Raw genomic sequence first — 144,179 nt, forward strand, 5'->3', positions numbered from 1 at the left:
GGCTGCAGCTGCACACAGCAATGCTGCTAGTATACTATTTTAATATATGGAATTCATATATTATAGTTAATAAATATAGGATGAAAATTAGACAGGGGCTAATCAGGAATAGTCAGTGTAGATTTGTAAAGAAATGGTTGTGTCTGTTTCACTGAAATTGTGAGGAAATCACAGTGTACAGATAAAGGGATAGTGAAAGATGTATATATGGATTATCAGAAGGAATTTGATAAAGTGCCATGTTAGGAAACTTGTACAAAAAATAAGGCTATGGTATTAAAGGGAATGCAGCGTTATTGATAGAGGGATGGCTAGGGGACAGAAAGCAAAGAGCAGTGGTAAAGATTTTTTGAGGGAGATTTGTGGATAAAGGTGTGTCCAGGGATCTATTGCTGGGTCCTCTTTAGTTTTCCACGTCCCTATATGATTTGGACATAAGCACAAGAGGAACGATCTCCATGTTTGCTGATGATACCAAAGTAGGCGACACAGCACACTACAAAGAAGAATGCAGGAGAAAACAAAGGCTAGGAAATTCCTTGGTGCCTGTCCCATTCCATCACAGTAACTTCGCCAGAATTGCAGCGGAAACTCCACTTACCTACGTAAATGGGGTTTCAACACCACTCCTGGCAAAGTTGCGGCGGCGGAGCGGAAGTAGCTCCAAGGAATTTCCCGGCCATAGACAGGTTAGGTGGGTAGGTGACAGGTGCCGTTCAATGCAGAGAAACGTGCAATACATTGTAGGTTAAAAAAAACCTATTAACAGAGAGAGCTGAGACTGCAGATACATAAATCTTTATCAGTAGCAGTGTATGCAGAAAAGGCCATAAAATGGCAAATGGAAGTCTGAGGAACAGTGAATATAAATTTAGATGGGAGTTAAGATGCAGATCAACCACGATCTAATTGAATGGTGGAACAGGCTCGAGGGGCTGAATGGCCTACTCGTGTTCCTATGTTCCTACGACCAGTTAGTATATTGCATGCAGTTCTGGTCACCCCATTATAGGAAGGATATTTAGAGCCATGGAAAAGATACAGCAAAAATTCACTAGAATGATACCAGGAATGAGAGATTATACATATAAAGGCTAAAGAACTTGGGTCTTTTTTCACTGAAATAAAGAAGGTTAAATGTGGAAACTAATAACGGGTTTCAAAATTATAAATTATAAAAGCTTGTTTCCATTGGTTAGTGAACTGGTAACAAGAGGACACAGACACAGTGTTGTCACTGGACAAACAAAGGAGGAAGTTAGAAGGGACATTCATAGAGCAGGTTATTTTTTTTTTATTATTCATTGATGGGATGTGGGTGTCGCTGGCTGGCTAGGCCTGCATTTAGTGCCCATCCCTAATTGCCCTTGAGAAGGGTGATTGCTCTATCACATATGACGGTTGAGGCAGATATTATAACGCCTGAGGAAGAGAGTGTTTGAAGACCAGGACCTCAAACCCGGCACTAAGCTCATGGTCTACAGAGCAGTAGTGATACCCACCCTCCTGTATGCTTCAGAGACATGGACCATGTACAGCAGGCACCTCAAAGCACTGGAGGGGTACCACAAATGTTGCCTCCGCAAGATCCTGCAAATCCATTGGCAGGATATGCGCACCAACGTCAGTGTTCTTGCTCAGGCCAACATCCCCAGCATCGAAGCTCTGACCGTGCTCGATCAGCTCCGATGGACGGGTCACATTGTCCGCATGCCCGATACGAGACTCCCAAAACAAGCGCTCTACTCGGAGCTCCGACATGGCAAGAGAGCCCCAGGTGGGCAGAGGAAACGCTTCAAGGACACCCTCAAAGCCTCCTTGAAAAAGTGCAACATCCCCACCGACACCTGGGAATCCCTGGACGAAGACCGCACAAAGTGGAGGAGAAGCATCCAGGAAGGCACCGAGCACCTCGAGTCTCTTCGCCGGGAGTAATTGGAACTCAAGCGCAAACAGTGGAAGGAGCGCACATCAACCCAAGCACCCCACCCACCCGCCCCTTCAACCCGCCCCACCTGTGACAGAGACTGTAGGTCCTGCACTGGACTCATCAGTCACCTGAGAACTCATTTTTAGTGTGCAAGCAAGTCATCCTCGGTTCCGAGGGACCGCCTAAGAAGAGGAGAACATCTTTCATTATACTTGCTACACTTCAAAGTATTTAATTGGCTGTAAAGCACTTTGGGATGTCCTGAAGGTCGTGAAAGGCGCTATATAAATGCAAGTTCTTTCTCTTTTCCTTTCTTTATCATTTAAAATGGAACTGAGTCGGTATTTGAAAAGGAAGAACATAAAAGGGCAGGGAAATGGGATTAGAGTAAAAAGCTCTATTTGAAGAGCAAACTATCCCTCTATCAATACCACTACATTCTCTTTAATACCATGTACCTTAATTTATGTGCATGTTTCCTATGTGCCACCTTATCAAATACCTTTTTAAAATCCATATATACATCTCTCAGGTACGATGAACTGAATGGTCTCCTTCTGTGATTCTAGAATCAGAGTGTAAAGTCATTTAGTTTATAGCATCAGTATTGCTAATAAATCATAATATACAGTATTAATATATTAGTTAATAGCTTGAGGAGAAAAGTGCAATGTCACTCACAGCCTACTGCCATGTACAGCAACAAAAGAATTAGTATTATATATTATATTAAGATTAATTTCTCTATATAGGAGCAGTGTGTAAAGGCCCTCACAGCTGCAGCCCAGAGAGTCGTGACTGTGATACATTATTATAATAGTCTACAATTAATTCTATAGGGAGCAGCCTGCAAAACACCTCATAGGCTGTAGTCCCATACAGTATCACTCTTAAAAAAACACAGTTCCATGAATTAAAAGGGATTGGCAAGCCATTTCACCCCTATTACTTCTCCTAAGAAAATGTAGTATTTTGTTCATGGGACGTGGGTGATTGGCAAGGCCGCATTTATTGCCCGTCCCTAATTGTTCTGAGAAGGTGGTGATGAGCCTTTTCCTTGACCCACTGCTGTCCTTGCAGTGATGGTGTTCCCATGATGGTGTTAGGCAGGGAATTCCAGCAACGAGGGGAACATGGAGAGGATGGTGTTCCCACGACATTGCTGCTCGTCCTTTACAGTAGTGGAGGTCGTGGGGGAGGACAGTGCTGTCGAAGAAACCTTGTGCAGCAGTGCATCCTACAGGTGGTGCATATGTGAAAGACACAGACTTCAATCGCATTTAACTATATGGAACTTGGATAACTTTCAAGAAAGAAAACATTTATATGGCACCTTTTATGTCCTCAGAACGTTCCAAAGCGCTTCACAGTGATTTAATTTAAAGTATAAACAGAAAATGCTGGAAATACTCAGCAGGTCAGGCCAGAACTGTGATGAAAGTACATCGACCTGAAACGTTAAATTGCCCACGCAAGATAACTGACCACTTAATCTGTTTTTGGTGGTGTTGGTTGAGGGGTGAATGTTGGCCAGGACCCTGGGAGAACTCCCGTACTCTTCTTCGAAATTGCCATGGGATCTTCTACATTCACCTGGTCAGGCAGACGGGGCCCTGGCTTAATATCACAGCTGAAATACAGCACCTCTAGCAGTACAGTACATAAAATTCTAACAGGACTAGACAGACTAGATGCAGGAAGGATGTTCCCGATGGCGGGGGAGTCCAGAACCAGGGGTCACAGTCTAAGGGTAAGGGGTAAGCCATTTCGGACTGATGAGGAATTTCTTCACCCAGAGAGTGGTGAACCTGTGGAATTCTCTACCACACAAGGCAGTTGAGGCCAATTCATTAAATATATTCAAGAAGGAGTTAGATATATTTCTTAAGGCTAAAGGGATCAAGGGGTATGGGGAGAAAGCAGGGACAGGGTACTGAGTTTGGATGATCAGCCATGATCTCATTGAATGGTGGGGCAGGCTCGAGGGGCCGAATGGCCTACTCCTGCTCCTATCTTCTATGTTTCGATGTTTACAGGACTCTCACAATTCTGCACTTAGGTATCGTCCTTGGCTTAAGTGCTCACCTCCTGGAGTTCACAGAATCATACAGCACAGAAGGAGGCCATTCAACCCATCGTGGGCTCTTTGAAAGAGCTGTCCAATTAGTCCCACTCCCCTGCTCTTTCCCCATAAAAAAAAAATCCATTTCAATTATATATTCAAATTGAGCTTGGACACTCAACCTTCTGAGTGAGAAGTGAGAGTACTACCGACAGAGGCAAGCTGACATTAAGAGCGGAATATGAGGCTCATGTTACACTGCAGAAATGTAATCTCTGGCCCGGCCTGGGTTTCCACGTGTCTCCCTGCACAAGGGATCACCGTCGCTTGTTTATGATGCACTGGTGCCGAGGCGGAGCCTTGGAAGCTGCTGCTTCCTGCTGACACCAGCGCGCAATGCAAAGACAGGTCGGGTTCAGGATGTCAGCAGCCAGTGTACAGAGACTTTCGGGTGCAATTTAATAATGGATTTCAACTCGGGAAGAAACCGCTGATAATCACTGGGGGGTTTTTTTTGGAGGAGGGGGAGAGGGTGAAAAGATGCTTCTTTTCCTGCGCCCCCCTTGTCCTCTGCAAGCAATCTGCCAACCAGCCAAGAGCTTTAACCTGCGGTCCCGGGCAGCGGGCAAAGGCTGCTCGCCTTGGCTCCTCTCTCAATGCCCCGGCGCTGTGCAAGCCTTCAGCAAGCGGCTGGTGTCGGTCGGCTCCACCCCTCCCGGCCCAGAAGATCGAGACGACGGCGAAAGAGATGCATCCGATCCGCGACCGGGACCGGGACGGGAGGTTGGAGCTGGGCAGAGTTGGCCCGGGTGGTCCCCGTCTTCCTCCTGGCCGTGGCGGCGCGGTCTGCTGCCCAGGAGACGCTCCCTGTCTCCGCTGGAACGGGTTAGCAGCCTGATCCCCGGCGAGATGTTGTCCCAGGAGGTGATGGACCTGCAGGAGCAGCAGATGAACCGGGAACTGGGTGGAAACAATGTTCCGAGAAGTTACAAGCCGGCATCAGTGTCAACTGTACCCTCAGGATCGCAGGCAACTCCTGGCGGCGGCTGGCACCTACCCCAGGAGGAGGAAGAGGAGGAGGTCCATGGCCAGGAGGACACAGCTTCCCAACTTAACTCCACAGCCAAAGAAGTGCCCTTTAAAACAGGGGACGTGGTCCTGGTGGAGTTTCGCAGGCGACGCCACTTGGAATTACAAAAGATGTTCAATTTGGTGACAGGTGGGAAATTGCACAGTAAATGGGGGATGGTCGCCCACCAGGAGATCCTGGGGAATCTCCCGGGCCAGGTGTTCAGGACTTCCACTGGATTTGAGTTCGTATTAAGGAGACCGTCCTTGGAGGAGTTTGTGCTGCTGATGAAGCGAGGACCAGCCATTTCTTATCCAAAAGTATGGAGTGTTTTTTTTAATCTTGGTCATTCATCAGTAAGGATTTAATTATAAAAGATAAAAAAAGACACTTTAACGTAAATCCCCAATTTAAACTTTTCAAATTTTGATAACGAACAGAACTAGCTAGCCCCCAAAAAATGAACATTCCTGCTCTCTAAGAAAGTGTCAGGAATACTTCCGGTGAAGGATATCTGATCTGCTTTCAGACCTCTGCCCATGACCCACCAGTAGAATATGTGTGAGAGAGAGACTAGTAGAATATGTGTGTGAGATAAAGACCCACAAGGTTTCTCTCTTTAGGCACTTCTGTATTTCCATAGGGTGTTCCCAGGGAAACAGTGCTAAAATGGAGACTCATGACTTCCTTGTGCTGTTCTCCACATGTTTACCCTCCACATGTGAGTATAGGAATAGGAGGATAGAACAGATGAATGCGTGGCTAAAGGGATGGTGCAGGAGGGTGGGCTTTAGTTTCCTGGATCACTGGGTCTGCTTCTGGGAAAGGTGGGACTTGTACAAGTCGGACGGTTTACACCTGAACCAGAGGGGAACAAATATCCTTGCGGGGAGGTTTGCTAGCACTGCTGGGGGGGGTTTAAACTAATTCGGCAGGGGGATGGGATACAGAGTGGAGCTATAGTAGGGGGTGATGTACAGCCAAATAAGGAGGAAAAAACAAGTCAGCAGGGAAGGCAGAGCAAAGATGTGAAGGCAAAAGGGAATATGGCAGGGCTGGAAGGCATTTATTTTAATGCAAGGAGTCTTGCAAATAAGGTGGATGAACTGAAGTTGTTGTTGAACACATGGGAGTACGATATTGTTGCTATCACGGAGACATGGTTGAGGGAGGGTCAGGACTGGCAGCTAAATATTCCGGGGTATAGAATCTTCAGGCGAGACAGAGGGGGGTGTAAAAGGGGAGGGGGTGTTGCAATATTAATTAAGGAGTCTATTACTGCTGTAAGGAGGGATGATATATTAGCGGGTTCCTCTAATGAGGCCATATGGGTAGAACTTAAAAACAAAAAGGGGTCAAGCACCTTGCTGGGAGTGTACTATAGGCCCCCAAACAGTCAGGGGGAGATAGAGGAACAGATATGCAGGCAGATATCAGAAAAGTGTGAAAATAATAGGGTAGTAATAGTGGGGGATTTCAACTTCCCCAATATAAATTGGGATAGTCAGAGTGTGAAAGGCTTGGAGGGAGCAGAATTCTTAAAGTGCATCCAGGAAAGCTTTTTGAGCCAACATGTAGAAAGTCCTACAAGAGAGGGGGCGGTACTGGACCTAATTCTAGGGAATGTAGCCGGGCAGGTGGTGGAAGTGTCTGTAGGAGAGCATTTTGGCGATAGTGACCACAATTCGGTGAGATTTAAGGTGGTCATGGAAAAAGACAAAGACGGCCCGGAAATCAGGGTTCTAAATTGGGGGAAGGCCGATTTTAATAAGATAAGACAGGATCTGGCAAAAGTGGACTGGGAGCAGCTACTTATAGGAAAATCCACATCAAAACAGTGGGAGGCTTTCAGAAGGGAAATAGAGAGAGTACAACACCAACATGTTCCTGTAAAGGTCAAGGGTGGGACCAACAAGCAAAGGGAACCTTGGATGACAAAGGATATACAAAAATGCATTAGGAAAAAAAGGGGGGCTTTTGGCAGTTACAAAAGACAAAAGACGGTGGAAGCCCTAGAGGAGTATAAGAGGTGCAGGGGCATACTTAAAAAGGAAATTAGGAGGGTGAGGAGGGGCCATGAAATAACACTGGCGAGCAAAATAAAGGAAAATCCTAAGATGTTTTATAAGTATATTAAGGGCAAGAGGATAACCAGGGAAAGGGTAGGGCCCATTAGGGACCAAAGTGGCAAGCTGTGTGTAGAGCCAGATGAAGTAGGTGGGGTTTTAAAGGAATTTTTTGCCTCAGTGTTCACTATGGAGAAAGACGATGTAGATATAGAAGTCGGGCAAGGGGACTGTGACATACTTGAACATATTAGCATCGAGAGGGAGGAGGTACTAGCGGTTTTAGCAGGCCAAAAAGTGGATAAATCCCCAGGCCCGGACGAGATGTATCCCAGGCTGTTGTGTGAGGCAAAGGAGGAGATTGCAGGGGCTCTGACACAAATTTTCAGAACCTCTCTGGCCACAGGGGATGTACCAGAGGACTGGAGAACAGCTAATGTAGTACCATTATTCAAGAAGGGTAGCAGGGATAAACCAGGGAATTACAGGCCAGTGAGCCTAACATCTGTGGTAGGGAAATTATTGGAAAAAATTCTGAGGGACAAAATTAGTCTCCACTTGGAGAGGCAAGGATTAATCGGGGATAGTCAGCATGGCTTTGTCAAGGGTAAATCATGTCTGACCAATCTGATTGAATTTTTCGAGGGGGTGACTAGGTGTGTGGATGAGGGAAATGCTGTGGATGTGGTTTACATGGACTTCAGTAAAGCTTTTGACAAGGTCCCGCATAGGAGACTGGTCAAGAAGGTAAGAGCCCATGGGATCCAGGGGGCCTTGGCGCGTTGGATCCTAAACTGGCTGAGTGGCAGGAGGCAGAGGGTGATGGTCGAAGGTTGCTTTTGTGACTGGAAGCTTGTGTCCAGTGGGGTACCTCAGGGATCGGTGCTGGGTCCCTTGCTGTTTGTGATCTACATTAATGATTTGGATGAGAATGTAAAGGGTATGATCAGTAAGTTCGCGGATGACACGAAAATTGGTGGGGTGGTAAATTGCGAGGAGGAAAGCCTCAGGCTACAGGACAATATTAACGGGTTGGTCAGATGGGCGGAAAAGTGGCAAATGGAATTTAACCCGGAAAAGTGCGAGGTGATGCATTTTGGACGGACAAATAAGGCAAGGGAATACACAATGAGTGGTAGGACCCTAGGAAGTACAGAGGGTCAGAGGGACCTTGGTGTACATGTACATAGATCCCTGAAGGCAGCGGAACAGGTAGATAAGGTGGTTAAAAAGGCTTATGGGATACTTGCCTTCATTAGCAGAGGCATAGAATATAAGAGCAGGGAGGTTATGATGGAGCTGTACAAAACGCTGGTGAGGCCACAGCTGGAGTACTGTGTGCAGTTCTGGTCGCCTCACTATAGGAAGGATGTGATTGCTTTGGAGAGGGTGCAGAGAAGATTCACCAGGATGTTACCTGGGATGGAGTGCCTCAGCTATGAAGAGAGACTGGACAGGCTGGGGTTGTTTTCCTTGGAGCAAAGAAGGCTGAGGGGGGACCTGATTGAGGTGTACAAAATGATGAGGGGCATAGATAGGGTAGATAAAGAGGAACTTTTCCCCTTAGTAGGGGGGTCAATAACAAGGGGGCACAGATTCAGGGTAAGGGGCAGGAGATTTAGGAGGGATTTGAGGAGGAACTTTTTCACCCAGAGGGTGGTTGGAAGCTGGAACTCACTGCCTGAAAGGGTGGTAGAGGCAGGAACCCTCACAACATTCAAGAAGCATTTGGATGAGCACTTGAAATGCCATTGCATACAAGGCTATGGACCAAATGCTGGAAAATGGGATTAGACTGGACAGGGAGGGATGGGCGGCGCAGACACGATGGGCCGAAGGGCCTCTTTCTGTGCTGTAAAACTCTATGACTCTATGACACATGGGTCATGACATTGGGTCCTTTACATTGCAGAGCGCTGCCATTATCATAGTACATAGCCTCTGCTATCCTTAACGTCCTTTTAATGTAAAAGAGCTCTTAAATAAGCCAATTGAAGGGTTCAGGTTATGCCCTAAACAGCAGTAGAGCTTCACTAATATTTTTCATTTAAACCTTTGGTGTGATGATTTTGTTTTCCATTTCAATCTCCTTCATTTCACAAGTTGAAAAGATAAATACAGATGAGAAGAACCGTATGGCCCATCCAGAAAGATCTGCACATTCCCCCCATCACAGTGTCTTTTAAATAATTCCAAGGCTTCGTTCTCCACTGCCCAACTCAGAAGTCTATCTCCACTCCTCTTCGAAAGGCAGTGCCTGATGAAAATACTGGAAATATACAGCAAGTCAAGCAACGTTTGTGAAGAGAAAAGACAGGTTAATGATTCTGGCTGAGCTCCGAGCTCTCAAAGGGTCTACATCCAAAACATTAACCAGCCACCTCACTTTTTAGATGCCAATGGATCTGTTGTGTATTTCCAGTGTTTTTTGTTTTTATATTTAGTTCGTTTTGTACTGTCGGTTGTGAATGTCCATCAGTTTTCCTCTTTTTATTGCTTAATCTCTGTGTTCTCTTTTCTAATTAGTTATTTTCTGTTTTTGTTATTCTCCAATCATATTGCATAAAATCTTTAACCTGCCAATTATTTTCTCCATAATCACATTACAGCAAAACAAATTCTCCAACTTACAACCACCATGGCAGTTCCCCACCCAGCCCATTATTTGCCCGTAAAATAATATTTCTCACATAATAAACACGTAAAGAAATTCAGCAATTCACAATTTTTAAAAATGGCAAATTCACCCATAATGGTGACTCATCCTTTCATCTAATTGCTCCAGTCATTTTCTCCTTTTCCACGTGATGTCCAATGCACCCTGTCCTCAACAAACCTGATGCTGTATACACCACCTCGCCACTAGCAGGTAGCATTGCAGCTGGCCTTTACTGTACCTCCTGACGCAACCCTCCTGCGGCCCAATGTGAAGTATGCATACACATCGGCAGAAAACGAAGCTGTGATATATTAGCAGTGGCCTCGTAATATCTCGTGCTTCACCACTCTCTTCCAGCCCTTCAGAGCATGAGGAACTGCATTGAGATCAGTAGTATTACCTAAAAGAAAGAAATAATTTCATTTATATAGCGCCTTTCATGACCTCAGGACATCCATAAGTGCTTTACAGCCAATGTAGTCACTATTGTAATGTAGGAAAACGCAGCAGCCAGTTTTGTGCACAGCAAGGTCCCAGAAACCACAATGTGATGATCAGATAATCTGTTTTTTAGTGATGTAGGTTGAGGGATAATTATTGGTCAAGATACTGGTTGAGGGATAATTATTGGCCAGGACAGGGGAGAACTCCCCTGCTCTTCTTGTAAAATAGTCCCATGGGATCTTTTACGTCCACTTGAGTGGGCAGACAGGCCCTCAGTTTAACATCTCATCCGAAACACGACAGTGCGGCACTTCCTCAAGAGAGAGATGTTAGTGAATACAGCTTGTCCTGGTCGGGCGAGAGGGAATCTCGGGCTTTATATCCTAACTGATCGTTCAGAGAAAGGGAGCATCCCATCTGCCAGAAACCCAGCAGCAACTCAGGTTTACGAGTCAGAACAAACTCAATGAATGGGTGGATCAGTAACAGTTCTCTCAGCAAAGAGCAGCAAGGTACAGAGAAAGGGCAGAAATTACCCTCAGCCGTGAGATTGTTATCACAGGCTCTGGAAAAGTAAGAAAAAGAAATTTGAGGACAAAATCATATAGACAAGAAAAAAATACTGAAATCAAGTGAGCAGTTCCGAAGAACAATATTTACAGGAATAAATAAGCAACTTTGTTGTGAATCATGAATTCCAGCTCACATCTATTTTTAAGGTATTAATTGCATTATGCCAGTAAAATAAAGGAAATATAGAGAAAGCCACATGGAAAAAGAATAATGTAAAAGAGAGATTTGAAGAGAACAAGTAGACGGAATTTTTTAGTTAACATAATTTTAAAGAAAAGGTTGAAAACTTCAGGATTTCTCAGTCATTCTCTATCTTTTTTTCCCTTCTGCTTCTTCCAGGATATTAGCACCATGTTGATGATGATGATGGATGTTAGTAGTGGGGACTGTGTTTTAGAGTCCGGTTCAGGGTCTGGAGCAATGACACTGTTTCTGTCCCGAACAGGTAATGTGTTATAGGGTCCCTGATAGAAGCTGAGTAACTTTGAATACATTTTACATATCTGTGCTGCCAAAAACTATATATTAGGATGTACAAATAAATATACATTGCATTGTTGGCACTGGGCTTATTTAGTGCATTAATAGAGTGAAAATTACACTTAAGCCAAGATTATGCTTTTTAATTTGTAATTCAAATACTCCCTTCAGACGCAACCTAAGTTTGGAAGGATAACTTTTGTAATTGTGCAGCTAACTGCTTCTGCAGTTCAAATGAAATGAAGAAATCCTCGCATTTATATAATGCTTTAGTATGTCATTGAAATGTCTCAAAGCACTTCACGCACTGAATTGCTTTGCAAATGCACTGACTGCTATTATATGGGTAAAAGTAGATATAAAATGAAATTTCACATGCCCATTGAATGCTTCACAGAATTCTTAATGATAACGCTACAACTTTTATTAAAGCACTACAAACTATTTCTCCATTAACTTGCAGTATTTATAGAATCACAGAATGAGACAGCACAGAAGGAGGCCATTTGACCCATCATGCATGTGCCGGCTCTTTGGTAGAGCTATCCAATTAATCCCACTCTCCTAATTATGTTGAAAGACAGTTTAGTATATTGGTCAGATAGATGTCAGAGAAAGTTAATGCAGAGATACATTTTGGAAGGAAGGATAAGGAGAGGACATTTACACTAAATGGTAAAACTCTTTGAGGAGCAAGAGCTTTAAACAGAGAGCTTGCATTTATATAGCACCTTTCACAACCTTTGGACGTCCTAAAATGCTTTACAGCCAATGAAGTACTTTTGAAATGTAGTCACTGTTGTAATGTAGGAAACACAGCACCCAATTTGCGCACAGCAAGGTCCCACAAATAACAATGAGATAATGAGCAGATAATATATATTTTTTAGTGATGTTGATTGAAAGATAAATATTTGCCAGGGCACCATGAGACTTCTCCTGGTCTTTAAATAGTGCGATGGGATCTTTTACATGCACCTAAGAGGGAAGTTGGTGCCTCAGTTTAACTTCTCATCTGAAAGATGGCTCCTCCGACAGTGCAGCACACCGTCGGTACTGCACTGGAGTGCCAGCCTAGATCATGTATTCAAGTCTCTGAAGTGGGACTTAAACCCGTAACCTTCTGCTTGGTATGGGAAACAGAAAAATGACACACTGATGCAGTAGAGATGATCATTTGATATTAGGGCTGAGGCACAGCAGAGGGAACTTTTCTGTCTGTTCTATACCCGACCTGCGAATTTGATACTGACATTGGGTGTCCAAAATTACAAGTTTTCCATTCTCAAGCACAAACATCCCTCATCTTGAAGTTAAACAAATATATAATCAGAAAATAAAGATACTCCAGTGTTAAACTGGATAAATAACTTCCGATCCATTTCCAACGTTGATAATTCAAATTCACAAAAGAATTTTTTAAAAAGTCAACGACTGAACATGACGACAGAAAATTATTTAAATTAATTACATTTCTACCTCCAAACTGACCGCTTCTGTTTACCTGCATATCAACAGTCGTCGTGCATCAAACTGATTCATTGTATGTCGAAGCACTTTCAGTTCTCTGTGAGATGCAACACTTTCTTTTACAGGAACTCGGCTATTAGTTCTTTATTTTTTACAGCTCCCCGTTGCTTATTGTTCTTTGGGAAACACAGAAATTCAAAAGAAAATGGGGTAGAAATTCATCTTGGGCGGCGGCGCAAAAGTGGGCGGTATCGGATCGACTGCCCGTTATACCCAGCGCCTGATATTCAGTCCGTTGAACTGCAATGAAACTGAATATCCGGCGCTGTGTCCAACGGGCGGCTGATCTGACACTGCCGTTTTACGCCACCACCTGAGATGAATTTGTACCCCAATCTATTTAAAAAATGAAAATAAATAAATATTTTTGATTGTGTTTATAGAATTCCAGGAAAAGAGAGAACTTTTAAAATTGCACTTTTCTCTCTGCTACTGTTTCCTGATGGCTTCGTGAGAAGATGCTGCAGCTGATGTGGCAATGAGACCTAATAGCCAGGTCTAGATATCTCTGTGCTGAGTTAGCTGGGGCAGCAAGTAGGATAAGGCAATTTGCCTCAGCACCCTTAGGTGAGACTGGGGGAAAAATCAGCCAGGGTTCCCATTTTTAGCCGTCTTCCGGTGACCCTGCAAAACATTGCACAATGGTTAAGGACAGGATTGGGATCAACTGGCCTCTACGGTCAAATCTCCTGCCGACACTGTTTGGGCTCACACGTGAAGGATGGCCAATCGGGTGCTACCGGAGGGTTGCCAAGCTCCATCAAACCACATCCCAGTGTGAGCACCTTCACCGGAGGGAGGCGGATAGTTGTGAAGAAAAATATGTGATTAAGAGTGTGTGTGTGGGTGTATGTGTGTTTTCACATATAATTCAATTTGCTTCCTTTCCCCCCACAGTGGGATCTTCTGGGCAAGTGTATAGTTTTGAGGTAAGAGAGGATCACCACCACAATGCTAAAAGAAATTACCAGCGCTGGCGGAAAGCCTGGGAAATGGCCCGTGAAAAAGAGTGGCCAAATAACGTTGACTTCATTAATAAAGATATTGTATCTGCCGCTGACGATATCCAAGGAAAGATGTTTGATGCTGTAAGTAACCTGTTGCTTTTACCAATACTCCACCCATTATGTTGTGGATCCGAATGCATCCCTTTGTCCTGCCTTCATTCCAAATGTTTTGGATTTGCAAACGTCCAGAACCTAAGTTTTCCAATATTCCCAGCACATTGCTTTATAGAATCAGAATAGTACAGCACAGAAGGAGGCCATTAGGCCCATCGGGTCTGTGCCGGCTCTTTCGAAGAGCAATCCAGTTAGTCCCACTCCCCTGGCTCTTTCTCCATAACCCTGCAATTTTTTCTCCTTCAAGTATTTAGCTCCTTTAGCTCAGTTGTTGCATTTGTTTGGTGCTTCAACACTTCGCTCCACCTTTGGCAGCCGTGCCTTCAGCTTATTCGGCCCTAAGCACTGGGATTCCCTCCGTAAACCTCTCCGCCTCGCTACCTCTCTCTCCTTTAAGACGCTCCTTAAAACTACCTCTTTGTCCACATTTTTGGTTACCTGTCCTAATATCTCATGATGTGGTTCGGTGTCAAATCTGGTTTGATAACGCTCCTGTGAAGTGCCTTGGGACGTTTTACTACGTTAAAGGCGCTATATAAATGCAAGATGTTGCATCTCCCACAGATGAGCTGAATTACGATGCACAGCAGTGTACAACAGAGCAGTATCAGCAGAGGCCTGTGAGCAGCGTGCTGAGGAATGTTGTCACGGATTTAAAAGAGAGGAAGAAAACATTTTAAAATGGAATCAAACATGCAAACATAACGACAAGCAAAATAATTCCAGTCAAACTGACTTCATTCATCAGTAAATCCATAAGAGCAGCCCAGAATGGATTTCGGTGCTGTCTCATTTTGGACGATATACACAATGAGATTTTAGGACCTGGTCAATTTAGATGATCAAATCTGAAAACTTTAGGTTCCTAATCCTCTCTGGTTCAAAAAGCTAAACCAATTGAGAAAATGCAAAGTTCAGGTTAGAAATTGGCTTCTGACTATTTGAACTGAACCTCAGAACTTTCACTGGTACTTCTGGCTCTTTATCTAGGGTAACCTTTTGGCCTGCAGCATCATGAGTCACTGCTTCAGTTTTCAGCATAAAATGAACAAGCTCGAGTGGAGCATAAACGCCGGCATGGACTGGTTGGGCCGAATGGCCTGTTTCTGTGACGTATATCCTATGTAAAGCTGCAGACTCCACATTAATAGTCCTGTAAATATGACCACTAAAAAAAATTGTTAACAATGTGAAAGTAGAGGCGATGTGTGCAGTTTTGGTCTCCTTACCTAAGAAAGGATATACTTGCCATAGAGGGAGTGCAGCGAAGGTTCACCAGACTGATTCCTGGGATGGCAGGACTGTCGTATGAGGAGAGATTGGGTCGACTAGGCCTGTATTCACTAGAGTTTCGAAGAATGAGAGGGGATCTCATTGAAACATATAAAATTCTGACAGGGCTAGACAGACTGGATGCAGGGAGGATGTTTCCCCTGTCTGGGGAGTCTAGAACGAGGGCTCACAGTCTCAGGATATGGGGTAGGACATTTAGGACTGAGATAAGGAGAAATTTCTTCACTCAGATGGTGGTGAACCTGTGGAATTCTCTACCACAGAAGGCTGTGGAGGCCAAGTCACTGAATATATTTAAGAAGGAGATAGATAGATTTCTAGACGCAAAAGGTATGGGGAGAGAGCGGGAATATGGTATTGAGATAGAGGATCAGCTATGATCGTACTGAATGGCGGAGCAGGCTTGAAGGGCCGAGTGGCCTACTCTTATTTTTCTATGTTTCGATGTTTTCTGTGTTATAGCTAAGTATTGATTATACTGCAACAATCATGTTAACGCATCACATCATAAACTTGAAAGCAATAACAGTAGAGTTAACTATTATTAATACTAAAGTCATATACAGATCACCTCTATTTCTGCCTTTTAACGGTAATACAACAACAACATACTACTTAAAACAATTCAATACTTAAAAACATCATGGCCTAGAAATTCAGTATAGCCACTTTTGGGGCGGTAAAGTCGGGCGGCCGCTAAAGTTTGCGCCCGGCGCAAAGTCGAGCCCCCTTCGCCGATATTCAGTCGCATCGCCCTAAGAGGTTGCTGCTGCGCTAAAACAGGCGATGCACGACTATCATTAGGCGCTAAGCCGGCGGGCCGGGGCGAAACCCCGGAAGTCGGGCGCAGGGCAGGTGCGACGAGCTGCTGATTGACGGCAGACACTCTGCCGCCGCTCAGCTCTTAAAGGGGGAGGGTGCATTTGTGTTTCTGAAAGGCCGCTTCTCCTCCTTCTCCTCCTCCTCACCAGAGGATCCGTCTCCCACAAAGAAGGAGTGTTGCAACACGGCTGCCGTTTCTACTGCAGAAGGAGTGCCCTTTAATTTGCGCCCCCCGCGCCCCGCATCGGCTGAGCACCGTTCCACTCAACAGTCGCTAGGGGCGCCAGGCGCACAATGGGGCGGCGCGACTCAAGTTCCGGATTGGGGCGCACAAAGGGCGTTGCACGAGGAAATGACGTCATGATCTGCGCGCGCAAAGACTTTGCGCCGGCGCTAAATCTCTACTGAAGTTGGGGCGAGGCGCAGATCACGCAGCGCCCGGGCGCTAGCCGCCTAGCGCTCGACATCTACTCCTCCTAAGGCGCTAACGGCTGGCGCAACCAACTGAATTTCTAGCCCTATATTTCCACTGTAACAGTAAAATAGCATATTGCAATCTTAAAAAAAGATTAAAACTTGACTATATACTTTAAAGGATCACACTTATTTTAAGGTACACCCAATGGCTTAGTTGGTAAGTGCTCTACCGAGTATGGTTCAATATTCGATTCACAGCCTGTGTTGAGTTAACTGATCTCAGCAGGGGCAGCAGTAAGGGTACGCTTATTGACTTTCCTTGGTAGGGAAGAGAAAAACATCAGCCACTCCTGATTGCTGTCCAGTGACTTACTGGAAAGTGCGCCTGTGTAGACATCAAGGGGTAGATTTTCCCGAACCTGTCGGGAAGAAGGCGGGACTTCCCCTTTCGGGTTTTTGACCCGCCTACTTCGACGTCCGGCCAATCCGCGCGATTTTCCCTTGATTGACCTTGTTGAGCCCGCCCAGCGGGCTCAGCAGGCCAATTAAGGGCCACCCGGCAACAGGTGACATCACAGACTGAAATTTCATCTGTCAAGAGTTCTTGACGGATGAAATAGCAGTGTTTCACAGCTGTTTGAAGCTGTGAAACACTGACAGTCTGAGTTCTACCATGAGTCATTCTGCACAGACTCAGTTAGAACTCTTACCGGCACTCAAAGCTGAAGGCTGTCACTTTTCACAGATCGCAGCCATTCAGCTTTAAGTTCCGGCTGAGTGATGGGCTCCCGACGGCTACTGGAAGAAAGGCTGTGAAGGTAAGTACAGGTAAGTAAAAGTTCTTTACACACTTTAGACACACCAAACACACTTACCTTTGCACTCATACACCCATCACTCACCTGAGCGCCAACATCACGACCCCTCCAACTCCTTCAACCCAACGGCCCGCCTGCTCTACCTGGCGTGGTTTGGAGCCGTCGGGAAACCCACACGAAACCCCTCAAAATAGGGATTAGGCTAAAAACTGCCTGTTAACTGGCAGTTAATTGGCACTAATCCCTTCCCGCCTGGTTTCGGCGGGTCCCAGTGCGGGGCGGGTACCCGCCGCCCCTGAAACTTACGTGGGGCGGGGTTTTGCGCGGGATGGTGTCGGGACCCCCAAATTCGGGATTTCCCCCCCACGCCTGAAACCCCACCTGACGGCTCCACGAAAATCTAGCCCCAAGTGAGGACGGCATCAGGCTTGGTTACAGTGTCCTCAATGGCCTGTTGACATTTATGGTTTAGGTCACTTGAGTGAGGTACTGGAGTATGACTGAAGCCCATGGAACTTTACCCCAGCATGAGTCTGTGCTGTCAGGGGAGGAGGAAGAATTGGAGGGGAGATTTTTTTTTAAATTGCATATACTATTTCTCTCTGCAGTTTATACTAGAATGAGTGGTGAGGATTTTAAATTACACTTCAGGAACTTTAGTGCATTCCTTATCTTTTTTCGCCTTTTTAATCCAAATGTATTAAACTTCTGAAATAAACACACTAGTTGAATTAGGTGTAACTGGGTTTTTAACAGCGTACTGAGTCATAATTACTGCTGAACAACTGTTCTGGCCCTGAAAAACTAATTTTATATTTGTGGAATGTCAAATTTTCCAATAATGATAGAAAATTCCATGGTTTTTAGTATAATTTTTTTTTTTTAAGTTTATTTATGATATTTCAGCTTTTACCTTACTCCCATGCATATGTCCCAATCTTTATTTCGCGTTCTGTAAAATGATTAACAAATGAAGGAGCCTCAGTGCATTTTACTTCCTCGTTTGCTATCTGTGAGAATTTTTCAATGTGATTGGCTTCTTAGCCAGCTTGATGACTGTTGCTGAACGTTGGAGATCCCCATGACTTCTCCTAGGCATCAGATTCAAATTAACGTTGGGAGAGGTGAAATCCACGCCACAAAGATTGCTAGATCTTTGTGGGCAGCTTTCTTCGAGGGCAGCGGCGAGCGCCATCACTTCGCCGCTGACCGCAAAATCCTTTAAAGTACCTTTGAAACCAAAGAAGTTTACAACATGGAAGGAAGCCATTCGGCTTATCAGGTCTGTTCCGGCTCTTTGCAAGAGCAACTCAAAACTAATCCCAGTGCCCCATTCTCTCCCCATAGCCTTGTATTTTCCTCTGCTTCAAATGTTTATCCAATTTTTTCCTTTAAAAGAAGCAATCGTCTCTGCCTCACCCACTCCCTGTGGCAAAACATGCCATGTTCCAACAACCCATAAAGGAACTGCATACAGGAATTTCTCCTAATATCTCTCCTCTTTAATGACAATTTTAAATTTATGACCCTCCTCGTCATTGACTCCTCAATCAGAGGAAATAGTCTTCCCCTATTTATGCTATCAAAATCCTTCATAATTTTTAAAACCTCCTATTAAATCTCCTCAACCTTTTCTCATCCAGTGCAACTGGTCCTAGTATCTCAAGTCTTTCTTTACTACTATAATTTCCTACCACTGGCATTAATCTGGTCATGGAAGAAGACGCAAAAAACTTCCCGGAAATAGTGGACAACCAAGGGTCTAGCGAGAATGAGGAACTGAAAGATATTAGTATTAGTACAAATGTAGTACTGGAGAAATTAATGGGACTGAAAGCTGATAAATCCCCTGGACCTGATGGCCTACATCCTAGGGGTTTGAAAGAGTTGGCTATAGAGATAGTGGATGCATTGGTTGTAATTTTCCAAAATTCCATAGATTCTAGAACGGTTCCCGCAGATTGGAAGATAGCAAATGTAACCCCACTATTTAAGAAAGGAGGGAGAGAGAAAACGGGGAACTACAGACCAGTTAGCCTGACATCAGTAGTAGGGAAAATGCTAGAATCTATTATTAAGGGCACTTAGAAAATAATAACAGGATTGGGCAGAGTCAACACGGATTTATGAAAGGGAAATCGTATTTGACAAATCTGTTCGAGTTTTTTGAGGTTGTAACTAGCAGAATAGATAAGGGGGAATCAGTGGATGTGGTGTATTTGGATTTTCAGAAGGCATTCTGAGTGTAATGTAGCCAAATTTGCTGATGATACAAAGATAGGTGGGAAAGCAAATTGTGTGGAGGGCGCAAAGAATCTCCAAAGGGACATAGGCTAAGTGAGTGGGCAAAAATCTGGCAGATGGAGTTTAATATGGGAAAATGTGAGGTTATCCACTTTGGTAGGAAAAATAAAAAGCAAATTATTATTTAAATGGGGAGAAATTACAAAATGCTGAGGTACAGAGGAATCTGGGGGTCCTTGTACATGAATTGCAAAAAGTTAGCATGCAGGTACAGCAAGTAATTAGGAAGGCAAATGGAATGTTGGTCTTTATTGCCAAGGGAATGGAGTAAAGAAGCAGGAAAGTCCTGTTACAACTGTACAGGGTGTTGGTGAGACCACACCTGGAGTACTGCGTACGGTTTTGGTCTCCTTATTTAAGGAAGGATATACGTGCATTGGAGGCAGTTCAGAGAAGGTTCACGAGGTTGATTCCGGAGATGAAGGAGTTGTCTTATGAAGAAAGGTTGGGCAGGTTGGGCCTATACTCACTGGAGTTTAGAAGAATGAGAGGGGATCTTATTGAAACATGTAAGATTCTGAAGGGGCTTGACAGGGTAGATGCAGAGAGGATATTTCCCTCGTGGGGGAATCTAGAACTAGAGGGCATAATTTCAGAATAAGGGAGCACCCTTTTAAATCGGAAATGAAGAGGAATTTCTTCTCTCAGAGGGTCGTGAATCTTTGGAATTCTCTTCCCCAGAGAGCTGTGGAGGCTGGGTCATTGAATATATTTAAGGTGGAGATAGACAGATTTTTGAACGGTAAGGGAGTCCAGGGTTATGGGGAGTGGGCAGGGAAGTGGCCAAGATCAGATCAGCCATGATCTTATTGAATGGTGGAGTAGGCTCGAGGAGCCAAATGACCTACTCCTGCTCCAACGTCTTATGTTCTTATTCGATAAGGTGCCACACAAGAGGTTATTTGACATGGGATTGGGGGCAATATACTAACATGGATTAAGAATTGGTTAACGGACAGAAAACAGAGAGTAGGAATAAACGGGTCATTTTCGGGTTGGCAGGCTGTAACTAGTGGGATACCGCAAGGATCAGTGCTTGGGCCTCAGCTATTCACAATCTACATCAATGATTTGGATGAGGGGACCAAATGTAATATATTCAAGTTTGCTGATGATACAAAGCTGGGTGGGAATGTAAGTTGTGAAGAGGATGCAAGGAGGTATCAAGAGGATATAGACAGGCTGAGTGAGTGGGCAATATCATGGCAAATGGAATATAATGTGGAGAAATGTGAAGTTATCCACTTTGGTAGGAAAAATAGAAAAGCAGAGTACTTTTTAAATGGTGAGAGATTGGGAAATGTTGGTGTTCAGAGGGACCTGGGTGTCCTTGTACACGAATCACTGAAAGTTAACATACAGGTACAACAAGCAATTAGGAAAGCAAATGGTATGTTGGCCTTTATTACAAGAGGATTTGAGTATAAGAGTAAAGACATCTTACTGCAATTATATAGGGCCCTGGTGAGACCACACCTGGAGTATTGTGTACAGTTTTTGTCTCCTTACCTAAGGAAGGATGTACTTGCCATAGAGGGAGTGCAACGAAGGTTCACCAGACTGGTCCCTGGGATGGGGAGGATTGTCCTATGAGGACAGATTGAGTAGACTAGGCCTATATTCAGAAGAATGAGAGGTGATCTCATTGAAACATACAAAATTCTTACAGGGCTTGACAGGGTAGATGTTTCCCCTGGCTGGGGAGTCTAGAACCAGGGGTCACAGTCTCAGAATAAGGGGTCGGCCATTTAGGACTGAGATAAGGAGAAATTTCTTCACTCAGAGGGTGGCGAATCTTTGGAATTCTCTATCCCAGAGGGCTGTGGAGGCTCAGTCGTTGAGTATATTCAAGACAGAGATCGATAGATTTTTGAATATTAAGGGAATCAAGGGATATGGGGATAGTGCAGGAAAGTGGAGATGAGGTAGAAGATCAGCCATGATCTTATTGAATGGTGGAGCAGGCTCAAAGGGCCAAATGGCCTACTCCTGCTCCTATTTCTTATGTTCTTATCTACACTACAAGCTCTGTGGCTTTAATGTCCTCTCTATAATCACAGAATCACAGAATCTACAGTGCAGATAGAGGCCATTTCGGCCCATCGAGCCTGCACCGACACATATCCCACCCTATCCCCGTAACCCCTACACCAACACATATCCCACCTTATCCCCGTAACCCCACGTATTTAATCCCCCTAACACTAAGGGCCAATTTATCATAGCCAATCACCCTAACCCGCACATCTTTGGACTGTGGGAGGAAACCGGAGCACCCGGAGGAAACCCACGCAAACACGGGGAGAATGTGCAAACTCCACACAGACAGTCACCCGAGGCCGGATTCGAACCCGGGTCCCTGGCGCTGTGAGGCAATAGTGCTAACCACTATGCCACCGTGCTATGGGGGACATAGCTTCACACTTGTCCACATTAAATTGAATCTTCCCATTTCACTAACCAGTCTATATCTTCAGGTGAACTGAATTTGAAATGCATTTAATATTAATTTTCCCATCTTCTTCCATCCTTTGTAGATCGCTTTGGATATGCTAAGCCCACAACTTGTTTTGCCTGTCATCTACACACACCTCAAGCAAGGTCGAGTCTGTGCGGTATATCTAGCAAAGTAAGTGTAAAGTAGGTTTAATCTATTATTGCAGTTATCCTTATGGTAAAAAAAAACTTGCATTTCTATAGCGCCTTTCATAACCTCAAGATGTCCCAAAGTGCTTTACAGTCAATGCAGCACTTTTGAAGTGTAGTCACCGTTGTAATCACAGAATCACAGAAACCCCACAGTGCAGACAGAGGCCATTTCGGCCCATCGAGCCTGCACCGACACATATCCCACCCGATCCCCGTAACCCCTACACCAACACATATCCCACCCTATCCCCGTAACCCCACGTATTTAATCCCCCTAACACTAAGGGTCAATTTATCATAGCCAATCAACCTAACCTGCACATCTTTGGACTGTGGGAGGAAACCAGAGCACCCGGAGTAAACCCACGCAAACACGGGGAGAATGTGCAAACTCCACACAGACAGTCGCCCGAGGCCAGATTCGAACCCGGGTCCCTGGCGCTGTGAGGCAACAGTGCTAACCACTATGCCACCGTGCTGCCCTAATGTAGGAAATGCAGCAGCCGGCTTGCGCACAGCAAGTTCCCACAAACAGCAATGTGATAATGACCAGATAATCTGTTTTAGCAATGTTGGTTGAGTGATAAATATTGGACAGGACATCAGGGAGAACTGCCCTGCTCTTTGAAATAGTGCCATGGGATCTTTTAAGTCCATCTGAGAGGGCAGATGACTCTCGTTTTAATGTTTCATCCGAAAGGCAGCACCTCCGACAGTGCAGCACTCCCTCAGTACTGCACAGGAGTGTCAGCCTAGATTATGTGCTCAAGACTCTGGGGTGGAACTCAAACCCATAACCTTCTGACTCGGATGCAAGGATGATACCACTGAACCACGGCTGATACCGTTTTTAAGTACCACTTCCCTAGTTCCCAGATTACACATTTAATACATTTCCACATGTACTGTTAATACTGCGGCACAAGAAATCTTGGAAATATTTGTTCTCAACATTTTACGGCTGCAATCACTACATAGCTGGTTCGAGGAAAAGACGGATACAGCTCCATGACCATGAAAGCCCTCTGCAGCTACTTTGTAGAAGACAACTACAGGGTTAGATTTCATTTCCACCATCCCTATTAAATTATCTTTCTGCTAATATTCACAGCACTAAAACGTGTTCTGTCATGGATTACTATCTTTTCCTGAACCCAAGTCATTTTTAGTCGTTCTTGTCAATTTTTGATTTTTTCAACAAAGGTGCTTATTTCACTGTGTTAAAGCTATCGAGCACGGTAAATCAATCTGCTGCCATCAGTCATGGAACAACACATCTATATTGGAATGGAGTTAGTGGAGGACAAGTCAAATCCTCATTAATTATGTTAATTTAAACATTCTACGGACCTCGAACCAGTGCCATTCCCTTTTGGGAATCGGGTAATGGTAACATTTCCTACATTACAACAGTGGCTACACTTCAAAAGTGCATAATTTGCTGTAAAGCGCTTTGGGATGTCCTGAAGTTGTGAAAGGTGCTATATTAATGCAAGTCTTTGTTCTCTTTTACAGCACTGATTTCAAGCAAGCACAGATTCTAACAAGTGGCTGCTGGTAGTGCAGTTCTGTGAAATGGCAGGCTGTAAGCATCTACCTATTGCAGTGCGGTACTCATAATATGACCCCAACAGCCATTTGTATCCCATCGCCCTTTCCCTATGGCCCTCTGAAGCTCCATGTGCTCGGTCACGGCAGGCCTGGCTGCGGGATATTGACCCACGCTGGGATTTGCCCTTTCTTACTCTGCAGCAAAACAAGGCAAGTGAATGTTCTCAGCAGCCAGCTAGCAGAGTCAATGGAAGGGGCCTATTGAAACACCACTATTTCATTAGTACTGCCATTTTTTTCATCCTATGGAGAAACTTTTGCTTTCCACTTCGAAGCTGTCCCTGTTTTGAAATTGGGAGCCGTGTGGGGAATCACAGGTGCGGACCCATGTCCCGTCACTCCACGGTGAGGCGTGCAGCATCGTTCCTGGGAGTGGCCCTCAAGCAAGATGTTTGTTGCAATTGTAGCCCTGGGCAAAACATAAGGAACGCTGATATATTGACTGATAATATTTACACAGATAGGCGGGATAGAGTCATGCAATTAGCTAAGAAAGACAGCATTGACTTTTAAGTCATTAAAACCTGTTCTCTGGAACTCCCTGCCTAAACCGTTCTACGTCTTTGCTTCTTCCTTCACCTTCTCAAAACCCATTTTTTGACCGAGCTTTTGGCCACTCCTCCCAACTCTCACATCATGACTCGGTGTCTGTCCTTTATTCCTTTTATCCATTTCTTTTTCTTAATCCTTCCCCCACCGCGCACCTCCCCCACCACCCGCACCCCCGCCACCCATGCAATACATCTTTGGACATTTCCTACATTAAAGGTGCTATATAAATGCAAGTTGTTGTCGTATTAGTGTGACAAATTTTAATAATATCCCAGAGTACTGGATTCTTCTGCTAATCTGTTACTCGTAGTATTACCCAGGTCATCGATCTGTTGGAAGGGATACGCAGCTCCCGGTTATCCCTCTCTTGTGAGAAGATCCTTGAGGTCATTCACAGGAACTGGGTCGTTGCACCAGCTCTACGGAAGGACGGCAGCACGGCGCTCAGAGAGGAACCGCAAAGGAACGTGAACGAGGAGTTTCAGGACGAGGAAGGAAGAGCTGTAGATGAGCAGGAAGATGATGGTAGAGTATTTACCCTGTTTCAAGCTTTTTAAAATTTACATCTTAACTGATTGTTTCATTCTTCACCGTAAGCACTAAAATAGGAGATTTGAGTTGCTGCCCAATCCGTGAAAATTAACAAGACTTCTCCCCCCCCCCCCACTCATCACCCCTGAGCTGGGTACAGTGTTGAATTCAGTAACATCACTACCAATGTCCCCTGTAAAACTGCGCGGCCTGTTTCTTTTAATGCGTAGTCCTGTTAAATTTCTGCACATACGCGGTATTTACGATGTAAAAGCCGGTGAGCGGCCTGCGTGGGACCTTTCAGATTACTGCGCAGCCACGTGCGCACCTTAGCAAGAACATTGGTCACTACTGTGCACAAGTTACAAGCAGATTATTGGTGGACTGGTTGGTGCACTATCCCAAGCACCATTTTATTCATAAAAAGTAAATTTTAATGTATAAAGCGACCCTCAGAACAATTGGAATGTCACTTTTAAAAAGAAAAGAATATCAGGAAGACAATATCTGATGCAACATAAAGCTACACAGACGAGAAAATCCCGGGTTCAAGTCCCGGTCAATGCTAAGTCAGCTGATCTAAGCTGGGGCAACAGTTGGAGCGCTATCACTGGGCTCAGTATCCTCAGCCTAAGGAGAGGAAATAAAATCAGTCAGTGTTCTTACTTGCTATCGTGTAAATTCTGTTGTAAAGTGCATGCATGTAGGTGGCGGATGAGGTTAAGATTGGGCTCGATTGTGTTGTCCTCCACTGACAAATAGCCCCCCACACTCATTATCTACACTGACACTTGAAGAATGACTGGCTGAGTATTTCCAGCATTTTCTGTTTTTATTTCTTGAAGAATGACTATTGGGTGAAATACCAGAGTGCTGCCACTGACTGTGGAAATGTTACCCCAGCAAGAGGGAATTGGATATATACTTGAAAAGGAAAAAAAAATTCAGAGCCGTGGGGGAAGAGCAGGGGAGTGGGACTAATTGGATAGCTCTTTCAAAGACCCGGCACAGGGACGATGTGCTGTATGATTCTAAGAGTTTGCACTTTCAGGGAAGGAGGGAAGAAAATGGAGTGAAACATTTAAAAAAGGGGAACGGTTCTTTTGTACATTTAATAGTTCAGAAAAACAGTCTTTGAAGCCAACAGATAACCGTACCTTGCTAAATGTTTGAAAAATGTTTTGCATTAAATGCAGGTGAAGAGGAAGATACCAAACCTTTTTGCACAGTACCTTATATTGCCAGACCTCATCACGAGCAAGTTTCTCACACAGGTGAGTCCAGCTCTTTTTCTTTGTTGAACTTGTATTTCTTTTGTTCTTAAAAACTCTCACCTTGATGCCGCCTGTTTGATATAGGTGAGTATAACTGAGCCACTCTTTATTGCGATGTTAGAGACTCGGAAGATACTGCAATACCTCTTGTCAGAAGCCTTTGACACGAATTTTACACACTCAGTTCTGAAAGCCTTAGGATAGCTTTATTAATATCACAGTACTCTTTAAAATGAATCCATATAAATTTATACCCCAGTTGTCAGCTTGCTGCCCGTGTCCTAACTTGCACCAATTCCCGTTCACCCATTACCCCTGTGCTCGCTGACCTACTTTGGCACCTGGTTAAGCAATGCCTCGAATTTAAAATTCTCATCCTTGTTTCCAAACCCTTGCAGGCTTCGCCCCTCCCTATCTCTGTAATCTCCTCCAGCCCTACAATCCTCCGAGATATCTGCGCTACGCCAATTGTGGCCTCTTGAGCATCCCCGATTTTAATCGCTCCACCATTGGCAGACATTTTAATGATCTATTGGACCTCCACTGTTTTCAGTCTCTTATGTGGGACTTTATCAAATGCCTTCTGGAAATCCATATAAATAACATCCATAAACATTCCCCTATCCACTACTTTAGTCACCTCCTCAAAAAATTCAATCAGGTTTGTCGAGCATGACCTACCTTTCACAAATCCATGTTGGCTCTCTCTGATCAACTGAAAATTTTCGAGGTGTTGAGTCACTCTATCCTTAATATAGACTCTAGCAATTTCCCCACAACAGATGTTCGGCTAACTGGTCTATAAGTCCCGGGTTTCCCTCTCTCGCCATTCTTAAATAGCAGAGTGACATGTGCAATTTTCCAATCTAAAGGAACAGTTCCTGAATCGAGAGAACTTTGCAGATGCCTCAACTATAATCTGCCAATGTGCTCACCTACTTCCTTTAAAACCCTGGGATGGAAACCATCTGGTCCTGGGGATTTGTCACTCTTTAGTGCCATTATTTTCATCATTACTGTTATTTTACTTACGTTAATTTTAGTGAGTCCCTGTCCCTGATTCAATATTAGTTTCCTTGGGATTTCTGGCATGCTGTCCTCTTCCTCTACTGTAAATACTGACACAAAGTAATTATTCAACATGTCCTCCATTTCCTTATTATCATTGACAATATCTGCGTTCAGTTTTTAAGAGGCTAACATTGCTCCTGACTACCCTCTTTTTCCAATACAATTGTAAAAATTCTTTGTGTTGATTTTGATATCCAGTGCAAATTTCTTTTCATACTCCCTTTTTGTAGCTCTGTTTATGCACGTAAATGGGATTTCTGCCAAAATTGCGGCGGTGGATGGGGAAAAACTCGAGGAAATTCCTGACCTTGGATTTTATTAAAGGTTTGCCTAAAGGGTTTTAGCTTCCCAAGATAGCCCCTGCTGAGTGGTGGATTGGTGATTACAGTGCAAGATAGGAAGTTGTTTTGGAGAGACCCAAATGGTGAACAATTCATTAGCCATGTCTGGTTAATCGCACCCTGCTGCTGGATTTCTGGGGGCTGTGAGGGAGGCTTTTAAAAATCAGAACACCGGCATCAAGGGAGACCACCAGCAAAAGGCTACAAAGGGACTGTCCTGAATGATAGGCCAGAGTACAGATATTGTGCTTTTATGTTAGATGACCCACGCGAGTTCAAGATTTTCGTAACAGTACGCAGGTAGAAATTGTTCTAATTGTATCAAGAGGTTCTTATCGATCTCATTGTTCTGTGTTCTTTTTCCCACCAACAGCTTTCCTTGTGAAATTGAGAAAATTTAGACCTGCCCCTCTATACTCCACAACGCACAACCGTGAAACCGACAGCTAGGACCTGTGTTGTGAAGATTGAGTGTGTTGTCTGGACTGTAAAGCTCTATTCTGTATACGAAACCACTCTATGATAAATAAAATGAAATCATATTTTGTATTTTCTCGTTTACACTTTTACATTTATTTTAAATATTTACAGTGAGGCAGGATAAAAGATAACAAACACAAAAGCAATATACAAAGAATCATTTGAACATAAAAGGCGAGCAAAATAGTTTCATGTCCATAAAGAACTACGTTTGTCAGTAGACAGGTGGTGAAGGACTTTGAAATAGCAACTATCCAACAAAAGACAGAGATAGAAAAATGCTAGTCAAGATCAGAAGTGTATGAGACCTAAATCTACATGTTTCAATCTAATGGTCACTATGCACCACCAGAATATTCTGACCACTTATCTACAGTGGTAATGACTGTACAGTCATGAAAACTCCTCTAAACAACCTATTTAATTTTCTGTAGGGATACTGTCCAGGGTTGAGTCTTCATTTATACCAGCAACACTTTATTAATACCTTTACTTTTCTTAATGTTCACACTGGAAGATCAATATCAGTGGCGTAAATCACTGCAGGCTCATTGAGAAATGGTCTTCAGTTAATTACTGACCATATGTATATGTCTGATATAATTACATGTACAAGGTAGTGAGTTTTCTAGTAACTAATGTCAAAAATGTGCTAGTAATACAAATCATAAATTCAGTATGTTTTCCAGTTCCACGCCAGCTGGCACATTGAAATGGCAACCAAGAATTTTTTTTTTAAAGTCACTACCTTGAACATGTGTGTGCGTTCTAAATAGCATTGCTTGGTGAATTAAAGGCAATAATTCGAACTGGATTCAGACAACAAATATAAAGTGTCTGACCTTCACTTTCATGGTTTATATTGTCATCTGAATCCCTCAGTTGCTGCCTTGTAATTAACAGGGAAGTGTCCGTTATCCTCTGTTTTACATTTCTACCATACTTGCAGTAGAAGGAACTTGATTATTTTACCAAATGTAGGATTTTGTTCTCTCTTGCTTGCAGTACATTTCTGGTTGCATGAATCCAGTTATTTGCAAGGTATCCTCACTCCTCATTTCCAGTAAACCAGTCCATGGATCTGTCCTTTACAGCAAGGTTGAATTTTCTTCCCCCGTTTTGTACGGTTTGATAGTCTAAAAGAAAACAGAATGATAGAAGGGAGAAAAAGTTGAAAATGTAACTGGTCAAATATCATATAAAAGCAAAGAATGAGGTGTGAACCTGACTTCACACACAAACTTAGGTATTGTTATGGGCAAGGTGACTCGGAAACAAATAGAGATGATCACCAAAATAGTACTGTGCAATACAATTGTGTAAAAGATATAGGCCTAGAAATTCAGTTAAGGCCCGCCAGCAGGCTAACGCCCAAAAGTTAGCGTTGCGCGCGGAGCCAGGTGCGCCCGTCAGATATTCGGCTTTTGCGCCCCAAGTCGGAACCGGGCGCTATTCCAGGGTGTGCCCGCCCCCGCTTGGGGCGCTGAAACTGAATTTCTACGCTGTAGGCCTTGCTGCGCCACCCGCTGCGGAGCGGCAGGCTGCGGTACTGCAGGCCTCCTCCTCTTAAGGGGGAGGTGCCTGCAACAGCGAGATCGCCGCTGGATTGTGCCGGCAAATGAGCCCGGCACCAAGCAGAAGTGCCGGGCTCGCGGAAAGCAGCCGGCAATGCCACGGGGGGGGGGGCGGTTGGAGGAGGCCGGGGAAGGAGGTGCGGGCAGGCGGCCACCGAAAAAGCGGCCGGCCACACCTCCACCTTAAAGCGCCCCAGTAGCGCAGCAGTACGGCCCCGTTTTTCAATCGCTGTTTGCGGCCGCTGCAGAAGAGGCGGCCGCAACTAAATACGGGGTTTGGGCCGGAAGCGGGGCGGAACCGGGGCACTGCGTACACCGATGACGTCATCGGTGTCGGCGCAGCGCTACCGGCTACCGCCGCCATTACCGCAGCGCTGAATATCAGCGCACCCTCTTACACTTGCGCAGAAGCCCTCTTTGGGCGGTAACTGGGCGCAAAGCCCACTGAATTTCTGGCCCATATACCTTTACTGTGCTGGTAGGTAGTTTGAAACCCACATAATTACCTAACAGAATTCACTTTATTGATAAGAATAATGGACAGAAACAAGTTCATATAAATTTTTATGACGTGGCGGATGGGGCCTAACATTGACTTAGCCAATCATTAAGCAAGACCAGCAATTGACCTGATAAAACTAGGCCATCTCCAGGTGAGAAACACATGATTGACGACCATTAATGCCATCAAATGATCATGCCTTTTGTCATCCAGCCATCTTTATTGTCCACTCATGCACAATTTTTATAGCACAAATTTAAACAACATATTTGTACTCTAGCGTAGTCGTTATGTTAGTAATCTAGAGGCTTGGACTAATAATCCAGAGAACATGAGTACAAATCCCACCATGTCAGTTTGAGAATTTGAATTCATTGTTAAAAATCTGGAAGTAAAAACCAGATTTTTACTTCCAGTAATATACGGCCATGAAGCCGCTGGATTGTCGTAAAAAAAAACAACTGGTTCACTAATGGCGTTTAGGGAAGGAGTCTGCTGTACTTACCTGGTCTGGCCTGTGTGTGACACCAGTCCCAACGTGGTTCACTCTTGACTGCCCTCTAAAGTGGCCGAGTAAGCCACTCAGTTGTATCAATAATTCGGCTGACTGCACTGATTTAGCACAGGATGGGATCCCTTTTCCAGCCATAGCTTCCTTCTCCTTTAGTTAATTTGACCACAACTTCCTCATTGTGCAAGTCATTCCCTAATAAAACCTCTCAATGACACAGATATAGAAACTCCGACTTCTTTTACGCCTGAGCACTTAGGATATTCAATCCATACTCTGGCCAGAGGTAGATATACTGTCCCCCAAAAACATGAATGCAGCGAATCCCCCACTGTAAACTAAATGTACTGGTGTCAAATTACACCCTGTAGCTGACGCTCCTTTTCTTTAGCCTTGAACCTGCACCAATGCTTTTCTTTCCTCCTTGTGTTTTCAGATTTCTTCTTTCTCCTTGTGTTTGAGCTGCTTCTCTGCAGCCTCCAGTTTCAGCACCTTTGATATAAATGTTCATTTCCTTCTCGGGCAATCAGGGTAATTCTAGCTCTTTGCTACAGTCCTTATGAGCTTTTGTAGACATTTTCAATACTGGTGTTTGCTTCTACTTGTTAATCTAAACTACCAAAGAAGTTTATTCAATTAGAATCACAAACAAAAGTAAGCAGTAACAGCAAGTATTGAAGTCAATCCAAATACCACAGCAGCTATGAACCAAATCATGAAAGGTCAAAGAGACAAACTTGTCAGTTAAGTTCCTTCAATTAGCTTTCTTCACAGATCTTTCTAAAAAAGGTGAGCAAATGCTTCTCAAGAGGCAGTAGCTGCCCAGTCCGACTGATTACAGTCCTTCTCGCAAGTATGTATGGGTTCTAGCTACAGATTTGCATGTAGCCTCCGTGCCCATTGCACCTACATCAAAAATGTAAGTATTAGTATGTGAAAAGTAGTGAATTCAGTAACCTTTTTGAAATGCAGTCTCTCCCGTGAGAAGTCAATCTGCTGAAAAAAGACAGTAAATTCCATAACACATACATAAAAGTATGTCGATGGCCACCTGTGGTGTTTGGCAAGTGCTGTCTGAATTAGGGCTACCCTGATTACATTATAATGTCATTTTCATAGCTTGGCGATACATGTATAATTGTTTCTAGCACATTGATGAGCTCGCTGATGGTTTACTCAGATGCATACATTTGTTGATAATCAACTGTATTGTCTTTTGGGCTTTCTAATGCACTTTGTGCAGAGCCAAAAGGATAGAAGCCATACTCCCAGCATTCAGTTGAAGAAGCCCTTCTGAGGTGGTACCGATTTTTACACTTAAATATGCAGCAAAGAGAGGAAATCCGTAAACTATAGACAGAAATGTTCCATTTGCGTCACAGCTGCATTGAATACAAAAGCAAGGAGGTGATGATGAATCTGTACAGGACATTGGTTAGTCTAGGTGGAGCATTGTGTGCAGATTTGGGATATTGGAGCCAGGGGAAACTCTATTTGTTGAATTGCTAGTACATTACCAGGGATATAATTATGGTGAGAGTCTTCCAAAATTTTGGACTGTATTCACCAGAGCAAAGGTCAAAGGAGGATCTAATAGAAGTGTTCAAAGTTTTAGAAGAGTTTGAGAGGGTAAATAATAAAAGATTATTTCCACTAGTTAATGAATTGGTGACAAGGAGGCATGGACTTAGATTAGTACTAGAAGCATATGGGGGAAAGTAGAATAGTTTTTTCATTCCAAGGACTACTGGAGTGCATTACATCAAGCTGTTTTCAAAATTGAATCAATCATTGCATTTAAGAGAGAACTAGAGAAGTACTTGGAGGGAATATATTAAAGTATACAGTAGGGAAATAAGATTAGAATAGGCAGCTCTGCCTCAGCCCATCTGTGGCTGAAACCCTCATCCATGCCTTTGCTGCCTCTAGATTCGACTATTCCAATGCACTCCTGGCTGGCTTCCCACCTTGCACCCTCTGTAAACCTGAGCTCCTCCAAACCTCTGCTGCCCGTACCCTAACTCACACCGAACCTCGTTCACCCATCAACCCAGTGCTTGCTGGCTCAGTCAGGCAACGCCTCGATTTTAAAATTCTCATCCTTGCTTTCAAACCCCTCCATGGCCTCGCCCCTCCCTATCTCTGAAACCTGCTCCAGCCCTTCAACCCTCTGAGATCTCTGCGCTCCTCCAATTCTGGCCTCATGCGCATCCCAGATTTTCATTGCTCCACCATTGGCAGCCGTGCCTTCAGCTGACTAGGCCCTAAGCTCTGAAATTCCCTCCCTAAACCCCTCTGCCTCTCCTCCTTTAAGATGCTCCTCAAAACCTGCCTCTTTGATCAAGCTTTAGGTCACCTGTGCTAATATCTCCTTTTGTGGCTCGGTGTCAAATTTTGTTTGATAACGCTTCTCTAAAGTGCTTTGGGACTTTTTACTACATTAAAGGTGCTAGATAAATGCAAGTTGTTGTTGGAGGAGGCTACTTACCAGCTGAGGAATAGCAGGAATTAGGCTCCATGTCATCTGAGTGCTGCTCAGGATTATCCCGATACAAGTCTTTCTTAGTTATTATCAGACTTTCACAAGAGGAGGAAGAAGATATATGCATGCTGAGGAAACCTTCTTTCTGGCCACAGAGCGAACAATGAGCTGGTGTATCACATGGACCTCGAGGTATTTTGACTTCATTTCGTGTATATCTTCTGATGGCACCGCTGTGATGCAGTGGCCTTCCTCTTTGCCAGATATAATGAGATGGAGCAATTGCCATAACCTATCAAAACAAAATTGTTTTACATACAGCTTTACAGACATGATTGTGGTCCAGAAATCAGTGAGCTGCACCATATTTAAAATTTCTCCCCCAACTGTGTGTTCTTGTGCAATACACATATTACAGATTTGTTCCTGATTGTGGTACCTAGTGAGGTAAAGCAGTGAATAAGGCATATAAAAACAGAAAATGTTGGAAATACTCAGCAGGTCAGGCAGTATCTATGGGGAGAGAAACCGAGTTTACGTTTCATGTTGATGACCTTTCGTTATCCGCCTGAAACGTTAACTCTGGCTGGAATTTTCTGTACCTGGGTGGGTCGGGTGCGAGCAGTCGCCATGGCGGGTCGTGAACCCGTTCCTCATATCATTCCACTCCTGTGATCGATTTTCCCTTAATGGCGCCTATTAAGGCAGCCCTGCGCGTTACCCAGCCCTATTAAATGGTGCGGATCTGATGATGTCATCGGTGACACGTTTCCAGCTGGGATAGTGAAAGGAGCCATGGCCACATTGCATTTGAAAGTTCATCTAGGATTGTGCAGGCTCTGTACTGCAGCATTGGAGTGCACTAAACACTTGGAAACATGACTGCACAGAGGCAGAGGGCTGCACCCAGGTTCTCAGATGACTCCCTCCATATGCTTGCGGAGGGAGTGAGAGGAAGTCCTATTCCCTTCGGATAGGTGGAAGAGACCTCCCCAGCAGACCAAAGGAGCCCGGTTGGAGATTGCAGAGTAGGTCAACAGCAGAAATGTTGTCAGGGTGCAGTGCTGGAAACGCTTCAGTTATCTCATTAGATCAGAAAAGGTGAGTGCAAATCCACACTCAACTTCATCCTGCTGTGCCTCTCATCACATCCCCATCACTCTGCCTTCCCAACCCTGCTCCTGCACATCATTACTCACACCCACATACCTTGCACGTCCACCCATCCCTCTCTATCTACATTATCACATTCCCATCTGACTAACCACCCCTCACACTCACCCTCATCCTAATGCAATCATACCAACTAAAAACACACAAGGAGGCCATTAGACATTGGCACCCCACTTCATCATAGGCACCCTCTAAAGATGTTACACATCCATTCCTTACACTCATTCCATCACTCTCACTCAAACTTCTCTTCTATCCCTCCTTGCAGGAGAAGAGAGCCCACAATAAGAGGGAGAACCGGAGGTGGCCCTCCATCTATGGCCACCTCAACTGCAGCAGAGGTGGTCGCCCTGGAAGTCTCAGGAGTTGCAGAGCAGCTAGAGGTGGGAGACAGAGAGAGGGGGACATCTCAGCAACATGGTAATAGAATTACATCTCATACAACCACATGGCATACAGCAGTCACTCATATGGAGACTGATGTCATCAGCCAGTGAATATTCATCATGTGCATAATGGTATCGTTACCCATTCTTGATATGACATTTCTAAATCATCTCTTTACTCTCCACAGGTTCATGAAGAGGCCCCCCACTGTCTAGGAGGAAGAGGAAGATGAATCCTCAGAGGAGCCTCCAGCCTCTGAGGGTGCACCATCAGCAGGCATAAGCACATCCAGCACCAGCGCAGATACATACACCTCGGTGGGTCCCACGCGAGATAGAGTAGTGTTGTCACCTGGTGTGTCACAAGTCACAAGTGGGCAAGAGGAGGAGATGGTGGAGACAGGGACAGCAGTGGAGACTCCTCACCGGAGGGTGCAGGGTCACTCCCAGCTCTGCTCAGCTGCATGCAGATGCTGAGCCTCAGGGGCCATCCAGAAAGAGGGTGATCCTGGAGGTGCAGCAAGAAGGGCAGGGGGGCTCTGACAGGTTTTGCAACCGCGATGCCTGCAAATGTGCAGAGAATGGAGGAGTCAATCTCCAACATGAGCACCATTGTGTCGCAGGCGATTGCGACTGTATGCTCTTCCATGGAAAAGATGGCCTCCTGCATGGAGCAGCTAATTCGCCACTCACAGGAGCACATGGTATCTATGGAGAATAGATGGCTATCTATGGAGAATAGATGGCAGACGCTCGCAGCCCTCCTCTCTAGGAGGGATGTAAACGTAGACTTCAGTCCTCATGGCCCCGCTGCTGTGCAGCAAGGTGCTCTCCACCTCCTTGCTAGCAGGGAAGTGCAGGTGGCCCATGAGAGGGATGACGGTGAGAGGGGACATGGAAGTGGGGGCTCCTTTCAAAGCGCTCACACTTCTCCTCCATTGCCTCCCCCTCAGTCACAGCCCCACATTCCTCCTGGGATCACGATGGCCAAGTCTGCCCCTGCACAGTTGCAGGAGGAGCAGACTTTGGCGGGGTCATCACAGACTCCAAGACCCAGAGGACGTCCACCAAAAGTGTCTATGCAGTTGCAGCAGGGAAGTGAGCAGGCTGCCTCTACATCTGCTGAAGCCACAGGGGTAGCACCTCGTAGAAGCACGCGTAAGTAAAAGAGGAAAGACAAGGGTGTTGTAATAACTGTTTGTGTGAAATTTCCGTTAATCTGATGTCACAGATAAAAATGATTATTTTCACCACTTTCCGGTCATGGCCAATTCTGTCTGCAACTTTGGAAGTGGCTTAGTGAGTTGGAGTGAATGGTGAGACATAACGTTACCTCCAGCAATGGTCGTCAGTGTGACAGGAATGGCCTGGTCATTGCAGGGATGCTTTATGGTGTTGATGTGGGGTGTTGGGAGCCGGGTGCAGCATATGGCAGCCATATGGGTGTAATGCCTTAAGTTAAGTAAATCTGGCTATGATGAGGCCATCCCTGGCCTCCCGGGCAGCAATGTGCTCGGGTGCTGGTGGGATCTGGACCGCAGGTTCCTCCTGCTCCTCCTCGTCTTCCAGTTGCTGCTCCTCCTCTGAAGAGGCTGTGCGCTCAGCCTTGCTCCTCATGCAGTGCTAATCCTCACTGCTGTGCTATGTTGTGCAGGGCGCAGCAGACCACGACGATTCTGGAGACACTGGCTGGTATGTACGGAAGGGCTCCTCCAGATCTGTCAAGGCATCTGAAGCGCATGTTCAGCACGCCTACTGTCTGCTCTAAGACACATCCAGTGGAAATGTGGCTTTCATTATATCTCCTCGGCCTCAGTACCTGGCCTCCTCAAGGGTGTCATGAGCCACGTCTTCAGTGGATAGCCCTTGTCTCCAAGCAGCCAGCCGGAAAGTCCATTTGGAGGAGCAAAGAGCTGAGGGACTGTGGACTGGCACAGGACGAAAGAGTCAAGGCAGCTGCCAGGGAATTTGGTGCACACATGCATAATGATCTTCCTATGGTTGCAGATGAGCTGAACACTGAGAGAGTGGAAGCCCTTGCAGTTGACAAGGACTCCTGGGTGATGATGGGGTGCCCTGATGGCCACATGTGTGCAGTTGATGATGCCCTGCACCCGTGGGAAGCCAGCCAGAGCGGCAAAGCTGAGCGCCTGCTCAGTAACATTGGCTTCATCAGTGGCAAAGTTGATATAGGGGCATAGGTGACCTGTGTGATGCATCTGTGGGAGGCCGACTGCGAGATCCCGCAAATGTCTGCTGCAGATCCCTGGAAGGAGCCTGAGGTGAAGAAGTTGAAGGTGCTGGTGACTTTGACAGCCACTGGCAAGGCGTGTCCACCTGCTCCTCTTGATCTGGCTGCAGGTCTTGCTCCAGCAATCTGTAAATGTCTATGGCGACCTGGTACGACAGCCTGAGCCTCCTTTGGCACTGCTGCTCAGTCATGCTGAGGAAGCTCATCCTCTGCCTGTATACCCTGTGTTGGGGTTATCGTCTCTGGCGCAGTGCAGCCCTGTGCTGATGCCCTCTGTCCTGTGCAGCATCAGGTGTTTGAGGAGAAGGTTGGTGGTGTTGTTGTTGGTGCTGCTGGTGTTGGGGCTCATCGTGGTCCGATTCTGAGGACCAAGGAGAGACAGTATAAACGGCACCCATGCTTATGTAATAGATGACAGGTCAAGTAGAGATGACAGAAGCAATCTGTCAATGGTGTGATAGGTTCTACCAATGAGGTGACAGTGGATCCTGACTTTGCTGAAAACAGTTGCAACCTCTGCAAAGTTAAATCTGTGCTGACAATACACTCAGCAACAGCATCTGCCTTATGAAAGTGATCAGGTGTCAGGTGGGAGTACTGATTGAGCTTTCCATGCAGTGCACTAATGAGCTGGATCAATGGCCACTGCACTTCCACCTCAGGTTCACAGACATGGTTCCCAAGCTGCATGATTCCCGTGGTCATCCAGTGAAATTGGAAAGGTAGGGTTAAAAAGGCGCTTAAGCGTCTGACAAGTACCTAATAATCATCTTAATTAGCTCAGCCACCTCTGCCATTTGGGTCGCTGCTGCGCTGGCAAACGCGCCTGAGGGAAAGGCGTGTGGAGGCAGGATAACAGCGGGTTCCCGACCTGCTCTAAGTTATTTCAACTTTCACTCCCAATCCGCCTCCAATCCCGCCCGCATGGACGCCAGAATATTCCGGCCTCTGTCTCTCATCCCACAGGTGCTGCCTGATCTGCTAAGTATTTCCAGCATTTTCTGTTTTTACTTCAGATTTCCAGCATTGGTAGTATTTTGCTTTTGTATTAGTGAATAAGGCTGTTGGTAATGGCAGATTACTCACTGTCACTGCAACCTTCCCATTCTCCTGATGAAATCACTACATATAAACAGTGTAATCCTTAAATCACCTAGGGACACTGTCCTTTTAAGAATTTCTTGTACACCTGGAGACACACTCTTACTCATCTGTACATATTGCCTTATTGCTGAAGTGTCATCGGCTGGAGGAGCTCGAACTCCGGGTTTCAGAGCTTGAACAGTAGCTGGCGTCACTGCGGTGCATCCGTGAGGCTGAGAGCTACGCGGATAGGACATTTCAGGAGGTGGTCACCCCGCAGCGTAAGAGTGTGCAGGCAGAGAGGGAATGAGTGACTGTCAGACAGACAAGGAGGACCGGGCAGGTAGTGCAGGAGTCTCCTGAGTGCATCTCGCTCTCCAACCAGTACTAGTGAGGGCAGTGGTTCCTCTGGGGAGTACAGCCAGAGCCAAGTCCATGGCACCATGGGTGGCTCAGCTATACAGAGGGGGAGGAGGAAGATCAGGAAGGCAATAGTGGTAGGGGATTCAATAGCGGCCGCAGACATGATTCCAGGATGGTATGTTGCCTCCCTGGTGCCAGGGTTAAGGATGTCACTGAGCGGCTGCAGAACATTCTGAGGGGGGAGGGTGAACAGACAGAGGTCGTGGTCCATATCAGTACCAACGACATAGGTAGAAAAAGGGATGAGGTCCTGCAGGCAGATTTTAGGGAGCTAGGAAAGAGATTAAAAAGCAGGACCTCAAAGGTAGTAATCTCTGGATGTGCCACGAGCTAGTGAGTACAGAAATAGGAGGATAGAGCAGATAAATGCGTGGCTGGAGAGATGGTGCAGGAGGGAGGGCTTCAGATTCCTGGGACATTGGGACCAGTTCTGGGGGAGGTGGGACATGTACAGGCCGGACAGGTTGCACCTCAACAGAGCCGGGACCAATGTCCTTGCGGGGGAGTTTGCTAGTGCTGTTGGGGAGGGATTAAACTAATTTGACAGGGGGATGGGCACCAGGATGTAGCATTAGAAAGGAGAAACAAAGTGCACAAAGGATGGGGGGAGACACATAACACTAGAGTAAGAAATAGTGAGGTATTAGCTGGAGTCAGACTAAGAGACAATACAAGAAGGTCTAAGACAAGTTTACAGTGCATGTGTGTGAATGCACGAAGCGTGGTAAATAAGGTTAGTGAGCTGCAGACTCAAATAGCCACATGGGAATATGACGTTGTGGTGATAACGGCGACCTGGCTCAAAAAAGGGCAGGATGGGGTTTTAAATATTCCTGGAAATAAGGTGTTCAGGAAAGATAGGGAAGGAAAGAAAGGAGGTAGGGTGGCAGTATTGGTTAAGGAGAATGTTACAGTGCCGGAGAGAGAAGATGTCCTGGAGGGGTCAAAGACAGAATCTATTTGGTTAGAGTTGAGAAATAATAGAGGTGCCATTACACTACTAGGTGTATTCTATAGGCCACCAACTAGTGGGAAAGCTATAATGGAGCAAATTTGCAGGGAAATTACAGAGAGGTGCAAGAACTATAGAGTAGTAATAATGGGGGACTTCAATTATCCTAATATAGACTGGGATAGTAATAGTGTAAAGGGTAGAGAGGGGGAAGAATTTCTGAATTGCGTTCAGGAGAACTTTCTTGATCAGTACGTTTCCGGCCCAACGAGGAAGGAGGCATTACTGGATCTGGTTCTGGGGAATGAGGCAGGTCAAGTGGAACAAGTGTCAGTAGGAGAACATTTAGAGAACAGTGATCATAGTATCATAAGGTTTAGGTTAGCTATGGAAAAGGACTGGGAGCAATCTAGAGTAAAAATAATTAATTGGAGGAGGGCAAATTTCAGTGGGTTGAGAACGGATCTGGCCTGGGTAAATTGGAATCAAAGATTGGCAGGCAATCTGGATGACGAAAGAGATACAGAGTAAGAGGAAGCAGAAAAAGAACACGTTGAGAATACAAGTGAGAATCAGGCTGAATATAGAAAGTTCAGAGGGGAAGTGAAAAAGAAAATAAGAGGGGCAAAGAGAGAGTATGAGAATAGGAGAATAGATTGACAGCTAACATAAAAGGGAATTCAAAAGTCTTCTATAGGCATATAAATAATAAATGGGTATTAAGAGGAGGGGTGCGGCCAATTAGGGACCAAAAAGGAGACCTACGCATGGAGGCAAAGGGCATGGCTGAGGTACTAAATGAATACTTTGCATCTGTCTTCACCAAGGAAGAAGATGCTGCCAAAGTCATAGTGAAAGAGAAGATAGTGGAGATACTGGATGAGATAAAAATTGATAAAGAGGAGGTACTAGAAAGGCTGTCTGTACTTACAAGTTGATAAGTCACCAGGACCGGATAGGATGCATCCTAGAATGCTGAGGGAGGTTAAGGAGGAAATCACGGAGGTACTGGCCATAATTTTCGAATCCTCCTTAGATATGTGGGTGGTGCCAGAGGACATGAGAATTGCAAATGTTAGACCCTTGTTCAAGAAAGGGTGTAAGGATAAACCCAGCAACTACAGGCCAGTCAGTTTAACCTCGGTAGTGGGGAAGCTTTTAGAAACAATAATCAGGGACAAAATTAACAGTCACTTGGACAAGTGTGGATTAATTAAGGAAAGTCAGCACGGATATGTTAAAGGCAAATAGGCCTAGAAATTCAGTATAGCCACGTTTGGGGCGCTACAGCCGGGCGGCCGCTAAAGTTTGCGCCTGGCGCAACTTCGCGCCACCTTCGCTGATATTCAGTGGCATCGCCCCAAGAGGTTGCTGCTGCGCTAAAACAGGCGATGCACGACTATCATTAGGCACTAAGCCGGCGGCCCGGGGCAAAACCCCCGAGGGCGGGCGCAGCGCAGGTGCGGCGAGTTGCTGATTGAAGGCAGACACTCTGGCGCCGGTGAGCTCTTAAAGGGGGAGGGTGGATTTGTTTTTTTGAAAGGCCGAGACTGGTGTATTTGTGTTTTTTGAAAGGCCGAGACTGCTCGATTTGTGTTTTTGGGGGGGGCTTCTCTCCATTAGTTTGTTATGTGGGAAGGGCAGAGAGGTATCAAAGTTATAAATGTTCTTAAATCGCACTGTCCATGCTTTCTTTTGGAAGCCCTGGTTGCCCTGCTCGGCTGAGGGCTTGTGGAGCGGCTACATTCATCTTGTGCCATTGGCACAAGCCATTCCCTGAGAGGGGGCCTAGAACCGACGTTCAATAAGCCGCCGACGGGCGGCCCTTGCACTTTCTGCCTCCCTCCTGTGCTGGTCCTCCTCCTCCTCCTCCTCCTCCTCTGGTGGTCCTCCAATGTCTGGTGGCAGTGGCTGAGTCCTGCGGATAGCCAGGTTGTGCAGCATGCAGCACACGACCATGAAATGGGAGACTCGCTTAGGCGAGTACTGTAGGGCTCCTCTGGAACGATCCAGGCAGCGGAACCGTTGCCTCAGGACGCCGATTGTTTGCTCAATGAGGTTCCTGGTTGCTTGATGGCTGTCATTGTATCCCTCTTCAGCAGGGGTGCTGGGCGCACGGAGCGGGGTCATCAGCCAGGTGCACAAAAGATAGCCTTTGTCCCCGAGAAGCCATCCTCGTGGGTGAGGCTGGGCCTGGAACATGTCTGCCACAGAAGTCTGGCGCAGGATGAAGGCATCGTGGCTGCTGCCTGGAAAGCGGGCATTGACAGCTAGGATGATCTGCTTGTGGTCACACACCAACTGCACGTTGAGCAAATGGTAGCCCTTCCGGTTGCGGTAATCCTCGGCATGCTCTAGAGGTGCCTGCAAAGCCACATGCGTGCAGTCAATGGCGCCCTGCACCATGGGGAAGCCCGCTAATGTGGCAAAGCCCATTGCACGCTGTTGCTGCTTGACAAGGGCCATGGAGAAGGAGATGAACTGACATCTCCTTCTGAAAAGGGCATTGGTCACCTGGCGGATGCAGCAATGTACGGCAAACTGGGAGATGTTGGAAATGTCCCCAGCAGCGGATTGGAAGGAGCCGGTGGCATAGAAGTTGAGAGACACCGTCACCTTCACTGCCACCGACAGAGACGTCCTGCTCCTCAGCTGTGGCTGCAGATCTCCACGAAGCAGGTGGCAGATCTCAGTGACCACCGCCCTTTGGAATCGCAGCCTCCGAACACACTGCTCGTCAGACATGTTCAGATATGAGAACTGCTGGCGGTATACCCTGGGTGGGTAAGGCCTCCTTAGCCGACGCCTGTTGCCCCTTCTCCCTCTGGCCATGACTGCCACTCTCTCACGGCGTCTCTGAGCCCTTTGAATGCAATGGAGAAGGCCAACGTTTGCACCCATTGCAGCCCCCATTATATGTTTCCAATCAATGCTATGGCTCTGAAGTTAAAGACAAGTGCAAAGCTGTGGCCTGAAGCCACAAGTACCTGTGCGAGTGTTGAGCCAAACCAGAAAGCTCTCTACCTTTGTCTCTCTGCAAAGATCCGTCTCTCACAAAGAAGGAGTGTTGCAAAATGGCTGCCATTTCTGCTGCAGGAGGAGTGCCCTTTAATTAGCGCCCCCCGCACCCCGCAGCGACTGGGAACCATTCCCCTCTACCAGTCGCTAGGGGCGCCAGGCGCGCAATAGGCCGGCGCCACTGAATTTCCGGTTTGGGGCGCACAAAGGGCGTTGCACGATGAAATGACGTCAGGATCTGCGCGCGCAGCTGAGCGCGCGCAAAGGCTTTGCGCCGCCGCTAAATCTTTACTGAAGTTGGGGAGAGGCGCAGATCGCGCAGTGCCCGGCCGCTAGCCGCCTAGCGCCCCACATCTCCTCCTCCTAAGGCGCTAGCGGCTGGCGCAAACAACTGAATTTCTAGGCCATAGTGTTTAACTAACTTGATTGAGTTTTTGATGAGGTAACGGAGAGGGTTGATGAGGGCAATGCGGTTGACGTGGTGTATATGGATTTCTAAAAGGTGTTTGATAAAGTGCCACATAATAGGCTTGCCAGTAAAGTTGAAGCCCATGGAATAAAAAGGATAGTGGCAGCATGGATACGAAATTGGCTAAGTGACAGGAAACAGAGAGTAGTGGTGAATGGTTATTTTTCGAACTGGAGGAAGGTATAGTGACAGACAGACAGGCTGGTGAAATGGGTGGACACGTGGACGATGAAATTTAACGCAGAAAAGTGCGAAGTGATACATTTGGGTAGGAAGAATGAGCACAGGCAATATAAACCAAAGGGTACAATCCTAAAGGGGGTGCATGAACAGAGAGACCTGGGGATATATGTGCACAAATCGTTGAAGGTGGCAGGGCAGGTTGAGAAAGCGGTTAAAAAAGCATATGGGATACTGAGCTTCATAAAAAGACGTACAGAGTACAAATTCAAGGAAGTTATGATGAACCTTTATAAAACACTGGTTCGGCCTCAGCTGGAGTATTGTGTCCAATTCTGGGCACCGCAATTTAGGAAAGATGTCAGGGGCCTTGGAGAGTGTGCAGAAAAGATTTACGAGAATGATTTCAGGGATGAGGGACTTCAGTTATGTGGTTAGACTGGAGAAGCTGGGGTTGTTCTCCTTAGAGCAGAGAAGGTTGAGAGGAGATTTGATAGAGGTGTTCAAAATCATGAGGGATATGGACAGAGTAGAAAGAGAGAAACTGTTCCCATTGGTGGAAGGGTCAAAAGCCAGAGGACACAGATTTAAGGTGATTGGCAAAAGAACCAAAGGCGACATGAGGAAAAACTTTTTTACGCAGCGAGTTGTTAGGATCTGGAATGCACTGCCTGAGAGGGTGGTGGAGGCAGAGTCAATCATGGCTTTCAAAAGGGAATTGGAGAAGTACCTGAAGGGAAAAAATTTGCAGGTCTACGGGGAAAGGGCGGGGGAGTGGAACTAGCTGAAGAGCTCTTGCAGAGAGCCGGCACGGGCTCGACGGGCCGAATGGCCTCCTTCTGTGCTGCAACCATTCTATGATTCTAGGTAGATCCCGAGTTCCTTTAACTAGCGACAGCAGGAACAAGACCCACAAGTGCACTTTTTGCGCAATACAACCAAAAGTGAACTTTTAAATCCTAGTAATTCCTTCTACATCAGGTTGGCATGAAATATAGGAGAAAAGCTTAGAGGCAGCTTTGTGTAAAATTTCCTTCACCTTGTTCTCCTTTCCTTTCAAGTGTCAGCTTAGCTCAATTGGTAGCACCCTCATCTCTGAGCCAAAAGGTTGTGAATTCAAGGCCCAATCCAGTAATTGAGCACAAAATCCACGGACGGTGCAATACATAAGTTACTATACTTTGGATGAGAAGCTTAACAGAGACAGTTCAGGTGGATTTTTAAAAAATGCCATGACATTGTTTGAAGAATAAAAGGGCAATTCTTCCAATCCTGGCCAATATTCTACCTTTAACCAAAGGCAGATTGACTCGTCATTCATCTCATTGCCGTTTGTGGGATCTTGATGTGTAGGATGGCTGCCATATTCAACTAAATAACAGCAGTGACTCCAATGCAGAAAAGTAATGAATTGGCATGTCCAGAGAGGTGTGACAAGGTGTACATAAATACAAGTTATTTTTCTTCCTGCCATAAAAAGTTTCTTCAAAACACATCTCTTTGACTGCCTTTGCTGTACCACACCCTAACCCTCTCCATTTTCATTTTCTTCCTCTTGTCTGCCGTCCAGTATATTTTTCTCTTTAAGGTAAAGCTGATTGAGATGTTTATCTGCAAGAGACCTGGTATAGAAATGCTATTTGTATTTGGAGATACTACCTAAATGAGATTAAGTAAGATTACACCTACATTGAGTGATCTATTATACTTTTCAAATCATCAATATGAACTTACAAGCAACATCAAAGTAACATATAAAGATTGGAAGTGGGGCTCTCATTACTTGAACGCACAAGCTATCCTCGACCAGGGTCGCAGGCAAGTGTACATAATGTTCTATTTAAACTAAGACACCTGACTCCAGTAACTGCCATAAGAAAAACATCCTGATTTTCTCATTTTGCTACAGAAAAACAAACCTCTTCTTTCTTAAAAGGTAGCTCAACAAAATATTTCCCCTTCTCCAATTAAATAATGGGTTTAAGTGTGGTATCAACAACAACTTGCATTTATATTAAACCAAGTTGTGTGGTATTCTTCATTTTAATTGCTTTTGCAATGGCATTGCATGTTGGATGTTCAACGTGCTTTTCCATGAAGTGTCAGGAAGTCTCCATAGTGTCAGGAAGTTTGCGTCCATAGCTCTTGACAACAAATTCCTATTCTCAGCCATACTTTTGTGGGACAGTAAGAGGCACTGAGGAGAGGTTTATCACAGGGAGGCATCTCTTGGCAACCAAGTGAATTCCAGCACTGTTTGAGGTCTTCAAGCAGGTCACCACCCCATGTAAAACTCTAGTTAGACCACATCTGGAGTACTGTGTTCAGTTCTGGCCACCGCACCTCAGGAAGGATATACTGGCCTTGGAGGGTGTGCAGCGTAGATTCACCAGAATGATACCTGGGGTAAAAGGGTTAAATTATGAGAACAAGCTGCATAGACTAGGCTTGCATTCCCTAGAGTATAGAAGATTCAAGGGGTGATCTATTTGGGGTGTTTAAGATGAGTAAAGGATTTGATAGAGTAAATAGAGAGAAACTATTTCCTTCAGTGGGGGAGTCCAGAACAAGGGATCATAACCTTAAAATTAGAGCTAGGCCGTTTAGGGGTGATGTCAGGAAGCACTTCTTCACACCAAGGTTAGTAGAAATCTGGAAAACTCTCCCCCAAAAAGCTGTTGAGGCTAGGTCAATTGAAAAATTCAAAACTGAGATTGGTAGATTTTTGTTAGGTAAGGGTGTTAAGGAATACGGACCCAAGGAGGTTAATTGGAGTTGAGATACAGATCAGCCATGATCTAATGCAATGGCTCAACACCAGGTTATAGTCCAACAGCTTTATTTGAAATCACAAGCTTTCGGAGCGGCGAAGGAGCAGCGCTCCGAAAGCTTGTGATTTCAAATAAATCTGTTGGACTATAACCTGGTGGTGTGTGATTTCTTACATTTGTCCACCCCAGTCCAACACCGGCATCTCCACACTAATGCAATGGCGGAACAGGCTCGAGAGGCTGAATGTCCTACTCCCGTTCTTACCTTTTCAGCTGAGATATAGGGCAGTTCATGGGGAAGCAAACAGCAGAAAGAATACTAACCCAGGTCAGATTATATGTGTGTCTATGCAAAAGGCCAATGTTTATACTGAAGCGATAGACTATTATATTAATATGTGATCATTCTTACCTCCTCACAACAGCGTTTGCTGACAGCTGCCCTATAACTGATTTTTGCCCAAAGCTGATCTCTCTGCTTTAAGAAATTTGGAAATAATTTCTTCCATTTCTTTCCAAGAGCCCATGGAAAGATTTCATACTTGTATTCCTCTTCATCCTCTTCCATGGTATTAGCTAAATATCTAACAAACAGGGGCAGAAACATTTTCAACTTTCAGTACATGCGCATTTCATCGCTTCTTCCCCCCTTCTTTCAGTTAAGCGTTTGCCTCATATCACACCCTTTCTCCAGCTCTGGAACCGCAGGATGAGACAGGCAGTGCTGTAAACTCCTCCATAGCCAAAATTAATTCCACGACATGAATGGCTGACAGAAGAGTGTTTATACATGGACCTCAGTGAGTCCTGCCAGCTTCCCCAGCACCCCCACCTCTCAAAGTGGAGCGCCCTGCTGGAGCATGGGGTTCCACCTTCAGAACCTTGGGAAAACGGACAAGTCACCCAAATGAGGACAGGCAAACATGACTGGGATCTCCATCTCACCAGCGTTTGATGTAATTCCAGACCTTTTACAGCTACCATGGTCACCAATGGGCCTTCTTTTATAACTTGATCCTCATTGCTGCCGAGACTTATTTTAACACCTCTATTTAGTAAAAATATATGAAGAAATGTACGATGCAATAGCAGTGTTGTTGCATATAAAATATAAAACAGAACTGAACTAATCCCGATTGTCAGATTTACTTGATGATTTTCCTCGATCAAGGTTATGTTTTGGTTAGAAAGATCCACTAGTATTCCCAGCAGAGACACTGGGTAATAAATTCTATGTTCATAACATAGTAAAAACTTACTTGAAACTCTTCTTTAAAAAAAAGTTCAACCTCATAGTGAAAATGTTACTGTTTTTATTTTGTAGCCTTCATTGTACTTTGAGCTCAATTATACTAGGTACAGGGAGAAATCTACAAAGTACTGTTGGAGGCTTTTCATTTCTCCAACTTCACTGCTGAATTCTTCTATACTCATCCTGCTTTCCTTTTCATTTTGGAGCCATTTAACTCACCCTTGGTCTTTCTAATGCTGTTTCACATGCTATGATGACCTTTGCATAACGTAACCCCCATTACAGGGAAGGTGACAATATGTTTAATTCCTCATCAACGTTGGAGAGAATAGTGCTTTGATGATAATTAGGGCATTACTCGATCTAATTTTTCACTTTCTGTATGCAATGCGTCACTTCACTTTGGGATCTTTCCATGGGCAGCATGGCTGAGAATTCTGGAAACTTGGGATATGTAAGAACATGAGCACAGACGTGTGTTCTACCACTACACTGTACACGATATTGGGTCTGCAGCTTGCTGAGCTATAGTGGTTGGTGTCTTAAAAAAATATTCAATGCATGCCGGGGGGCCCGGGCAACTAAACCCAGGTCTGCATATTGGGAGTAAAAATCAACCCATAGTATTCCTGAGAGTCAATGAGGAATGTGGCGGGGGAGTGAGGAGTATCATAATAAATATAAATTGGATAAGAAAGCAACCCCTTGTATATAAATGATTTATGCTGTCAAAATTATTGCCCATAAAGTCATGCTTTACATTGTTTTGATGTTTTTAATCAAACAAATTTGTATTTACCTTCAAAGCACTAAATGCTTTCCCTCTTTGTACTGGTAGCACTTTTCCATTACTGGATAGGGAGAGGGAGGGTCAGGACTTACAAACAGCAAGTTCTAGCTTGCTCTGTGAAGGCCCAGTTTTGCTGTCAATCAGAACATTTCTGAGAGTTGTGGACACAAACGCACACTGGAAGCTGTAATCTGCTGCATTGGTGAGACTCTCCAGCTGGCAGTAACAACTCTGGAAAGCCCCAAGAACTCAAGTTTCAAGCTTCTCAGAGAGGCACAGGCCTCTGACAGAAAACATTGTTAGACACCGTTTAAATGCATAAGATGCTGTTGTACAAGTAAACTTAATTTTCTTGTAAATGTTGTAACTTTTATGTCTTAATTAAATTACAAACATTATTTTCAGTATTATTTCTCACTGTAGGGGCAAACCAAGATGACAGCTGAAAGTTTTAAAACAAAATTGATTTGATTGGTTTTCCTTTTTTTATTGATAGCTTTTGCTGACTGCTTATATATGTGCTTATATATATAAATAGCTTTTCATTGGAAGATTATATCTGTTTTTGATTAATAGATTCCTTATTTGTTTAGTTGTGACTAGTATGAATATGAAATTTAAGCCAATCAGAAACAAGTGTGACCCAGAAAGTTTTTATTATTTACAGATGTGATGCTTGAAGTGCCAATGGGTAAAATGCATGCTAGAAGCAAGACTATCGCGCAGAATTTTTTTTATGCTAGCAATTTTGTGATACTATATACTTTCAATTCTTCCATCACCACCTTTATCCTTTCAGCTGCCTTTATTGTATACCTGGTGTATAAAAAAAATAAAAATGGATGAACATTTCTTTCCATCTAACTTTCTCCTTTATCCCTCCACACCAGAAGGGGGCAACCTATGCTATGGTATGGTTTTTATAGACAATAACAGGCTGCCGGTATCTCCCTGTTTGTGCCCCTCTGATGTGGGTGACCTTGTTTGGAGCAGAAGCTGGCAGAAGGCCAGGACCCAACATATCCAGGTGCCAACCCAATTCAGATTTCCAGCAGGAGTGCCCCAGAAGGGCTGCGGATTTTTGGCCTCGACATATATACCAAGGATTTGGACTTGGCTATAGGGATACAATATAAGGATTCGCAACCTATGCAAAAATAAGGAGCATGGTTAACTGTGAAAAGGACTGTCTGCAATTTAAGGAGGGCACAGATAGGTTAGTGGAATGGGCAGACAGATATCAGATGAAAACGAACATGCAGAAATGAGAAGTGATATATTTTGGGAGGAAGAATAAAGGGAGGACACTTACACTTAGTGGCATAACTTTAAAAAGGAGTAGAGGAACAGGGAGACAACAACAACAGTGACAACACCTCCTTTCACTGGGAATACATGCCACTGATGCTCCATGAGGCCAAGGGTAAAGAAACTCCCAGCCTGGGAGTTCCCTCCACCGACCACAGGATCACTGATACAGGTGACATTGTTTGGGGTGGGTAGAGATTCTGCCCTAGACAAGACCCTGAGGAAACTGGTGGAGAAGGCTTTGACCTGGCTTATCTGGATCCAGGCCTAGTTCCTGTCCTGTCTGCTGCACTCATGGAAGGAGGACGCTGGAAGGGCCCTAGTGCATTGAAATTTTTTTTTAGATAAAGTAATGAAAAAAAAGACCAAGAGCTCAAATTTGCCAGGCCCAAGGAGGCGGGAATGGAGGCACGTGGGGTGTTAAAATTGCAAAAAATGGCGGGCGGGCCCGACCCCACTTCCATCCCGCCTCCAAGCAATTTTCCCAAATCCGTGGTTTCTGATCCCGTCTCCATCCCGCCTCCAAGAGGCGGGATAGGCTCTTAAGGCCCTTAACAACCACTGAATTGCCCCTATAATTCCATTTTGAGAGGCCTTTCTGATTTTAAGACTTTTCCTATGTGATGCACATCTCCACTGAAACACGACGGTGAAACCTGGCGGTAGCACAATTGGATTGCTGACTATCAGCTGCAGCTCCACCATTAAATAGGAAATTTGATCAGTCATCATTTGCAGGTGGCAGAACTTTGTTGTCTCAGGTCTGGGGGAACTTTTAGCAGGCATAACCATAGCTGTGGAAGTTTGGAGCCTGACACCCATCTCCAGTGTGACCTCCTGGGAAACCCTTCTCGCTACCTTGACTGAGCGCTTCCTCAACTGAGGCATATACCAGAAGAATGGGAACCATTTATTTCCTTTCCTCCTGGACATCAGATTCGGACGAAGACCAGACGTGGCAGCAGCAGAACCCTGAACAACAGCAGCACCAACTGCAGGAGCAACAGCAGCAGCTCCAAGCTGCTGCTCACCCACCTGAAGCTGCACAGGCCAGAGGGCGCCAGCGCATGGAAGCCCGTCAGCGCAGGAGATACCCCCCAAACAGGGTCTACAGACAGAGGATCAGCTACCTCAACATGACTGAGCAGCTGTGCCAAAGAGTTTCGCGAGAGGTAGTGGGTGACATCTGCGCAATGGTGCAGCATGACCTGGAGCCCAGAGGAGCAGGTGGATAACCCTTACCAGTGGCTGTCAAAGTCACCACCGCACTCAACTTTTTTGCCTCAGGCTCATTCCAGGGATCAACATCAGACATCAGCGGCGTCTCCCAGGCGGCCGCACACACTTGCATCACGCAGGTAACCGATGCCCTCTTTGCCATCGCGCACAATCACATCCATTTCTCCAAGGATCAAGCAAATGTCACGCCGCGTGCGGTTGGATTTGCTAATCTGTCAGGCTTTCCAAGGGTGCAGGGCATCGTTGACTGCACACGTGGCCCTTAAGGCACCCCATTGCAATCCAGGTATTTTTGTCAACCCTCAACGTGCAGCTGGTGTGTGACCACAAGAAGGAAATTTTGCATGTTTGTGCCAAGTACCCTGGCAGTTGCCATGACTCCTTCATACTGCGCCAGTCTAGTGTGCCTCCGCTCTTCAGTCCGCCAGACCAACTTTTTGGATGGCTACTTGGAGACAAGGGCTATCCCCTGAAGACGTGGCTAATGACGCCATTGAGGAGCCCATCCAACGAAGCTGAGGAGAGCTACAACTGCAGCCACATTTCCACCAGATCCATAATCGAGCAAACCATCGGCTTGCTGAAAATGCGCTTCAGATGCCTGGATAGATCAGGTGGAGCCCTGCAGTACTCAGCAGCCAGGGTCTCCAGAATTGTCGTGGTTTGCTGTGCACTTCACAACATGGCACAGCGTCGTGGCTTGCAGATTCCTGATGACCAAGTGGCTCCTCACATATCCTCCTCAGATGAGGAGGAGGAGGAGGAGGAGAGCGAAAACAAACATTTGCAGAGGCCCATCAACCAGCGGCAGCAGTACGCGAGAACATTGCTGTCCGGGATGCAAGGAACGGACTCATCTTGGCCAGATTTGCTTAGCCAAGCCAATCAAGCACTTTTGCCTCGCAGCTTCTTACCAGAGCATCAACAATGACCAAGAAACAGTGGATTCATAGCACTCTGACCACCATACTGACAATTGCAAGTAATCCTAAGCCCTCAATGTGGAAGTCCCATTAGCGAAATGACACATGCCAGAACTGCTACAGTTGCCATCAGAATTTTTATTTACAATAACCAACTGATGGCTTTTCAACATTAAACATCACATTTCACCCAAGTGACTACCCTTGTGACTATTTGTGCAGTATCTTTCTCTTACGCGTGCTGCTACGTGGTGGTTCCCCCTTGGCATCAGCGGATGTGGAGGCCCCTTGCTCACTTTCTTGCTGCTCGTGTCTCGACACCTTTGGTGGGCGTCCTCTGTGGTTGCGAACCTCTGAAGGCTCGGCAACAGTCTGCTGCTCCTGCGGCTGTGCAGGGGTTGAGACGCCGATCTCAGTTGGGTGGGGACTCTGGTGGGGCTCTGACCGAGGACTTGGCAGTGGCATGGTCGTGTGAGCGCTTGGAGAGGAGCCCCCACTTCCTTGTTCTCTGCCACCAACATCCCTCTCATGGGTCAGGTCCACCTCAGCGTTTGCAAGTGGCTTGAGAGCACCTTGCTGCACATCAGGGGGGCCATGGGGACCCGTATCTGCACTGGCAGTCCTACTCAGAAGGACTTCCATGAAGGTCTGGTTTCTCTGTTCAATAGCTGACCATCGCTCCTCCAGAGATGTCAGTCTATTCTGAGCACTCACCATGTTTTCTACACTCTGGCGACTTAGCTCCTCCATGGCCGTAGCCATCCTCTCCTCTACTGTAGCCATCTGTTCCACGGAGGTTGCCATCCTTTCCGTAGTGCTGCGTTCATGCGTCAACGCCTCCACAAAGGCTCTGCTCATGTTCGCTATGGACTCCTCCATTCGCTCCACACTCGCAGCTACCCTAGAGACAAAACCTGCCAGAGACTCCTGCACCTGTTCCTGGAGTTCCAGCACCACTGTTCTTCTGGATGGACCCAGAGGCAGAGGGTCAACATGCAGATGAGCCGAGCTGGGAGAGTCCTGCACCCTCCGACTAGGACTCTCCACTGCTGTCCCTATCTCCACAATCTGCTGATGCTCACTTGTGAGCTGTGATACACCAGGTGACAACACTACTCTATCTCGCGATGGCCCCACCGAGGTGTGAGTGTCTGTGCTGGTGCTGGGTTGGCTGAATTCTGCTGACGCTGCACCCTCAGAGGTTGCAGCTTCCTCTGAGGAGTCTGGAGGCTCAGGCTGTTCCTCCTGGATAGTGGGGACGGGTGCTTGCGATGGTCCTGTGGGGGAGTAAAGGAAAGAGTCAGAGATGTGAAGCCAAAGTTACATGCACATTGCATATTGCAGATGATCATAAGTCCATCTGTTAGAGCTTCAGAATCATTATCAGCGACTCATGCAATGTCAATGAGAGAGATGAAAAACTATTCTGTCACCAGCTTGCTCTGATGCACCCGTCTGTCCATCCCCCACTTGCACATCGTCCTCGATTCCCACGATCTGCAGGACTGCATCCTCCTAACGGGTGAGGTGGGCTACTGAGTCCTCACTCTTTCCCTCATTGTGAGCTCTCTTTTCCTGCAATGAGTGAGACAAGTGGAGTTTGAGTGAGAATGAAGGAATGAGTGTAGAGAATCCATAGCATAGATGCTTAGAAGGAGACAAAGATGGAGTGAGGTGGCAAGACCAAGGGCCCTCCCTGTATTTTGTTAGTTGTTTTCATAGCATCACAGTGATAGGGAGTGTGAGGGCTGCATAGTCGAATAGTTAGGTGAATGTGAACAAACAGAGTGAGGGAATGGGTAAGGGTGCAGGGATGTCAGTGTCAAGTGGGATGTGGAGGAAGAGGTTGCTAAAGCTGAGTGCTGGTGAGGAGAGGCAATGGGGATCAGATTGAGGGTGATGAGAAAGTCATACTCACTTTTCCAGTGCGCAGAAGGTCATGAAACCTCTTCCTGCATTGAATCCAGGTTCTGCGGATCAGCGACAATATGTTGACTTCCTGGGCCACCTGGACCCACACAGTCTTGGTCTGCTGGGGAGGCTTCTTCCTCCTTGAAGGAGGGAAGAGCACCTCCTTATTAACTCTTGCTCTCTCCACCAAAGCTTGCAGGGCGACGACATCAAATCTGGGAGCAGACTTAGGTCTCCCGCTGCTCATTTTGCCTCCAGGTCCCTCTCACAGCAAAGGCCAAAAGGTTGGCAGTCTGCAGAAGAAGCAAGGCTTCTTGCAGACCTTAAATGCAGCAGCAATGATGACATCATCAGAGGCGAGTTTCAGACTGAAAAAACTAATTGGGCCATGGGTTCCCACACGCTGGAACTCAATTGCTCAATTAGGTGAAAATCGCATCATTCTCCCACATCGATTTGGAATCGGGTGGCTAACACAAAAAGCGGATGACACGACCCCAGCCCGCCTCAGTGACAAATTCAAGCCCCAAGTGTCTGTCAGTGAGCTTAATATGTTAATTCAATCACAGAATTCTGATGACATTTATAAACCATAAAGTTTACTCTTGCAATTTGCAACATCATCAGACTCACTCTATTGAATTACTGCCTTGTAACTGCCATTTTGTATAATGAGAATATCCATCCATTAATCATTCTACGTAGAACAGGGTGCAATGTCCCATGAAGGATGTGGCTCAGTAACTCAAAAACATTACAACAACGACAACATGCATTTATATATCACCTTTAACATAGTAAAACGTTCCAAGGCACTACACAGGTATGTTATCAAACAATTATTTGACACTGAGCCACATAAGGAGATATTAGGACAAGGCATGTCAAAGAGGTAGGTGTTCAAGAGCATCTTAAAAGGAGAGATAGGTAGAGAACCTAGACAGGTTTGGAGGGGAATTCCAGAGCTTAGGGCCTAGGCAACTGAAGGCAATGAAAATTGGGCAAGAGGCCAGAATTGGAGGAGCGCAGAGATCTCGGAGGGTTGCATGGCTGGAGGAGGTTACAGAGATAGGGAGGGGCGAGGCCATGGAGGGATTTGAAAACAAGGATGAGAATTTTAAAATCAAGGCATTACCGAAATGGGCGCCAATGTAGGTCAGTAAGCAGAGGGATAATGGGTGAACTGGACTTGGTAAGCTTCTGACCACATATCCACGCCATCACTAAGGCTGTCTATTTTCACCTCTGTAACATCGTCGACTCCGCCCTGTCTCAGCTCATCTGCTGCTGAAACCCTCATCCATGCCTTTGCTACCTCTAGACTTGACTAGTCCAATGCACTCATGGCCAGCCTCCCATCTGTTATGTTCATTAATAACTAGTCATTTTTATTAATAACAGCTAGCTTTTGCTAGACACTTTATTGAGCACATGTGGACTAGGTACAGTATCTGTAGAGGCCTCCATCTTGACTGCTGCCTTGTGGGTAGCCTAGTGCATCATGGGTAGCCCACTCTTATATACATACAGCACCACCTAGTGTACCATTCCAGAATAACAGGTTACTGATCATTACATCCCCCTTTCTTTGAGGTTAAACAAAATCAGTATCAATCAATAACAACATAAACATCTTCAACAGTCAATACATTTTCAATGTAGTTTTCTTTGTACTCAAAGATTAAGTCTATCAGGCTTTTTTACTTCACGTGTGGATCTTCTCAGCACCGGTAAGTCTGATGTGATTTCATGAGAGCCTGTATGTGTATTTGTGTTAGATTGTTCTGGTGGTGAGTGACAAGATTCAGTTGCGGCATTGTCATCGATTTGCTCTTCGACAGTCTCTTGTGTTTTTAGGAGGGAACGGCGGTTCCTCCTGAGAATCTGTCCTTCCTCAGTTCTAACAGTGTATGGCCGTGGTCCTACTTCCTCAAGAACTGTAGCTTTCCTGTTCCATGCATCTGGATCCTCAATCCTGACAACATCATCCCTTGTCAATGGTTTCAGAGTTTTGGATGACTTGTCATAGTATGATTTCTGTTTCAGCTTTAACAGTTGAAGTCTCTGTCTCAGTTCCTTACTCTGCTTTTCTTTTGCACAGCAGGGTAGCATGGTACGCAACTTGCGACCCATTAGGAGTTCAGCAGGTGAAGAACCAGAGTCTAAAGGTGAGGCTCGGTAGCTCAGCCGGGCGAGATAAGGATCAGACTTGCTTTCTGTCGCTTTCTTCAGTAGCTGCTTGAGAACTTGAACACCTTTCTCTGCCTTACCATTCGACTGAGCATACAAAGGACTGGATGTGATGTGTTGAAAGTCATAATATGCTGCAAACTGTTGCCACTCCTTACAGTTGAAGCACGGACCATTGTCGCTAACAGCAATCCTGGGAATTCCATGTCTGGCGAAGATGGATTTCACATGCATTATGACACTGCTTGCTGTGGTGCTTGAGAGCAGCGCCATCTCAGGATAGTTAGAATAGTAGTCAATCACTATTAGATATTCTTTGCCATTCAAATGAAAGAGGTCCATACCAACCTTTTGCCATGGTGCTGTTGGTATGTCAGCTACTATCATTGGTTCCTTTGTTTGTTTGTTTTGGTGTTTCTGACATGTCTCACACATGCCTATCATGTTCTCAATGTCCTTATTTATGCCAGGCCAATAAACAGTGTCTCTTGCTCTCCTTTTGCATTTTTCAATTCCGAGGTGTCCCTCATGAATCCTTTTGAGCATGTCTTGACGTAGAGCCTGTGGAATGACTATTCTGTTCTGTTTTAGTAATAGTCCACTTGCGACACTCAATTCTGACCTTATGTGAAAATATTTTGGACAGGAACCTTTTGGCCAACCATGATGAACGTTCTCTATTACTGTTTGTAATACTGTATCTTTTACTGTTTCTTCTGCTATTTGCTTTGATTTTGTGTCTGACACGGGCAGCACAGCAGTGACCATACTCACATGAACATCCACGTCTTCTTCAGTAGAGCTCCCATGACTCATTGTGGGTGCTCGGGATAGTGCATCTGCTAACACTATGTATTTGCCTGGTGTGTAGATCAGTTCAAAGTCATATCTTTGCAGCTTCATCATGAGTCGTTGAATCCTTGGAGACATTTCATTCAGGTTCTTTTTTATGATGGCAACCAGTGGGCTGTGGTCTGTCTCAACTGTGAAGGTGGGAAGTCCATATATGTAGCCATGGAACTTTTCTAGTCCAACTACCAAGCCTAGACATTCCTTTTCAATCTGGGCGTATCGACACTCAGTATCAGTCACAGACCTGGAGGCATAGGCAACAGGCTTCCAATCTTCACCCTCTGCTTGTAGCAAGACCGCACCTAAGCCATCTTTTGATGCATCCGTTGACACTTTGATTCTTTTTGTTGGGTCAAAGAAGGTGAGTACAGGTGTGGTTGTCAGCACTGTTTTGAGGTTTATCCACTCTTGTTCATGTCTTTCTGTCCATGCGAACTCATTTGTTTTACGTAGCAGGTCTCGCAGACAGGCTGTCTTGGCTGACAAGTTAGGAATGAACTTTCCAATGAAGTTTATCATCCCCATGATGCATAGCACTCCTTTTTTGTCAGTGGGTCGGGGCATTTTGAGTATGGCGTTTACTTTTTCCATATTTGGCTCTATTCCTTTACCAGATAGATTATCTCCTAGGAAAGTGACTTCCTGGACGCCAAACTGACACTGGGCTTTGTTGAGCTTCAGTCCATTCCGGCGTATGCTCTGTAGCACTTTAGTCAGTCTCTCATTGTGTTCTTTCAGTGTGGAGCCCCAGATGATGATATCATCAACATAGACCCGAACTACTTCCAGACCTTCAATTATGTGTTCCATCGCTCTATGAAAGATTTCAGATGCAGATATTATCCCGAAAGGCATTCTGAGGAAACAATACCTGCCAAATGGTGTGTTGAAGGTACAGTATTTGGTGCTCTCTTCATCCAGTTTTAGTTGCCAAAATCCTTGTGAGGCATCGAGCTTTGTAAAGTATCTGGCACCTGACATTTCACTGGTGATTTCTTCTCGCTTGGGAATCTGGTAGTGTTCATGTTTTATGTTTGCATTTAAGTCCTTTGGATCCATGCATATTCTTAGATCATAGTTCTTTTTCTTTACACATACCATGGAGTTAACCCAGTCTGTTGGCTCTTCGACTTTCCTGATGACTCCTAGTGTGGTCATTCTGCCCAGTTCATTCTTGAGTCGGTCACGCAGGGGTGCTGGAACTCTTCGTGGAGCATGTACCACTGGCTGAGCATCCTCCTTTAGCTGGATCTTGTAAGTGAATGGTAGAACTCCAAATCCTTTGAACACATCCTGGAAATTATTCACTACAGAATCCACCGAGTCATCTGGTCTGCTTATGGCACAGTTTATACGGTAGACTCTCTTGACCAGTTCTAAGTCCTCACAAGCTTTGTCACCCAGTAGTGAATCAAGTCCTTCAGCCACAACAGAAAACATGAGATGATGCACTTTGTCTTTGACTGTCACTTTAAGTCTGCATACACCTAAGCTATCTATTTTCTGTCCATTATAGTCCTTCAGTAGTACTGACTTTTTCTGTATTTTGGGCTTTTCTTTCATATTGTTAATGTCACTCATACTGACTAAGTTTGCTTTTGCCCCAGTGTCTAGTTTCAATGTAACTAATGCTCCATTTACCTGCAGTGGGATCATCCATTTGTCCTCTTTTACTGCATTAACTTTATGTTCAGCATTGTTAATTCCTGAGGGCTGCACATTTTCTGTATCCTTTTTGATATTGTCACATGACATCATTCCTACAAAACATGTCTCACTTAAATCAGTGTCCTCAATTACATTAACTCGTTGCCCTTTCTTAGTTTTTACTTTTGAAAAGCATTGTTTGGCAAAGTGATTCTTTCCATGACATTTTGTGCACATTTTTCCAAACGCTGGACATTGTTTTAACTGGTGTTTGTAACCACAGCGTTTACAATTAAAAATTCCTTCCTCCGATTGCTTTTCACTTCTGTTCTGCCCATGTTTCTTCCCCTTGTAGGACACAGCACCGACAGCAGCACTTACTGCAATCGCATCATCATTGATTTCACTGAAAGTCTTGTCATGCTTTTGAGCTAGCTCGCTAGCTTGGCATATTTCCACAGCAATTTCCAATGTTAGTTCGGTTTCTCTCAACAGACGTTCCCTGACTTTTTTATCATGAATACCAAACACAATCTGGTCACGAATCATGGATGCTTTCAGCTCAGAGAAATTACATGTCTGTGCTTTCAGTTTCAGATCAGTCAAAAAGCTATCAAAAGTCTCATTTTGCTGCTGTGTCCGAGAACGGAAGCTGTACCTCTCATAGGTTTCATTCTTTTTGGGAGAACAATGTGTATCAAACTTCTTTAGCACATCGTCTAATTTTTCTCTGTTCTCCTCTGGATTAAATACAAATGTATTAAATACCTCTATCGCCTGTGGGCCTGCAACCGTGAGCAGCAACGCTATTTTCCTTGCGTCTGGCTTCGTACCGTACCCGATGGCAGCAATGTAGAGTTCGAATTGTTGTTTAAAAGTCTGCCAATTGTAGTCGACATTTCCTGTGAGTTTCAAACGCTCTGGTGGCTTCAAATTCTCCATGTCACGTTGCACAATATTCAGCAGATCTTACCAATCCTGGTACCATGTTATGTTCATTAATAACTAGTCGTTTTTATTAATAACAGCTAGCTTCTGCTAGACACTTTATTGAGCACATGTGGACTAGGTACAGTATCTGTAGAGGCCTCCATCTTGACTGCTGCCTTGTGGGTAGTCTAGTGCATCATGGGTAGCCCACTCTTATATACATACAGCACCACCTAGTGTACCATTCCAGAATAACAGGTTACTGATCATTACACCATCTTCCACCCTCCATAAACTTAAGCTCATCCAAAACTCTGCTGCCCATATCCTAACGTGCACCAAGTCCCGTTCACCCATTACCCCTGTGCTCGCTGACCTACACTGGCTCCCGGTTAAGCAATGCCTCAGTTTTAAAATTCTCATTCTTGTTTTCAAATCCCTCCATGGCCTCGTCCCTTCCTATCTTTGTAACCTCCTCCAGCACTACAACCCTATGAGGTATTTGCGCTGCTCCAATTCTGGCCTCTTGCACATCCCCAATTTTAATTGCTCCACTATTGGCGGCAGTGCCTTCAGCTGCCGAGGCCCTAAGCTCTGGAATTCCCTCCCTAAACCTCTCCGCCTCTCTACCTCTCTTTCCTCCTTTAAGACGCTCCTTAATACCTACCTCTTTGACCAAGCTTTTGGTCATCTGCCTTAATATCTCCTTATGTGGCTCGGTGTCAAATTTTTTTGATAACGCTCCTATGAAGCGCCTTTGGACATTTTACTATGTTAAAGGCGCTATATAAATGCAAGTTGTTGTTGGTGTGAGTTAGGTTTAAGTGAGTTTTGTATGACCTATTCACTAGTGCCATGAATTCCATTTTCAATGTCTTATCTTCAAGCATTCTCTTTATACTTATATAGTACAGAATAGAAGTGCTAAAACATTTTCAGAAAATAGCTGATTTCCCATGAAGTTGCTCATGGACAAAGCTATAACTGTCTCTCTGCTTGTTTTCTATTGTTTAAGTTTTTGCATCTCCCTTGATCTTTCTTGCAGCAGAATAAGAGTCAGTACACAGAAAGACAGAGCCAGGGAGATAAAAAGAATGAGAGAATGGGTAATCAGCAGACAGTTAATGCAAAAGAGATTGTTATTTTTACTTGTACGCAATATAAAGAGAAATATTTTAATACGTATCATGCTGTATACATTTTGATTTAGTGTGCACCGTTATAAAATTGGAAGGCATTTTAATATTGCCCAATGTGAAGCAGAGTTCACCACTCTCCATAAGATTCTGCCTGCCGTCTTGAAAATCCTATTACCAGTGAATACAATTAAAAAATTCTGATCATGTACAGCCCTAACAACCAATTATTTGAACAATTCGTCACAGAACCGGTTTAGAATTCTGCCTCCTTGACATCTTGCCACGCTCAATATTACAAGAGCATCAATATATTTTATCAGTACTTAAAAGAGGCCTTACTTACAATTCAGATTCTTCCCAGGCTGCCAATTTTAGAATTACATCGATAGTGCCAAAGAGTCAAGAGTGACAGAAATTTGAAGTAGCATTGAGGCAAGTGCATCAGAATATACAGTTATGGGACTAAATAGGTTAAGAAATTAGTCTCAGTCTACACAGCTGAATAAATTATGCTAATGAAACACCATTAAAGTAGAAATATTTATTTAATGGTTTTTATTCCACACAAGGTGTTAAAATCCATATTCAGCAGCGAATCATTATTCCATATGTACTACAGATTTAACTTTCATTTATGCAAAAAGCTTTCTTTTCTATTAAAAAACTTATATAAGTTGTTCCACAGCAGATAACCAAACAATATATAAATGTTGGAAACTTTTATCAGCATCCACATGACCTTAGCATCCCTGTAACTCACACCTGTGGTGAAAATACAACAACAGGGTTTTCCAAAGAAATTCTGAAGGAAACTAAATTTTTGTTACAACCGACTATCCACTCGTAGGCATTACTTACTACTGGAAAATACATGCTGCCTTTTTTTCTGTAAGATCATCAAATGTGATGTTAAACCCAGGTCCATTCCTCATATTTAAATGTTAAAGATCGCAGGCAGTATTTGAGGAAGAACAAAGAGCTGTGCCAATGTCTTGGCCAACATTCCCCCTCATTAATACCATGAAATATAGATTAACTGGCCAGGAGGCGGGTTGGCCATTTAAATGTTATAATGAAGCTGGAAGCCTCACATTTAACCTGTTTTACAGGTTTAACCCTAGCTGGCTGGGTTTCCCTGGGAGGCAAGGACAGCTTTGGGGAAAAGGTAAATGCTTTTTTAACACTCCTTGTGGTCCAGGAGGAGCAGGAGTGCATCCCTCAAGCTTACATCCCGCCCTGGGATCGAACCCCCCATCTAAACAGCCCCCTATTGGGGATCGGACCCCCCCACAGGTCAGAGATCAAACAACCCCCCCCCCCACACCCGACGAGCAGCTGCAGAATCCTTACCTGCGGCCTGCTCCCCGCCCGACTTGAAGCCAAGCCCGTCAATCAGGCTGACTTTCTGGGTGGGGATCCTGTTTAAACTTCGAGGTTTCCCGACCGAAACTCCGCACCCCGCTCAGAAAACCCGCTCCTGTCAATATCCGGACTATTGTTTCTAGTTTTGTGTAGTATCAGTTTTATTACAAATGTGATTATCCACTTAATATCTGACTTCCTGCTTGAGGATGGTCTACTGTTGTGATAACTTCGATTTTTTTTTAACTTTCTTCAAATCTCATTTTGTGTCTGTAAGTAACAGATTATTTGGGGGCATTCAAATGCAGCAGGTGAAATAGCTGATAATCTAGTTAGTAGTCTAAGAGGAATCGATTTAGTGAAAAGAACAATATTATGAGGCTTGAAAAAATGTGGGGGGAAATAGACTATATCACAGCAGCAGTCCATGAATGAGAGTTCTCCCAGAACCCAGCCAACATTACCAATACCACGCAAAAGCAGATTAACTGGACAATCATCTCATTTCTGTTTGTGGGATGGTGCGCAGGCACGGTACAGTGGTATATAATCAAATGTTAAGCTAAATCCCAATAATACATTTATCTTTACTTTTCACAATAAATGAGAGCCATTATATACAGAAAATAACTAAAGCAGCTCTACTTACAAAGCAACAAAGAAATTCATTCTAGTTTGTTCGCTTATTTCAAAACCAGCTCTCTTGAAATAAACAAAGGTCATGGCTAAAAGATACTGAAAAAAATTAAAAGAAATGCATTACTATCCACAAAATCAAACAGAATTTAAATATAAAAGGCTGCAGTTATACTATAGACATTCTGGTATCTGTAGAGTCAACTCTCACTGAAACAGAACCAAATTATAGTACAAGAGGCACCTTGCTTTAGTTGCAATGACAAAGGTGCACAATGCAGCAATATATGGACACAAGTAGTGCACCGCTCCCTGCATGGTTATTTCTTTAGCATTAGCTCACATACTTTAAAAAAAAACTGAAAATTAAGTTTTGTGAAATTCCACCTGTTGCAAAGTCAAACTGCTGTGAGAGTACCTCCTAGAGGTGGTCTCACGTCTCCCAGCTTCGATATACTCAGGAGTCAGATTACCAGCTATGCTGCAACTTTTGCATTGATGCAGAAGATCACAGCATAATTCCAGATGAGGAAGGCCATTTGGTCCATCTAAATTCATTAATCTAGAAAAACCCTACAATTCACACATTTCAGCATGTAATTGTTTCTTAAATGATTCCGGGGGTTGGGTCTCTAGTATTCTATCTGGAAGACCTTTGCACGTGTTGATTACTCTTTGTGTGAAGAGCCTTCTGATATCAGCCCGAAATTTACCTTTCACTGCTTTGAATTGATGCAAAAGTGGCAGCATAATTGCACCTTATGATTCTTATTTCAAATTTTAGATAGGACTGATCAGGTTTGGTGAAGTATATACCTTGTCAGAGACCTTACAGCAGCAGTCCATCCACAGAAAGTCTTGTATTAAGTCATCATCTGTGAAGCACCAAAAGCTAAAAATAAATCTTAGCTGTAAATAGAATTTTAATATACTGAATATATTAAAGAGTAAAGTCTTTTTTTAATTGTTGCATATATATTTAAAAGGGTTAGGGAATCGATTTGTCAAACCAGCTGGTCTTGATTCCCTCCAGCTGCCTCCCCGGCAGGTTAAGAGACAGTTGTGGTACATAACTTGTCACATCTGTCATTGTAACATTTGCTGGCTGGAAAATTCTGTTGGGCAGATATACAGTTTTATTTCTTAGTCCACCTACATTCAAATGCTAGCCCTACCTGAATAGAAGGAGCAATACGCCTTATTCAATTGTTAACTTTTAATAAAATGGTTAAATAAATTAAATAATTTAATTGGACAAATTTTAGTCTGCCGATGTGGACCTGCATAACGGTTCCCCTACCTCTGTCTTTGATGCCCTTACTGGTTCCAAATCATTCACCATCTATTCGAATCGCTGCAGTCCAGGATGGCCCAGACCAAAGTCACAAACAACATTATCTGTGACTCTGTGTAGAAACTTTAAACCAGCTCCATGACAAACAAATAACAAATATTTTGGGGATGTAATTATCCCAATTCATTTTTAGATGAACTCCTTAAAGTTATTTGAAACTGTGGAGTCATTCTTCACAGGAAAGATATGAGCCCCAGTTCTCATAACGTGGCAATTGTTATGTGCCTGTTTCTCAAACAGGGCAAGGGCACATAACACAAAGAGGTAGAGCTTCTGCTAGGTTGTGCTGGCTTTTCCAGCATAGTTCGCCCAAAATTGGCCAAACCAGCGCAGAAGATTGAGGCATTTTAAGCACAAGTTACGCCCAGCGATCTTCTGCGCTAGTTTAAAAAACATCATGCTGGAGACAGCCCCGCCCACAAAACTGGCCACGCCCCAGATCGAATGAGTCAGCGTGGCAAGTTTCCGCTAACTGCACTTGTTTGCAGGATTTCGAGGAGGCCTTTTAAAAGCTTTTAAATATTAAAGAATATTTAATTTACTAAGAAACCGACTACTGTATACCAATGAAACTAGTAAATGGTTCTGTATAGTTTTTTTTAAAGTCATTTTAAGAACATAAGAAATAGGAGCAGGAGTAGGCCTCAAGCCTGCTCCGCCATTCAATAAGATCATGGCTGATCTTCAACCTCAACTCCACTTTCCTGCGCTATCCCCATATCCCTTGATTCCCTTAGTGTCCAAGAATCTGTTGATCTGTGTCTTATACTCAACAACTCGGCATTCACAGCCCTCTGGGGTAGAGAATTCCAAAGATTCACAACCCTCTGAGTGAAGAAATTTCTCATCTCAGTCTTAAATGGCCTACCCCTTATCCTAAGACTATGATCCCTGGTTCTAGACACCCCAGCTAGGGGAAACATCCTCCCTGCATCCACCCTGTCAAGCCCTGGAAGAATTTTATATGTTTCAATGAGATCACCTCTCATTCATCTAAACACCAGAGAATATAGGCCCATTCTACTCAATCTCTCTTCATAGGACAGCCCTCTCATCCCAGGAATCAATCTAGTGAACCTTCTTTGCACCCTCTCTAAGGCAAGTATAACCTTCCTTAGGTAAAGAGACCAAAACTGTACACAGTACTCCAGGTGTGGTCTCACCAAGGCCCTTTCAGTTATTTAAAATCGGATTGCTCACAGGTAGTGGACTAGACACTCTCATTAAAAATACTTATTTTTTGTGATAAACCCATTTTCAGCTGTATTAATCAAACTGCACCAGGTTCGCACTCTTAAATATATCAAGGAATAATTTTTAATGCAAGGAAAAAAATTACACCTTAAAACAATGCCCGATTGCGCTGGTTCAAGGACAATTTCCCATTCGGCGATATGCCAATGAGTTTGAGCGGAAACTTGAGCAAACAATTCATTCAGACAACGAGCACAATTTTGAGCGCAACTTGCGCCCGGCTTGCCGATGATGCCCAAAGCAGAAATTCTACCCCGAAGTGTTTAACTTTTGGTGACACTTGGGGCACCACCTTTTCATGCTATCCGACCAGCCTACTTACGAAAATATATTTTTTATTACATTCCTCCTTTTTGTACAATTTATTACCTCTTTTCCTACAGTACATACCGAATAGTTTGAAGAAAGCTGCCATTTCTTGGCGCTGAATAATGAGACAAGGTCCTCTAGTATGTTTGGGCTTTGAAATAACATTAGTATTCTTTCCATGCATTTTCTGAGCTTTCTGTACACATGGTTGCTTCAACTTTGTCCCTTTCCTTTGCTGGTTTGACCTTGATCCTACAGGTTTCATGTGGACAGTAATTGAAGGTGGAGTCTGGCAGCAGAGTTGACTGCTCCTCATAATTTTCTAAAAACTAGACGATAATACAGTATTAAGAACTATTACAGTCTCTTAAGGGTCAATTAGCTAGTACGTATGACTCCCAATTGATGGCTTGAGCATTTATCTTCCAAGGCTACTTTCTCAGTCAGGCTGCCAAATGGAGCATCACATGACACGGTCTGAATTGATTTGAATTACACCGTCTGCTGGTTAACCAGGAAGCAGTGTGACTAATGGTCATGGAAGTGTCTGCATGTCAACTCCAACTATGTTGATGCTCCAATGCATTGTGCCACAAAGTGCTGGCACATAAGTTTGTGCTACAATTCCCCATGTGGTGAATTCCAGACCTCAGCTGCACCACTGGAGAAAGTGATCAGTTGAGACTAAGCACTACAGTCACAGAGTGAGGGAAAATGATCTGACATGTGAATCCAGCCTGCTGTCATGCATGTTCTTGTGACTGGGTCAATAGCAACATTAGCAGAGGACAGGCAGCACATGTGGTGCAGAGGGACTGAAAAAATTAATTAAATTAAAATTAATTATTTTTGTAGTTTCTGAGTGATAGTATGCTATTGCTTAGTGTATAGAATTTGGATGGATCTAAGTTTGACTCCCATTTAGCTTGGTTCCTGATCTGAGTCAGGGCAAGCAGCGAGGAACTGTGAAGCTGTGGCATCTACCAATAGCAGAGGGCAAAATTAGAGCCGAAAAATCATGCCTCAGCAGTCGCTACCACCCCTACAGTTGGCTACTCTGGGCACTAGCAGCAGTGGGTGAGGTGGACGAAGGGGATACAAATTTAAAGGGTGAGACATTTATTCAAATATCCTATCTAGTTAAAAATAATGTAAATGTTCTACGGGGGAATATGCCCCAAGTCGCAACCCCCAGAACTGAAAGTCCCAAGAAGGAAACTTGTAATTTGACAACAACAACTTGCACCTATATAGCGCCTTTAACATAGTAAAATGTCCCAAGACACTTCACAGGAGCGATTATCAAACACAATTTGACACCGAGCCACATAAGCAGATATTAGGACAGGTGGCCAAAAGCTTGGTCAAAGAGGTAGATTTTAAGGAGTATCTTAAAAGAGGAAAGACAGGTAAAGAGGCGGAGTGGTTTAAGGAGGAATTCCAGAGTTTAGGGCCTCGGCAGCTGAAGGCACAGCCACCAATGGTGAAGTGATTAAAATTGGGGATGCGCAAGAGACCAGAATTCGAGGAGCGCAGATATCTCGGAAGGTGGTAGGGCTGGAGGAGGTTACAGAGATAGTGAGGGGCGAGGCCATGGAGGGATTTGAAAATAAGGATGAGAATTTTATAAAATCTATACAGGGCTAGAAATTCATTATAGCCAAGGAATGGGCAGTGTTTAGACTAAAAATGGTTAAGTAGCGCCACCTGAAAATCATCTAGGCTGCATGCAAAATTCATCTTCATTCCTCATTAAAATGATTGCATTCATGATTCTCGTCTAAAAACCCAGGCTCATTGCCATTACACTGAAAAGATGGACCAATATCGGGTGTAGTCTAAATTCAAGTAATCGCAGAATCATAGAATCGTTACAGCACAGTAGTAGGCCATTCGGTCCATTGAGTCTGTGCTGGCTCTCTGCAAGAGCACTTCAGCTAGTCCCAATCTGCCGCCCTTTCTCCGCAGCCCTGCAATTTTTCTTCTTTCAGGTACTTATCCAATTCCCTTTTGAAAGCCATGATTGAATCTGCCTCCACCGCCCTTTCAGGCAGTGCATTCCAGATCCTAAACACTCGCTGAGTGAATAAGTTTTTCCTCATGTCGCCTTTGTGGTTCTTTTGCCAATCACCTTAAATCTGTGTCCTCTGGTTCTCACCCTTCTGCCAATGGGAACAGTTTCCCTCTATCTACTCTGTCTAGACCTCACATGATTTTGAACACCTCTATCAAATCTCCTCTCAATCCTCTCTGCTCTAAGGAGAACAACCCCAGCTTCTCCATCTATCCACATAACTGAAGTCCCTCATCCCTGGAACCATTCTTGTAAATCTTTTCTGCACCCTCTCTAAAGCCTTCACATCCTTCCTAAAGTGCGGTGCCCAGAATTGGACACAATACTCCAGTTGAGGCCAAAACCACTGTTTTATAAAGGTTCACCATAATTTCCTTGCTTTTGTACTCTATGCCTCTATTTATAAAGCCCAGGATCCTGTATGCTTTTTTAACCACTTTCTCAACCTGCCCTGCCACCTTCAATGATTTGTGCACATATACCCCCAGGTCTCTCTGTTCATGCACCCCCTTTAGAATTGTACCCTTTAGTTTATATTGCCTCTCCTCGTTCTTCCTACCAAAATGTATCACTGCACTTTTCTGCATTAAACTTCATTTGCCACGTGTCCGCCCATTCCACCTACCTGTTTATGTCCTCTTGCAGTCTATCTCTATCCTCCTCACTGTTCACTATACTTCCAAGTTTTGTGCCATCTGAAAATTTTGAAATTGTGCCCTGTACACCTAAGTCCAAATCATTAATACATATCAAGAAAAGCAGTGGTCCTAGTACTGATCCCTGGGGAACACCACTGTATACAGGAAACTTTGTGCTATCCGGCACCCACAGGACCGAGCTACTGCCGTTGCCTCAAAACTTCCGGATAGACCAGCGTCAATGTTATCAGATAGGAGCTTTTCATCTCCGTATCTGACAACAAAGACTGTTGCTTAGCAACAGCAAGTCAGCACTCGGCCCGTGGCTTGGAAGCGTCTCTGAAGCTGTTGCTAAGATACAGAGACGCTTTCTAGAGCCTGCCGTATCTGACCACAAACACTGTTGCTTAGCAACAGCTTGTCAGCACTCGGCCCAGTAGCTTGGAAGCGTCTCTGAAGCTGTTGCTAAGCTACAAAGACGCTTTCCAGAGCCTGCCTGTGAAAAGAATGCTAGGAGAAGAAAAAAAACCTAACCAAAACGGCTGCTGATTTCTGCCGTTAGATCGAAGTTGCCGGACATTCAACCTCCGGATAGCACAAAGTTTTCTGTACCTTCCTCCAGTCCGAAAAACAACCATTCACCACTACTCACTGTTTCCTGTCACTTAGCCAATTTCATATCCATGCAGCCACTTTGCTGGCAAGCCTATTATGTGGCACTTTATCAAATGCCTTTTCGAAGTCCACATTAACCACATTGCCCTCATCAACCCTCTCTGTTACCTTATCAAAAAATTCAATCAAGTTAGTTAAACACAAATCCATGCTGACTTCCCTTAATTAATCCACACTTGTCCAAGTGACTGTTAATTTTGTCCCGGATTATCATTTCTAAAAGCTTCCCCACCACCGAGGTTAAGCTGACTGACCTGTAGTTGCTGGGTTTATCCTTATACGCTTTTTTGAACAAAGGTGTAACATTTGCAATTCTCCAGTCCTCTGGCACCACCCCCATATCCAAGGAGGATTGAAAGATTATGGCCAGTACCTCTGCACCTTTACTTCCCTCAGCATCCTAGGATGCATCCCATCCAGTCCTGGTGACTTATCTACTTTATGTTCAGCCAGCCTTTCTAGTACCTCCTCTTTATTCATTTTTATCCGGAGGAGGCGGACTTGTGAGGGAGCGGCAGCGGGACCTGAGAGAAGGCGGAGCGGCAGACCTATGTGGGAGCGGCAGCGGGACCTGAGAGAAGGTGGAGCGGCCATAAAGGAGTGCGGCAGAGGAGGCCCGACACCGGAGTGCTGCGAGTTGGGAAAGAGTCCGAGAGCAGGAGCAGTGAAACAACAACAACTGTGAAACCGCTAAAGTGACATCACAACCAGGGAAGGAGCTGATTGGTAAGTAGGACCTGGTGAGTATTTCTACAATCCAGTTGCTGAAGTAAAAGTAAGGTCTCTAGTTTAGAGTAAATAGTGTTTAAAGTGAAGTAAGGTCCCTAGTGTATTTAATATTCTTTAATTTAAAGGAAGTAAGTTAAGGGTAGGACATGGCAGGGCAGCTCGGCAGCATGGAGTGCTCCTCCTGTGCTATGTGGGAAGTCTGGGACACTTTCAGTGTCCAGGGCGAACACATGTGCAGGAAGTGTCTCCAGCTGCAGCTACTTGAAATCCGCATTTCAGAGCTGGAGCTGCGGCTGGAGTCACTGTGGAGCATCCGCGAAGCTGAGATCTTCATGGATAGCACGTTTAATGAGGTGGTCACACCGCAGGTAAAGAGTGCACAGGCAGACAGGGAATGGGTGACCACCAGACAGAGTAAAAGAACTAGGAAGGTAGTGCAGGAGTCCCCTGGGTCCATCTCCCTCTCCAACAGATTTTCCATTTTGGATACTGCTGGGGGAGATGGTTTCTCAGGGGAATGCAGCAAGAGCCAAGTCCATGGCACGACGAGTGGCTCAGCTGCACAGGAGGGGAGGAAAAAGTGTGGGAGAGCAATGGTGATAGGGGATTCTATCGTAAGGGGAACAGATAGACGTTTCTGTGGCCGCAGACGTGACTCCAGGATGGTATGTTGCCTCCCTGGTTCCAGGGTCAAGCATGTCACTGAACAGCTGCAGGGCATTCTGAAGGGGGAGGGCGAACAGTCAGAGGTCGTGGTTCACATTGGTACCAACGACATAGGTAGAAAGAGGGATGAGGTCCTGCAACAAAAATTTAGGGAGCTAGGTAGCAGATTAAAAAGCAGGACCTCAAAGGTTGTAATCTCTGGGTTACTCCCGGTGCCACGTGCTAGTGAGTATAGGAATAGGAGGGTAGAGCAGATGAATGCGTGGCTAAAGAGTTGGTGCAGGAGGGTGGGCTTTAGTTTCCTGGATCACTGGGTCTGCTTCTGGAGAAGGTGGGACCTGTACAAGTCGGACGGGTTGCACCTGAACCGGAATGGGACCAACATCCTGGTGGGGAGGTTTGCTAGTACTGTTGGGGGGCGTTTAAACTAACTTGGCAGGGGGATGGGATACAGAGTGGAGCTGTAGTAGGGGGTGATGCACAGCCAAATATAGAGGAAAAAACAAGTCAGCCTGGAAGGCAGAGCAAATATGTAATGGCACAAGGAAGAATGGCAAGGCTGGATGGCATTTATTTTAATACAAGGAGTCTTGCGAGTAAGGCAGATGAATTGAAGGTGTTGATGAACACATGGGAGTATGGTATTGTTGCTATCACAGAGACATGGTTGAGGGAGGGGCAGGACTAGCAGCTCAATATTCCGGGGTATAGAATCTTCAGGCAAGACAGAGGGGGGTGTAAAAGAGGAGGGGGTGTCACAATATTAATCAAAGAGTCAATTACTGCTGTAAGGAGGGATGATATCTTAGCAGGTTCCTCTAATGAGGCCATATGGGTAGAACTTAAAAACAAAAAGAGGGCAAGCACTTTGCTGGGAGTGTACTATGGGCCCCCAAACAATCAGGGGGAGATAGAGGAACAGACATGTAGGCAAATCTCAGAGAAGTGTAGAAATAATAGGGTAATAATAGTAGGGGATTTCAACTTCCCCAATATTAACTGGGATAGTTAGAGTGTGAAAGGCTTAGAGGGTGCGGAATTCTTAAAGTGCATCCAGGAGAGCTTTTTGAGCCAGCATGTAGAATGTCCAACAAGAGAGGGGGCGGTACTGGACCTAATTCTAGGGAATGTAGCCGGGAAATTGGTAGAAGTGTCAGTAGGAGAGCATTTTGGTGACAGTGACCATAATTCGGTGAGATTTAAGGTAGTCATGGAAAAGGACAATGATGGACCGGAAATAAAGGTTCTAAATTGGGGGAAGGCCGATTTTAATATGATAAGGCAGGATCTGGCCAAAGTGGATTGGGATAAGCTACTTGTAGGAAAATACACATCAGAGCAGTGGGAGTCTTTCAGAAAGGAAATAGAGAGAGTACAACGCCAACATGTTCCCGTAAAGGTCAAGGGTGGGACCAACAAGCACAGGGAACCCTGGATGTCAAGGGATATACAAGAATGGATTAGGGAAAAAAGGGAGGCTTTTGGCAGATACAAAGGACTAAAAACAATGGAAGCCCTAGAGGAATATAGAAAGTGCAGGGGGGTACTTAGAAAAGAAATTAGGAGAGCGAAGAGGGGGCATGAAAAAACACTGGCAGGCATAATAAAGGAAAATCCCCAAGGTGTTTTACAAGTATATTAAGGGCAAGAGGATAACCAGGGAAAGAGTAGGGCCCATTAGGGACCAAAGTGGCAATCTATGTGTAGAGCCGGAAGATGTGGGTGAGGTTTTAAATGAATAATTTGCATCTGTGTTCACTATGGAGAAGGACGATGTAGGCATAGAAATCAGGCAGGGGGATTGTGATATACTTGAACAAATTAGTATTGAGAGGGAGGAGGTACTAGCGGTTTTAGCGGGCTTAAAAGCGGATAAATCCCCAGGCCCAGACGAGATGTATCCCAGGCTGTTGTGTGAGGCAAGGGAGGAGATTGCAGGGGCTGACACAAAATTTCAGAACCTCTCTGGCCACAGGTGAGGTGCCAGAGGACTGGAGGACAGGTAACGTAGTACCATTATTCATGAAGGGTAGTAGGGATAAACTAGGGAATTACAGGCCAGTGAGCCTAACATCAGTGGTAGGGAAATTATTGGAAAAAATTCTGAGGGACAGAATTAATCTCCACTTGGAGAGGCAAGGATTAATCAAGGATAGTCAGCATGGCTTTGTCAGGGGGAGATCATGTCTAACCAATTTGATTGAATTTTTTGAGGGGGTGACTAGGTGTGTGGATGAGGGTAGTGCAGTTGATGTAGTCTACATGGACTTCAGTAAGGCTTTTGACAAAGTCCCGCATGGGAGACTGGTCAAGAAGGTAAGAGCCCATGGGATCCAGGGCAATTTGGCACATTGGATCCAAAATTGGCTTAGTGGCAGAAGGCAGAGGGTGATGGTCGAAGGTTGTTTTTGTGACTGCAAGCTTGTGTCCAGTGGTGTACCGCAGGGATCAGTGCTGGGTCCTTTGCTGTTTGTAGTGTACATTAATGATTTAGATATGAATGTAGGAGGTATGATCAGTAAGTTTGCAGATGACACGAAAATTGGTGGAGTGGTAAATAGCGAGGGGGGAAGCCTCAGGCTACAGAGGACGATATAGACAGGTTGGTCAGATGGGCAGAACAGTGGCAAATGGAATTTAACCCTGAAAAGTGTGAGGTGATGCATTTTGGGAGGACTAACAAGGCAAGGGAATACACAATGAATGGTAGGGTCCTAGGAAGGACAGAGGATCAGAGGAACCTTGGTGTGCATGTACATAGATCCCTGAAGGCAGCAGGACAGGTAGATAAGGTAGAAAAGGCATATGGGATACTTGCTTTCATTAGCCGAGGCATAGAATATAAGAGGAGGGAGGTTATGATGGAGCTGTACAAAACGCTAGTTAGGCCACAACTTGAATACTGTGTGCAGTTCTGATCGCCACACTATAGGAAGGATGTGATTGCATTGGAGAGGGTGCAGAGGAGATTCACCAGGATGTTACCTGGGCTGGAGTGCTTCAGCTATGAAGAGAGACTGGACAGGCTGGGGTTGTTTTCCTTAGAGCAGAGAAGGCTGAGGGGGGACCTGATTGAGGTGGACAAAATTATGAGGGGCATAGGTAGGGTAGATAGAAAGGAACTTTTCCCCTTAGTAGAGGGGTCAACAACCAGGGGGCATAGTTTCAAGGTAAGGGGCAGGAGGTTTAGAGGGGATTTGAGGAAAAACTTTTTCACCCAGGGGGTGGTTGGAATCTGAAACTCACTGCCTGAAAGGATGGTAGAGGCAGGAACCCTCGCAACATTCAAGAAGCATTTGGATGAGCACTTGAAGCGCCATAGCATACAAGGCTATGGACCAAGTGCCGGAAAATGGGATTAGGATAGGGCTTGATGGCCGGCGCAGACACGATGGGCCGAAGGGCCTCTTTCTGTGCTGTATAACTCTATCCCATCCAATATCTCAACTACCTCCTCTTTCACTATGACTTCTTCCTTGGTAAAGACAGATACAAAGTACTCATTTAGTACCTCAGACATGCCCTCTGCCTCCATGCGTATGTCACTTTTTTGGTCCCTAATCGGCCCCACCCCTCCTCTTACTGCCCGTTTATTATTTACTAGCTGAAGTGCCCGGCGGTGCCGAGGCTCTTTTGAGGGCATGTTGTTGTTAGAAGAGAGAGAGCGAGCGACTGGGGGGAAGAGAGAGAGCGACTGGGGGGAAGAGAGAGAGTGACTGGGGGGAAGAGAGAGAGCGACTGGGGGGAAGAGAGAGAGCGACTGGGGGGAAGAGAGAGAGTGACTGGGGGGAAGAGAGAGAGCGAGAGACTGGGGGGAAGAGAGAGAGCGACTGGGGGGAAGAGAGAGAGCGACTGGGGGGAAGAGAGAGAGCGACTGGGGGGAGAGAGAGAGCGACTGGGGGGAAGGGGAGGTGGGGGAGGAAAGGAGGGGGGAGAAAGGGGGAGGGGGAGGAAAGGGGGAGGGGCGAGGAAAGGGGGAGGGGCGAGGAAAGGGAGGGGGAGGAAAGGGGGAGGGGAGGAAAGGGGGCGGGGGGAGGGGAGGGGGAGGAAAGGGGGAGGAGGGTGTAATGTATGTACCTTTAAGAGAGGAACTATCTTTTACAGCCCCTATATACTGCAGTACCAGTAGTGACCACACCTGTATATAACACCGTGTAGTAATTTGTACAGTTAGTTCCAGCATACCCTCTGTTCAGTAAACACCTGTTATTACCGTTCTCCTGCAGTCCGTGTGTTATTGATACGCGGACACTACAGTGGCGACGAGCAGGTTCAAACTCACCTGCAGTACTGCATCACCTCACGGGGATCCATCCCTGAAAAGGAGCTTCTTGGAGGTTGAAGCCAGAGCAACGGGCGTCGACCGTGGGCAACCGCCCAGTGATCCATCGGAGTTCAGAGAATCGCAGGGGAAGCTGTGGAGAGCTGGGCTTGGCTCTCCAGTCAAGGTGTTCCAGCAAATCGGGCTGGTAGCAGGTAGCGCGCTGACCCTTCCCGGACTGTGGTAGGCTAGAGCTCGATTGAGCGGCTCTGCAAGGGGGCCGAGCAGCGTCGTCGGGAAGGAAAAGAGAGAGAGAGGGTGGAGCGCACAGGGCGCGGCCGGTGCTCAAGAGCCGGGCAGCGTTAAAGAAAATAAAAAAGGGAGAAGGAAAAGAGACGCACAGTGGACAGCGTCGAAGAAGAATAAAATGAAGAAAATTAATTAACAAAAGAGAGACGCGCAGAAAGCCGCGGGGCGCCGCCATTACTATTTAGAATGCTAGGAGCAGCATTGGCAGCAGGGGGAAGAAGGAAAAGCGCGGGAGGCGCCATTTTAATCCATTGGGGAAGAAGGAAAAGCGCGGGAGGCGCCATTTTAAACCACCCAAGATGCCGAAGAGTGGCAGCATCACTGCTTTCGACAACGAAATAGAAGACTGGACCACGTATGTGGAAAGAATTGAAGTGTACTGCAAGGCAAATGAGGTGGCCGATGAAAAGAAGGCATCGGTATTATTGAATTTGATGGGCGCGAGAACGTACGGCCTATTGCGGAATTTAATTACCCCAGCTAAACCAATGGAGAAAAGCTTTGAAGAGATTGTCAATATCTTACAGGAACATCTAAACCCTACACCGCTGCTGATAGCAGAAAGATTCAAGTTCCATAAAAGAAACCAGCACAAAGACGAGTGTAATGCTGACTATCTTACGGAACTACACAAGTTATCGAAACACTGCCAGTTCGGAGCAGGACTGGCAGATACCTTAAGGGATAAGTTTGTCTGCGGGCTCCAGAGTGAAGGAACCCAGAAACGACTACTTTCGGAAAACGACCTTACGCTAGAACAGGCTTTCAGCGTGGCAGTATCCTACGAAGCAGCAGCACGGGGAGCTGCGGAAATACAACAGAAACCGCAAGAATATAGCACCAATGAAATGGCATATGGAGCAGAAAAGTGCTATCGCTGCGGCAGAAGGATTGCTGGTTTAAGGACAAAGTATGCAGGCAATGTGGAAAAGTGGGACACATAGCACGAGTCTGCAGGTCGAGAAAGAAAACCAACACTACAAGAACTACTAAGGAAAAGTACAAGAAATTACAAAAGATGACGGACAGTAGTTCAGAAGATCAGAAGAGTGATAATGACTCCGGGAGCAGGAGACTAAGTTGTCTAAAGTTACACAACGTGATCGCAAAGGAGGATCACCGAACCATTTGGGTCACCCTCATGATAGCAGGGTCCCAAAGATGGAATTGGACACAGGATCAGCCCTAACAGTCATGAATCGACGAGACTACGAGCGGCTATTCTCACACATACCCTTGAAGGACACGTCCATTGTCTTGAAGCCATACACGGGGCAAAAAGTCTACCCCAGAGGAAAAATAAGGGTGCCCGTTAAACACAATGGCAAGGAAACACAGAAACTGTATCTATATATACTACAAGATGGAGGACCACCATTATTGGGACGTGAATGGATCCGAAAAATACAATTGGATTGGCATTCCATTCAGGCGCTAACTGTGGCTGACAAAAAGGATGACGACGTCACACCTGGACGACTGTCAAAAATTCTAACTGACGCGAAAGAGGTGTTCCAGCAAGGACTTGGGACTCTAAAAGGCGTAACGGCAACGATAAAAATTGAAGATAACGCAAACCCAACATTTTTTAAGGCCAGACCGGTACCGTATGCGATCCGCCCAGCCGTCGAAGCAGAGCTGGAGAGTCTGGAGCGTTCGGGTCTGCTGTCCAAGGTGGACTCGAGCGAGTGGGCCACACCCATCGTTCCTGTAATGAAGAAATCATTGAGCAGCACGCCTGGGGAGCCGAAGAAGGTTCGCATCTGTGGGAACTTTAAGGTAACTGTGAACCCAGTCCTTCACACAGTACAATATCCACTTCCGCGGATAGAAGATATTTTCGCCTCACTATCTGGAGGGAAACGCTTTACGAAGATTGATCTGGCCCAAGCGTATCTACAAATGGAGGTAGAAGAAGCATCTAGAAAATACCTCACGATAAACACTCACAAAGGTCTTTACCAGTACAACAGACTGGTATTCGGGGTAGCATCAGCTCCGGCTATTTGGCAGAGGGCGATGGAACAAGTCCTGCAAGGGATCCTGGGGACCCAGTGTTATTTGGACGACATCCTGGTTACGGGCGAAAATGACAGTGAACACCTTGCCAACCTGGAGCAGGTGCTCACCAGATTACAAGAATATGGGCTACGAGCCAACCGCCCCAAATGTGAGTTTTTCAGGAAACAAATCTCATATTGTGGCCACGTGATTGATGAAGAGGGGTTACATAAGTCCCCAGACAAGATTGAGGCAGTAGTCAAGGCTCCAGCACCGGAAAATGTGTTGCAACTGAGGTCGTTCCTCGGGTTGGTGAACTACTACCATAAGTTCTTGCCAAATTTGTCTACAATTCTGCACCCACTCAACGCCCTGCTGCAAACTGGAGTAGCATGGAAATGGAGTGATGAGTGTAAGCGTGCCTTTCAGAAATGTAAATGCCTAATCACTTCAAAAGAAGTATTGGCCCACTACAATCCAACACTACCGATTCGGTTGGCATGTGATGCGTCTCCCTACGGCATTGGAGCGGTGCTGTCGCACAAATTCCTTGACGGTTCAGAGATGCCAATAGCCTTTGCGTCACGCTCGTTAACCTCAGCCGAGCGTAACTACGCCCAGATTGACAGGGAGGCCCTCAGCCTGGTGTGGGGGGTGAAGAAGTTCAATCACTATCTGCACGGGCAGAAATTCACCTTACTGACTGATCACCAGCCTCTTGTCTCCATTTTTAACCCACAGAAGGGCGTTCCGGTGATGACGGCGCAACGGCTGCAAAGATGGTCCCTTTTTCTAGGGGCACATCAATACGACATAGAGTATAAGGGCACGAAACAGCATGGAAACGCTGATGGGCTGTCGCGCCTGCCGCTGCCTATGGTGGAGGAAGCACCTGCAGTGGACCCTGTTGAGATATTCCACTCAACCATAGTCGAATGTCTACCTGTTACAAACTCAAGTATAGAGAAAGAAACCCGAAATGACCCGACACTCTCTCGGGTCTATGATTTGACGGTGAAGGGATGGCCAGCACATGGCGACTCACTGTTGCCAGCATTCTCGCCAAGGAGAGAACAGCTGTCAGTGTGCCGGGGGACCTTGATGTGTGGATCCCGAGTGGTAATTCCATCCAAGTTGAGAGATAGAGTGCTCAATGAGCTTCATGAGGGTCATCTGGGAGGGGTAAAAATGAAGAGCCTAGCCAGGGCGTTTGTGTGGTGGCCGGGAATCGATAAAGAAATCGAGGAAATGACCAAGAGATGCACAGGATGCCAGAAAGTCCAAAATGCTCCACCACAGGCCCCGCTACACCCATGGGAGTGGCCCTCATCTCCATGGCAATGGGTACACATTGATTTTGCTGGTCCATTTATGGACTCAATGTTTTTAATCGCCGTGGATGCACATTCGAAATGGCCAGAGGTCATCAAAATGTCCTCCACCACCACGGAGAAAACTATTGCAGTCCTACGGACCATCTTCGCCAGGAATGGCTTGCCAGAACAGATTTGCTCCGACAATGGACCACAGTTTGTGTCCGAGGATTTCCGGAGGTTTTTGAGGAACAATGGGGTAAAGCATTACACATCCGCCCCATATCATCCAGCCACAAATGGATTGGCTGAGAGGTTTGTTCAAACCTTTAAAAAAGCAATAAAGGCGATGTATAACGACAACATACCACTGCAACACAAGGTGGATAATTTCTTGTTTGCTTACCGGAATGCGACACATGCAGTCACCAACCAAGCTCCAGCCATGATGTTCTTTAACCGAAGGTTAAGATGTCGCCTGGATTTGCTCAAACCAAACACAAGACGAGATGTTGAGAATATGCAATTCCAGCACATCAATGAGAAGCCAACCAGGAGCTTCAAGATAGGGCAACCAGTCTTGGCCCGCGACTACCGAACAGAAAAATGTCAGCCAGGAACGATATGCACACAGCAAGGACCACTAATGTACACAGTGGACGGTGGAGAGAGCATCGTGAGACATCACGTTGACCAGATTCTAGAGTCACAGGAACAAGTCAACCCCATGCCTCACCCATAAGTACCTGGTGATGAACCCAAAGTACAGATTGCGTCTACCTCAGAATCAGTGGTATTGGAAGCTGACGAACCAACCAATGACAATGAGCCAGAATCGACTCTGCCGCAAGAACAGGATACTCGAGAAAGGCGCTATCCAGACAGGATCAGGAAGCCTCCTCAAAGACTGAATTTATAAATGATTACTTTCAGCTGATGTATATAGTACAAAGAAAATTGTAATTGTAATTAGTTATTATTTAATTGTTAAATGAATGTTATGTACTGTTTATCTAAAAGGGGAGGAATTGTAATGTATGTACCTTTAAGAGAGGAACTATCTTTTACAGCCCCTGTATACTGCAGTACCAGTAGTGACCACACCTGTATATAACACCGTGTAGTAATTTGTACAGTTAGTTCCAGCATACCCTCTGTTCAGTAAACACCTGTTATTACCGTTCTCCTGCAGTCCGTGTGTTATTGATATGCGGACACTACAGGGGAGAGGAAAGGGGGGGGAAAGGGGGAGGGGGGGAGGAAAGGGGAGGAGAGGAAAGGGGGAGGGGGAGGAAAGGGGGAGGGGGGCAGGAAAGGGGGAGGGGGGGAGGAAAGGGGGAGGGGGGAATAAGGGGGAGGGGGGGTTGTGGTATCTTGAGCTGGCCATAGATGGAGACAGACACAGGTTAACTCCGTAACATGGTTTAATCAACACTTGCACATAAAAGCTTCTGCCATGAGGCAGCAAAAACAAAGAGTACAACAGTACAGATCAGACTTAACTCAGGAGAGCAATTGCCACAGCACCACCTGGTGGATCAGGTTAGTCATAACCTCCCAGGTTACTACACTCCTCCCCCCTTAAGATTGCCGTATGCAATTCTTAAACAATAACCCTTACTAGGTACTATGTTTTAATTAACCAGTATGCTCTAACCATGGTTAAACCCCTGACTAATTTAACAGGTTTGTATAAGTCTTTCTGGTTGCTTGCGAATCCTTTGTGAACGTCTTAATTCCACTCGTGGTGGATTCTCAGATTCATTCGCACTTGATATTGGAGTAGTCTCTGATGTTGGTTTTACTCTGTCCCGCTGTGGCCTGGCAGTGCCAGTGTCCACTGGCACCTTATAAGCCGTGCTGGGTCCTGGAACAGCCTCCTCTCCTGCCCTTTGTTCCATCTGAGGCAGTTCCCCCTGCTGCCGGCTGAAAAGCTGATCCACATGCCGACAAACCCCTCGACCATCCCCTAGTAACACGGAGTACGACACAGGTCCGGTAATGTCCTGGATTAGTCCTGGTATCCATTTAGGTCCATAACCGAAGTTCCGGGTGTACACAGAGTCCCCTATGGCGAAATGGCGAGCTTTAGTATGTTTGTCATGGTACGCTTTTTGGTTTGTTTGTTTTGTCTCAACCTTGCTTTTGAGATCTGGGTGTATCAGGTCTAACGTGCACCGCAACTTTCTCCCCATCATCAACTCAGCCGGAGAAAGCCCCGTGGTAGCTTGGGGTGTTATACGATAACTAAACAAGGCTCTATTGAGCTTGGTCTCCAGGGTGTCACCTGAGCTCTTTCTCATGAGCTCCTTAAAAGTCTGCACGGCTCGCTCGGCTAACCCATTTGAGGCTGGGTGATATGGAGCCGAGGTGACATGTGTGATTCCATTCCTTACCATGAATTCTTTGCTCCCTTCACTAACAAAACACTGTGCATTGTCGGATACAATCATTTCTGGAATACCATGCGTGCTGAAGCTGTTCCTGAGACAATTCAGTGTGGCATCAGTCGTTGCAGAGCTCACTGGATAAACGTCGATCCACTTTGAGTGAGCGTCAACCAGCGCCAAAAACATTTTGCCCATAAAAGGTCCCGCATAGTCTATGTGAATTCTCCTCCAGGGTTTGCTGGGCCACTCCCAGGGATGGAGTGGTGCCCCGGCAGGTGCTTTCCTCTGTTCCTGACATATAGTGCATGACTTTACCTTTGACTCAATTTCAGCATCCAAGTTAGGCCACCACAGGTAGCTCCTAGCCAGTCCTTTCATTCTAGTCATTCCTGGGTGCGATTGATGCAACTGTTCCATCAAAGTAGAGCGTCCCCGCTCTGGGACTATGATGCGTGCTCCTGTAGAAATGCATTAGCGTAGAAATATATATTCACATATACTCTCTTATATTAAAATGGAGTCTGCAACTTTCAGAAGGTCAAAATGGCTTCACACAGGGAAACAGGCAGGTCCATATTAGGAAGCGGTGGAAGGAAAATGATATAACTGTTTTCAGCTTGCAGGCTAGGCAGTTCCACAAACAAGATAAGCATGGTAGAACAAAAGCATGATTACCAAAGGACATTTACTGTAAACATTGTATGAATGTCCAGAACCAAAATGAGAGACAAACTGTCTCCATTGTATAAGATTAGTTAACTTTATCTAAAGGTATTCCTGCATCATGACTATTGATTATCTGTTGGCTAACCATATCTTAAGACACTGAGGCTCTGCTGACCCTCTAGTCATCTTCTTGTTGACCTTAAACATTCCTTACTTATTCCTTTCTTAGATGTTTACTTCGTTATTAATTATGTCTCACTACCATGCCATGTGATAGAAGGTTTTGATCTTTGTGTATAAAAAGAGGTGGTTTTGTCCATGTATTGGGAGAAGTCATGATAGCCATTGCCTACGTGAAGCTCCCCTTGCTAGCAAGTAGTTAAATAAAGTCTGCCTTTGACGATCACTTTGTTTCACAGAGTCTTATTGAACAGTCGAAACTTCGACAGCTCCCCATAGCACACATCCATCTTGGACACTGAGCTCGTGCTGTCTCTGTCTGTACGGCGCGAACTCTTGTCCCTCACGGTGATCTGGCCAGCCTTTCAACACATACTCACGGACCTTTGACAGAACAGGGTCCTTGGCTGTCCAGCCCTGGATTTGCGCTGAAGTCATCAGGGGACTGATCTCCTGATCCAGCATCAGGACGTGCTCCTCAGGGGAAATACTGCGAGGAGATTTTGAGAGGGGCAGGCGGCTGAGAGCATCCGCGTTCCCGTTTTCCTTGCCGGCTCTGTCCGTGATCACATATTCATAGGCTCTTAGTATTACTGCCCATCTCATTATTCTCTGTGATGCCATTTGAGGCACCGCTTTCATCTCATTCAGTAAGTTAATAAGAGGCTTGTGGTCAGTACTGATTACAAACTTCCTCCCATATATGTACTTATGGAATTTCTTTACTCCAAATATAATGGCCAACCCCTCTTTATCAAGCTGTGAATAGTTCTTTTCCGCAGCTGTGAGCGTGCGTGAAACAAACCCGATGGGCCTTTCTGCTCCATCTGGCATGCGGTGGGCCAACACTGCCCCCACTCCATAGGGTGATGTGTCGCAGGACATTATCAGCTCCTTCTTCTCGTCGTAATGCACCAACACCCTGCTGGACTGAAGTAGCTCCTTTGACTGCTGAAACGCTTTCGCTTGCTCTGGCCCCCAACGCCATGGCTCCTCCTTTCTCAGCAGTTTGTGCAGGGGTGCCAGCAGCATCGATAAGTTTGGAAGAAACCGGTTATAATAATTCAGGAGCCCTAGATAGGCTTTCAGTTCAGTCACTGAGGTGGGTGCAGGTGCATCCTGCACTGCCCGCACTTTCCCTGGTAATGGATGGAGGCCTTTGGCATCCACCCGATGTCCCAGGAATGTAACTTCCTTCTCCATGAAACTACACTTACTCCGTTTCAGGCATAGCCCCGCCTCTTCCAGCCGCTGTAGCACTTTGTCCAGTGTTTTTAAGTGATCCTGATCGTCACTTCCTGTTAGCAGAATATCATCTAAGTACACGGCCACCTTTGGAATGCCCTGCAGAATGCCCTCCATAGTCCGTTGGAATATTGCTGGGCTAGAACTGACACCAAATGGTAACCTGGCATACGTGAACAGCCCCTTGTGCGTGTTCACCGTGACAAACTTTTTTGATTCTTCATCTAGCAATATCTGCTGATACGCATGACTCATGTCCAGTTCGCTGAATCTTTCTCCCCCAGCAAGCGATGTTAACATGTCCTCCATTCTCGGAATGGGGTACTGTTCCAGTGATGATACTCTGTTCACTGTTAACTTATAGTCACCACACACCCTTACGTTACCGTCGGGCTTCAATACCGGGACTATTGGTGCCGCCCAGTCTGAAAATTTCACTGGTTCTATTACTTTGTCCCTTAGCAGGCGATCTAGTTCCGCCTCAACCTTGGTTTTCATTGCAAAAGGTACCGACCTTGGTTTAAAGAAACGAGGCGTGGCATCACTGGCTACATGAATCTTGGCTGTGGCTCCCCTTAAGGTGCCCAGTTCGTCCTTGAACACTAACTCATGCTTCATCAGCACTTCTTGCAGTGCCTCTGTACCGTCCTCCATTTTATTCATTGCCTGCCAGTACACACTCAACTCACTGATCCACCCTCGCCCTAACAGGTTTGGCCCTGACCCTGCTACCACTACCACCGTAAGCTCTTTGGTGACTCCTTTGTGTTCCACTTGTACTTCGGCCACCCCCAAAATGTCCACCTTCTGTCCTGTGTAGGTTTTGAGACTAATGGGGCATGTACCTAGCTCTGGTACTTTTGCTTCCCCCCATAGCTTGGCGTACTCAATCTGCGACATTATGGTTACACTACATCCGGTGCCAATCTCAAACTTTACTTGACCTCCGTTCACTATCAAATACTGAGTGAGAGGGGGTACGTTGGGCCTTGAAGTGTCTATACTGTATACAGTGAAAACCTCCTCACTAGACTCACTAGACTCTTCCTCCTCTTGTATGTAATTTGCCCGCTTTGTGTACTTCTCCCTCCCCCCTTTTGCATGCTTTGCCCCTTTAGCACTGCTTCTTTCACTCACTGCCCTTTTACAGACTTTCTTTAAGTGCCCTATTTTTCCACAATTGTGGCACTTTGCCTTTGCAAACCTGCAGTCCTTTGCATAATGGCTCATCCCGCCACATCGGTAGTAATCACCAACCCCGACTGGTGGACTTTTCGCGCCAGCTTCCATCTTGAAAACAGCTCCTCCCACTGGTTTACTCCATTTCTCCTTGCTCATACTGTTTAAGTCCTTAATGTCCTTGTTAGCCGTCTCCATGGCTTGTGCTTTTTTAAGTGCCGTCTCAAACGTTAATCCTTCTTCTGACAGCAACCTTTGCTGTATACTGTCGTCGTTAACTCCGCATACTAGTCTGTCCCTTAACATGACTGTGAGCGCATTTCCAAAATTACAGTCCTGTGCGAGCTTCCGAAGCTCCTCCACATACTCAGTAACGCTTTCTTCCGGCCTCCTAATCCTCGAATTGAATTTCCATCTCTGCACTACTTCACTAGGTTTCGGATTGAAATGATTCATTAGTAGACTCACCAACTCGTCAAAAGATTTTTCTCCTGGCCGCTCCGGGCTCAGCAGATTCCTCATCCGTGTATAGGTTTGCGCTCCCACACAACTCAGTAAAATGGCCCTTTTCTTTTCAGCACTGTCCACCTCGTTTGCCATAAAGAAATGGCTCAGTATTTCAATATACTCCTCCCAAGACTGCGACTTGCTGTCAAAAGGTGCCACGGAGCCTACCGTTCCTGCCATCCTTGGAGTCCGGTCACTTCAGCCAAAAAATCAAACTCCGTTTCGACTCCCGCGGCCGAGCCTCGTGCTTTTCCGACGAGTTTGCTTACCAACCCGAGCACCTCTTCCGAATACTCCAAAACTTTTCCGTTCTTTATTCTCGTCGCCATATGTGGTATCTTGAGCTGGCCATAGATGGAGACAGACACAGGTTAACTCCGTAACATGGTTTAATCAACACTTGCACATAAAAGCTTCTGCCATGAGGCAGCAAAAACAAAGAGTACAACAGTACAGATCAGACTTAACTCAGGAGAGCAATTGCCACAGCACCACCTGGTGGATCAGGTTACTCATAACCTCCCAGGTTACTACAGGGGGGAAGAAGGGGGATGGGGGAAGAAGGGGGAGGGGGGAAGAAGGGTGAGGGGGGAAGAAGGGTGAGGGGGGAAGAAGGGGGGGGGAAGAAGGGGGAGGGGGGAAGAAGGGGGGATGGGGGAAGGGGGGAAGGGGGAAGAAGGGGGAGGGGGAAGAAGGGGGAGGGGGGAAGGGGGAAGGGGGAAGAAGGGGAGGGGGGAAGGGGGAAGGGGAAGAAGAGGAGGGAAGAAGGGGGGGAGGGGGAGGAGGGGGGGAAGAGTGGGGGAGGGGAGAAGGCGGGGAGGGGGAAGAAGGGGGAGGAGGGGTGAAGAAGGGGGAGGGGGAGGGGGAAGGAGGGGGGAGAGGGGGAGGGGGGGGAGGGGAGCGCCCCGTCAGCCCGAGCCCCGCCCCCCGCCTCGCCGAGCCCCGCCCCCAATCTCCCGAGCCCTGCCCCCGATCTCCGGAGCCCCACCCCCCGCCCTCCCGAGGCCCGATCTCCCGAGGCCCGATCTCCCGAGCCCCGCCCCCGGGCCCCGATCTCCCGAGCCCCGATCTCCCGAGCCCCGCCCCCCCGATCTCCCGAGGCTTGCCCCCCCGATCTCCCGAGGCCTGATCTCCCGAGCCCCGCCCCCCCCGAGCCCCGATCTGCCGAACCCTGATCTCCCGAGCCCCGCCCTCCGCCCGAGCCGGCTTCAAGAGCAGAGAGAGAGATGCCGCCGCGCAACCTACCGCGTGAGGCCCGGCCGGACTCAAGTCGCGCGCGCTGACTCCTGCCCCACCCGCCTTTACTAAGATGGCGGCGGTGGCGACGCTCGGCTCAGGCCCGCCCCCTCCAGCCTTCACAAAGATGGCGGCGATCGCGAGCCGCTTGTTGAGCGCGACGGGAGTTGCCTAGCTCGGGCGTGGCTGGGCAACAGAGGCCCAGGCTTACAGGCCTGGAAAAACGGTGAAAGGTAGGAAAATTCTAGATGTTAGAGAAAAGATTTACAAATTAATTAACTTTTTTAAAAAACAATTTGGCCCAGAAATTCATTAAGGCGCTGCCAGCTTTGCGGCCAGTTACCGCCTAAAGACGGCTTCTGCGCCAAAAATGAGTTTGCGCTGATATTCAGCGCAGCGGTATTGGCGGCGGTAGCCGTTAGCGCTGCGCCGGCACCGATGACGTCATCGGTGTGCGCAGTGCCCCGGTTCCGCCCCGAAACCGGCCCGATCCCCATATTTAGTTGCGGCCGCAAACAGCGGCCAGAAATCGGGGCCGTACTCTAGCCTTAGTGGGGCGCTTTAAGGTGGAGGTGCGGCCGGCCGCTTTTTCGGCGGCCGCCTGCCCGCACCTCCTTCCCCGGCCTCCTCCCCCCCCCCCCCGCGGCATTGCCGGCTGCTTTCCGTGAACCCGGCACTTCTCCGAGGTGCCGGGCTCATTTGCCGGCACTCTCCAGCGGCGATCTCCCCGTTGCAGGCAGCTCCCCCTTAAGAGAAGGAGGAGGCCTGCAGTACCGCAGCCTGCCGCTCCGCAGCGGCTGGCGCAGCGGCGCCAAGAGCGCTGAAATTCACTTTCAGCGCCCCAAGCGGAGGCGGGCACACCCTGGAATAGCGCCCGGTTCCGGATTGGGGCGCAGAAGACGAATATCTGACGGTCGCAAATGGCTCCGCGCCCAGCGCTAACTTTTGGGCGCTAGCCAGCTGGCCGCCCCAAACTGAATTTCTAGGCCTTTGTGTTTTAAAAGCAACTTTTTTTTTGTTGGAAATGTAGATTTGAAAAGAAACACGCAGAAAGTGGGAAAAAGAAATGAACAGTTTGGAATCAAGATGGCGGCCACTCACCTCGGTTCAGAATGATAAGGCCCGCCCATACACGCACCGATTGGTCAACCGTCAGGTCACTGAACTGTAGGATTGGTCAATCATCACATCACTCAACTGTAGGATGGCCCGCCCGCACACACAATGAACCCGCCCCCACTCGATGCAAATGAGCGGATAATGAGCGGAATTTTGACCGTTTTTTGGATACCGTCGGCACAATTTTTGTCCGACCGTCGGCACAATTTTTGTCCGACCGTCGGCACAATTTTTGTCCGAGCAAAAAGTAAATACGCCTACAAGAGTCCTCTAATGATGAGCTTTCTTTTGATATAACATATGTGTTGGTACGCTCTATAACTTTTGATTGTATAGCCGGACAGAGAGACAGACAGAGAGACATATCCTTTTATATATATAGATATGCCTATAGAAGACTTTTGGTTTTCTTTTTATGTTAGCTGCCAGTCTATTCTCGTACTCCCTCTTTGCCCCTCTTATTTCCTTTTTCAATTCCCCTCTGAACTTCCTGTATTCAGCCTGGTTCTCACTTGTATTCTCAACCTGACATTTGTCATACGCCCCTTTGTTTTGCTTTATCTTATTCTCTATCTCTTTCGTCGTCCAAGCTCTGGCTTTGGTTGCCCTACCTTTCCCCCTCCTGGGAATGTACCTCAACTGTACCCGAACCATCTCCTCTTTAAAGGCAGCCCATTGTTCAATTACAGTGCTTTTTTCACCACTTAAAGGGGAGGTTCACTGATGCTGCAGCACCTCATTCTCATGATTGTTGGGTGTGCAGCTGTGTCAAAAACCATACGAAGGAGGGCAAGGAGAAGGAGCACTTATTTACAAATCCTGATGACAGATCGCCACCCCAGGGAGAGAGCCCAGAGGTCTTCTGATGAAGCTTTGGAGGCATTGGTTTTAGCGCTGGAGAGAAGGTGGGCGGTCCTGTACCCGCGAACTGGCAGGAGGCCCTTGCCACAAGTCTGCTGGACTATGTGGAGGGAGGTAGCACACTACATCATGGGCAGCACTGTGGTCCCTAGGACCCACACCCAGCGCAGGAAGAAGTTTAACGACCTCACAGGGGTGGTCAGGGTGAGTGAAGGCTTCAACAAATGGTACGTACCACCATCTGTACCACAAGCTTCACACACTGCTCAATGCACCACATCCCCAGCACTCACCCACCAGCAATCTCTATCGAGCAACACTCACACCCACATCTCACACCTTGCATACAATTACAGCTATTCAACTATCCAGGCACAGGGGTCATTAGTTATTAGAATTCATGTCATATGTGTGATATGTTTATAGATAAATTTATTCAGTGCATTTGGAATATTTTGTGGTCTCTCGCATTTCACCTTTTTGCCCAGGAGGACGCTGTGATACGTCATGAGACAGGGGTTGTATGATGGGGATGTGCTGAGCTACAGGGATCTGGGGTTCCATTCATGTGAATCGGAGTCTGATGAGCCGGTCATGGTCAGCCTGTCCAGAAGGCCGATTGTCTTGCTGCCTTCACCCTCCCTCCTATTCCTGCTCCTCCTCTGCCTGGTCGTCCTCCTGAGGTAATCCCGCAATCCCACAGCCCCCATGACTGTGAGGAAGTGGTGTGAGCAGAAGCCTTTAATAAATAATGAGTGACTTCTGCACTTGAATCAACACTCCCTGTCACCAAAAAAAACTTGAAATAACTAGAGAGCTGTTTCAGTTGCAGAAAGTAGCAAAGAGGCACTGAAACTGCAAAACCCTGTCAGGTACAGCTGATTGGGGATGGTGCCTTTAAATATCGCTGCTGAAGCCTGCTTCCTGCTGGTAGATACCAGCTCTCCCTGTTGTTGTTCTGTGCTGCCGTTAAGGTAAGTGGCCAAATCCAATGTTGGAGATCAGACGCCCAGCGATCTCCATGATGGTGACGTCCCTGGCGATCGAGTTTACCGGCAGCGCTACCGGCAACATCGATATGGCGTGTGGCGCTGGAACAGGCATCAGCTGTCGTTACAGCTATCAATGCCGTTTTAGTGCTATCTGAAAAAACAAGCCTGAAGGCTTTGTGTCTTAATGCGAGGAGCATTCGGAATAAGGTGGATGAATTAGCTGCGCAAATAGATAAAACGAATATGATGTGATTGGGATTAGGGAAACATGGCTCCAGGGTGGCCAAGGCTGGGAACTCAACATCCAGGGGTATTCAATATTCAGGAAAGATAGGCAAAAAGGAAAAGGAGGTGGGGTAGCATTGCTGGTTAAAGAGGGGATTAACACAATTGTAAGGAAGGATAATAGCTCTGATGATGTGGAATCTGTATGGGTAGAACTGAGAAATACCAAGGGGCAGAAAACGTTAGTGGGAGTGGCATATACACCTCCAAACAGTAATGCGGAGGTCGGGGATGGCATTAAAAGGGAAATTAGAGAAGCGTGCAATACGGGCACAGCAGTTATCATGGGTGACTTTAATTACATATAGGTTGGGCTAACCGAATTAGTACCAATACCGTGGAGGAGGAATTCCTGGAGTGTATTCGGGATGGTTTCCTGGACCAACATGTCAAGGAACCAACTAGAGATCAGGCCATCTTAGGCTGGGTATTATGTAATGAGAAAGGATTAATTAGCAATCTTGTAGTGCGAGGCCCCTTGCGTCGGAGCGATCATAATATGATAGAATTCTTCATTAAGATGGAGAGTGAAGTAGTTGACTCAGAGACTAGGGTCCTGAATTTAAATAAAGGAAACTACAATGGTATGAGGCGCGAGTTGAGTAGCATTGATTGGGGAATGTCACTCAAAGGGTTGACGGTGGATAGGCAATGGCAAACACTCAAAGATCGCATGGATGAACTACAGAATTTGTTCATCCCAGTTTGGCATAAAAATAAAACAAAAAAGGTGACTCAACCGTGGCTAACAAGGGAAATTAGGAATAGCATAAGATCCAAGGAGAGGACATATAAATTGGCCAGAAAAAGCAGTAAACCTGAGGATTGGGAGCAGTTTAGGATTCAACAAAAGAGGATAAAGGGATTAATTAAGAGGGGGAAAATTGAGTATGAGAGTAAGCTTTCAGGGAACATAAAAACTGACTGTAAAAGCTTTTATAGATATGTGAAGAGAAAAAGATTGGTGAAGTCAAGCGTAGGTCCCTTGCAGTCAGGCTCAGGGGAATTTACAATGGGGAACAAAGACATGGCAGACCAATTAAATACATACTTTGGTTCTGTCTTCACAAAGGAGGACACAAATAACCTCCCAGAGATGTCGGGGAACATAGGGTCTAATGAAAGGGAGTGACTGATAGAAATCAGTATTTGTAGGGAAATGGTGTCAGAGAAATTGACGGGATTGAAGGCCGATAAATCCCCAGGGCCTGATAATCTACATCCTAGTGGCCCTAGAAATAGTAGATGCATTGCTGGTCATCTTCCAAAATTCGATAGACGCTGGAACAGTACCCATGGATTGGAGGGTAGCTAATGTTACCCCACTATTCAAAAAAGGTGGTAGAGAGAAAACGGGAAGCCTGACATCGGTAGTGGGGAAAATGCTAGAGTCCATTATAAAAAATGTAATAGCAGAGCACTTGGAAAACAGTGACAGTATCGGACAAAGTCAACATGGATTTACAAAAGGTAAATTGTGCTCGACTAATCTACTGGAATTTTTTGAGGATGTAACTAGTATAATAGATAAGGGAGAACCAGTGGATGTGGTATATTTGGACTTTCAGAAGGCTTTCGATAAGGTCCCACATAAGAGATTAGCGTGTAAAGTTAAGGCACATGGGATTGGGGGCAAGGTATTGACTTGGATAGAGAACTGGTTGGCAGATAGAAAGCAAAGAGTTGGAATAAACGGGTCTTTTTCCGAGTGGCAGGCAGTGACTAGTGGGGTACCGCAGGGAACGGTCCTTGGATCCCAGCTATTCACAATATATATTAATGATCTAGACAAGGGAACTAGATGTAATATCTCCAAATTTGCAGACGACACAAAGCTGGGTGGGTGTGTGTGCTGTGAGGAGGATGCCGAGAAACTCCAGTATGATTTGGATAGGTTGGGTGATTGGGCAGAAGCATGGCAGCTGCAATATAACGTGGATAAATGTGAGGTTATCCACTTTGGTGTCAAAAACAGGAAGGCAGATTATTATCTGAATGGCAATAGATTGGGAGAAGGGGAAGTGCAACGAGACCTGGGTGTCCTTGTGCACCAGTCGCTGAAGGTAAGCATGCAGGTGCAGCAGGCGGTTAAGAAGGCAAATGGTATGCTGGCCTTCATAGCGAGAGGGTTTGAGTACAAGAACAAGGATGTCTTGCTGCAGTTGTACAGGGCCTTGGTGAGACCACATCTTGAGTATTGTGTGCAGTTTTGGTCACCTTATCTGAGGAAGGATATTCTTGCCATGGAAGGAGTTCAGTGAAAATTCACCAGGCTGATACCTGGAATGGTAGGAATGACGTATGAGGAGAGATTGGGTCGATTGGGCTTGTACTCGCTGGAGTTTAGAAGAATGAGAGGGGATCTCATTGAAACTTATAAAATTCTGGCAGGACTGGACAGACTAGATGCAGGGAGGATGTTCCCGATGGTCAGGGAATCCAGAACCAGGGGTCACAGTCTAAGGATAAGGGGTAGGCCATTTAGGACAGAAATGAGGAGGAATTTCTTCACCCAGAGAGTGGTGAACCTGTGGAATTCTCTACCACAGAAGGCAGTAGAGGCCAATTCATTAAATATATTCAAGAAGGAGTTGGATATATTTCTTAAGGCTAAAGGGATCAAGGGGTATGGGGAGAAAGCAGGGACCGGGTACTGAACTTGGATGATCAGCCATGATCGCATTGAATGGCGGAGCAGGCTCGAGGGGCCGAATGGCCTACTCCTGCTATCTTCTATGTTTCATGTAAAGTTTCTCTTAATGTGCTGTCAAACATTGAAACTTTATTTTCAACACATACGCATTCTTGGACAGGTTTGTGTGCACCTTTGGGAGTGGCTTAGTGAGTTGCAGTGAATGGTGAGACATAATGGTACCCCCTGCAATGGTGGTGAGCGTGAAAGGAATGGCTTGGACATTGTAGGGATGCTTTATGATGTTGGTGTGGAATGGTGCCAACCTGGCGCATCATGTGGCAGCCAGGGTGTACAGCGTCAAGTGAAGTGAACCTGGCCATGGTGAGGCCATCCCTGGCCTCCCGGGCAGCAATGTTCTCGGGTGCTGATGCCCTCTGTCCTGTGCATCGTCAGGTGATTGTGGAGAAGGTTGGTGCTGTTGTTGATGCTGCTGGTGTGCCTGGTGCTGCAGGTATTGGGGCAGATCGTGGTCAGATTCTGAGGACCAAGGTGAGACAGTATAAAGGGCACCCATGTTGATGGAATAGATGGCAGGTGAAGTAGAGATGACAGAGCATTCTGTCAATGGTGAGAGAGTTCTTCCAATTAGGTAAGAGTGGATGGAGAGTGGAAAGTGGAAAGCCTACAGAATCTGTGCTGGAAATTGACTGAGAAGCAGCTTGTGGCTGAGGCAAATGTTAATGTGTCAGGTCGGAGCTTTTACTGTACATTTGAAGTTGTCAAGTAATCAGTTGGAGCAATGGCAAGTGAACTCCCACCTCAGGTTGACAGCATGGTTCCCATGACCATGAAGTTAAAGTGAAAAGGTAAGTTAAAAAAGCCTGTTAGTGATCTGTTAATAACATTATAATGAGTTTAATTGGGCCACCCACTGCTGCCTGTCAGGTCTGCTCAGTGCCGACAGACCCGACATTGGGAAAGGTGCGTGGTGGCGGGGTGACAGTGGGGTACCAACCTGCTGTCAAAAAAATCCACTTTTCCACCTGACCCGCCACCGATCCTGCCCGCTGACCCCCCAGAAAATTCCAGCCACAGAATCTTACAGCACAGAAGGGGGCCATTCAGTCCACTGTGCTTGTGCTGGCTCTTTGAAAGAGCTGTTCAATTTAGTCCCACACCCCAGCTTTTTCCCCGATAACCCTGGAAATTAGCCCTCTTCAAATACATGTCCAACTGCCTTCCCATGGAATCTGATTCCACCACCCTTTCAGGCAGTGCAATCCAGATCATAATAACCCTGTCAGTGAAATAATTTCTTATTTCCCCTCTAGTTCTTTTGCCAATTATTTTAAATCTATGACCTCTGGTTATTGACCCACTTGCGAAAGAAAACAGTTTCTCCCTACTTGCTCTATCAAAACCCCATATCATTTTTTACACATCAATAGGTCTTAGACTTTTCTGCTCTAAGGAGAACAATCCCAGCTTCTCCAATCTCTCCACAAATCAGAACTCCCTCAACACTGGTAAACCTCCTCTGTACCTCTCCAAGGCCTTGACATCCTTCCTAAAGTGCGGTGCCCAGAATTGTACACAATACTCCAGCTGAGGCCTAACCAGAGATTTATAAAGGTTTAGCATGACTTCCTTGTTTTTGTATTGGATGCCCTTATTTACAAAGCCAAGTATCCCATACAATTTCTCAACTGCCTCATCAACTTGCCCTGCCACCTTCAAGGATTTGTGAATATGCACCCCCAGGTCCCTCTGCTCTTGCACCCCCGCAAAATAATACCATTTAGATTATACTGCCTCTCCAAGTTATTCCTTCCAAAGTTCATCACTTCACACTTATCTGCATTAAATTGCATCTGTCATGTATCTGCCCATTTCACCAGTCTGTCTATGTCTTCCTGAAGTCAGCTACTACCCTGCTCGCTATTTACTACGTTGCCAAGTTTCGTATCATCCGTAAACCTCAAAATTGTACTCCCTATACCCAAGACCAGGTCATTTATATATAACAAGAAAAGAAAGGGTCCTAATACTGACCCCTGGGGGACCCCACTGCATACTTCTCCCCAGTCAGAAAAACATCAGTTCACCAATGCTCTCTGCCTCCTATCCTTTAGCCAATTATGTACCCAAGTTACCACCGTCCCATTAATACCATGTACTTCTATTTTCCGAATACGTCTGTTGTGTGGTACTTTATTAAATGCCTTTTGAAAGTCCATATATACATCTACTGCACTACCTACATCAACCCTCTCTGTTACTTCATTGAAGAACTCGATCAGGTTAGTCAGACGCAATTTGCCTTTAACAAATCTGTGTTGGTTGTCCCTTATTAACCCATGCTCCCCAAGTGACAATGGTCCCTAATAGTTTTCCCACCACTGACGTTAGACTAACTGGCCTGTAGCTACCAGGTTTATCCCTCTCCCCTTTTTTGAACGGTAACATTTTCAATCTTCCCATCCTCTGCCACCACTGCCATATCCAAGGAGGATTGAAAGATTGTGGTCAGAGCTTCTGCTATCTCCACCCTAGCTTTCCTCAGCAACCTTATTAACTATGAGTGATGCCAATCTATTTAGCACCTCCTTTCTATCTATTTATATCCTATCCAATACCTCTACTATCTCCTCCTCTACTGCAACATTAACTTCATCTTTTTTGATGCAAAGTACTCATTCAGTATCTCAGTAATGCCCTCTGAGTCCACAAGAAGATTTCCTTTTTTTGTCCCTAATCAGCCCCCACCATTCCTTACTTTTTATATGTTTACAAAAAAATGTTGGATTCCCTTTCATGTTACCTGTTAATCTTTTCTCATACTCTCTCTTTGCCCTTCTTATATCCTTTTTCAATTTCCACCTGCATTCTCTGTATTCTGCCTGGTTTTCTTGGGATGTGGTTGACACTGCCAAGGCCACATTTATTGTCCATCCATAGTTACCTTGAGAAAGTGGGAATGGCCTTCTCCTTGAACTACTACAAACCTTGGGCTGATGGTGCTCCCAAAATGGTGTTAGGTATGGAATTCCAGGGTGTTGATGCAGTGATATAATGAAGGAATGGCAATACAAGTCTAAGTCAGGCTAGTATATGACTTGGAGGGGAGCTTGGAGGTGATAGTGTTCCCACGACATTGTTGCTCTTGTTCTTCTCGGTGGTAGAGGTCACAGGGGAGGGAGGTGCGCTTCAAGTAACCTTGATGAATTGCTGCAGTACATCCTGTAGAATGTACATACTGAAACCACAGCGCATCAATAATGGAGGCAGAGGATATTGAATCCTGTAGCAGGAACACCAATCAAGCAAGGTGCTCTGCCCTTGATAAGGGATGGGCAATAAATGCTGGCCTTGCCAGCGATGCCCACATTCCATGAACAAATAAATGTTTTTAAAACTTTGAGTACTGTTGCAGCTGTACCCATCTAGGCAAGTGACAAGTATTCCATCACAACTCTGATTTAAGCCTTGGAGGTGATGGAGAGGCTTTGAGGGGTCAGGGGATGAGCCATTCACCATGGAGTACCCAGTCTCTGCCCTGCTCTTGTAGCCATTGTGTTGATAAAGCTAGTCCAGTTAAACGTCTTATCAATTGTGATGGTGAGGGACGAAGCAGTGGAAGTAGTGGTGCTGTTGTAGGCCAGGGGGAGATGGCTGGGCTTTTTCTTGTTTGAGATCATCATTGCCTGGCCCTTACTTGGTGCAAATGTTACTTGTCAGCCCAAGCCTAAATGTTATCCAGGTTCTGCTGTAAGTTGACGTTCGCTGCTTCATTTTCGGAGGAATTGTGAATGGATTTGAAAATGGTGGAATTGTCAGCAAACAGCCCCGTTCCTGAACTTATGATGGAGAATACACCATTACTGCAGCAGCTGGAGCTGGCTGGGCTGAGGACACCTCCTGAGAAACACTTGCAGTGATAATAAAATATAGCAAGGATCTACTGTGACGTAATAGAGCAAAAAGTTACAGGTACAGCACCAGGGTTTTACAAGGCTTTTTGTACATGGTGTTACAAAAATGTATTGTATTGGAGTAACGTTATCTGAACGTTATTTCTATAAGAAGGTTCACGTAATAAATGAAAGATGAGCTGGACCACCAGAAATCTGTGTGGATTTTCCTCTGAGGATCAAGCCAAAAAGTATCCCGAGGACCTATAAAATGACAGAGGGACGAAAAAACAGAACAGAAGCACAATCTGTACCAGAGATCTTTAATAACCATCTTTAGTGAGATGCACAGACAGAGCTGGTTCCAACACTCAGCTCATTGGAAAAAGTTTACAATGCAGTACAAAACTACCTGTGTCCACTGTGTGAATGTTTGGGTGCCATCTAGACCCAAGTTTTCCCTTTACTGTTAACCATCTTGGCCTGCTTTACTCCTTCTGCTCTTCTCGTCCTCAGCATCAACATTTTTTTATTCTACTACATCATACCCTAACCCACTTGCTGCTACTCCTGTATTGGCCTCCTTTCTTGCCAGAATGCCAGGATTGAGTCCCTCCTTGACAGGCCAATAGTATCCATCTTTTATACCACAGTTCTCCATTGCACACACTGCATTCCCCATCGTCAGCTCTCCCAAAGCAGCAGTCCACACCACCTCATCTCATCACAAATCCTGGTCAACTCCCACTCTAGGAACAAACCCATCCAACCTCCTCTCTGTCCTTTTCACATTGCCCTCACCTGTGAGTCTCCTACTACACATCCACTCTACGTCTGTCAAAATGTCCACTGCATTGCAAATGAGGAGCTTGTCATCCATGACCCCAAACCGAATGAGTTTATCAGCATTCCAGCCCTGAGCAAAACTTGGCTCGCTTTAACATGACTGTTTTCCTCTCACCAAGGCCGCCTCATCCAGCTATGTATTCCATTGCATACTTTGAATAACCGCTGCAGCATAAGTTTGGCTCTCATTGCTAGATCCCACCTTGTACGTTCCCTTTACTCCTCTGGCATCTTCTCCTTTGAGAATCTCACCCTCTATCATTCCTCTCCCCTCTCTTTCAAAATCCTTGTCATCTACGACCCCTCTCCACACACCCCCACCCCACCACCTGGCAATATCCTAGTCAAAATCTCCTCCCTTGTCTCCTCACTTACCTGACTAGCTTAATTATTAAAGGCCAAATTAAGAGAGGCAAAAACTCATCTCAAATTATTTCTAATCAAGCTCACTCATGTTTAAGTAATTATTTCTGCAATGGAAACTGTGAGCAAGGAAACTAATGCCAGTGAAAGGATACGGTTGGCAAACGTAGTGGAGGTACTGGTAAATGACTAGAAGCACAGCTTCAATTGCAGTTCTGCATTAAACCAGCTACAAGCCAATTGCTTTCAAAATTGTAGCCATCATTTATCTACATTTAAAATAAGTTTTTAAATTGTTTAATAGTAAGAATATGTTGGGGAGCCAGGACATGAAATGTAAGTGTTCACTGGCAGATACAATGTATTTTTGTTGCGATTTCTTTAAGATGATGGCTAATGTTATATAGCTACAGTATGTTGGTTAGTACTGATACTCAACATAATTTCTAACACATTTACAGTGAAGTGTTCCACCTACGTAATATCATCTGCCTCCAGCTCTATCTCACCTTCAAGCTCAACTTCTCCCCAACATTCTCATAAGCTTCACCCCACACAAAATTTAACATCCAAAACTCTGCTAACTGTATCCTAACCAACACAAATTCACACCTATAGCACCCGCCCTTGCTGACTTCCAATGGCTACTCATCCTCTGATCCCTTCATTTACAAAGTGTTCCCTGGTGATCTCCACCCTATCTTTGCAAATTCCTCTTTGTGTCCCAGTTTGCACGAGTCAGTCTTCAACTCTGGTCTACTATGAGTTCTCCCCTTATCCTCGCCCAACTCCACCAACCTCCCCCACCCCCCCCCCCCACTCCCGGGCCCACCACCACTATACCATCAGTGGCCAAGCCTTCAGTTATCACAACACTGCATTCTGGAATTCTGGTACATCTCTCCATACCTTGTGAAGCCTCCTGAAAACTTACCTCTTTAATCACACCTTCAATCACCTCTAACTCCTCATCCCATTACCCCGTGAGGTACCTTGGGACATTTTACAACATTAAAAGCACTATATAAGTGCAAGTTATTTAAGTATTACTACTTTAGAATGTGTTTATGTGCAAGGATAATGATAGCAAAAATGTGATACGCTAATCTGAAATGAAACTAGCCAACGGAAGTCTGCGCTATTAGAGATTACCACACTGACCTGTTCGATCTTACACCTTTCTTCTTGTAATCAGAGATAAATGGCACTCCAGTACAGTAGTTACTTAACTTCTACTTCTTCTTCTTCTTCTTCTTCTTCAGTCCCTCGGGACCGAGGATAACTTGCTTCCACATTAAAAATGAGTTCTCAGGTGACTGATGAGTCCAATGCGGGACCTACAGTCTCTGTTACAGGTGGGGCAGACGGTGGTTGAAGGGGTGGGTGGGTGGGGTGCTTGGGTTGACGTGCACTCCTTGCGCTTGGCTTCCGTTTGACTTAACACAGGATGTATGATAGATGTACTGAAGTAACCTCAATAGAATGGGAGAAGGACTGAGTGACCCTTTTAGGTGGTCTACCTTGATCCCTGGAAACCAGCTGTAGATATTGTACTGGGATATGTAGAGATGGCACCACGGGAGAAGACCATGACACAGTGATAGCAGAAGGCAACTGCTGATTATCATGCCAAACATATAATCGAGAATTTCCAAGAACTGCTAGCCCAGTAGGATAAGAACTAACAATAGAAGCTCCTTCCAAAATACCTGCATCAAGGAATCTTCACAATAGTAAAACAAGTGAGAGTCTAACCACCACCCCTTGACATTCAACGTCATTACCATCGCCAAATCCCCTACCATCAACATCCTGGGGGTCACCATTGACCAGAAACTTAACTGGACCAGCCACATAAGTACTGTGGCAACATGAGCAGGTCAGAGGCTTGGTATTCTGTGGTGAGTGTCTCACCTCCTGACTCCCCAAAGCCTTTCCACCATCGACAAAGCACAAGTAAGGAGTGTGATGGAATACTCTCCACTTGCCTGGATGAGTGCAGTTCCAACAACACTCAAGAAGCTCGACACAATCCAGGACAAAGCAGCCCGGTTGATTGGCACCCCATCCAACACCTCAAACATTCACTCCCTCCACCACCGGTGTACCGTGGCTGCAGTGTGTACCATCTACAAGCTGTACTGCAGCAACTCACCAAGGTTTCTTCGGCAGCACCTCCCAAACCCGCGACCACTTCCACCTAGAAGGACAAGGGCAGCAGGTGCATGGGAACACCACCACCTCCAAGTTCCCCTCCAGGTCACACACCATCCTGACTTAGAAGTATATCGCTGATCCTTCATCGTTGCTGGGTCAAAATCCTGGAACTCCCTCCCTAACAGTGCTGTGGGAGTACCTTCACCACACGGACTGCAGCGGTTCAAGGCGGCGGCTCACCACCACCTTCTCAAGGGCAATTAGGGATGGGCAATAAATGCGACGCCCACATCCCATAAAAACAAATTTTAGAAAACAGTAAGTTTAATAACCTAAGATCAGTATAGGCCAAACCTACTGTTGTACTATTGTGAAGGTTTGTGTTAAGGTTCCTTGATCCAGGTATTTTACAAAAGCACCCCTCAGCAACGTCTGCCCACAGAAAACCTTATGCGCAGTCAACCTCATAGGGGATGACTATACCAAGATACTGAAGCAGGTGACCATGGAAAGCCCTTTACCTTGTGATATTACACAAAGGATGGGCACCTGCTTGGATCACCAATGCTACAAGTTATTCTTACAGATCCAAAGAAAGACAAATGCAAAATTTGCAGAGATCAAACTAGGAACCAAAATCTGGATACTGACCTGGATGCTGATGGGATTCAGATGCTGACTGTCTTAGTATCCCTACCCCTTCAAGGGGAAGAACTACTCAATCAAGTCCTGAATAAAAAAATTCCATGAAATAATTATCAGTTCCTGTAAAGAGAGTGGGCAAACATCAAAGTCAGACGATTACTAGCAAAAATCCCAGTAAAAGTACATTCCTGCGTTCTGCCAACATTCTGTTGCTTACAGATGAAAGCATAGTGTGATTCACCACATCCCATGAATAACCAACTCTTAGTGCATGACAGAAATAGGAGCTGCAGCTTCATCTGAAAGCAAAACATCTTACATTTCCATGGACATTGGAATCATCCAGCAAAGACACAACTTGCGGGCATCACTCTTAATGGAAGTGCACAAAAGAAATCGTGCTGAGAATTAACTCTGAAATGCTGCAGCATTTATCATGACAAAGTTGTTTGGTTTTGCAATTATTGCACCATGCTTTACCACATGGAATCATTGAGGCAAAGACACTGTGGCCTCGATTTTAACTACCCCCCCCCCCACCCTCCAGCAGAAACCAAGCTGGAAGATGGGGGTGCAGTTAAAATAGAGTGGGGGACTTATCCACTCCTTTCCTGCCTCGATCTGACCGATTGCAATTTTAAATTGCAGTTGGGAAGGACACCTGCCCCAAGCCAGTGGGATCCTGTTACAAAATGCAAATCATGGTTCACTGACATCATTGGGAGCCGACATGCAATTTGAACCTGAGGCTTGAGCAGTGGTAGTCAAACCTGCTGGGAGCTGGATTGCGGGCCAGGAAGGGCTCAGTAAGGTAAGTTTACGGGGGTTTTTTTTTACGTTTCCTTGTGGGCCAGGAGAAGCAGAAATGCGCCTCCGAGCCCCACAAGGAAACCTTGGGCAGCCACTGACCCGGGCTTCCCCCAACCTCCCGATCACCTCTAGACCCCAGCCCCCTCACCACTTACCTGACTGCCAGGCACCATTCCCGCGGGTCCCTGGCAGCGGCCTCCTGCCGCTAGAATCGCCACTCCTGTCCACCCACCAGCCAGGCAGCAATTCTTACCGTATTTAGGTGGGGGGTTGAAGCCTGAATATTTAAATGAGGAGCGGGAGTTAAAATCCCTCTGGGCCTCAGCATGCAAGCGCATCACTCGCCCAGGTCCTGCAACCCGCACACATATCCTGCTCAACTTAAAACTGAGGCCTGTATCTTTTAAGGGAAAAGTGGGTAAGTAGTTGAAGCAGGGGAAGATACAGCACTATAGGATGAGACCAGGACAGTGGGATTACTTTTGGACTGCTTAGCAAAGGACTAGCAGAGGCACGATGAGCCAAATAGCCTTGTTCTATGCTGTTAACGTCTACGGTTCTAAGTACCTTGATGACAGCCATGAAAACAGGATCTGCCTAGCTCAAATCTCCACCTTAAGAAACCTCGTTTTTTAGCGCTGCTCTGAGAGTTCCTACCTCTCCAAAAAAGTAAGAAAGGCTATTAAAAAACAAGAAAAAAAGGCCAACTTAACTTGTTAAAGGCCTTGTTAAAGGTGATTAACGATGAACTCATTCAGCTTTCTACAGGTATTGATTCACATCAAAAAATAAATATTTTACTTCAGATCAGACCTGGAGTTATTGAGTTAAATAAAAAGGAAGAATTTGTATCACCACAGCAGTGAGAGGAGTGAATAGTGAAGAGGAGTTTTCTGTCCAAGAACACCATTGGTAAGTATACTGCAGCAGAGCAGACTGAGGAGTTTCTACCATATCAATATAATGAACAAAAAATAGGACAGACACATGGATACGCCAGGGCATACTGCCCAACTTCAGTCTGGTCACAGTCCTCCAGGACCAAGCTGAGAAAGGGCAGGGTACTTTGATCTTTCTGCATTGACAGCAAAATCTCAATGTAGATAAAACTTATAAAAGTATAAAGCCTTGTTCAAACAGCTCTCCTTCATAGTTTCAAACTCCTAGGCATGCAACAGATAGGCTTTCTCTGACACCGGTGTGATATCCAGGACCAAGCTGTGAGGTGGAGCGAGTGGTTCCTGTAAGAATTCCAAACGACACCCAGCTGATGCTGAATATCCTGGAAGAGTCAGGCTCATGGCTGACGCTCTTTACAAAACTCTTCTATGAGAAACGTGAATAGCTGAAGACGATATCATTAATGCATTTAAGGGGAGGTTTGATGCATACAGGACCATTCTATACATTAGGCTTTGGCCTGAACCTGAATTAGAAGAATCCCAGTCGCCACAGACTAGTCCAACCCTCCAAGTTGTATTAATGAGTCATTCTGACTGGTCAATTCATAAATAGTGCCATGGAGTGCTGCAGACCTTCCTGAATCCCAGTCAGCCATGGAGGCTTGAGACTGGCCAGATGGAACACAATGGTCTTTGCCACTCCTGTTTATTTCTGTGTTCCAATGTTGGTTCTGAAATGCCATCACCAGACATGCCATTTGCAACCACTTCAATCCCAAAGAGGCCTCACCTACATCTCCCCATCCCTAAGGAGGATAATCCCTAACTGGTTGTTAGACATGATGTGGAGATGCTGGTGTTGGACTGGGGTGGACAAATGTGAGAAGTCACACAACACCAGGTTATAGTCCAACAGATTTATCTGAAATCACAAGCTTTCGGAGCGCTGCTCCTTCGTCAGGTGAAGTGAAGAGATGCATATAGGCACAGCATATATAGTCAGAGAACACTGCCAGATGATTACAGGTAATCTTTCTAACTGCCCTTTATCACACCTCGGCAGAGAGATAATCACAGCAATCAAAGGTGTGAATGGTGTCCAAACAGGACAGTCAGGAAAACATTACATCAAAGAACAATGAGGTGGGGTCATAAGGGGTCAAATGTTGCAGATGCTGGGGTCTGTGCGAAAAACAAAAAAAGCAAACAAAAAACAATTAAAAATTTTTTTTTTTGCTGGAAATCACCTCATCTGTGTAGAGAGAACAAGCCAACGACGACTCGAGTCTGGATGACTCTACGTCAGGTGGGGTTACATGTAGCGTGACATGAACCCAAGATCCCGGTTGAGGCCATCCTCATGAGTGCGGAACTTGGTTATCAGTTTCTGCTCGACGATTTTGCATTGTCGTGTGTCTCGAAGGCTGCCTTGGAGAATGCTTACCCGAAGATCGGAGGCTGAATGTCCTTGACTGCTGAAGTGTTCCCCGACTAGGAGGGAACACTCCTGCCTGGCGATTGTTGTGCGGTGTCCGTTCATCCGTTGTCGCAGTGTCTGCATGGTCTCGCCGATGTACCATGCTCCGGGGCATCCTTTCCTGCAACGTATGAGGTAGACAACGTTGGCCGAGTCACATGAGTATGTACCATGTACCTGGTGGGTGGTGTCCTCACGTGTGATGATGGTATCTGTGTTGATCTGGCATGTCTTGCTGAGGTTGCCGTGGCAGGGTTGTGTGGTGTCGTGGTCGCTGTTCTCCTGAAAGCTGGGTAATTTGCTGCGAACGATGGTCTGTTTGAGGTTAGGCGGCTGTTTGAAGGCGAGTAGTGGAGGCATGGGGAAGGCCTTAGCGAGGTGTGGGTCATCATCGATGACATGTTGAAGGCTGCGAAGAACATGGCGTAGTTTCTCCGCTCTGGGGAAGTACTGGACGACGAAGGGTACTCTGTTGGTTGTGTCCCGTGTTTGTCTTCTGAGGAGGTCTATGCGATTTTTCGCTGTGGCCCGTCGGAACTGTCGATCGACGAGTCGAGCGTCATATCCTGTTCTTATGAGGGCATCTTTCAGCATCTGTAGGTGTCCATCGCATTCCTCCTCGTCTGAGCAGATCCTGTGTATTCGCAGGGCTTGTCCATAGGGGATGGCTTCTTTAACGTGGTTAGGGTGGAAGCTGGAGAAGTGGAGCATCGTGAGGTTGTCCGTGGGCTTGCAGTAGAGTGAAGTGCTGAGGTGTCCGTCTTTGATGGAGATTCGTGTGTCCAAGAATGAAACCGATTCTGAGGAGTAGTCCATGGTGAGTTTGATGATGGGATGGAACTTGTTTATGTTATCGTGTAGTCTTTTCAGTGATTCTTCGCCATTGGTCCATAGGAAGAAAATGTCGTTGATGTATCTGGTGTATAGCGAACTTCTTACAGAAACTCAGCACCCACGGACCAGTTGAACCAGGAACACTCCTCGCCACGATGGACATCTCGGCACTCTACACCAGTATCCCCCACGATGACGGCATCACTGCGACAGCCTCAGTACTCAACACCAACAGCCAATCTCCAGACGCCATCCTACAACTCATCCGCTTCATCCTTGACCACAATGTCTTCACCTTCGACAACCAGTTCTTTACCCAAACACACGGAACAGCCATGGGGACCAAATTCGCACCCCAATACGCCAACATCTTCATGCACAAGTTTGAGCAAGACTTCTTCGCTGCACAGGACCTCCAACCAACGAAACTCGTCCAGGAGATCACTCTGTCCCTATATTTTCTACAGTACTTACCTTCTGTAAAAGGCGATCTCCACCCCAGACAGGAACAGGAATAGAACCATCTCCTGAAATCTAACAGAATTAGAACACCAGAAGTAGGAGCAGAACCAGGCTACACGGCCCCTGGGCCCGCTCCGCTACCCACAGGGCCATGACCATTCCGAACCTAGACTCATGTCCAATTTCCTGCCCGCTCCCCGTAACCCTTAATTCCCTTTACTTCTAGGGAACTATCTATTTCTGTTTTAAATTTATTTAATGATGTAGCTTCCACAGCTTTCTGGGGCAGCAAATTCCACAAACCTACTACCCTCTGAGTGAAGAAGTTTCTCATCTCAGTTTTGAAAGAGCAGCCTCTTATTCCAAGATTATGCCCCCTAGTTCTAGTTTCACCCATCATTGGGAACATCCTCACCGCATCCACCCGATCAAGCCCCTTCACAATCTTATATGTTTCAATAAGATCGCCTCTCATTCTTCTGAACTCCAATGAGTAGAGTCCCAATCTACTCAACCTCTCCTCATATGTCCACCCCCTCATCCCCAGAATTAACCGAGTGAACCTTCTTTGTACTGACTCGAGAGCAAGTATGTCTTTTCTTAAGTATGGACACCAAAACTGTATGCAGTATTCCAGGTGCGGTCTCACCAATACCTTGTACAACTGCAGCAATACCTCCCTGTTTTTATATTCTATCCCCCTAGCAATGAAAGCCAACATGCCATTGGCCTTCTTGATCACTTGCTGCACCTGCATACTAACTTTTTGAGTTTCGTGCACCAGGACCCCCAGATCCCTTTGTACTACAGTACTTTCCAGTTTCTTGCCATTAAGATAACAACTTGCTCTATGACTTTTCCTGCCAAAGTGCATAACCTCACACTTTTCAGTATTGTATTCCATCTGCCAAATCTCTGCCCACTTACTTAGCCTGTCTATGTCCCTTTGCAGGTTTTTTATGTCCTCCTCACTCACTACTTTCCCTGCCATCTTTGTATCATCTGCAAACTTTGATATGTTACACTCGGTCCCCTCCTCCAAATCGTTAATATAGATTGTAAAGAGTTTGGGACCCAGCACTGACCCCTGCGGAACACCACTAGTTACTGATTGCCATTCTGAGAATGAACCATTTATCCCAACTCTCTGCTTTCTGTTAGATAGCCAATCCTCCACCCACGCCAGAATATTACCCCCAATCCCGTGATTTTTTTATCTTAAGCAATAATCTTTTGTGTGGCACCTTGTCAAATGCCTTTTGGAAGTCCAAATATACTACGTCCACTGGTTCCCCTTTATCCACCCTATATGTTACTTCCTCAAAGAACTCAAGCAAATTTGTCAAACATGACTTCCCCTTCATAAAACCATGCTGAGTTTGTCCTATTAAATTATGTTTATCCAAATGTCCCATTACTGTCTCCTTAATAATGGACTCTAAAATTTTACCAACTACAGATGTTAGGCTAACAGGTCTATAGTTTCCAGCCTTCTGCCTACTACCCTTTTTAAATAAGGGTGTTACATTAGCAGTTTTCCAATCTGCTGGGACCTTTGCTGAGTCCAGGGAGTTTTGGAAAATTATTACCAATGCATCCACAATCCCTACCGCCACTTCCCTCAAGACCCTAGGATGTAAGCCATCAGGTCCAGGGGATTTATCTGCCTTAAGTCCCATTATTTTACCAAGTACCACTTCCTTAGTGATTTTAATCGTATTTAGCTCCTCCCCCCCTAGAGCCCCCTGTTTGTCCAGTGTTGGGATATTCTTAGTGTCCTCTACCGTAAAGACTGATACAAAATAATTGTTCAGCGTTTTTGCCATCTCCATGTTTCCCACCATTAATTTCCCAGTCTGATCCTCTAAGGGACCAACATTTACTTTAGCCACCCTTTTTCTTTTTATATAACTATAGAAACTTTTGCTATCTGTTTTTATATTTTTTGCTAATTTACTTTCATAATCTATCTTCCCTTTCTTAATCAATCTTTTAGTTATTTTTTGCTGTCTTTTAAAGACTTCCCAATCTTCTATCCTCCCACTAGATTTGGCTACCTTATATGCCCTTGTTTTTAGTCGGATACTATCCTTAATTACTTTACTTAACCACGGATGGCTATCTTTTCTTTTACACCCTTTTTTCCCTCAGTGGAATATATATTTTTTGGAAGTTGTAAAATAACTCCTTAAATGTACACCACTGATCATGTACCGTCTTACCCTTTAATCTATTTTCCCAGTCCACTCTAATCAAGTCCGCTCTCATACCTTCATAGTCTCCTTTATTCAAGCTCAGCACGCTTGTTTTGAGATCCAATCTTCTCACCCTCTAATTGAATATGGAATTCAACCATGTTATTATGGTCACTCATTCCAAGGGGATCCTTTAGTAGGACATTTTTAATTAATCCTGTCTCATTACACAGGACCAAATCTAAGGTTGCTTGCCCCCTGGTCGGTTCAGTTACATACTGCTCAAGAAACCCATCCCTAATACACTCAATGAACTCATCCTCAAGGCTGCCCTGCCCAATTTGATTTGTCCAGTTAATATGATAGTTAAAATCACCCATAATTATAGCTGTTCCCTTATTACAAGCCTCAACTATTTCCTGATTAATACTCCGTCCAACAGAGTTGCAACTGTTCGGAGGCCTATAGACTACATCCACTAATGTTTTTTTCCCCTTATTATTCCTTATCTCCACCCAAACTGTTTCACTATCCTGCTCCTTTGACCCAATATCATTTCTCTGTATTATAGTGATTCCTTCTTTTATTAACATAGCCACCCCACCTCCCCTTCCTTCCTGCCTGCCTGTCCTTCCTGATTGTTAAATAACCTGGTATGTTTAATTCCCAGTCATGGTCACCCTGCAGCCATGTTTCTGTAATGGCCACAAGATCATACCCATATGTAGTTATTTGTGCCGTTAACTCGTCCATTTTGTTACGAATGCTACGTGCATTCAGATGAAGAACTTTCAAATATGTTTTGTGACACTTAGTTCCTGTTTTTTCCCCCTTTACTACTTTACCTTTTACTCCATACCTTCTGTCCCTTCCTGACAGGCTCTGTTTTTTAATTCCCCCACTGCTACCTAAGTCTATGACCTTCTCCGTTGTCATTTTTATTATTTGCTCTCTAGAAACCTCCCCCCCACTAATTAGTTTAAAGCCCTCTCTACAGCCCTAGTTATATGATTTGCCAGGACTCTAGTTCCAGCACTGGCCAAGTGAAGTCCGTCCCAACGGAACAGTTCCCTCCTGTCCCAGTAATGGTGCCAGTGTCCCAAGAAGCAAAACCTATTTTTCCCACACCAGTCTTTGAGCCACGCATTTAACTCTTTAATTTTATTTATCCTAGCCAAATTCGCTCGTGGCTCAGGTAATAATCCAGAGATTACCCTTGAGGTTCTGTTTTTTAATTTGACCCCTAGCTGCTCATACTCCTTTAACAGAACCTTCTTCCTTGTCCTACCTACGTCGTTTGTACCAACATGGACCACGACAACTGGATCCTCCCCCTCCCACTCCAAGTTTCTTTCCAGCCCAGAAGCGATGTCCTTAACCCTGGCACCGGGCAGGCAACACAGCCTTCGGGACTCCCGCTCTTGACTGCAGAGAACCCTATCTATCCCCCTAATGATACTATCCCCTACCACTACAATATTTCTTTTTACTCCCCCCACTTGAATGGCCCCGTTCCACAGTGCTGTGGCCAGGTTGCTCATCCTCCCTGCAGTCCCCGCTCCCGCCCTCACAGGGAGTAAGAACCTCGAACCTGTTTGACAAGAGCAAGGACTGTGGCTCCTTCAACACTACCTCCTGGATCCCTGTACCTGCCTCACTCGTAGTCACACCGTCCTGTCCCTGACCACGGACTACATCTGCATTAATTAATTTCATAGGTGTGACCACCTCCTGAAACATAGTCCAGGAACTTCTCCCCCTCCCTGATGTGTCGCAGTGTCTGAAGCTCAGTCTCAAGCTCTTTAACACGGAGCCTGAGTTCCTCTAGCAGCAAACACTTATCGCAAAAGTAATCACCGTGAGCCTCAATGGGGTTCACCGGCTCCCACATTTCGCAACAGTAACACATCACCTGTTCACCCATTTCTATGTAATGAATTAAATTTCTTATTATTAGTTATGAAGACCCTCTGCCCCGATATAGATGATAATATCACACCACTATTTAATAGGACTTACCAACTTAAAGGTATAGGAGAGAAGGAAGAGGACCTACCAACCAGCTGATCACCCACCTCCCTTTTGAATGCTGTCTGTGGGGCCTGTCAGGTTGATTCGTCTCGCTGCTCCGCTTCCGCAGTGCTGGATTAGCCTGAGAGTGGGAAACAAAACAGAGCAAAAACACCCCCTCACCTCCCACTTGCCCGAACTCTCCCACTTACCAAACTCTGCTTACACTCAATGCCATCGCACTCTCTGCCGAGGTGTGATAAAGGGCAGTTAGAAAGATTACCTGTAATCATCTGGCAGTGTTCTCTAACTATATATGCTGTGCCTATATGCATCTCTTCACTTCACCTGATGAAGGAGCAGTGCTCCGAAAGCTTGTGATTTCAAATAAAGCTGTTGGACTATAACCTGGTGTTGTGTGACTTCTCATGGCTGTTAGACAACTGACAAACAGGAGTGTGAGACCTTGCTAGGTCTACTGCAGGCACTTGGAATTCTTCATGAGTGGCATGGTGAGTTTTGAATGCATGGAACTTCATCAGCAGCTGCTTGTATCTCTGCAACCCAGTTATGATGGGTAAAAAATGCTGGATATACGAGTGCATGCTTCAGATGCAGAGCCTATATCAGAACCCATCTCCAAAACAAAGGAGTACAATCCTAAAACTAGAGCTAGGCCATTTAGGACTGAAATCAAGAAGCACCTTTTCACACAAAGGGCAGTGGAAATGTGGAACTCTGTCCCCATAAAGGCTGTGGATGCTGGGCCAATTGAAATTTTCAAGACTGAGATTGACAGATTTTTGTTAATTAAGGGTATTAAGGAATATGGAACAACGGCAGGTAAATGTAGTTTAGGTACAGATCAGCATAGCTAATGGCATGGCGGAACAGGCCCAAAGGGCTAAATGGCCTAAGTTCCTAAATAAATCAGTTTTCTAATACAGTATAATTTGTGAAATTAATCTGTACCTTTGTGTGCTTTGCTTTTTTAAAAAAAGATTCGGACTATAGATCTAACTCTGAAGACCGACTCTTGCTGAATAAACTGTGAACATCAAAACCTTCCTTCAAAGGAAAAAAATCCCACAACAGGTTGTATAAAATCTGAATGTAAAGTAACACATTTAATTTGGGAGAGCAACAAGATACACTGGTCATGACGCCAGGATATAATGAACACTGGTCATGACGCCAGGATATAATGAAATGTAGTTTGAGGGCATCACAAGGTATGGTTAATCCTAATCAGTCCTGCATGAGAGCAGTCAAAGCCTGGATTTATACTATATACTTTTGGAGCTCAAACCAATATGGGAAGCCTTCTAGAGGGGTGTCTCACATCTCAGGGCTTCAGTGCACTTGGTACTCTAATAAGTTATGCTGCCTCTTGTGCACTGATGTGTAATCCAAAATAATTTCACAATAATGATGCTTAAGTGTTCAAGGACAAGACTCCTTCCTCATCTGTGGAGAAGGGCTTGGTTATCTCCTTTCCATCCAGATGGGACCGAAAACAGAGATCAAACCCACATCCCATAATTCTTCAGCACCATACATTGATGCTCCAGTCTCATATTACAAATATTCTAACAAATGTCTTCATCTAATAAGAGAACGTTTCTCCCCCTCCACTCAAATAAAAACCCATCCTCCACTCAACTACACCAGGTGCTTGCAAGCAACCTTGGAGTGAATATTTTGTTAACTCCTGTTCAACAAGGAGGGATATATAGCATGTATATAACAGTTCCCCCCCACCCCCCATCCAGTTTTGCAAAACTGAGTGTCCCAGTGACTTATCTACAACTCACCCACCCAGCCATCAAATTTAAAAACCACTCCACATTTCAAGAAAGAAAAAAAATCCATTTTGTAAGAACGGGTAATTTCTCTACCACCAAGCCCCCCAAACAATCCACTCAACTTACACCCAAGCTCTGCCACAGCCACCAAATGGCGCCTCGTCCAATGTGAAGCCCCAACCCAACTCTCCACCATTTGCCCTTGAAGACGGACCATTAGAAAATATAAAAAGAACCGTCGTATATAATAAAAGCACAATGTTCCCTCTTGGTTCTTCTGTACCACAATGATTGGTGTGTGTGTGTATTGGGGGTAGTAAACTCACCGAGCAGGGCGCATTTACTACATACAACCACCAGCACCTCCCTCCTCCAGCGCCCTCAGCATAGGTGGCGAGAGCCGGAGACAGACTCCGGGAGGGGGAGGGGCGGCGAAACCCGCGCGCCCGCCGCCGGCCCGCTCTCCTCACCCAGCGCGCCCGCGCCCCATCGCGTGCCACTCGCGGTCATTCCCTCGCCACGGATTGGCGCTGGCTTGGGAGAGGGAATCAGAGGCCAACCAATCCGCTTCGAGGGCGTCCAGTCCTTCTGTCGATTGGCCGCGCGCAAGCCAATAGGCAGAGGGTTAAATCGGGATTGGTGAGGGGGAGGGCGGTCTGCGCTTGCGCGCCGCGTTCCCGCGTGCCGAGGAGCAACCGGTGGTTTTTGGAATGTCTCACGCGCCGGTTTTAAGTGGAGGGAAATGAGGAGGGGGGAGGGGGAGCAACACCTGAGCTGCTCCTCTTCTGGGACTCTATACAAACAATTGCAGATTAAACGTAGCTGCCAGAATCAGATTTATATGATCATAAAGAGTATAATTGACCACAAGCCATTTAAATGTACAGAGGTGTGTGTTTAAGAGTGAGTTGCATTGATAGGTCAATATTTTGAGCCAAAATGGACAGCATCCAGGCTTGGGCTGATAAGTGGCAAGTAACATTCGTGCCACACTGCGAATGGGGTGCCAATCAAGCGGGCTGCTTTGTTCTGGATGGTGTCGAGCTTCTTGAGTGTTGTTGGAGCTGCACTCATCCAGGCAAGTGGAGAGTATTCCATCACACTCCTGACTTGTGGTTTGTACATGGTACAGAGGCTTTGGGGAGTCAGGAGGTGAGACACGCTGCTTAGTAGCCATGTCATTCATGTGACCAGCCCAGTTCAGTTTCTGGTCAATGCTGGCCCCCAGGCTGTTGACGGTGGGGGACTCAACAATGGTAATGTCATTGAATGTCAAGGGGAGGTGGTTAGACTCTCTTGTTGGAGATGGTCATTGCCTGACACTTAAGTGGCAAGTAACATTCGTGCCACACATCAGCCCAAGCGTGGATGATGTCCAGGTCTTGCTGCATGCGGGCATGAACTGCTTCATTATCTGAGGAATTGCAAATGAAGCTGAAGACCGCAATCATTGGCGAACATCGCCACTTCTGACCTTATGATGGAAGAAGGCCATTGATGAAGCAGCTGAAGATAGTTGGTCCTAGGATGCTGCCCTGAGGATTTCCTGCAGTGATGTCCTGAGGTGATTGGTCTCCAAACACCACAACCATCTTGCTTTGTGCTCGGTATGACACCAGTCACTGGACGCCCCAAAAAGGTGAATTTAACATGATTTCTGTGGGGCCAGAAGGAGCAGGAATGCTGCCTCCTCAGATTGCGAAGCTCTCCCACCCCAAGGAATTACCTTGCTGCTAGCTGGGCCCACTGATATTGTGCCATACCCATTCTGACGAGCTGTATTAGGATGCCCATTTGATGCCCGCAGCTCACCAGCTCTATTTGAGTGAGGCCCTGGCCTCAAAATGGTTCCAGCCTCTTTGCTCCCGGTGCAGGCAGTCTGGTGTTCTCCGCCTGCCCAGAAGTTAAAATCTACCCCAACCAGTGCTACCAAGATCCAACAAGTGGACTCAGATTTTAAGTAAAATTATGAGGTATTTTAAATGCAAAGAAATTCAGGATAAAAATAAGGAATTCAGGGGAATCTTCTTTTCCCAGCGAGTGGTTTGAATGTGGAACTCGCTATCACATGGAGTAGTTCAGGAGAATAGCATAGACGCATTTAAGGGAAGCTAGATAAATACATAAAGGAGACAGGAATAGAAGGGTATGCTGATAGAGTTAGATGAAGTAGGGGGTGGGAGGAGGCTCGTGTGGAGCATAAACACCGGCATGGACCTGTTGGGCCAAATGGCCTATTTCTCTGCTGTAAAGTCTATGTAATTCTATATGTAAGTTAATAGCTTTTGCCCTCTTCAAAATACAGGAAGACACAAATTTAATGTATTAAAGATAGTGACCACAATTAGGAATAAGTGTGGCTTAACAGTTCTGAGAATAGGTGTACAAAAAAGTACTTTTTGGATAAACTGAGTGGCAGCTTGACAGCTGCCACATGGAACAAAGAGCAAGGAGCTAACCATGGCATTTGTTTCAAAAAAGCCACTGTGAGTTGCACTCATTCCCATGAGTGCTATTGTATACTGTATTTATGAGCATTTCTTCACTAATGAGCAAATGCAAGATTACAGGCATACTTTATCCATTCTTCAAAAAATAATTTTACCATTGGAAAGCAGTGTTTTGAGTTGTCAGGTGCAGGAAAGGATGTAAGCTTACAAGATTCTGTGACATATCAGTCATTTTTTAAGAGCACATGCACAGTCCTCTCTTCACATTCTGTATGAAGGCCCAACTGGTAGCCCCAGCATCCAGTGTTCAGAGTGCCAGTAGCAGGAAGCACGACAAAGGCCGTGTTTTCTTCATTTGCTTGTAGTTAACATATACATTCCCACATATGGGCCGGCGTATTCTGCCCCAACAGAACCAGCCCCTGGAGAACGGTTCTGCCATCACCTGCTCCAGGTCCACTAGAAAATCAGCAGACCTGGGGAGGCGGAAAGTCTAAGCCATAAAATTTAAATCCCTTGCCTAGAAATTGGGTATAGCCCCGCTTGAGGCGTTAGAACTGGCGCTGCGCAAAGTTTATAGCCAGACGAAACTTATCGCTGCCTGGCGAGATATTGGGTTGCATCGCCCCCAAAGGGGATTGAGGCGCGAACTCAGACGTTGCACGGGGCTCCTAAGGCGCAAAAGTTCAGGCGCTACCCAATATCGGCGCGGACGGGCGCAGCGCAGGTGATCTCAATTACCGGAAACCACGAGACTTCCAGGCGCCGGCCGACTCTTAAAGGGGTGGGTCAGTCAGCCTGAGCTGCCACACTCAACGCCCTGTAGGCCTCAGAATCGGCGCTCACCCTTCTCTGGCGCAAGAAACTTGGTCAGAATGGAGAAGGTGAGACAGAGAGCAGAGCGCTTCAGCACTGAGGCTCTGGACCAGTTGGTGTCTGCAGTTGAGCGCCGTAGAGATGTTCTGTATCCTGACAATGGCAAGAGGCCGAATCAAAAGGCTTGCCGGCGATCTTGGAGGGAGGTTTCTCTGAGGGTCAACTCCAGCAGCATGGCGACCAGGACCCCTGTTCAGTGCACGAAGAAATTCAACGACCTCACTCGGGTCGTTAGGGTAAGTGTTGGTTATGCAAACTTCTGATTCCCTCCATCTGCACCTGACTTCGAGCACCCTGTTGCCATGATGCCCCAATGGCCATCTGTCAGCAAGCACCCATGGCCCTTTCTGGGCACACACATGGACATTTCACTCAAGGCCGCATGTAAGGGCCCTTGCACCATGGGGGGCATGCGATGACCTCTCAAGGCCTCATGTAAGAGCTCTTGCACCATGGGGGGCATGAGATGATCTCTCAAGGCCTCATGTAAGGGCTCTTGCACCATGGGGGGCATGAGATGATCTCTCAAGGCCTCATGTAAGGGCTCTTGCACCATGGGGGGCATGCGATGATCTCTCAAGGCCTCATGTAAGGGCTCTTGCACCATGGGGGGCATGCGATCATCTCTCAAGGCCTCATGTGAGGGCTCTTGCACCATGGGGGGCATGAGATGATCTCTCAAGGCCTCATGTAAGGGCTCTTGCACCATGGGAGGCATGCGATGATCTCTCAAGGCCTCATGTAAGGGCTCTTGCACCATGGGGGGCATGCGATGATCTCTCAAGGCCTCATGTAAGGGCTCTTGTACCATGGGGGGCATGAGATGATCTCTCAAGGCCTCATGTAAGGGCTCTTGCACCATGGGGGGCATGAGATGATCTCTCAAGGCATCATGTTACAGAACTTCCCCTTCTTTCCCCTGCAGTCCAAGCTGGCGGCGAGGCGAAAGGACCAGACTCGAACCGGTGGCGGGCCTCCACAAGTTGTCACTCTGACGGATCTCGAGGAGAGAGTGCACCAGATTCTTGGAGGACGTCTGTCTGGTCCTGTTACCACTGCAGCTGCCAACCCCATTTCCGACAGCGAGGGTAAGGCTCTCTCCTTTTTCAGCTGTTTCCTTCCACTTGGTCCCCCCGCCAGCATGCTTCCTCAGTGTGCAGCCATGTCAGACCCTTGCTGCAATCTGGCATGCCTTTCCACCAACCTGTCCTTTTGCTAAAGCCACTCTTCCACCTCCCTGCTTTCAGATGATGCATCACCAACTCGGGCTCAACACCCTGAAGCTGCCAGTGCCAGTGCCTCCGGAGGCGAGGATCAGGAGGAAGCCGGACCATCCGTTCCAATCTCAGGGGAGCATACACATCTACAGACTGGGGATAGTAGGTTCCCTGGAGAGGAGTGGGGGGGCTCTGAGGATCAGCCAGTTGCCGGAACAAGCAGCATGCAGCAACGCAAGGGGGGTAGGCAAGTTCGGCCACCGTCTCCCCGGAGGGCAAGGCAGGTAGTGATGACTGCTGCACAGAGTGCAGAGGAGGTGCGTCGCCTGGCTGAAATGAGCACCCAGGCCCGGCTCAGGCACACTGAGCTGATGGCTGCAGTGGGGAGGATGCCTCAGTCAATAGATACACGGGGCAACAATGGAGAGGACTCTCCAGGGCTTCGGGGCAACAATGGACAGGACTCTCCAGGGCTTCGGGGCAACAATGGACAGGACTCTCCAGGGCTTCGGGGCAACAATGGACAGGACTCTCGAGGGCTTCGGGGCAACAATGGAGAGGACTGTCCAGGGCTTCGGGCCAACAATGGAGAGGACTCTCGAGGGCTTCGGGGCAACAATGGAGAGGACTGTCCAGGGCTTCGGGCCAACAATGGCGAGGACTGTCCAGGGCTTCGAGGCCGCTATGGAAAGGACTGTTCAGGGCCTCGGACAATCCCTGGAAAGGTCTGTCCAGGGCTTGTCCGAGGCAGTGGAGCGGTCGGCACCGGCCTTGTCCGAAGCAATGGAAAGAACTGTCCAGGGCTTCTCCGAAGCACTGGCACCTGGCTCACAGGTCCTCACTGCTGCCACGCAGTCACTTGCTGGCCTCGTCCACACCCAGATTGAGGCAACGCGAACTCTCACTGCAGCCACCCTATCTGCATCAGCTAGGATCACCCCGGGCCCTTCCAGTCCCATACAAGGCCAGGAATCAGTGGAGCATGCGATTGTGGCGCATGAGCCGAGCCGGTCCCCTCAGAGAGCCAGTGTGTCGCCCGACCATGGTGCAGGTGTCCTCTCTCGGCAGGTGACCATTGCACATGCCAGCGCTGGTACGTCTGCAGTGCAGCTGCCACCACCTGCAGGGCACACTGCTTCCAGCCATGCTCAGATCAAGCATCCTGCGTCCGCACCCTCCAAGCCCAGAGGTCGGCCAGGCCGTCCCTGAGGGGCTTCTGCGCTTCCACACAGTCAGCAGGCGTCCCCCAGCCTTCACCCCGCCACTGGGGTTCAATTACGTAGGAGCAGCAGGGAGGGAAGGGGCCGTCCACGAAAGAGAAGTCGTTCTCCATCAAGGGGCCAGCAGTAGAGGGAGGTGCTGAGACGTTTCCTTGGCCAAATTCAAGGACACCCTCACCTGTTGTAATTGTTGGAAATGGTTTGTTTAGTTTTGCGGCTTTGCCGAAGAGTTAACTGTTATTTTGTTAGTTATGGTTTCTGTTGACATGACGTTGTTTTGCTGTAATGAAAGACTTTTGTGACAATAAAGAGAAGTTTTAATGTGCTATGGTGCATGTGACTAATTACAGTGATGCTGGCCTTCAGAGGCTTTCAAACATCCAAAGTGCGCAGGAGTAAAGACACTCATCATTCCGCCAGAGGGGCCTCGAAACGAGTCCTCATGAGCCTCTGACGGATGGCCCTTCCACTTTCAGGAGCCCTTCCATCTTCCTCCTCCTCTTCCTCCTCCTCCTCCTCCTCCTCCTCATCCGCATGCTCCTCCTCCTCCTCCTCCTCCGCCTGCTCTTCCTCCTCCTCCTCCTCCTCGACCGCCTGCTCTGCTGGTCGTTGAGGGACAGCTGGAATTGGCTGGGTGCGTCGTATCGCCAAGTTGTGGAGCATGCAGCAGACGATGAAGATGTAACCCACTTGCTCCGGCGAGTACTGCAGGGCTCCCCCTGAATGGTCAAGCCATCGGAAACGCTTTTTGAGCACACCAATAGTGTGCTCTACAATGTTCCTGGTCACCTGATGGCTGCTGTTGAACAGCTCTTCTGCTGGGGTGGCGGACACACAGAGTGGCGTCATCAGCCATGGGCAGAGAGGATAGCGCTTGTCCCCAATAAGCCAGCCTCGTGGTCGAGCCGGCCCCTCAAAAAGGTCACAAACTGAGGTCTACCGCAGGATAAAGGCATCATGGCTGCTCCCTGGGAATTGGGCGTTGACTGCCATGATGATTTGGCGGTGGTCACAGATCAGCTGCACGTTGAGGGAGTGGAACCCCTTGCGGCTGCGGAAGTCCTCAGGATTCTGGAATGGCACCCTCAAAGCCACGTGTGTACAGTCAATCGCCCCCTGCACCATGGGGAAGTCCTCAATAGCAGCGAAGCCCTGCGCGCGCTCCGTCTGCTTCTCCAGGGTCAGAGGGAAGGTGATGAATTGACGCCCTCGCCTATAAAGGGCAGCTGTAACTTGCCGGATGCAACAGTGGACTGCAACCTGAGAGATATTCGCAATGTCCCCAATGGCTGACTGAAAGGATCCGTTGCCATAAAAATTGAGGGCAACAGTCAGTTTAACGGCCACCGACAGAGAGGTCCTGCACCGTAGACGCGGCTGCAGACCCTCAGCAAGCAGGTGGCACAGCTCAGTAACAACGTCCCTCCCGATTCGGAGCCTTCGCACACTCTGCTCCTCCGACATGTCAAGGTATGACACCTGCTGCCTAAAGACCCTCGCAGCATAACCTCGGATTGGCCGACCTCCATTGCCCCTCCTCCTTCTGGCCAATCCCGGCCTTCTCTCCCGCCGTCTCTCTGCCCCTTCATAGTGTTCAGCCATGAGGCGGTCGCCCTCCAAAGCATCTCCCATTCCGATGCCAGTTGGTCAACAGGCTGTTAGGTCTAGTGCTCCAACTGCTCCGGACAGGTTTGAAGGTCCCAAGTACCCTAATGCTAAATTCCAAAAACTCTGCTCCACAGTAGCTCGCCAACTCTCTCCACCAACGATCGCAATGAACAGGCCAAGTGGCTGAAGCTTCTATACTAGAGCTGTCCCCTTTAAATAGCGCCCCCCGACTCCGAGAAGGGCCTGCTAACGCTCCTTCGAACTGTCATTAATAGCGCTAGGCGTAAAGGCTCCGGGCGCCACCCAATATCCGCTCAGGCGCCCCTAAAAGGCGTTGCACACTGAAATGACGTCATGATCTGCTTGCGCTCGCGGGCGCGCGCATACACTTAGCGCAGGCGTTAAATGTATAATCAATATGGGAGTTGTCGCTATCTTCATTGCGCCCGCCCCAACATTGGGTAACGCCCCAATTCTCGGTCTCTTTAGGCGCTAACCGCTGGCGCAAACAACCGAATTTCTAGGCCTGAGTGTCTCTGCTTCCACCTCTTCCATTGGCAGCGAATTCCAGGTCATCACCACTTGCTGCATAAAAAAGTTTTTCTTCACGTCACCCCTGTATCTCTTGCGCAACACCTTAAATCTGTGTCCCCTAGTCCTTGTACCATCAGCTACTGGGAACAGCCTTTCCCCGTCTAGCCTATCCAAACCCGTCATATTCTTGTACACCTCAATCAAATCATCCCTCAACCTCCTTTGCTCTAATGAAAACAAATCCAACTTCTCCAACCTGTCCTTGTAGCTAAGATCCCCCATTCACGGAACCATTCTGGTAAATTTCCTCTGCACCCTCTCAAAGGCCTTCACACCCTTCCAAAAATGTGGTGACCAGAACTGGAAGCAATATTCCAGTTGTGGCCTAACCAGCACTTTATAAAAGTTCAGCATAACTTCTCTACTTTTGTACTCAATACCTCTATTTATGAAGCCCAAGATCCCTTGGGGGAGAAATTCGGTATCGCCCCGTTTGGGGCGCAATTATCGGCCGGGTGCAAAGTTTAGCGCCTGGCACTAATTATCACCTCCAACTGCAAACTTGGCTTCTATCGCCCCTGGAGGTGATTGGAGCGCTAAATCAGGTGCTACACACCTCTCCTAAGGCGCTAACGCTGAGGAGCGAGACATTAGCTCAGAGCGCTGGTGAAGCTCAGGTGATGTCAGTCAGCAATGGAACACAGACACACTGGTGCCAGCTAGTTCTTAAAGGGGAGGGTCGATCTTGCTCTCCATCCACACCCTGGTCATTGCAGCCTTGAATCTCCGCCTGGAGAGACCTGTGCATCAATTCTGCTGGAAATAACAATGGAGAGGCCCAGGAAAAGAGCTCAGAGTGCAGCCCCCTTAGTCTCTTCTAAATCGATGCAAGGAAGCTCAAATCAAAATGAATCTCCAAAGTGCTGCTCGGTACCCAAAACTCTTTCACACAGCGCTGAATCTCTCTAGAAGTGTCTCTCTCTCTCTCTCAGAATGCGTGGTGCAAAAATGTCGCCGACAAAAAAAGGCTGGAAGCGGCCGCCTTTAAATAGCGCACCCCCAGTCCCTTCCCGACGACAAAACACACCCCTTAACCTGTCGTTGCTAGCGCCAGGTGGAAAGGCAGGGGGCGGCACTCAATATCTGGTCCGGGGCGTTGCACGCTCGACTGATATCACGATCTGCGGGCACAGGAGATCGTGGCGGTAGTGTTTAGCGCCGCCGCAAAATGTCTGGTCAATTTCGCGAGCGGTGCAAACATCGCCGCGCCCAGGCGTTAGTTGCTTTGCGCCCCATTAGCGCCCTCTTAGGGCACTAACAGGAGGCACTAAGCAACCGAATTCTTCCCCCATATGCTTTGTTAACCACTCTCTCAATCTGTCCTGCCACCTTCAGGGACCTATGCACATTAACTCCCAGGTCCCTCTATCCCTGCACAGTCTTTAAAATTGCGCCATTAAGTGTATATTGCCTCTCCCAGTTCCTTCTGACAAAATGCATCACCTCACATTTCTCTGTATTAAATTCTATCTGCCACTTGTCTGCCCATTCTTGACACTGCGGCAGCGGCGGCGGACCTCAGTGGAGCGAGGTAGTGGCGGAGCGACTACAAGAGGCGGCGGCAGCAGGTAGGCCTCACAGCGGCAGCGGACCTAAGTGGAGCGAGGCAGCGGCGGAGCGACTACAAGATGCGGCGGCAGCAGGTAGGCCTCACAGCAGCAGCAGCGGCGGACCTAAGTGGAGCGAGGCAGCATTGGAGTGACTACAAGAGGCAGCGGCAGCAGGTAGGTTTACCAATCTCTGAGGGAGGGAGAGAGAGAAGTAAAAAGTAATCAAAGTCTGACGTCACCAGAAAGCAGGTAAGTGATTGGTTGGTGAGTATTTCTCTCTTTTTCCAAACTTAAACTCTGTGGTCTATAGTTTAGAGGGTGTCTGTGGTGTAGCGGGGACTGTTTGTAAACCAGGGCCCTTAAGTATATCATTTAACTGTAGTGTAATTGGTGGGATTGATTTGATTTAATTTAATTTGAATTAATTAAAGGGTAAGTCATGGCAGGAGAGCTCGGCCCCGTGGTATGCTCCTCCTGCGCTATGTGGGAACTCAGGGACACTTCCTGTCTCCCTGATGACCATGTGTGCAGGAAATGTATCCAGCTGCAGCTACTGGCAGACCGCATTGCGGCGCTGGGGCTGCAATTGGCTACATACTGGACCATTCGCGATGCTGAGGACATCGTGGATATCACGTTTAATCAATTGGTCACAACGCAGGTAAAGGTTGCACAGGCAGAAAGGGAATGGGTGACCACCAGGCAGAGTAGTAGGTGCAGGCAGGTAGTGCAGGAGTCCCCTGTGACCATCCCCCTCTCAAACAGATATACCACTTTGGATACTGTTGGGGGGATGGCTTATCAGGGGAAAGCAGCAGCAGCCAAAATCCTGGCACCAGGGGTGGTTCTGCTGCACAGGATGGGAGGAAAAAGAGGGGTAGAGCTATAGTCACATGGACAAAAGAGCTGAACTCAAGAGGTGAGGTGAGAGTGACTGCCCTTGACATCAAGGCAGCATTTGATCGAGTGTGGCATCAAGGAGCCCTAGCAAAACTGAAGTCAATGGGAATCAAGGGGAAAACTCTCCATTGGTTGGAATCATACCTAGCACAAAGGAAGTTGGCTGTGGTTGTTGGAGGTCATTCATCTCAATCACATGACATCACTGCAGGAGTTCCTCAGGGCAGTGTCCTAGGCCCAACCATCTTCAGCTGTTTCATCAATGACCTTCCCTCCATCATAAGGTCAGAAGTGGGGATGTTCGCTGATGATTGCACACTGTTCAGCACCATTCGAGGCTCGTCAGATACTGACACAGTCCGTGTCCATATGCAGCAAGACCTGGACAACATTCAGACTTGGGCTGACAAGTGGCAAGTAACATTCGCACCACACAAGTGCCAGGCAATGACCATCTCCAACAAGCGAGACTCTAACCATCTCCCCTTGACATTCAATGGCATTTCCATCGCTGAATCCCCCACTATCAACATCCTGGGGGTTACCATTGATCAGAAACTGAACTGGACCAGCCATATAAATACTGTGGCTACAAGAGCAGGCCAGAGGCTGGGAATTCTGCGGCGAGTGTCTCACCTCCTGACTCTCCAAAGCCTTTCCACCATCTACAAGGCACAAGTCAGGAGTGTGATGGAATACTCTCCACTTGCCTGGATGAGTGCAGCTCCAACAACACTCAAGAAGCTCGACACCATTCAGGATAAAGCAGCCCGCTTAATTGGCACTCCATCCACCTTCAACATTCACTCCCTCCACCACCGGCGCACTGTGGCTGCAGTGTGTACCATCTACAAGATGCACTGCAGCAATGCGCCAAAGCTCCTTGAACAGCACCTTCCAAACCCGTGACCTCTACCACTTAGAAGGACAAGGGCAGCAGACACATGGCAACATCACCACCTACAAGTTCCCCTCCAAGCCACACACCATCCTGACTTGGACCTGTATCGCCGTTCCTTCACTGTCACTGGGCCAAAATCCTGGAACTCCCTTCCTAACAGCATTGTGGGTGTAGCTACACCATATGGACTGCAGCGGTTCAAGAAGGCGGCTCACCACCATCTTCTCAAGGGCAATTAAGGATGGGCACTAAATGCAGGCCTAGCCAGCCAGCGATGCCCACATCCCATCAATGAATAAAAAATTTAAAAAATAGGGGATTCTATTGTAAGGGGAATAGATAGCAGTTTATGCGGCCGCAAACGAGACTCCAGGATGGTGTGTTGCCTCCCTGGTGCAAGGGTCAAAGATTTCTCAGAGCGGCTACAGAACATTTTGGAAGGGGAGGGTGAACAGCCAGTTGTCGTGGTGCATATAGGTACCAACGATATAGGTAAAAAACGGGATGAGATCCTAAAAGCTGAATATAGGGAGTTCGGAGGTAAATTAAAAAATAGGACCTCAAAGGTAGTAATCTCAGGATTGCTACCAGTGCCACGTACTAGTCAGAGTAGAAATAGAAGGATATTTCAGATGAATACGTGGCTAGAGGAATGGTGCAAGGGGGAGGGATTCAAATTCCTGGGACATTGGAACCGGTTCTGGGGGAGGTGGGACGGTTTGCACCTGGGCAGGGCCAGGACCGATGTCCTAGGGGGAGTGTTTGCTAGTGCTCTGGGGGAAGGTTTAAACTAAAATGGCACAGGGTTGGGAACCTGAGCAGGGAGACAGAGGAAAGGAAAAAAATATAAAAGCAAAAGACAGGAAGGAGAAAAACAAAAGTGGCAGTCAGAGAAATCAACAGTTTAAATCAAACATGGCCACAGTAAATAATAATTCTAAAAGGCCTAAGAGTGTTAAAAAAACAAGCCTGAAGGCTTTGTGTCTTAATGCGAGGAGCATTTGTAATAAGGTGGATGAATTAGCTGCGCAAATAGAGGTAAACAAATATGATATGATTGGGATTACGGAAACATGGCTCCACGGTGGCCAAGGCTGGGAACTCAACATCCAGGGGTATTCAATATTCAGGAAAGATAGGCAAAAAGGAAAAGGAAGTGGGGTAGCATTGCTGGTAAAAGAGGGGATTAACACAATTGTAAGGAAGGATATTAGCGCTGATGATGTGGAATCTGTATGGGTAGAACTGAGAAATACCAAGGGGCAGAAAACATTAGTGGGAGTGGTATATAGACCTCCAAACAGTAATGCGGAGGTTGGGGATGTCATTAAAAGGGAAATTAGAGAAGCGTGCAATAAGGGCACAGCAGTTATCATGGGTGACTTTAATTTACATATAGATTGGGCTAACCAAATTAGTAACAATACTGTGGAGGAGGAATTCCTGGAGTGTATACGGGATGGTTTCCTGGACCAATGTGTTGAGGAACCAACTAGAGATCAGGCCATCTTAGACTGGGTATTATGTAATGAGAAAGGATTAATTAGCAATCTTGTTGTACGAGGCCCCTTGGGTCGGAGCGATCATAATATGATAGAATTTTTCATTAAGATGGAGAGTGAAGTAGTTGACTCAGAGACTAGGGTGCTGAATTTAAATAAAGGAAACTACGATGGTATGAGGCGCGAGTTGGGTAGGATTGATTGGGGAATGTTACTCAAAGGGTTGACGGTGGATAGGCAATGGCAAACATTCAAAGACGGCATGGATGAACTACAGAATTTGTTCATCCCAGTTTGGCATAAAAATAAAACAAAAAAGGTGACTCAACCGTGGCTAACAAGGAAAATTAGGGATAGCATAAGATCCAAGGAGAGGACATATAAATTGGCCATATAAAGCAGTAAACCTGAGGATTGGGAGCAGTTTAGGATTCAACAAAGGAGGACAAAGGGATTAATTAAGAAGGGGAAAATAGTGTATCAGAGTAAGCTTGCAGGTACTGTAAAAACTGACTGTAAAAGCTTCTATAGATATGTGAAGAGAAAATGATTGGTGAAGTCAAGCGTAGGTCCCTTGCAGTCAGAATCAGGGGAATTTATAATGGGGAACAAAGAAATGGCAGACCAACTAAATACATATTTTGGTTCTGTCTTCACAAAGGAGGACACAAATAACCTCCCAGAGATGTCGGGGAGCATAGGGTCTGATGAAAGGGAGGAACTGAAAGAAATCAGTATTTGTAGGGAAATGGTGTTAGGGAAATTGACGGGATTGAAGGCCGATAAATCCCCAGGGCCTGATAATCTACATCCTAGAGTACTTAAGGAAGTCGCCCTAGAAATATTAGATGCATTGCTGGTCATCTCCGAACATTCGATAGGCTCTGGAACAGTACCCATGGATTGGAGGGTAACTAATGTTACCCCACTATTCAAAAAAGGTGGTAGAGAGAAAACGGGGAATTATAGACTGGTAAGCCTGACATCAGTAGTGGGGTAAATGCTAGAGTCCATTATAAAAGATGTAATAGCAGAGCACTTGGAAAACAGTGACAGTATCGGACAAAGTCAACATGGATGTACAAAAGGTAAATCGTGCTTGACTAATCTACTGGAACTTTTTGAGGATGTAACTGGTAAAATAGATAAGGGAGACCCAGTGGATGTGGTGTATTGGGACTTTCAAAAGGCTTTCGAAAAGGTCCTGCATAAGAGATTAGCGTGTAACGTTAAGGCACATGGGATTGGGGGCAAGGTATTGACTTGGATAGAGAACTGGTTGGCAGACAGAAAGCAAAGAGTTGGAATAAACGGGTCTTTTTCCGAGTGGCAGGCAGTGACTAGTGGGGTACCGCAGGGATCGGTCCTTGGGCCCCAGCTATTCACAATATATATCAATGATCTAGACAAGGGAACTAGATGTAATATCTCCAAATTTGCAGATGACACAAAGCTGGGTGGGCGTGTGTGCTGTGAGGAGGATGCCGAGAAACTCCAGTATGATTTGGACAGGTTGGGTGATTGGGCAGAAGCATGGCAGATGCAATATAACGTGGATAAATGCGAGTTTACCATTTTGGTGGCAAAAACAGGAAGGCAGATTATTATCTGAATGGCAATAGATTGGGAGAAGGGGAAGTGCAACGAGACCTGGGTGTCCTTGTGCACCAGTCGCTGAAGGTAAGCATGCAGGTGCAGCAGGCGGTTAAGAAGGCAAATGGTATGTTGGACTTCGTAGCGAGAGGGTTTGAGTACAGGAACAAGGATGTCTTGCTGCAGTTATTCAGGGCCTTGGTGAGACCACATCTTGAGTATTGTGTGCAGTTTTGGTCGCCTTCTCTGAGGAAGGATGTTCTTGCCATGGAGGGAGTGCAGCGAAGATTCACCAGGCTGATACCTGGGATGGCAGGAATGACGTATGAGGAGAGATTGGGTCGATTGGACTTGCACTCGCTGGAGTTTAGAAGAATGAGAGGGGATCTCATTGAAACTTATAAAATTCTAACAGCACTAGACAGACTAGATGCAGGAAGGATGTTCCCGATGGTCGGGGAGTCCAGAACCAGGGGTCATAGTCTAAGGATAAGGGGTAAGCCATTTAGGACAGAGATGAGGAGGAATTTCTTCACCCAGAGAGTGGTGAACCTGTGGAATTCTCTACCACAGAAGGCAGTTGAGGCCAAATATATTCAAGAAGGAGTTGGATATATTTCTTAAGGCTAAAGGGATCAAGGGATATGGAAAGAAGGCAGGAACGGGGTACTGAATTTGGATGATCAGCCATGATCTCATTGAATGGCGGAGCAGGCTCGAGGGGCCGAATGTCTCTGAGGCATACAGCAGGGCGGGTATCACTGCTGCTCTGTAGACCATGAGCTTAGTGCTGGGTTTGAGGTCCTGGTCTTCAGACACTCTCTTCCTCAGGCGACCGAAGGTTGCACTGGCACACTGAAGGCAGTGTTGGACTTCGTCGTCGACGTCTGCCCTTGTTGACAGTAGGTTCTCGAGTTATAGAAAGTGGTCCACATTGTCCAAGGCCTTGTCGTGGATTTTGACAATCAGGGGGCAGTACTGTGTGGCGGGGGCAGGTTGGTAGAGGACCTTTGTCTTACGGATGTTTAGTGTAAGGCCCATGCTCTCGTATGCTTCAGTGAAGGTGTTGACTGCATACTGTAATTCGACAACAGAGGATGGGACGACCTTGGATCTGGTCTGGAGGCGACGGAGGTTGAACAGTTTCTCGTTTGTTCTGTGAATTAGCTCCACTCCAGCGGGGAGCTTACTGAGGGTGAGATGGAGATGGAGCATTGCAGCAAGGAAGATCGAGAAGAGCGTTGGTGCGATGACACAGCCTTGCTTGACCCCGGTTCGTATGTGAATTGGGTCTGTGGTGGAACCGTTGATCAGGATCACGGCTTGCATGTCATCGTGAAGCAGGCGGAGGATGGTGACAAACTTTTGAGGGCAGCCGAATTTGAGGAGGACACTCCATAATCCCTCACGGTTGACAGTGTCGAAGGCCTTTGTGAGATCAAAGAAGGCCATGTACAGTGGTTGGTGCTGTTCCCTGCATTTCTCTTGTAATTGACGTGCGGTGAAGATCATATCCATTGTGCCCCTTAGTGGGCAGAATCCGCATTGCGACTCTGAGAGGAGCTCTTCAGACACTGAGAACGCGATTGAGGAGGATTCTTGCAATGACTTTCCCTGTGGCAGACAGCAGGGAAACTCCTCTGTAATTACCGCAATTGGACTTGTCACCTTTCTTGAAGATGGTCACAATTACGGCGTCTCTGAGATCCCCTGGCATGCTCTCCTCCTTCCACATAAGAGAAATGAATTCATGAATTCACGCCAGTAGTGCTTCTCTGCCATGCTTTAGTGCCTCGGCAGGGATTCCACAAATTTGCTGATAAAAAGCCTTTTAATTGCCTTTTATGTCTTTTGATAATTTCCTCTCATAACCTTCCATCACCTTTCTAATCTTTTTTTTTACCTTTCATATATTCTTTATATTAGTCTTGGTTTTCATTGTCATTTTCTGTCCTATGTGCAAAATGCTTCTACTTTTGTTGATAATTTGATTTTATCTCCCTATTCTTCCGTGGAGCCCCAGTCATTGATATACACCTTTTATTCTAACTTGGGGGATATTCCTGATTTGTAACCCTTCCATCTCCTGTTCAAATATGTTTCATTGCTAATTCATGGTTCTATTTGCCAACTTTTCTCCTATTTCATCTGGTGAGATTCTTTTTTACCTTGTTATCGTATCTTTTCCGGAAAAGTGCCCTTGCTCTTGACTTTTCATTCCCCTTTTCTATGCTTACACTGAACCCAAAGTCATCACTGTTTCCCACAACTTTAACATTACTATTAATATACGCCTCTCTAACTTGTCTCCAAATTTCACCCTCCATTTTCTTTCCACTCCAGTTTGTAATGTGCCCCAACCATGTCTCCGATCCTTTGCTTTTCCTCAGATCAATGCAAAGGGATTCTGTCTGTACCACTTCTCCCGGTGACCATGAAGCTATTGGAATGTCATAACACCCCAACTGGTTCACTCATGTCCTTTAGGGAAGCAAGTCTGCTGGTGGTACCCGATCTGGTCTATATGTGAGTCCAGTCCCACACCAATGTGGTTGACTTCCCTTCAAAATGGCCCAGCAAAGCCACACAGTTCATGGAAACCAGGGATGGGCGATAAATACCAGCCTTGCCAGAGTCGTCCACATCCCAAGAACTAATAATAATAAAAAAGGGTCCTGCCCTCCTTGGCAGTGGCTTGGCATCCCACCCCTCCATGTGGGGCGACTGCCACAGATTCTGGTCGCACAGGAAAGGTGGGCACCAATGAAACACCTCAATTGGGCAATCCGCCCAATAGTCCCACGCAAATGAGGAGCCCTCCCATTGATCCCCTCCCCCAAACTCTAGGAGCGGTGAGAGTTGGAGGGCTCCACCAGGCAGAATCCCAGCCCAACCACCTGGATTGACAAACATGGAAGTGTGTCTATCTCTACAGGAGTTTCCAAATAAAACAGGTCGAGCTGCAAAGGCTTGCTTTACATTCTGTGTTGTTACATTGGAGGAGCATCTAATGTACCTGCATCATTAAAAAAAACTGCATATTTAAAAAAAAATTCCAGGCCGCTCTTTACTACAGCCATCACATCTGTTCCAGTAACATTTGTTGCAACATATTGGAGGATTGGGATTCCCATCTCTTCATAATTCGACGGTAACAAGAGAAAAGATATTACCACATGGCACAACTGTACAGTTACTGAAAAACCTCTGTGTTGAGAGGACTGTCCTCGGTGCCCAGGTGTGGCAGCAGTATCCATGGCCTGGATGGTCTGAGCTTTAAAGAGAGTTAGGAGATTTTGATGGGATCGCCACTTATTGATTATCCTTGCCTTCTCTTTCATTTTTAAAATTTGTAGGTCCTTCACCTTAAGTTCTCTATAAAAAAAATAGAGAATGTTATTAAAAAGCCTTCCACACTGAATGAGAGCGAATGACCATGTGTCCAGGTGTAGTGTTTCACTGTGAGCTTTTTTTACCGCATTATCTGAATGGAGGAATGTCAATGTTTTGGGGTATCAGCCACTGAGGAACAGCACTGAGGTTTGAACTGCCCGAGACGAGTGAGCTCAGTTGTGGGCTGAATGGTGAAGTGGGCCGCAAACTATCATAGAAACATAGAAGATAGGAGCAGGAGGCCATTCGGCCCCTCAAGCCTGCTCCGCCATTCAATGAGATCATGGCTGATCATCCAAATTCAGTACCCTGTTCCTGCCTTCTCTCCATATCCCTTGATCCCTTTAGCCTTAAGAAATATATCTAACTCCTTCTTGAATATATTTAATAAATTGGCCTCAACTGCCTTCTGTGGTAGAGAATTCCACAGGTTCACCACTCTCTGGGTGAAGAAATTCCTCCTCATCTCTGCCCTAAGTGGCTTACCCCTTATCCTTAGACTGTGACCCCTGGTTCTGGACTCCCCGACCATCGGGAACATCCTTCCTGCATCTAGTCTGTCTAGTCCTGTTAGAATTTTATAAGTTTCAATGAGATCCCCTCTCATTCTTCAAAACTCCAGCGACCCAATCTCCTCATACGTCATTCCTGCCATCCCAGGTATCAGCCTGGTGAATCTTCACTGCACTCCCTCCATGGCAAGAACATCCTTCCTCAGATAAGGCGACCAAAACTGCACACAATACTCAAGGTGTGGTCTCACCAAGGCCCTGTACAACTGCAGCAAGACATCCTTGTTCCTGTACTCAAACCCTCTTGCTACGAACATAAGAACATAAGAACATAAGAAATAGGAGCAGGATATTTATCGATAAGATTAAAGATCGAATTGGGAACTGGAGTTAAATTTGAATAAAATTTCTTAACATGGAAGAATTTTTCCTCATTGATAAAACACGACTCAAATGTTTTCTTGAGACACAAAATCAAATGTGATCATTGTTGTGTATGTACCTTTAAGGGAATAACTGGTCTCAGACTGCAATACCGGCAGTGACCACCCCTGTATAAAAGGCCCTAGCAGGCGTCTGTAGTTTCAGTTTCCAGGTTGTCTCCATTCAGTAAAGACTTGTTATAATCAACTCCTGCAGTCCATGTCTCAATTATACACGGACATAATACTGGCGACGAGTAAGAAACGAACTTACCTGCAACTCGGCAGCACCTCAGACGACGTTATTGAAGGTTGAAGCCAGAAGAAAGAAAAAATAAATAAATAATCCAAAGAAACTCGAGAAACGGGCGTCGACCGTGGGCAACTGCCCTCCAAATCATCGAATTGAAAAGTTGCAGGAGAGACTGTCGAGAGCCAGGCTTGGTTCTCCAGTCTGTGGTTTCCCAGCTAATCGGGCTGGTGGCAGGTAGTGCACTGATCCTTCCTGGGCTGCGGCGGGCTAGAGCTCGATCGGGTGGCTCTGCAACGGGACTGGGCAGCGAGTCGGGAAGCAAAGAGAGAGAGAGAGGGTGGAGCACACAGGGCGCGGCCGGTGCTTCGAAGCCGGGCAGCGTTCGGACCTAAGAAGAGGGAGGGAAGTGTCCCAGAGGGTCCGCTCCATGACGGGAACGGTTCTTCAATTAACGGAGCAAATATTGAAGCGCGATAGAAAAATAAAAATACCGCGGAGAGCGGCGTTGGCAGCAGCGATCGGGGAGGCACGAAGACCATAGGGCGTCGCCATTACAGGATAGTAAAATAAATATAATCACCAGCAACAGCGTTGGCAGCAGCGGCAGCGGCGGGAAAGCGCGGGAGGTGCCATCTTAACTCGGCAGGGAAGAAGGAAAAGCGCGGGAGGCGCCATTTTGATCCATCGGGAACGAAGGCAAAGCGCGGGAGGCGCCGTCTTAGATTTTCAAGATGCCAAAGACTGGCGATATCACTACCTTCGATAATGCAATAGAAGACTGGACCACGTATGTGGAAAGAGTCGAGGTATATTGCGAGGGAAACGAAATAGCCGATGAGAAAAACGCATCGGTATTGCTAAATTTAATGGGCGCAAGAACGTATGGCCTATTGCGGGACCTGATTACTCCAGCCAAACCGAAGGCGAAGAGTTTTAACGAAATTGTTGCTATCCTACAGGAACACCTAAATCCTACACCGCTGCTGATAGCAGAAAGATTTAAATTCCACAGGAGAAATCAGCATAAAAATGAGAGCAATGCTGAATCCCTTACGGAACTACGAAAGCTATCAAAGCACTGCCAGTTCGGAGCAGGACTGGCAGATACCTTACGGGACAAATTTGTCTGTGGACTCCTGAGTGAAGGAACCCAGAAGAGGTTACAATCAGAGAAAGAGCTGACGCTAGATAAGGCTTTCAGCGTGGCAGTATCGTACGAAGCAGCAGCAAGGGGAGCTGCGGAAATACAACAAAAGCCACAGGAATACGGCACCCACGAAATGACATGGGGATTTGCAAAATGTTATCGCTGCGGCAGAACAAACCATGACCAGAAGGACTGCTGGTCCAAGGACAAAATATGCAGGCAATGCGGAAAGATGGGACACATTGCACGAGTTTGCAGGTCTGGGAAGAAGACCAACGACAACAAAAAGGCTACTAAGGAACTGTACAGAAAAGTACAAAAGATGACGGACAGTAGTTCCGAAGACCAGATGAGCGATAGTGAATCCGGGAACAAGAGACTAAGTTGTCTCAAACTTCACAACGTAATCGCAAAAGAGGATCACCGAACCATTTGGGTCACCCTCACGATAGCAGGGTCCCAAGTCAAAATGGAATTGGATACAGGATCAGCTCTAACCGGCATGAATCAACGAGACTACGAGCGGCTATTCTCACACATACCCTTGAGAGAGACATCCATTGTCTTCAGGACGTATACGGGGGAAAAAGTATACCCCAGAGGAAAAATAAGGGTGCCTGTCGAATACAACGGCAAGAAAATAAGGAAATTGTATCTCTACATTCTGCAAGATGGTGGACCACCGTTATTGGGACGTGAATGGATCAGAAAGATAAGTTTAGACTGGCACTCCATTCAGGCACTGACGGTGGCTGGTAAAAAGGATGACGACGTCACTCCTGGACGATTGTCAACAATCTTAGCTGACGCCAAAGAGGTATTTCAACAAGAACTGGGCACTCTTAAAGGCATAACCGCCTCAATAAAAATCAAGGAGAATGCAATTCCCAAGTTTTTCAAAGCAAGACCGGTACCATATGCAATTCGCCCAGCCGTCGAGGCAGAGCTGGAGAATCTGGAGAATGCAGGCATGTTATCTAAGGTAGAGTGGAGCGAGTGGACGACACCCATCGTTCCTGTCATGAAGAAAACGTTAAACAATAAGTCTGAGGAGCCAAGGAAGGTTCGCATCTGTGAGGACTTCAAGGTGACGGTGAACCCAGTCCTTCACACAGTACAATATCCTCTTCCAAAGATAGAAGATATCTTCGCCTCACTATCTGGAGGGAAGCGTTTTACAAAAATTGACCTAGCACAAGCATATTTGCAGATGGAGGTTGAAGAATCCTCTAGGAAGTATCTCACGATAAACACTCACAAAGGTCTTTACCAGTATAATCGACTGGTATTCGGAGTAGCATCAGCTCCGGCGATATGGCAAAGAGCGATGGAACAAGTCCTGCAAGGGATTCCGGGGACTCAGTGTTACTTGGACGACATCCTAGTGACAGGTGAAAATGACAGTGAACACCTTGCCAACCTAGAGCAGGTGCTCACTAGACTACGTGAACATGGGCTATGAGCCAATCGCCCCAAGTGCAAGTTTTTTAAGAAACAGATATCGTACTGTGGCCACGTGATTGATGAAGAGGGGTTGCATAAGTCCCCTGACAAAATTGAAGCGGTAGTTAAGGCTCCAGTGCCTGAAAATGTGTCGCAACTGAGGTCATTCCTCGGATTGGTGAATTACTACCATAAGTTTTTGCCGAATTTGTCCACAATTCTGCATCCACTGAACACCCTACTACGAACGGGAGTAGCATGGAAATGGAGCGATGAATGTAAGCGGGCCTTTCAGAAGAGTAAGGACCTAATCACTTCAAGAGAAGTATTGGCTCACTACAACCCATCACTACCGATAAGACTGGCATGTGATGCGTCTCCCTACGGCATTGGGGCGGTACTGTCACATAAATTCCTTGATGGTTCAGAGAGGCCGATAGCTTTTGCGTCACGCTCGTTAACTTCAGCCGAGCGTAACTACGCCCAGATTGACAGAGAGGCCCTCAGCCTGGTGTGGGGGGTGAAGAAGTTCAATCACTACCTGCACGGTCAGAAATTTACTCTACTAACTGATCATCAACCTCTCGTCTCCATTTTCAACCCTCAGAAGGGCGTACCGATAATGACGGCACAACGGCTACAGAGTTGGTCCCTTTTCCTAGGGGCACACCAATATGACATCGAGTACAAAGGAACTAAACAGCATGGGAATGCTGATGGATTGTCGCGCCTACCATTGCCGATGGTGGAAGAAGAACTGGCAGTGGATCCAGTGGAGTTATTCCACTCAACTATAGTCGAATGTCTCCCTGTGACGAATGCAAACATAGAAAAGGAAACACGAAATGACCCGACACTCTCCTGGGTCTATGATTTAATGGTGAAAGGATGGCCAGCACATGGCGAACCACTGCTGCCAGCATTCTCGCTGAGAAGAGAACAGCTGTCAGTGTGCAGAGGAACCTTGATGTGTGGATCCAGAGTAGTAATTCCACCCAAACTGAAGGATAGAGTGCTCAATGAGCTTCATGAGGGTCATCTGGGAGGGGTAAAAATGAAAACTTAGCCAGAGCGTTTGTGTGGTGGCCGGGAATCGATAGAGAAATCGAAGAGATGACCAAGAGCTGTACAGGATGCCAGAAGGTCCAAAACGCCCCACCACAAGCCCCTCTACATCCATGGGAGTGGCCCTCATCTCCATGGCAAAGGGTGCACATTGATTTTGCTGGTCCCTTTATGGACTCGATGTTTTTAATTGCGGTGGATGCACATTCAAAGTGGCCAGCGGTAATAAAAATGTCCTCAACCACCACAGAAAAAGCTATCACAGTCTTACGAACCATATTCGCCAGGAATGGGCTGCCTGAACAGATTTGCTCCGACAATGGACCACAGTTTGTGTCTGAAGAGTTCCGGAGCTTCTTAAAGAACAATGGTGTTAAGCATTACACATCCGCCCCATATCATCCAGCCACTAATGGATTGGCCGAGAAGTTTGTTCAAACATTCAAGAAGGCTATCAAGGCAATGTGTAATGAAGATATACCCCTACAACACAAGGTGGATAACTTCTTGTTCGCCTACCGGAATGCGACACATGCGGTTACCAACCAAACTCCAGCCATGATGTTCTTCAATCGAAGACTACGATGCCGCTTGGATTTGGTTAAGCCAAACATCAGAAGAGATGTGGAGAACAGATAGTTTCAGAATATGAATGAAAGGCCGACCAGGAGTTTTAAGATAGGTCAACCAGTTTTGGCCCGGGACTACCGCACAGAGAAATGGCAGCCAGGAACGATCTGTACACGGCAAGGACCTCTAATGTATACCGTGGACGTTGGAGAGAGCATTGTAAGACGCCATGCTGACCAGATTCTAGAGTCACTGGAAAACGTCAACTCCACACCACGATCTGATACACCTGGCGATGAAACCGAAGTACCAATTGCATCTACCACAGAATCGGTGATATTGGAAGCAGATGAACCAAACAACGACATTGATCCCGACTCAACCTTGCCAGAAGAACCTGATATCCCAAAGAGGCGTTATCCAGACACAATCAGGAAGCCTCCTCAAAGACTGAACTTATAATTGCTTAACTTCAACCAATGTATCTAGCAACCGTAATTGTAATTGTAATTAGTTATTATTTAGTTGTTAAATGAATGTTATGTACTGTTTATCTAAAAGGGGAGGAATTGTTGTGTATGTACCTTTAAGGGAATAACTGGTCTCAGACTGCATTACTGGCAGTGACCACCCCTGTATAAAAGGCCCTAGCAGGCTTCTGTAGTTTCAGTTTCCAGGTTGTCTCCATTCAGTAAAGACTTGTTATAATCAACTCCTGCAGTCCGTGTCTCAATTATACACGGACATAATACTCCACACTCCTCCACACTCCTTCCCCCTCCTCCACCCCTCCTCCACCCTCCTTCATCCTCCTCACCACTCCACCACCCCTCCTCCACCCTCCTTCATCCTCCTCCCCCCTCCTCCACCCCTCCTCCACCCTCCTCCACCCCCCTATTCCACCCCCTCCCCCCTCCTCCCCGCTCCTCCCCCCTCCACCACCCCTCCTCCACCCTCCTCCATAACCCCTCCTCCACCCTCCTCCTCCCTCCACTACCCCTCCTTCACCCTCCTCCACCACCCCTCTTCCACCCTCCTCCACCCTTCCACCCCTCCTTCACCCTCCACCACCCTCCATTCTCACATCATATTAAAAGCTAGCTTTAGAATTGTTGTCAAAATCAGGAACCATTTGGAGTAAGATTTATGATCTAAAATGGCGAGACTGATTGTAGACCCAGTTAAACACATGTGGCTGCGTTTATTTTGATGTGTGAGTACATGAAAGTTGTACTTTTAAACTGAAATGAGCAAAATCTGGTTAGCATACTGCAGTTTGCAGAATTTTTTTCCAGTGTTTTTACATCAGTTTCAGAAGGTATAAATTATTTTAAATAGCTAAGCTATGTTAAGTCATCAAATAACTACTGGTGGATTTAAACACTGTCTTAAATTCACAAAGTTATGTACAGATGTCAGGGAACACCATCATCTCCAAGTTCCTTTCCAAGTCACAGGCTAACGTGACTAAGACACAGATCACCACTTCATCGCCACTGGGTCAAAATCCCGGGATTCGCTGATTCCCTACCGAACACTGCAGCAACTCACCAAGGCTTCTTCGGCAGCACCTCCCAAACCTGCGACCTCTTCCACCTAGAAGGACAAGGGCAGCAGGCGCATGGGAACACCACCACCTCCAAGTCACACACCATCCTGACTTGGAAATATATCGCCATTCCTTCATCGTCGCTGGGTCAAAATCCAGGAACTCCCTCCCTAACAGCAGTATGGGAGTACCTTCACCACACGGACTGCAGCGGTTCAAGAAGGCAGCTCACCACCACCTTCTCGAGGGCAATTAGGGATGGGCAATAAATGCTGGCCTTACCAGCGATGCCCAGATCCATAAACGAATAAAAAAAAACATCACTGTGGGAGCAGTACTGCCATAAAGACTGCAGCAGTTCAAGAAGCAGGCCAATGACCACCTTTTCAGGGCCTCACGAGCACTACACATATTCCCAAGAACAAATATATAAGAAAAGGAGGGAGGCCTTTTGGTCCATCTAACTCATCCTTCCAGAGAAACCTACAATAGTCCTCCACCACTGCATCCAACTGCTTCTTGAATGACTCCATAGATTGTGGGTTCGAGCTCCACTCCAGCACATCGGGGTAGAGTTTCCGGGCGCGAATTGCGCTGAAAATCGCGCAAGTTTCCCAAAGTTAGGTTATGGTTCAAGCTTCCGCTCAAACCTATTTACATAATCACAAACGTAAAATCTTCCATGAACCAGCTCAATCGGGCAGTGTTTTGGAGCATAATGTTTATAAATATTCCTTGATATATTTAAGAGCGGTAACCTGGTGCAGTTTGATTAATACAGCTGACAATGGGTTAATCACAAAAAATAAGCACTTTTAATCAGTCCACCACCTGTGAGTTACCTGATTTTAAATAACTGAAAATGACTTTAAAAACTATACAGAACCATACAGAACTATAGTTTCATTGGTGTACAGTAGTCAGTTTCTTAGTAAATGATATTTTTTTAATATTTAAAAGAATTGAAAGATGTCTATTAGTGTCCTCGTGCTTAAAAAAAGGCTTAATTTTAAGAGCCTCTTCGAAGGGCCACAAACAGGCACAATTAGCGGAAACTCGCCTTACTGACTCATTCGATCTGAGGGCGTGGCCAGTTTTGTGGGCGGGGCCAGCTTCTAACGCGGTGTTTCTTAAACCAGCGCAAAAGATCGCGGAAACGGCACGTAACTTGTGCTTGAAATTCCTCGATCTTTTGCGCTGGTTTGGCCGATCTGGGGCGAAACTCTACCCCATAATCCAAGCTGACACTTCAGTGCAGTACTGAGCGAGTTTGCATTGACGGAGGTTTTGTATGTTGGAGAAGTCATTAAACCAAGGCCCCCATTTGTTTGTAAAATGAAATCCCATGAAATTATTCGAAGAAGAGCAGGGGATTTCTACCGGTGTAATGGCCAACATTCACCCTTCAACCAACACCACCGAAAATTGATTAACTGGTTAATTAATCTTGTTGTTTGTCGGACCTTGCTGTGCGTAAAGTGACAACAATTCAAAATTAATTCTTTTGCTTTGGGACATTCTCAGGACATGAAAGGCACTATATCAATTTTTGTTTTATTTATTCATTTATGGGATGTGGGTGTCGCTGGCAAGGCCAGCATTTATTGCCCATCCCTAATTGCCCTCGAGAAGGTGGTGGTGAGCCGCCTTCTTGAACCGCTGCAGTCCGTGTGGTGAAGGTACTCCCACAGTGCTGTTAGGGAGGGAGTTCCAGGATTTTGACCCAGCAATGATGAAGGAACGGCGATAAACTTTCAAGTCAGGATGGTGTGTGACTTGGAGGGGAACTTGGAGGTGGTGGTGTTCCCATGCGCCTGCTGCCTTTGTCCTTCTAGGTGATAGAGGTCGCGGATTTGGGAGGTGCTGCCAAAGAAAAATGCAAGTTCTTTCGCTCTGTAGCAGAGACAGTGGCCACTCTTTAAAGTGCTTGGATGGGTGACGGTGACTCTTTGTTGGCTTTGCTTACGCCTCCATTGCTGACCTTGTTGAGGTCCAGACCTGTCTCGGAAGTTTTGACTCTGTCAGTGCAGTATAGCCAAGGCTCCTTCCACAGACAGACTAATCAATGCAGAATTTCACACCCATACCAGAATTTCTACTGTCATTCTCCCCATCCCTTGTTATACTTCCTCAAATAGTTTTTCCTGCTGTAATTAGTTTGGAGCCAGTGCTTGATGTACCAATCCCATTATCTGATCCGAATCCAAATAGTGTCAGGATACCAAGGATAGGATTCTCCTCTTCACTGGAGTATGACGGTGAGGTGGGCCGTGGAGGGACCCTGTACCCTGAGACCGCTGAATCCCGACCCATTTTTTTGCAAGGCATTCTCCAAGGAGGGATCACCACCACGAGAGAACCTACAAATCATCAGCAACCTGAAGATGCAGTAGTGCTGCAGCACCAGAAGATGTGCCAAGGGACCTGAAGAGACAGAAGAACCAAAGGTGAAGAAACCTACCCATCTTGTAGGCCTCAGCAGATTGAGGCCTACAAAGGTAAGTGCTGGGGCTGAACAGGAAGTAGAGGAGGCCTCTCCTAGGCCCCCCTCCCTCCATTTAGAGAAATCGGGACCTTTTTCACAGCTACCCCGAGCCTACTAACACCTTTCACCATGCAGTCCCGGGGAGCGGCAGTAACAGGGATGGTCGCAGGAAAATCCACTGGGAACTCGAGGCCCAGGACCTGGCTCTCATTTACATGCAGCTGGTGGGAGAAGAGCAGCCAGTGAGGGTCCTGGCGGAAGCAAGGGGTCGGAGCGGGAGCGCAGCAAAAGGCTTTACCACCAATGTTGCCCCTTTTCTGCTGCTATCCTGGCCCATTAGGGAGGAGAAAGCAGAGGAAACCCCAATCTCAAGCCTCTAATCCCCATTATGTGCATATTGTGCACTGAATAGTGTTGAAACATGAAATGCACAGGGACTCTAACACCACGATTGGCAGCTCCTTAACCAACTGTTTTTTGCAATTTGGTAGATTAATAAGCAAGGTGTAAACTGCATGAGGATTACTGAGCTATAAATCAGTGAAGATTAGTGTCACATTCAGATGCAGAACACCATTGACTGGTTTTGGGGTTTCTGAAACAATCCAACAGCTTCATGGTCACTTTTACTGATACCAGCTTTTCATTGCCAGATTTTTTAAAATTGAATTCAAATTCTCGAACTGCCACTGTGGGATTTTAACTCACTTTCACTGGATTATTAAACCAGGCCTCTGGATTACTAGGCCAGTAACATAACCACTGCGCTACCGTTCTCTTGGCAGGACTGACTTTGGTACATCGGGTATTGGTTACTACTATTGAAGATCTAGTTGCCACGTGTCACCGAACTATCTCACTTTGCTCGGTGAGACAGCCACGTGTTAAACCACAACTATTACTGCCTGCGCCTGAGCAGTACATTTGGCATAGAGGCGAAACACAGCAAATTGCTTTTAACCTTTTTTTTTTCTAAACAGCTGCCAGTTAACTGATGTTTTTATACAGTATCTTTTTAAAAATATATTTATTGCACTGAGATTGGGATGTTTCCAAATCCTGAGCGGGTTTGCTGCAGGAACAACATCCTCATGCCACAGAATTTGGTCCGTTTTTAGTGCAGAAAGGGGCCTTGAGCTGATGCAGAATTTTAGGGACCTTGACTGTTTGCTTGGGAGCGCCTCTCTCCGAGAGCCCAGAATCCGACACACACAAGCCTGCCTAATGAAGGGTGACACCAGCGGTGTTGGAGGGAGTAGCACATCTTTGTCTTGCTGTCGCCGCTCCACGGCAAAGTCCTTTGTCCTTTCCCTTCGACTTCTCAAGGATGTTAGGGCTCAAGTCATTTCACATCCAGTCAAGTCAAGAGAGACAGGTCAGCATGTCCTCCAGGGTAGCAGTGGATACAGTGGCTTGAATCTATAAGTTTTTTTATGCTTAACCTTACAACTAGCACACTCATGCTCTGCCAGGGCTCTGTCCGTCCGGCCAGAGGCAGAAACCCCTGGAGTCAACCACAACTTTGGAAGGTAATTGGGAGTTGGAGTCCAATTGTGCCATTCAAGAGGTGGTAAAGAGCGAGTCTGCCCTTTTGAAATACCACTCGATCAGGCTGCCTGGATGTTTGAAACCATCGATTCAAGGGTCCCACAGAATTAAATGGGGCAGCTCCCAATACCTTTACTTTATGGTGGAGCCCTTTGCTCTGGATTTCTTGAAAGTCACATTATTCAACTTTTGTGGGATTTGTTTTTGCACTTCTCCCCTTTGGGCAGCTTACAAGGATGTCTGCCCAGATTTGCACAAGGGTTCCATTCATAAATTAACCTTATCGGTGGGTAGGTGGGACAGTACAACTTTCTAGTCAAGTGTTTGGAGGAACGGGTCTCTGCTGACACGAGTCTGATGGTAACGTACCTGAGGGCTGGTCTGCAGTCAGTTTGGTCACAGAGACCTGCAAGGCAGAGAGCTTGGCTTTCATGTTGCGGATCCCATCAGTAAAACGGTTTTCCTGTCCTTTTAGGAATTGTTGCATTTGTCGGATGGCAGTTAGGACCTTCTGTCTGTTCAGGCAACCCTACACAATGAAAATAGGAGTGAATTGGAGGTTAGTTCTGACATTAACCGATTTCTCTGCGGCCTTTGACACTGTTGACCACATCACCCTCCTCCAATGTCTTTCCTCCTTGTTTCCACTGTTACCTATCGAATCGTAGCCAGAGCATCTCCAGAAATAGCTTCTCTTCCCTTCCCTAAAATATTACCTCTAGAGTCCTCCAAGGATCTATCCTTAGCCCCCTCCTCTTCCTCACGTATATGGTGGCCCAGGTGACATCAGTCAAAGACATAGGGGTCGATTTTCATTGACCCGTGGAGTCAGGATTGGAGGCGTGCGGGGGGTTAAAGTCCCGAATTCGGGGGTCCCGACACCACCCCGCCCCCAACCCGCCTCCAATTAAGTTTCAAAGGAGGCGGATACCCGCCCCGCACTGGGACCCGCCTACCCGAGGCGGGAAGGGATTAGTGCCAATTAACTGCCTGTTAACAGGTAGTTAACAGGCAGTTTTTAGCCTAATCCCTATTTTAAAGCTTGAACTGTGGGATTCCCGATGGCTCCAAACCACGCCAATTAGAGGAGTCGGGCCGTCGGGTTGAAGGACTTGGAGGGATCGAGATAGAAACATAGAAACATAGAAGATAGGAGCAGGAGTAGGCCATTCGGCCCCTCGAGCCTGCTCCGCCATTCAATGAGATCATGGCTGATCATCCAAATTCAGTACCCTGTCCCTGCCTTCTCCCCATATCCCTTGATCCCGTTAGCCTTAAGAAATATATCCAACTCCTTCTTGAATATATTTAATGAACTGGCCTCCACCGCCCTCTGTGGCAGTGAATTCCACAGGTTTACCACTCTCTGGGTGAAGAAATTCCTCCTCATCTCAGTCCTAAATGGCTTCCCCCTTATCCTCAGACTATGACCCCTGGTTCTGGACTCCCCGGCCATCGGGAACATCCTTCCTGCATCTAGTCTGTCCAGGCCTGACAGAATTTTATAGGTTTCGATGAGATCCCCTCTCAATCTTCTAAACTCCAGTGAGTATAAGCCCAATCGACACAATCTCTCCTCATACGTCATTCCTGCCATCCCAGGTATCAGCCTGGTGAATCTTCGCTGCACTCCTTCCATGGCAAGAACATCCTTCCTCAGATAAGGCGACCAAAACTGCACATAATACTCAAGGTGTGGTCTCACCAAGGCCCTGTACAACTGCAGCAAGACATCCTTGTTCCTGTACTCGAACCCTCTTGCTACGAAGGCCAACATACCATTTGTCTTCTTAACCGCCTGCTGCACCTGCATGCTTACCTTCAGCGACTGGTGCACAAGAACACCCAGGTCTCTTTGCACTTCCCCTTCTCCCAATCTATTGCCATTCAAATAATAATCTGCCTTCCTGTTTTTGCCACCAAAGTGGATTACCTCACATTTATCTACATTATAGTGCATTTGCCATGTTTCTGCCCAATCACCCAACCTGTCCAAATCGTACTGGAGTTTCACGACATCCTCCTCACAGCATACCTTCCCACCCAGCTTTGTGTCGTCTGCAAATTTGGAGATACTACATCCAATTCCCTCGTCCAGATCATTAATATATACAGGTAGACTACCCTTTATCTGAACTTCCGAAAACCGAAACCCTCTAAAAACCAAAGGTTTTTTCGGTCAGCGTAAGTCCTGCGCACGACATGACCAGAGTGGCGCATGACTTACGCAGAGCAGAGGGTCAGCGTAAGTCGTGCGCACGACCCCCCGCGGAACCCCCCGCCGACCCCCCCGCCGACCCCGACCCCCGCCGACCCCCCCGCGGACCCACCCGCGGACCCCCGCCGACCCCCGCCGACCCCCCCGCGGGCCCCCGCCGACCCCGACCCCCACCGACTTACGCTGAGCAGAGGGTCAGCGTAAGTCGTGCGCATGACCCCCCGCCGACCCCCCCGTGGAACCACCTGACTCTCTTCCAAAGGCTCGAAAGCAACGAGAGCTCTGAGCCTGCGGCAGTGCCGGCCCCTGTTCCGACCGAGCACGACGACCTGTTGGTGGAAATGCGGAACTTCATTGCATTCCAGGCTAGCAGCGACGGACAAGCCACGACTGCGGACCCCCCCGCGGACCCCCGCCGACCCCGACCTCCCCGCGGACCCCCGCCGACCCCGACCCCCGCCGACCCCCCCGCGGACCCCCGCCGACCCCCCCACGGACCCCCGCCGATCCCGACCCCCGCGGACCCCCCCGCGGACCCCCGCCGAACCCCCGCGGACCCCCGCCGACCCACCTTCCGAAATCCGAAATTTTCCGAAAACCGAAACACGGCTGGTCCCGAGGTTTTCGGATAAAGGATAGTCTACCTGTATTGTGAACAGCTGGGGTCCTAGATGTCGGTGTTCAGGTGAGTGATGGGTGCATGAGTGCAAAGGTAAGTGTGTTTGGTGTGTCTAAAGTGTGTAAAGAAGTTTAAATTACCTGTACTTACCTTTACAGCCTTCCTTCCTCTAGGTTTCGGGAGTCCATCATCTAACCGGCACAGAAAGAAGAATGGCTGCGATCTGTCAAAAGTGACAGCCTGCAGCTTTCTGTGCTGGTGAGATTTCTAACTGAGTCTGTGGAGAAGGACTCAGGTTAGAAGTAAGACTGTCAGTGTTTGACAGCTTCAAACAGCTGTGAAACGCTGATATTTCATCTGTCAAAAGCTCTTGACAGATGAAATTTCAGTCTGTGATGTCACCTGTTGCCGGGTGGCCCTTAATTGGCCCGCTGAGCCCGCTGGGCGGGCTCAACAAGGTCAATCAAGTTAAAATCGCGTCGATTGGCCGCATCTCGATGGAGGCATGACTACAACCCCGAAAGTTGTAGTCCCGCCTCCTTCTCGACTTCTGAATGAAAATCACCCCCATAGGATCAACTTCCACATGTAAGCTGATGACACCCAATTCTTCTTCTCCACCACCTCTCTTGACTAATGTTCCCTTTAATTTTTTGGGGGTGCGCGGGCCCTTTAAGGGGCTGCGCAGCCCATTCATAATACCACACATGCGCGGTTTTTCCCATTTAAAAGCCGGTGAGCCGGCTGCGTGGGAGCTCCAGAGCATTGCAGGGCCGCGCAGTTTAAGGGGAACATTGCTCTTGACCCCTCCACTGCCTCTCTGTTGTCAGACTGCTTGTCCAATACCCAGTCTTAGATAAGCCTTAATTTCCTCCAGTTAAACATTGGGAACAAAGCCATCATCTTAGGCCCCCAACCAGAACTTCTGTACCCTTGTCACAAATTCCAACCCCCTCCCAGGCCACTGACTCAGGTTGAACTGGACTATTCGCAACATCAGATTCCCGAGCTCAGCTTCTGACCCCATATCCTCTCCATTGCAAAGACCGCCGCTGACCTCCATCTCCACCTCCATCATATACCTGCCTCCTGCCCTAACTCAGCCCACCTGTCACTGAAACCCTATTCCATATCTTTGCCACCTCCAGCCTTAATTGCTCCAATACACTGCTGGCCGGCCTCCCTCAAATCCTCCACTCTTTGTAAACTTCAGCTGCCCATGTCCTATCCTGTATCAAGTCCCGCTCAGCCATCACTCTTGTCCTTGTCTACCTACATTGGCTCCCAGTCCTCCGGTTTAAAAGCAAAATATGCGGGAAATCTGAAATAAAAACAGAAGATGCTGGAGACACTTAGCAAGTCAGGCAGCATCTGTGGAGAGAGAAACCGAGTTAACGTTTCAGGTCGATGACCCTTCGTCAGAACTGCCTGACCTGCATCTGCATATTTTGTTCCAGCCTTTTCTGTTTTTACCTCCAATTTAATATTCTCATCTGTAAGGGGTCGTTTTAACGAGCTTATGGTGTGCTAAATCGGTTTTGATTTTCGCACTACTCGTGAGCGGTTTCGAAGCGCTCCCCCCTCACGGTTCTAGACACTGGGCTTATTGCCAGACAACCTTTGTGTGTTGGCCCAACTCGTGACTCGGAAGACAAATGGTCAGATGAGACAGATTGAGTTTTAAATCAAAACGATCTTTATTTTTGAAAGAGAATGTACACAGAGAAAATGGCAAGAATAAATGCAGACGAAAAATAACGTTTCTCACAGAGGACTAAATTATACATTGAGAAAAATAACTTTAAAGCATATAAACAGTTCTAAAATAGCGATAAGCTAAAAGCGGGGGTGAGGGAAGCGCACAAACACATCGAGGGATAAATCACACTCCTGACTTACAAATACCCTTAACGTTACAAACCCTCCCGTTACTGAATATACCTCAATTATGTCAGTTAGGTAGAGTTGGGCCTTTATGCTCACCAGAATTTCAAAACCCTTCTGGACCTTGGTACTTCTTGTTACGTCTGGAATTTCCGATCTTCCTTATGGGACCGGCTCCTGGACCCTGTTACTTGATGTCGTCCGGGACTTCCGACCTTCTTTATGGGACCGGCTCCTGGACTCGCTCTCCTGTACAAACTTTGGAAGTCCTCCGAAATCCTCGAGCCGTTTTCTGTTCCGCACGGTCCTCGAACCCCTGATGGTAACTGGACTTGGACTTCACGGTGCGAACCGTCTCCGGAGGAGTCTTCCTTACTCTGGTCGAATCTTAGACTGACTTGCTGACGATTTACCTGAACGGTTATACTCTTTTCTGGCCCTAATCTTGGCGCCAAATCAACCGTTTTCCTTTGTTAAGGTTGCTTTAACAAAAGCAAGCACATTAATTTTAACTGCTCGCAAATCGAACTAATGGGAATCCGATTAGTGTCCCTTTGCTTGTGTGTGCTCAGCAGTTTCTGAGATCGGTTACCGCTTTGCCATAATGGGAATCCGTTTAGTGTCCCTCCGTTTGTGTGTGCTCAGCGGTTTCTGAGATCGGTTACCGCTCTGCCAGCGATTAGCGCACCTCCAGGTGCTAATAGTTTTGTTTACTGCTGTAACCACATTACAATATCAAAAACAGTAAGGTTCTGGATTCTTCTAATCGATGATGACTCAGACTGCTTTAAGGTACTGTGTGTGTGTCCTTTTGAACTGGGCCATGAGAACTGCCAACTCCATTCTGTGTTCTCACAATGTGGCCACTTCAGGGGCCCTACCCATATACTGTATTTCATGGATTTTTGCGAATCCTACACATCCTTGTGTTTAAATCCATTTATGACTTTCTTCTCCCTCTCTATGTATCCTCCTCCAGCCCTACAGCCTCTTCCCTACCCGAACTCTCCGTTACTCTGATTCTGGCATTTTATTCATCCCCTTCCTCTTTGCCCCACCATTGGAAGCTATGCCTTTACCTGCCTGGTCTCCATGCGCTGAAAACCCACCTCTTTGACCAAGCTTTTGGTCACCCCCCGATCCTAATATCTCTTTCTCTGGCGGGACCCATTTTTTTCTGATTAGACCTTTGTGCAGCACCTTGGGATGTTTATCTACATTAAAAGCACTATGTAAATGCAAGCACACACATTAAGAAGAGTACTATTTAATTTAACAATTTCATCGAAAAAAATAAAATAGTCACCAGAATTT

The 144,179-nt window shown here is 46.5% G+C and overlaps 2 protein-coding genes across 2 annotated transcripts; one reads left to right on the top strand and one right to left on the bottom strand.

The window, feature by feature from the left end:
• Positions 1–4,293: 4,293 nt before the first annotated feature.
• Positions 4,294–28,166, top strand: LOC147113056 (tRNA (adenine(58)-N(1))-methyltransferase, mitochondrial-like). The gene is made up of 7 exons (XM_085997920.1): positions 4,294–5,381; positions 11,143–11,248; positions 13,711–13,901; positions 22,126–22,217; positions 24,711–24,925; positions 26,128–26,205; positions 27,991–28,166. Exons 1-7 carry the CDS (start codon positions 4,533–4,535, stop codon positions 28,065–28,067), a joined length of 1,608 nt encoding a protein of 535 aa, XP_085854046.1. The 5' UTR covers positions 4,294–4,532; the 3' UTR covers positions 28,068–28,166.
• A 14-nt stretch (positions 28,167–28,180) lies between these two features.
• Positions 28,181–65,295, bottom strand: LOC147113057 (speedy protein A-like). Its single transcript, XM_085997921.1, has 6 exons — positions 65,050–65,295; positions 62,868–62,926; positions 62,065–62,150; positions 46,285–46,456; positions 33,173–33,458; positions 28,181–29,233 (listed from the first exon to the last, which is right to left on the bottom strand). The coding sequence occupies exons 1-6, from the start codon at positions 65,282–65,284 to the stop codon at positions 29,145–29,147; spliced, it is 927 nt and encodes a 308-aa protein (XP_085854047.1). The 5' UTR covers positions 65,285–65,295; the 3' UTR covers positions 28,181–29,144.
• Positions 65,296–144,179: the final 78,884 nt, after the last annotated feature.

This window comes from Somniosus microcephalus, chromosome 9 (genome assembly GCF_052327205.1).
Source record: "Somniosus microcephalus isolate GS21.2 chromosome 9, FLI_Smic_1.0, whole genome shotgun sequence".
Taxonomy (NCBI): Eukaryota; Metazoa; Chordata; class Chondrichthyes; order Squaliformes; family Somniosidae; genus Somniosus; species Somniosus microcephalus.

Coding starts and splice junctions, on each gene's coding strand:
- LOC147113056 (XM_085997920.1), top strand. CDS start 4,533: ATGCTTCTTTTCCTGCGCCCCCCTTGTCCTCTGCAAGCAATCTGCCAA. Junction 5,382..11,142: donor CAGCCATTTCTTATCCAAAA/GTATGGAGTGTT, acceptor TGCTTCTTCCAG/GATATTAGCACCATGTTGAT. Junction 13,902..22,125: donor AAGGAAAGATGTTTGATGCT/GTAAGTAACCTG, acceptor CATCCTTTGTAG/ATCGCTTTGGATATGCTAAG.
- LOC147113057 (XM_085997921.1), bottom strand. CDS start 65,284: ATGAGGAGCAGTCAACTCTGCTGCCAGACTCCACCTTCAATTACTGTC. Junction 62,927..65,049: donor AGCTTTCTTCAAACTATTCG/GTATGTACTGTA, acceptor GGTGCTTCACAG/ATGATGACTTAATACAAGAC. Junction 29,234..33,172: donor TTCCTGCTATTCCTCAGCTG/GTAAGTAGCCTC, acceptor GTTTTCTTTTAG/ACTATCAAACCGTACAAAAC.